The following is a 100,988-nucleotide window of genomic DNA, read 5'->3' on the forward strand; positions in this document are numbered from 1 at the left end:
AAAAATTTTTGTCCTTTCCTACACTACCAAAAACTGTTTTTAGGATTTTTAAAAATTTTTTACCCAACCCAACAAAGAATGAATTTAAAAATAATCGGCTTTTTTATTCTCAAATAGCCATCATTTTTTTAAAAATTGATCTTCCGGAAACGCATAATATAGAAAATTTTTGGTTTCAAATGTATTTTCCAAAAAAAAAAAAAAAAAATACCAAAAAATTTTCAAAGGTCAACTTTCAGCGAAGCTATAGACTTAAAAAAAATTTAATAAAATCGTTCCATCAATAATCTGCTATTTTTTAATATGAAAAAGCGTGCGAATGAACCTATTGACTTATTTCTTTTCTTTTAGTTTTTGTTTCTCATTACCCTTTACGAAAAAGCAATATGGCAAAATTTGACGAACCGTTCTTTTTATTTCTTTTTCTTACTTTTTATAATCAATGACAATTTTTTTGACAAAAACCACTTTTAATCATTATTAAAAGTATAAATGATTTATTATTCACCTTTTTTATAAAAAATTTCAGGGGGCCCACTTTGCCCCTAAAATTTTGAGTCTTTCTAAATTTTAGAGGGGCCCACTCCCCCCCCTCCCCTACTCGATAATATATCTGTCCCTGAATCTTGAAACAATATGACCAACGTCTTTGAGAAGAAAAATTTGCTAAGTTAGCATGGAAAGAAGCAAAAGAGAATAAACTATTAAAAATTTCTAATGCAATCAAAAAAATTTTGTGATTTTTCATGAATTCCCGAAAATCAAGATTTTATTAAAGCTGGAGGATCTGTTTGATTCAAATCTACTTCGCCATGACAGCAACAATCATTAAAATAATTATATTTATTAGCGACTTTTTCAGCAACAAAATGTTTTGCATTACAATGTCAACATTTAATGATCATATCACCAATGATGTAATGCTCTTGAATTTCATCGTTATTGTTTGCTACTGTTAAGTAATTTTCATTCGGTTGTCTTAAAGGCTAATTTTGATTTGGATTGTTATCATTAGGAAATTCTGTTTGATGAAGTTCGTTGTTTGGTTTACTATAATTATGATCAGATTGACAATATTGAGATGTCGTTGATTCATACAAAGATGGGGAATGATATGATTGTCTTCAGAATATTGATATTTGTTGCCGTAAGATGGACGGCGGAGTTCACGAAATGGTCCACCTTTACAAGCATGTAATTGTTGTGCAAACATGCTTGTAAATCTACTTCTGTAGTACGTCATTTCTTAACTATTGATATTTTCAAAGATATAAGCTCATCCCGATGTTACACTCATCAATAGCTTTCATTTGAGTACCCACATGCATTTATGTATATGTATATATATATATATATATATATATATATATATATATATAGCATATATATATATATATATATATATATATATATATATATATACTAGCTGACCCGGCAAACGTTGTTTTGCCATGTGAATAATTTCTAGAGAATTTCTAGTGTAGAAAAAAAATAACTAACTTATTGGAAGTGTATAAGGATGTGGAATATGAGTGAAAAAGGCCTGGAGCGCTGTGAACGATGAGGGAATGTTGTTTAAAAATAACAAAACACCAAACATTAATTGTTTTAATTTATTAAAAGTAATAATTATTTATATAATTAATTAATTACATAATATTAATCTCTTAATGCTGCAGCGTGAACAATATTTTTTGTTAGCCCGTCTTTAGCTAATACAAACAAACTTGATGGTTTATATACCCATTCGAGAGCATGCAACGTATAATTGTCCGTGTGAAAAACATGGTGTGCTCAAATCTAAGCCACAAACAGACATTGTTTGGCCTTGGGATTTATTAATAGTCATTGCAAATGCCAATCTAATCGGAAATTGAATACGCTTAAATTGAATTAGCACATCTGTGGGTATAATAGGTATTCGTGATATCAATATATTTTCACCTCGAAACTTGCCATTTAAAATGGTACCTTCGATAACGTTTTTCATTAATTTATTAATGACTAATCGCGTACCGTTGCATAGCCGTGGTGGGTTCAAATTACGAAGCAAAATAATTGGAGATCCAACCTTCAATTGTAAGTTATGTGGTGGCATGCCTGGCAAATCTAGTGAGTTCAAAAACTCTGTTGGAAAATTTACAGCTTCAGTGTCATCGCAAACTGTATCAATAGATTTATATGATACCAAGTCCCCTGGCAATAACTGTTATATCTTCAGATTTAAAATGTCAACGTCCACATTTTTTGCAGCTAACATTGCTCTTTCTGCAAGCCACTCGAGATTTATGTAATTCGTGTGTACATCGGGAAATATTTGTTCAATGAGAGCATCTTGCGAATCAATGATTGTGCAGAAATCATTCGCTAATTTTATGTATCCAGTTTCAGCTATAGTGACTTTTCCATCGCCGATATCTAAGAGTTGTTTTGAGAATGTTTCAGCAGATGGATCTTGAAGCATTTGAACGCACATATTTACTTTCAGCTGTACTATTTCAACATTACGCCACAATGTCGATGATTTTAAGCAGGCGTTGATTTCATCAGCGTATGTTGAACGTGGAATGACGGGAAGTGTTTGTCTGAAGTCACCTGAAAGGACTAACAGAGTGCCACCAAATAGTTTGTCGTTGTTTTTAATATCTTTCAATGTCCTGTTCAACGCCTCAAGCGAATGTTTGTGTGCCATGGTACATTCATCCCAGATGATAATTTTACACTGTTTCAGCACTGTGGCTATGGACGATTGTTTTTTTATGTTGCACACTGCGTCAGGGTTATTTTGAATATTTAGTGGTAGCTTAAATACCGAAATGACTGAGTGGTAAGTTGGCAATGATAATGTAAAGATCCTCAATAGCAATTAATGCTTCATTGTACATATAGTCGCTGAATGTTATCGCTAGATCGTTACACCGTGTACGATGTTGATGCAATATATCATCAGTCATTGAATCTTTGTGATTATCCCACAATATCTCTGCTCGGGCTGGAAAACATGTAGTCAACACTATAGCGAATAGTAGACGAATTTATATTGCTATACAGTTCAATGCTGCTTCAGCAAGCATACATTCTAACTGATTGTCATCTTCTAGCAAGCCGAGTGCAAGGCATCCATCTTTATACGTTGTATACTGTTGCCCATTCACTTTACGTATATCTTGAAATGACAATGGGCCAGTAACATTAACCAACAATAGTCGAAGATAAAAGCACTCAGTCTGTCTTGGATTCACTGTAAATACTCGCCCCAAGGCGTTTGATTTGAATAAATTGGGGCATGCATCTACTGGTGAGCCTTGCTTGCGGGCTATCCATTGTTTTCTTTGAGCCCATGTGAAATAACGTAGTACTTGTGAATAGAGTAAAGTACGTGCAAAGGCACCAAAATCATTTGCACGATTACGAATTCAAAAAATTCAGTGAGTGTAGTTTTTGGTGGATTTATAGCACTTTCAATCGCTGTCTCGTTCGTGAAATATACACGCTGACCATTTTCAAGATGAACGGCTAACTGAACAACTGCTGGATCCCGTTCATGAATTGGAAAACCAAAGATACGCCAAACAGCTTCATTGGAGCTGATGTACCGACCTATTTGGTAGAGCGTTATTTCATCGTTTTTATTTACTGGAGGAGCATTCACATTGGTATTTTCCACTCTAAACACCACCATGTCACTGCCTTTATGGACATACTTGCAAATGTATTTGATGCTCTTCACAGAACTGCAGAACTCAACATTAATATGAGCATTGTATGTTTTGCTCAGCAGGGGCGAATATGGCACGACCCAACGATTGTCAATATCAATGTCTGTGTTGCTGATGTTTTTAATTAATTATTGTCCGCCATTATCTGAATTCCTTCGACGATATATTGGATATCCGTCGACATTTGTGATTGTATCGTTAGTGAAATTTTTAGGGAAATTTTTTGTACATTTTCTATCTGACATGCAAGGCGATGAATGATTAAAAGTACTGCATGGGCCATGAATCATGTTTGCTGTAACAATATCAAACAGCAATTGATCAGTAGACGGATCGGGAATTTCTGCAGAAATTATATCATCTATTTCTTCAGGACGGATTTTGTCGATTAACCAAACCAAAATGTGGGCATGAGGTAATCCTCGCTTTTGCCACTCAACCGAATACAGCCAGCAACGTGTGGGACCGAATACATGTGATTTAGTAATAAAATTTATTAATGCCTTCAGCTTTTGTCTAAACACACGTGCTGTAATGTCATGACGATGTATTTCATTTTGGCCAGGCAACAGCAAAGATGTAATCTCTGGCCATTTTGGATTACATGTGAACGTGATAAATAAACACGGTCGCCCATATTCGCGCACGAAAGTCAGAGCATCCTGTATATACTCTTGCATATGACGTGGACTGCCTACGTACGATGATGGTAGAATGACAGAGTTACCAATTTCGGCGGCGTCGGCGTTGTTGACAATAGCGTCTCGCAAGTGAATGTACTCTTCCACACGTAGCTTGAGTTGATTATATCGTAAGTATCGTAGTCGTTCGCCTTCTATCTTCGCGTACATGTCGACCATGAATTGTTGACAAAGCTCTCGAAATCGTAGAATGACGTTATCCAGCCCGCGTCTAATCATCAATCTATACGCATAATAATCCTTCGAGCTAACGTTCTTGTTTGTTTCGGCTCCTGTAATAATATATTCATAAATATTAATTTAAGTTAATTGCGTTTAATAATTTAATTGTTTTGTTAAAAGTGTAATAATCAAATTCATAATAAATGAAGTACCTGATACGGGATCTCGTTGTTTAATATTTATGCTATATCCGTCTTGTCCCTTCCAGAAGATTCGCGGATATTGGAGAGCGTCATATGAACGGTGTGTATCAGCAATGAACTGAAGATTATTATTTCTCCTACGAATCACAATTTCTCGTGCACCTGTACGATCGCCAACCATGATTCCAGCAACGTCGTCAGCAACAGGTGCATTGAATCTACGAATGTGTTCTCCAGCTGGCATTTTATCAGGATTAATAACAATAGCGTGATTATCGCTTTCTAATTTGTGCATGTGGGATTTGAATATTTTCAACAATTCATTATGCTCATTCAATAGAGCATCCAGCTCGCTGACGATGCGTCTAGCAAAGAATGAATCAAGGTTATTGTAGCCACAACGTGCATCCACCCAATTGGCTAGTGCGTTTCCGGAGTCCTCGCCGCCCATAAAGTAGATTTGTAAAAATTTATGTGGATCGTTTGGCATTGGCAGCAATGAGCCTATTTTATGATAAACTTGGCCTCTGATTTTAAATGTAGAATTGTATTGTTGACCATTTGCATTAGTATTTTGAACTATTTCTGTTGCTCCGAACGATGTCATTTGAAAGCATGAGTTGAATGTTCGAATGGATTTCAGGAACACGTTAGAATCTGGATCTGTGCTGATAAGCAAACCGTTCAATGGTTCCGGTGGTGTTTCAATTACAGGTAGTTGTACCTTCCCTGACGCGCAACACATCCCGGCTGGTTCATTTTTGAATTTCAAAGCATGACAATACGGGCATTCTTTGTCCATAGCACCAATTACTACTTTTGAATGAGCATAATATTCAATATCGGGCTCATACTGGAATGCTAGACGCAGAAATGATGTAGCTACAAATGCTTGATGTGCCTGTTGGCGTTGTTGGTCATTCGCTCTGTGTCTATTGACAGTAAAAAGGTGTGATTGTTCTAATCACATGACTTCATTGCGTTCAGCTCGTGTATCGTCTGATTGTTCTTGACGCAATTGCGCCATTCTCACACGCGTTCCAGTATTTTCTTCCTGAACTTGTTCTTCGGTTCTTTGGGCTCTTCTATTTCGAATGCTTCTAGATTTATTTGTATCACGGCTCAAATTGGCCCCTTTGCGTTTTGTTGGCATTGTTCACTGTACAATACAAAACACACATGAATAGAACTGATTGAATTATTTAATTATTATATTAATCATTTATTTTATCTTTGATTACATTAAATATACATGTAAAAATTAGATAGTTTCACGAAAGCGAAAATTTTATGTTTCTTAATTATATCGAAAATACATATTGTTAGAAATAGTGAAAAAAAAAAATTCTGTCGAAGTTAGAGCTCTTATAAGTAAACATAAAAAAAAATTTCCCAATTGTAATAAAAATCTAACTTTCACCGAATTCGTTTTTCACCATTCCCAACAATATTTTCGTTATAAATAAGAAAGAATAATTTTTGATTTTATAATAAACGTAAAAAATAATTTATACTTACAACTCAATAGCCATTGTTTGCGGGAACTCGTGACACGTGTTGAGTATTTTAGAGGTTATGCATGTCACTTAATTAACTGATCGTGCGATTTACACTCAAAATTAATAATTTTATTAGTTATTAATAATTAATTATATTCAATAATATTAGTTATTAATAAATAAATAATAACGTTACTCGAGAATATATTTGATATGAGAGTTACACTGAGATAGTAAAAATGTTTAACTACTACGCTTGAAGCATAAACACTAATAATAGCCGAAAACTGTAGAGGTAACATCTCTACTCCATGCTGTTTACAGGGTGAGAAGTGACACCGGTAGACACATGGAGGGGATTACTTACCAAGTGATAATAATTGATGTTATCGAGCGGGATAGAAAATGATAAAATTATGAAAATGACTATTAAAATGCAAGGGTTGATGATAAAAAAGTGCAAATTTAGAGTTTTATGTATTTTTTGATGCCACATAATAAAAAAATAAAAAAAAAAAAAAATTTTTATCAAAAAAATAAAAAAAAAATTTTTAGGGTGAACACCCCTTATCACTTAGAGATTAGAAAAATAGATAGTAGCCGATTCTCAGGCTTACTGAATATGCATGAAATATTTCATGAGAATCGGTCAAGCCGTTTCGGAGGAGTATGGGAACGAACATTGTGACACGAGAATTTTATATATTAGATATATAATATACAAATATATGAAAAATTGATGTGGGTACTCAAGTGAAAGGTCTCGATGAGTATAATGTCGGAGTGAGCTTATATCTGTAAAAATGTCAATAATTCACAAGATATAAGGTCATTTATTAATTATGAATCTAGAGATAGAGTATTTTCTCTTAATGATATTCTCTTAATAATATAGATGATAGGATTACAATTAATTCAATTATAATGGAACCATCAAATGATGTTTTATAATTTTATTTTGTGAAAAAATATTAATAATTGATAATAATAAGACTTTTTTAGTAACTTAAATCTTGGATGATTGCTATTTTGATAATCATAGTCAATCATTCAAAATAATCAATAACAGCTCTAATATTTGGAAATTTTTATCATATATGGATTTAAACGATTGTGTTATTATTTGTTTTAATATTTTAAAGGAAAAAATGCTCATCACTAAAATATGGATGCAAATAAAGAATTAAATTAAATACTTTTTCCCTGATATTTTGTTCACGATACCTCACAAACGAATCGACCGATTTTGATCGCGTTGACGGCAATCGACGCAGTTTTTAAAGCTTAGAAGCTGATTAGTTTTTGAAAACGATTGATTCAGCAGATTAAAATTTATTAAAAAAAAAAAACATTTTCTGAAAATTTTATTTTCGAGATTACTCAAAATCTATTGGCCCGAATCACCTTAAATATTATAAAATATTTAGGGGCAAAGAAACTCTTTCGATTGCTGTCAATCCCGTTTGAATCGGTCGAGCCGTTTAAAAGTTATGAAAGGTTTACGTTCATACACACACACACACACACACACACACACACACACACACACACAGCCCGAAGCAGACAAGGAGGTTATTGCTATCATCAGTAGTTACATCGGTCCTCACGTATGGTATATCCATTTGGTCCGACGCACTTGAGACCCAAGAATCATGGAGGAAAGCATGTCCGGTTTACCGACTGAGCGCGCTAAGAGTAGCCAGCGCCTTCCGAACACTATCAGAGGAAGCAGTGTGCGTCATTTCTGGAACTCTGCCGCTTAGAGTCTTAGCTAAAACACACACACACACACACACACACACACACACACACACACACACACACACACACACACCATCGCAAAAATAGTCAGGGAAGCTTCTGTAAAATAAATAGTTTTTTAACAAAAAATATAGTAAATAATGCTGTTATTTAAATCGTGACCTAGTTCGTACTTTACCTATATAATTTTTTCTATAATTAAAAAATTCTAGAACACGTTTAATTGAAAAATATTCTTTGGTTTTTAAAGTCTAATCAGCCCATTATACCTCCCAAACACTTCGAGAGTTGAAAGTGTTGGGGGCCCATTTTGCCCCCAAATATTTTTAGATATTTAAAATTTTAGGGGGCCCATTTTGCCCTCCCCCCTTCCCATATAAATAATTGAAAGTAAATCAAAATGACGAGTTTTTGAGAAATTTGGATGATTCAGAACTTTTCAAGAGCTTTCCAAAAATTATTTTTGGCCATAAAAAATTTTTGAAAAATTTTTAAATTTTGTACATATAGATTTTTTCGCGCTAAATAATTTCATATGCGTCCTTTTGCCATAACTCCATTCATACTCGAGATATCCGTAACCAAAAATTATTTTTATCGGCTATGTGCTAACTTCAGGGTCATTTAATGAATAATTATAAAAATGTGGAAAAATAGTGAGGATTAAAATCTTCCTATTATTTAGTTTTTTTTTTTTTTTTTTTAGGTAGATTTCGTTAGGAATCTAGTACTTAACAATTGCATTAGTCCTAAGGGTGAAATTTTCACCTGATTATGCTATCATATGTCATAATTAGTCAAGTAAGTTCCAAAAATACCATTGGTTAAACAATTTATACGTATATGTGTAATATAACCGACCTTGTCATCAGGATATCTGCAAAAGTTTTCGATCGATCTTGATAAAACTTGGTTCGCATATTCTTTGGGTAATTACCTTAAATACGTTCGTAGATCACGGAGCTTAGATAGATCTATTTAAGCTCCGTGTCGAAGATGAGCAAAATCGGTCGATTCGTTTATAAATGGCGGCCATTTAAAATTTTTAAAATAGTGAAAATCACGTTTTTGGTCACTTCATTGATGTATAACTTTTGATTGAAAAGAGATAGCTAATTTTTGAAAAATTCATGCGATAGCTTATAAAATTTCCTTTAATTTGACGTATATAACATTGACCTTTTTTTTTGTCAATTTTTAGTTATTTTATAAAAATTAAGAGGTCTATTAAACCATTTTCAGGCAATGTGTAATACAACCGACTTATGAATGTTATTCTATCAAGAATTCTCAATAGATCCTAATGAAATTTGGTACACAGATTCCTTGGACAATTAGCTCGCATGAGTCCTAGGATGGACGAAATCAGTAAAATAGTTTCGAAGTATTAGCTCTTCAAAATTATCAAAATTGCGAAAATTACGTTTTTTTGTAGCTTTATTGATGAGTAACTTTCGATTGAAAAACGAAAGCTGATTTGACATTGACTTTTTTTTCTTTGTTACCTTCGATATTATAATTAAATGAAAATATTTTATATTAACTTAATTTTTTTTTACTTGTTAATGATCAAAATATTCATATCACCGTGAATCGAGTAGACATAACGATTGATCTTTTATTATAAAAAAAATCATAGATAGTTAAATATAAATAATTCGAAATGTACCAATGCTCTGGATGCGGAATGTACCAAATTTTCGAAATCAAGTCCACCAGAATCTTAAAGCACATTTTCATATACATGCAAAATTTAATTTTAAAAAGAACTAAATTTCTGGAAGATCTACAAAAGTCTCCTTAAAACTATCCAAATTATAAATTAGTTATAAGGCCCTCTCCTTCTTGCAGTAGGGAAAACTATGTACCCCTTCTGAGTGCAATAAATTACTATTATTGTAAATAATTCGAAATGAATGCACTTTAGGATTTCTAAATTTTCTATAAGTACATTTTTCATATTTCAAGAATTATTATTGATTTATTGTGCATAATTTAATTAAATGTACTTTCTAAAAAAGTAAATTTTATCAGAAAAATCATTTTAACAGCTGTAACGTGCTTTGTTTAGAAATAATATTTATTTTCTTGCGCCCATAAAATTATAAAAATAATTAATATAATTGTTGCACTTATTATAAATCATAGAAATAGTATTTTTAGACAGATTTTGCTCATCTTCGAACTAGTTCAAGATAATTATTCAAATAGTAAATATACTAAGAAAATTTTTGCAGAACTGCTTTACTATAATTAATTTAAAAATTGGGTTTTCAACAAATTATAATAGCGGAAATAAAGAGAATTTCATATCAAATGAAATCTACCTTCCATTTCGGGTGAGGCCGGATGGCATTTGATTTTTTATTGTGATCTGTAAGATAGTAAACGTAATCAGGTGATCGATTGTTTTTTGACGAATAATAAACTTCGAAAAGAAATTATTTAATAAAATAATTTAAAGAATTTAAATTCTTTGTCTGTATTTTTATGACAATTAAATAAAAGAAATTCCGTAAAAAAATTCTACATGTACAAATTAAAAAAAAAAAAATATAAGTATGAATTTTCAAAAATATTTGTTCTATCATAATTATTTTATTATAAAAATAAAAAATTGTCAGGAGTCAGCTGATTTCAATATCATGTATTTCTAAATTTCTTCTAATTGACAATTGGTGTATTTATTTAAAATTCGTTAAATCGTTCAATGCTTGTTACTCTTACTGTCATTTTTAATTGACATATGTTGTACACATAAAGATGTTCGTTAAAATTTATTCGTGGTAATTAAAGTATGACGGGTAGAAAGCTTCAGTAAATTTACAATTAATTATTTGCCTTTATATTCTCAATTCTGAAGGAATATTTATCAAAGTTTGCTATTTTAAGAATAATTAAAATTTAAATGAAAATAAAGAAAATAAACTTTCAATTTTATCTTGTTAATTATTTTTGCGATAAAAATAAAATTGGTCTGTGAGTTTCTGAAATTCTTCCCGTGCAACAGCGCGGCTTAAAAAAAAATAAATTATCATTTTTGGTGATTTAAAAGTATAATGCTCAAGTTTATTTAATAAATAAGTTAAAAATTATCGATCATAATTTTTTATCAAAAAAAAATTTTATTAAACAAAGCCAGAAATGTTTTTTCGATAAAAAATAAATGAAAAAATATAAATTGACAAATTAAAAATTACTGGAATTTTAAGTTACTCCAAAGCTTTGATAATTTTTTCTTTATACCTCAGTCGCAGACTCAGTAATGTTTATTTTCACAATTCATAATAATAACTAATTTTATATTAATAACAATACAAAGTTATCCAGCGGAAGAATTTATATGAAGCGTTGTTCGTTGATCACGTTGATTTCCATGTGATTTTAATTCAAGTGTAGACAAAGGGTATTTTTGTTCTTTGGGGCCAACCGGTGCTTCAATGATTATAAGACGTGATTTAACTTGCTCTGCTCTGTTATTTATTGTTACTGTTATTATGTCATAAGTTGGTGAGTTATTGATTGTAAGAGCTTAGATGAAAGAAGAAGTTATAATGATTTTATGTATTATTCAGTTCAACAATTTAATTTACAAATCAAAAATATAAATAAAATAGTCGTTTTTTTAGATTAATTTAATATATTTAATAATAAGAAAATTAGTGTTAAAATTAAAAATAATTAAAAAATTTTTCATTCTTTCTTAAAATTCCTCGATTGATTTTTAAATAAATTTTTTCATAATAATTCATCAATGAAAGTAAACATTTAATTACACAAACTCTTTTTTCAGGCGAACTAATGAAACGATATAATAGGCTTACCAGCGGCGTCACTTCCGGCGGATATTAAAGCAACAGAAGCGATGCTTGAACTCTTCTTTAGAAAGATGTCAAGACAAATAAGTCTTGAAATCAATATTATACCTCAATAACTTACTCAAAAGTTATGAAGTTAAATAATTGATAATTCATGTAAGTTTATAACTTTGTTCATTTCTGTCGTTATTTTTTTTTACAAAAGATTTCAGTTAAAAAACTATTTAAAAGTGTTAAATCTTGTAATTGATAATTTTTTAATTAGATCTAAAGATCACGTTGTAAAAAAATAATTGAAAAAGTTGTAATTGTAAAAATGATATAAATTTAGTAGCCAGTTGAAGAGAAACGACCGAAAGGGATACAAGTAAATCTACGGGGAGACATTCTACTAGATTGTGGTAACGAGCAGCGTCCGTCGCGAATTGACTATTAAACTAACCTTATTTTTCTTCTTTAGTTATACTTTATAGTCTTCTCATTTATTTTTTTTTATTCTATTTTCTATGATCGTGAACAGAATCACCCATTAATTAACTTGGCTAGTAACTTTTTTACTTCAGAAAAGTTACTGTTTAAATAAAAGTCGGGTAGCTAAAAAAATTTTCTTCTTAAAGTTTATAGTTTATTGTTATTTATTCTGGAAAATTTTTTTATAATGAGTTTGATGTTTTTAACTGCAAATTAATTAAAAAAATAAAATTTACAGTATTAGATAGTTTTTCTTTTCCAATTTTTTTTAATAAAATAAATTTTTCTAAAAAAAGGCATACGTTAATTTTGTTAGAAAGTAAAATGATCTAATACAAACAGAAAATAATAAATAAAATAATAAAATAAAAATCTTTTCTTATACCAATGTGTACATAGTACTCCAATGTCAATACGTCTTTCTTTATTTAGTTTCATTGGTGTACACTTTCGTTTAACTATTTTTCTTTTAAACAAAAATCGCTTGTCATTTTTGGAATGTTTACCACTTGTGACACACTCAACAGCGTTATAGGGCGTTGATGGCGTAACGATTGAAGGAGCGTAAAGTAACATATTGAGTGTTTCCATTTTTTTTTCTCATAAATGAAAAAATAAAAAAAAACACGTGAAAAAATCGTTAAGTTAAATTGATTTCGGTGTTGACAAAAAAAAACTTTAAAATTTCAGTAAAAAAAAAAAAATATTAATTCTTAGTCGAAAAAATTTTTAATGAAAAAAAAATGTGTTTGTACCAGAGTACATAGGTAAGAAGTGAAACTTCTTTATGACATCATTTTTTTACTATTTACAGCTTCACAGAAATTGGGTAGATGAGGCTTAAGGGGGTAGATGCACTTAGAATTTTTGAAAAATCGATTTTTTTTTTTCATTTTCTTAAAGTATGATGTTTTAAGAATATTCTCTGAAAATTTCAAGTCAATCCGATGAATAGTTTTCAAGATATTTAGTAATTACTGAAGCAACATTAAACCTCTCGGTTGTGACTAGAGCAGGTAGCGGACGGCAGCTACAAGCGCCCGGTTTTGTCACGCCTATTATCTTGTATGAATAGAATAATTTCAAGTATAAGATGGAAAATTTTTGGTTAAATTTCATTTTACACTTGACATTGGAAGTGAGTAGTCGATACACGTGTTTTTTGATTTGTGAAAATTGTTTTGAAAATTTTATCATGGATCGTGCGAAAGGTTCAAGAGAACTTCGAAAGTCTAATGGTGTTCGTAAATCGCGTACTGTCAAAAGAAAAAATTTATTCAATCCAAAGACAGCGGAACGTGATCAAAGTGTTCTTAGTTCGTCAGCTAAAAAATTAAAACGTGACCTCGAAGACAGTGCGCCTGAAGATAATAGTGTTGAATACAGAATAATAAACTTTATATCTGTTTTTACTGCTATTGCAAGTATTGTCAAGAGTAACTCAAGTATAACTCGATGAATATTGAATTTAACCAAATTTTTTAAAGAATACTTTCGCTTTAAAAATTCTTAAAATATACAAAAATAAAAAATCAATTAAAAAAAATGAAATTTTTCAAAGAAATTATTTAAACAATTAGCTATAAACAATTAAATGTTCAAATTATCAGCAAAAAAATGTGATATTCGGATTCAACAGATAAAATTACGCAAAATTTAACTTTTTCCATTCAATTAGATACTTAACACCAAAATTAAACAAGATCTACTTTTAAAAAACTTTAAACGCGTTTTTATCAAAACTGTATTTTTCTATTCGGTGACTAATATAACTCGAAAACCATTCGGTAGATATTGATGAAATTTTAATATTATCTTTTTGGCATTAAGAACTAGTCTTTAATCTAAGGATATTGATTTTTGTTGACAATTACTATATTTTTTAAACAATTAACTTTTAACTTTTTATCGAAAATTAGAGTCCAAAGTTTCGAATGCCCCCATTTTTTAAATTTTCAAAAAAAAAAAGCTTCGATTAAAGACTGGATTTATTATTAAACTAAAGGTTTCACCTTGGTTTTTCGAATTCAGATGATCTAGAAGGCTGCTGTGATGGTCACCGCGAAGCACTACTCGCGGGAGAGGATCCAACCAATATGGCGATATTTTAATAAATAATATATATATATTTTTTTTAATAAATAATATATATATATTTTTTTTTTGTTCATAAATGTTAAGTTAAAGCATTGTATAAAAACTCTGTATAATTTATTTTGTAAAATAAACTTAATTACTGTAAAAAATAAATTTTTTAAAATAGACCTTTTTTTACGCTTCTGAGTGCATCTACCCCCTTAAAAAAAGAAAATTTTTCCGAATTAAATTAAAGCTATTTTAGTATTATAGACATGCATACAAATAATATGAGTAATTAATTTTATCATTGCTCTTATTATATTTATTGTAATTCATCAATTATGATCTCATCATCATTACCATTGTTGTCATTTTTTAAACTCTGGCACTATTTAATCTAAAAATTAGTTAATCAGTTTACATAAATTATATAAAGAACTTTAATATTCATATTTCATGCCATAACTTAGTAAAAATAATTCAAAGCAGATATTTAATAACTTACTCAATTACACAAGTTATGAGTAAATAATTGGAATTATCTATTCAAAGTAATACAATTATATGATGACAGTTAATCTTGTAGACATACAATTATTTTAAAGAATTCAAAATGAATAGATAAATCATTAGAAACAAATAATTAAAAAAAGATGTACAGTCGTCGTCATTGATTTGTAACGGTTGGCAATGATTCGAGTAAAATAAAAAATTCACAATTTGGACATCTCTCACTAAAAATTTCAATCTATATATATATATATAAGAGATTTCCACCTATATATTGACTCATCACGATATCTCTGAAACCATAAAGCGTAGAGACTTGAAATTTGGTAGGAATATTCCTTTCGCCGTGTAAAGGTCAGCTAAGAACGGATTTTACGAAATTCCACCTACAAGGGGGTTGCGGGGGCGTTGACAATGGAAAATTCCCATTTTTAAACTATAGCTCCTATTGACTCCAAATTTGGCAGGAATCTCCTATATGTGATGTAGAAATGATCTAAGAGCGGATTTTATGACAATCTACTCCCAATATGGATTGCGGGGGTGGGCGTTAACAATGAAAATTTAAAATTTCCGAGCTATAGCTCCTAGAGAATCCTAATTTTGTATGAATTTTTTGTAAGTGATGTAAAAATAATTTATAAACGAATTTAACGATATCCTACTCCACAAGGGGTTGCGGGGGTGGGTGTTAATAATGAAAATTTTAAATTTCCGAGCTGTAGCTCCTATAGGCTCCAAATTTGGTAAGAATCTGCTCTATGTGATGTATAAATGATTCAAGAGTGGATTTAATGACAGCCTAGTCCCAATACGGATTGTGGGGGTGGGTATTAACAATGACAATTTTTAATTTTCAAGCTATAGCTCCTACAGACTCCAATTAGGTAGGAATTTTCTCTAAGAGATGTAGAAATAATATACGAACGAATTTTAAGATACCTCACAGGAGTTTGCGGGGGTGGATGTTAACAATTAAAATTTTTAATTTCCAAGCTATAGCTCTTATAGACTCCAAATTTGGTAAAAATCTTCTATGTGATGTAGAAATAATCTAAGAGCGGATTTTACGACGAATCACCCCCAATAAGGATTGCGGAGGTGGGTGTTGACAAAAAAAAATCTTAATTTCCAAAATATAGCTTCTAAAAGGCGTAAATTTGGTAGGAATCTTTCATTTGTCATGAGATCATCTTAAAACGGATCCCAAAAAATTCTACTTCCGATAGGAATTGCGGGGGTGGGTGAAAATCTAAAATTTTAATTTCCAAACTGTAACTCCTGCAGATTCTAAATTTGGTAGGAATCTTCGTGTACGATGTCAAGTTCAGCTGAGAATGGATTTTCTCGAATTCTAACCCCAAAAGGGATGGTGGGGGCGTTAACAATGAAAATTTCTCATTTCCAATCGATAGTTTTTATAGACTCGAAGTTTTGTTAAAATCTTTTATTTATAATGTAGAAATTATCTCGAATAGGATCTTACGAAATTCTTCCCCCACATAGAAGTGCGGGAGTAATAATTGTCAAAAAAGTAATATTCTTTAAATACAGTTCCTACAAACATAAAATTTGATAGAATCTGAAGAGAAACAGGCAAATACCGGGATGGCCTCCAAGGTCAACGGATTTAAATATTTTTCTTTCTTATTAGTGATATTTTCTTACAACAATCGTCTCTTTGGCAGCGGCAAAAAAGTCGACTAAGAATTTTACATACATTTTTTTTTGCTGATCACATAACCGATAAATTGTTCTTATTACGGGATCGCGAAAATGTAACAGATTAAAAGCATTGCATTTTCTAAACACATGAGATATAGAAAAAAAATTTGGCTACTCATTTTAAGAAAATTCGTAAAAAACAAGTACAAATAATTTTCTATGTATAATTGATGTTACGGAAGAAATTTTAATTAACAGCGAAATTCGTCACAATTTAAGCTAGGCAGATTTCAACTTCACTTATGAGACCTGCAATTACTTTAACTAAAACTTACAATGCTCATTTAAAATTTTTTTTCTTCGTGTCAATTAATATTCATTTTTGGAAGAAAGCCACGGGAATGTTATAGTGATTGCACATTGAAAGTTACAATGAATTTTAGCTAGAATAATCATGTGGACAAAATATACAGACCAATTTGATGGAATTTGGAATCTGTGCAAGTCAAAACAATCTTCCAATTAAATTTCAAATCTAGATCTAAAAATACAATTCTATAAAGTGCCCAGCGGAGCGGGTGGGTAACAGCTAGTTAATAATATGTTTGGAAAATAAAAAAAATAACCAATATCAAATAACTATAGCTAAATATAAAGACATTTACTAAAATATTAGATCATATCATTATACAAAACTAAAATTGAAAAGGCCTAAAATTAGAAAATAGACCATTAAAGCAATTAAAATTTTTTTAAAAATGGAAATATAAACAGAAGAAACAAAGGAAATTAAAAAAAAATGACAAACCTCAATTCAGACAATTCGAATAAAAGACATCAAGGTTATTTGACATATACACAAATGAACAACTCTGAATATAGAAAAGCTTTACAAATGAACATCTCTAATTATGGACAAGAAAATTCGGAAATCTCTCAATATGGACATCTCTCATTAAATAAAATAAAAAAAAAAATAAAATACAATATTTATAAATTAAAAAATAAGTAATAGTTCAAAAAAACATGCTTTAACATATAACCAAATTAAAAAGTAAGAATAAATTTTTTGGATAATTTAAAATTAAGTTAAAGTGATTGAAAAAAAAAAAATCATTTTTATGTAAATAAGTGTGGGGATCAGATAAAAACAATTATTCAAGGGTAATATACTCTGCACCAAGTCATCTTCTTCGGAAAACTTTTCTGAAAAATTAATTTTTATTAATCATAGGTAATGTACGATTCTTTAATTTTTAGGTAGATTTTTTAGAAAGCTATCTATTGAACGGATCATTATGAATTTTATTATAGTATCACGTTAGTAGTCAAGAAAGAAAAGTTTGATATAAATAACCCTCGTCATTGACTCTAGTCATCAGCGATGAACGCTGCATCAACCGCGTACTCCTATGACCTGGACAATTTGAGCGACGACGAGATGGCGGGCGATTCGTCTCAATCATCAAATTCAGCGTATCATCAAAACGGATCATCGTGTACCGGCGTAATGGTAATTACAACCGCGCAATTAGCCGCGACTCTGGCACGTGCCGGTTCTGATACTCAATCGGCACTACATAGAGGAAAGTACTACGAGGCCTAGCTTGGCCCAGCCTTGGCTCAACTATGTAAAACTCTGGGCCAAGCTTGTAAGCCAGGCTTGGCCCAGTCCTGGTTGAAGTCTGGGATGATAAAGATGGGCCAAGCCTGGTTACCAGGGCTGAGCCATAGTTAATTTTCAAGTCTGGCCCATGCCATTTGATAAAAAATGATAAAAAAGAATTATTGGAATGTTATTTTTTTATTTTATTTTGTAAGTAAAGTATATTCAGACCTAACTGTTGCTAATTATAAGAAATAAAGTGTGAAAATCGTATCCGTTCTTCTAATTGAGATTCGAACCCGAGCCTTGCGCTTGCCAGACCGATAACTAACCCCTACACCGTACGACCGATAAGTTGATGCACATCTTATTATTCTGATAAGCTAAATCTATATAGTGACGAAGTGTGACGGTTTATTATTTATATAATTTATGTTATTTAATATTGTGTTTCGATGAAAATTAACTATTTTTTACAAATGTTTATTATAGTTAAAAAAAATGAAAGAGTCAAGTTGTTATATTACTTTAAACTTTGTACATCGTTCTGTATATTTTTAATATCTTATGATAAATTTTCATGTTTAAAATGATCAATATTAAAAATTCAACTGTAAATTATTATATTTTAATTTTTTTAAGACTACATCAATTTTGACGATATTCAATTGTCTTGGTTAAATAATAAATTTTAAATTTTAGAATTTGTTAGCAAATATTCGTTAAACAATAAATGTTTACTGTTTAAAATTCTATTACTTAATGATTTATTAAGTTTGAATTTCCCATTGAATGGCTAAGGCTAGGTTACCCAATTCTGGCTCAAGTCTTGGTTGCTATTCAACGCCCATGGCTACAAAGAAAAAAAAATTTACTTAAATCAAGTAAATAATTTTTAAGAATTTCATCTTCTTGATTTGAGTAGAAAAATTCTTAAACTAAGAAATTTTTCTCGATTTAAGTAAATTTTATTTAATTAAAGAATTTTTCGTTTTGATTGAAGACAATTAAACTCTTCAAAGTTATTTTCTTGGTTCAAGAATTTTTCTCTTGAATTAAGTTAATTTTTTTTTTCAGTGTAGGTTTCCCAATCTTGGCTAACCCTTGGGTAATCATTGTGGCCGTGACTGGGTGACCCAGTTCTGGCCCAGGCTCGGGTAATAATTGGGCCGACCAAGGCGTGGTTGCCTAGTCTTGGCCCAAGCTTGGATAATTATTGGCATGGCTGAGGCTGGGTTAACCAGTTTTGGCCCACGCTTGGGTCGCCAATGAATGGCCAAGGCTGAGTTAGCCAGTCTTGGCCCAAGATTGGGTAATCATTGGCATGGCCGAGGCTGGGTTAAACAGCCTGGCCCACGCATGGGCCAATACAGGTACGCCGAAGCTAGGTTTCCCAGTACTGGCCAAAGCCTGGCCCCTTTGTCAACTCTGGGGGTTTCCTGCATGGGTAACCCCTCAAAAATCTACCTAAAAATTAAAGAATCGTACATTACCTATAATTAATAAAAATTAATTTTTCAGCTAAGTTCTCCGAAGAAGATGTCTTGGTGCAGAGTATATTACCCTTGAATAATTATTTTTATCTGATCCCCACACTTATTTACATAAAAATGATTTTTTTTTTTTTATCACTTTAACTTAATTTTGAATTATCCAAAAAATTTATTCTTACTTTTTAATTTGGTTATATGTTAAAGCATTTTTTTTTGAACTATTACTTATTTTTTAATTTTTTAATTTATAAATATTGTATTTTTTTTTTTTTTTATTTTCTTTAATGAGAGATGTCCATATTGAGAGATTTCCGAATTTTCTTGTCCATAATTAGAGATGTTCATTTGTAAAGCTTTTCTATATTCAGAGTTGTTCATTTGTGTATATGTCAAATAACCTTGATGTCTTTTATTCGAATTGTCTGAATTTAGGTTTGTCATTTTTTTTTAATTTCCTTTATTTCTTCTGTTTATATTTCCATTTTTAAAAAATTTTAATTGCTTTAATGGTCTATTTTCTAATTTTAGGCCTTTTTAATTTTAATTTTGTATAATGATATGATCTAATATTTTAGTAAATGTCTTTATATTTAGCTATAGTTATTTGATATTGTTTATTTTTTTTATTTTCCAAACATATTATTAATTGAAATTTTTAGTGAGAGATGTCCAAATTGAGAATTTTTTATTTTACTCGAATCATTGCCAACCGTTACAAATCAATGACGACGACTGTACGTATACATATTTTTATTTTCTAACAATTGTGTTTTGTTTTACTTTTAAATTATCATTTAATTTGTTTTTTTAATTGTTTTTAGAATTGATAATGCTTACTAGATTTATTCTTTACGGCGCTATACTAAACTTTGATAAAAAAAAAAACATGGCGCGTAACCAAAAATCGTGACGATTTTTTTTTACATTGCTATAAAATTTCTCTCATACGTCGATAAAGAAGTTTCACTTCAAAAATTAATTTTAATTACAGTAATTTTTGAATTCCTTAATTAATTTATGATTTTATACATTTTTCTGTTTCTGAGGTGTCCACGTGGAGTATCAAAAGTAAATGAATGAAACAACCTATCAGTGAAAGTAGAAAAAATGGTGGCATTGAAAAAAAAGTCGAGGTGTTTGATTTTTGTATGAATTAAGCGTAAAGTTTCCTGGGGGTGGATTAACTACAGAACTAAATACTTACCCCGTTTTACTATACCCCCGTTATACTCAGCCACTGTCTATTGGTTAAGCGCTTTCGTGACGTAACGTTGCCGGTCCTCTGTGGAGATCGTGGCACGCGGAGCTTCAGTCTGATCCTGCCTGTCGGACTGAGTTCTTCAATAGAAAGTTTGTTTATTAGAAGAAACAGAAGGCCAACACCAAGACCACGAACACGAAGAACAAGAAAATATTTAAAGTCGAACAAAAATAATTTTTTTTTGTTTATTTTTAAAATTTTTAAGACGTGTCTGATTTAACGACGACTTTGGCTACTCAAGACTCACACTTTTATTCTGTTTCTGCGATTTGCTACAATTTATAAGGTAATTTTTAAATTTATTGTTTGAGTTTATATAAATTTTTTATCTGAAATTTTGTGCAAATTATTTTTGGTAGAAAATGTAAAACGAAAGTTGAATTATTTTTCTCTTTATAAAAATTAATTTAGGGGATAAATTAGTAATTTAGGAACATTTGGAGATATTTTTGGTTTTGAATATAAATTTTATTTGGTAATAAAAATAAGTGGATTTTAAAATGAGAAAAAGTATAACTTGAATGAAGAAGTTTGTTCAAATATTGAGATAAATAAGAGATAAAAGGGGAATTATTTGATTCGTAGCTGTAAAGTTTAGCGAACTTGCACTATTTCGTAAGAAGCAACAGGCGAAAAAATATAGTACATTTGATCGATGGTATAATATGTTTTCAGAATATTTATTTGTATGTTCATGAAATGTAGAATTTATTTTACATTTTTTATATCTGAAAAAATTTTTTCGTGAACTCAAAATTAACTAGTAACTTTGCTATTTAATATTTTTTAATTCATCAGAAATATTTTTCACGAAAAATTTATAAATTGTAATTTTGAAAATATTTTTATTCTGGTAAAATTAGCGATTTTAATTTTTTGTTGAGAAATTAAAATCTTAAAATTTCTTTCGAAAAATTGATAATAATATTTTTTTTTGTTACAAGAAATTGGGGCTAAAAATTTCAATTTCAAGTTAGTGTAGAATATTTTCAGAAACTGCACAATTATTCCATTAATAAATATTAATATATCGATTCAAATGTTAAATTCGTTCTATATTTTATTTTTTAACAATTATTTTTAATAGTTTCATACATGATTCTTACTTTTTCAAAAATTGTTTCATTATGACAGAGCAAAATGTAACTATTAATCCGCGGGGTAGTTCTCGCAACAGTACAAGCAGTCAAGCGTTTAAAAGTTTTTAAAATTAATCGTCGAAGCATATAAATCATCGGAATTGTGAGTAAAATATAGAAACTTTACGAGTGATTTTTTATCCAGTTATTTGATACCATTTAACTGATATGACAGGAAAAACTCTTGACACAGAAATAAAAAAATTATTTTATTAAACCAATGATTGTTATGGAATATTTCATATCGATGACTCAAAATAATTAACGATCAAATTTATTTATTTATTTTCGGAACTCTCAATTAGATTGTTTTATAATTCAAATAAAATTAGGTAATGTTCAATATATTTTTACATTATTCTTAAGGCAGCTGTGAGATTCTGTGAAAAATTAATAGCAGAAAATTTCATAAAGGTCTTGAATAATTTAAATTATTCTTCAATCTATTCTAACATTTATCACGTAGAAGAAATCTAACCGTAAATTAACTATCAAAAATTAATATATTTTCAAAATTAAATCTCAATTTTGTTATTGAAAAATTTTCTAACTAAAAGTTAATAAATTTACTGTTCATTAAATGTAAATTGAAAAAAAAAAAAAATTAAATTTTAAAGTGTAACTTTAATAGCTGCTTAAATGAAAATAAATTTGTAATTGTAAATTATAAAATATTAAATTTATTTATTTAAATTCATACCCAGGTGCAAAAGAAAAAAATAATCTCCGTAGAAGCATTTGAAATAAAAAAGTAATCTAAGTAATTCAAGCCAATTTTATTGCAAAACTTTTTTATATTATTCATCACCTGGTAAGGTCTTTGTAAGTTTAATTTCTTTTAACAGAGCCACTTTGTAAGCTATAAAACGCACCGGAGAGTTTTATAGGAAAATGTCCGTTCTCAATGTAAATTCTTTTAGAACTGACCGATTTAAATATAAAGAACGTTCGGTCAGTCTTTTCCGGGCGAAAAGTTACAAGGAAAGCAAAAATAAATTTATTTAACAAGAGGAAAATTTTATTGAGGCTTGAGGTAAAAAGTGGTTAAAATTGAAGATGCTAATTTATTTTAATCAACTTTTTCTGAACCAAGTTCAAGTGATATGTAAAGGAGTGTGACGTCATTAGGCCTCTGACACGTGACGTTAGTGTACTAGTTTATTTTTTTATCATGGTTTATTATTGTTGTTATTATTTTATGTATATTGCTATAGAATATAGACAAGTTCTTTTGTTTAAGCCGTAAGGGTGCAGGAGAAAAAGCTCACTCTTGAGCGATCAAAGAGAATAGAATGGCTCGTATAGGCCTCACTACTTCGGTACTCTGTTAGTATTATTATATAAAATTTATATACAACAAATACATCTACTGGTCTCCGATACTTGCTGATGTAGATCATTCATTGGTACGACACTCGCGGCCGACGCTCGCGATGGTTTTAAAACAAAAGCTTTGTCAATTATATACAAAAATGAACAGAGATATTTATAAAAAATTTTTAATTTCAAGAACAGAGTCAAAAAATTTTTGTACGCAAATTTTATCTCAATAAAGCTTTTTTTTATTGAGAATCATTTAAAAGAAATCTATACTATTTTTATCTATGAATAATTTTTTTAAAAATAAACTGGAAAAATTTTCTATCGAGCTTTATAAATTATTAATTTTTTAAAATAAATTTTAAAGGTTAAAATATCTTTGTTATAATGAACCTGTCAATATTTTTGATAGTCCAATAAATATCTAAGAATTTTTCTCAGTTTGACAAGGCTTAACTCAACAATCGCGAGCCAATCTCACAGGGAAGTTATAACAAAGATAGTGCAACTTATCATCCCGACAGCAGGTACATTACTTTCCCGTAAAGTAAAACCATTACCTAGAAAATTCAATAAATTTATTGAATCATTCCCTTAACTTATGTATTTATTAATTTCTAACATGTTTTTTTTCTTTATATAACTCAACTGCGATCGATATTAATTACTATGTTATAAGTTATAAAAAAGAACATTAATGTCATTAGTCGGCCTCTTATTTTAACGCTCTCTATCACCGCACCCGCGTTATACGCCGTTGTGTTAAGTCGTTACTTTCAAGAGCACTTTTGTGAAGCTCTTAAGGATCTTCTATATATCCTTTCCATCTTATATTATCCTCTGTCTGTGTGTTTACCTCCTGGCACTCCTTTGACTGGCTGACACTTGCCATTCTTTCATTAATGTCCTTTACTTCCACTTGTTATTTTATGAATAACTAATTATTCAATGTTTTCATTAAATTCTTCTGTTAATTTTTCAATATCGTTTTCTTAATGCATCAAAGTTATGAATTTTATAAGAACTTTTCATTTTTTTGTTGCTAATTAATTTATATCGACTTATAAAAGCTTCTATAATTTTTATATTAATAGTTTTCATTTAATTATTTTGCTAAAACTTGAACCAATACCAAGCCTGATTAAAAAAAATAAAATAAATATCTCAGTAAACAAAATTCCGTGAAAAAATTTCAGCAAAGAAATCGAATATTTCTTCGCTTTTTGAGTAGACTGTTTTTGAAATAGCACGTAAACGGATTTAGTTTTTTAAAAAGATGGTTATTCAAACTCTATCCTGGATGTGTAGGCTTCCAACAGAATAAAGAACGAAAATGTATAGATATAGCTGCGAATGAAGTAAACTAAAAGAAAAAAAAGGTTAGTGGAATAAAATACAAGATAAAGAAGCTCTCAAGCAATTTCTCCGAATGAAAAGGTATTTGCGAATCTTTGAATCTCGGAGTGTCACATCATATATTTACCCTTATGGATTTTTTGTAATGTAGTATATTATATTTGAGCTTATCTGAATACATGCGTGAAATATTTATTTAGCTTATAGCTTGCTGGCTATAGAAAAAATTATATTATTAAATAATACATTACTATCACGATCGACTAAGGACGGAATTTTTAATTTAAATTTTCACTCGTCTGGACTATAATAATAATAATTAAATCAAAGTAAACTTACTCAATGCAAAGTAAAAAAATAATTATAAGCTGGTTAATTTCTCAAAAAGAGCGCAGAAACACTTGCAATAAATAAGATTTTATAAATTGTGTACTTTCTGATTAATTTAATTAATTATTGGACAAAATTAATATATTGTTTTTTATATAACTATGTACAATGTAAATTCTAAAAATATTTTTAATGATGGCTGTAAGGGTATAATCTCTTTTAATACGCTTTAAATAAATAAATGAATAAAAATAAATCTATTGTTATGTAAAAGTAAATGAATTTTTCAGGTGATATTCAAAATTAAAAATTTGAAAAACGGTTGACTTACAGGCCATGTCTGGAATTTTTCGCTTTTTTTCGAGCTTGAAACCTTCGAAAATCATCCAGTTAGTTAATCTTCGAGCTCAAAAATTCAAAAGTTATGACAAAAAAATTATTATTTAGAAGTTTTTAAATGGCTATAACTTTTGAATGCTTTGTTCGAATTTGATTAGCTTGACATCATTCGACGCAGTTTTTGAGTGTAAAAAATTGTATATGAGATCTTGAGTCGGTCAATCGAAGAATTAAAAAGTTATCTCAAAAAAATGACTATGTAAAATTTTTCAAAGGTTTTAATTTTTGAACGCGTCCTTCGATTTTAACTTACTTGGCGGCATTCGACGCAGTTTGTTTTTTAACAACAAAAAAGTGTATTTGATGTCTGGAATTGATTAGTCAAATATTTTAAAAGTTATTTAGAAAAAACTTAAAAAAAAATTTTTTTTTGGTTTTTTATTTTTTAAATATCTTTGAAACGGCTCGATCGATTGACTTCAAAATCTAACCAGTTTGAATTCTCAATGATCACTTTTGAACGCCGTTTCATTTATCTCGTTCGGTTAATTTGTTTTAAAAATATACGACAAAATTTTATTTACACAAAACGTGGAGATGTGATGAAAACTCGCATTCTCAAAATCGGACCGAAATCGATAACTTGCTACTTTTGAAAATTCAATTTTTAATTTTCAAAGCGGTAAGTTAAAAATTAGTTGATTATTGGGTAATATATATGTGGATGTGATACATTTTTATATGAGCCAGACGAGTGATTTTGTGGAAATTACGGCGTAAACTGAGACATCAGAAATATCGTGTACAACAAGGGCAAAGGGCTTTATTTCAATCACGGGGCTAGATTGAGCGTGACTTTACAACCACTGAGCTTTTATGCGTTTTTCGTTTCAGTATAAAAAATATAAATGTTGATTTTCTTTTTTATGTCAAATTTAAATTTTATGTTTCATTTATATTCATTTAACTTGAATATATATATATATATATATATATATATATATATATATATACACTGATAGAAGGATTTCTTAAAATTTAAGAAGATTTCTTTTGTATTTAAGAAATCATTTCTTAAACATCATTTCTTAGTATTTAAAAATATTTCTTTTATTTAAGAAATGATTTCTTAAATACAAAGAAATCTTCTTAAATGTTAAGAAATCCTTCTATCAGTGTATATATATATATATATATATAAATTTACGTATCAGTTTTGCAGAGAATGAAAAATATTTCAATTAAAAATTTTATTTTAAACTATATGAGATCTATTTTAATGTCACAATAAATAAAATTTATTGTGACATTAAAATTTTTGAATATTATCGACAATTATAATCAGAAATTTTTATTCAAACGTGACTAATAAAAATTTTTAATATTTTGGGCAATATTATTATTTATTTTTTTACTATAATAATAATATTCATTAATTAAATTGATGATTATTTTTTCATAAAAAATTACGAATTCATTCGCTCACCTCAAATCGAATATTAAACTCTCCACGCAAGCAAAAGCTCAAAAGTTATTCGTCACAATTTGAAAAGTATCTCTTTTAAAATATCCCATTGTTTATTGTTTCTTCGATGCATTTATCTTCATTGTTTCGCGCTATATTTATAACTTGAAAATTAAATTGTCGGCTTATTTTAAATTCCATATTTCAACAATAAAACAAAGTACTGCCTATTGAATATTCGCATAAATATTTATAGAACCATAAATATTCATTTAACATGAATGTTTTCGTTTATTGAATCATGAGACATGAGACAATAGACGTAATACTCTCGAAAATCAAAAACTATTTCCAGTGTTTAGAAGAATGTCTCGGTTTATTCTGATATGTAATTTATAACATGCCTCGCATCCGAAATATCTGTGGTATTTATTCTTGGTATCCAAGATTCTATTGTCAATACAGTTATTACATGAATTGTCTTACGAAATTCCTTTATAAATTGTGCTTAGTAGAACAACAATTTCCGCCCCCTCTTATTTTGACGGTCGTCTGTTTTTATTTTTTAAACATTATCGACAAAAAATTAAAGATGAAAATAAACTCACTTCTATTAGTTCCTTAGGAAAAAAATTAAATAAGTTGTAAAAATTGTTACAATGAGTCAAAACACGTCAAGTGGACCCCCCTTTTACCACTTGGTGATAGAAAACTTATTAAAATATAATTATCGAAAGTAGTCATACCTATAAATCATCCCTCAAAACAGTTTTTGAAAATTTTGAATTTAACAACAATTTTTTTAATAATAAAAATTTTCGGTACTTTTAATTAAAAAATAAATTGTGAAAAAGCTATTGAAGATAACTTAACGGAATTTTCAGTGATTATAGTAAAATATCTATATTTTCACATAAAATTCTTTTGCAAATTTAATTTGTTTATTATCATATTTTTTATTAACTTTTAAGTAAACAAATTGAAATTTTAATGACTTCTCAGTACGATAATCGAATTTTTCTTTTTTAGTAATACGCGTTGTACATTTAAGTTCTTTATTTCGAAATAAAATTTCACTGCCCGGTATTAGTTTAAATGATATGAATTTTTATATGATGCAGCGGCGAACGGTACAAGTGCTCTGCGCGCTACTGAGCTTATATTATAGCCGTTCACGCTGTAGATCGCTACAAATTACATAATTATTTAATAAATGATTTTTACAATTCAATTTTTTTTATTTTTATTTATACTTTTAACAATATTTGTACAGAGTAATCAAAATATATTTATTAAAGCATTATTTAGATTTAACAGTAGAATAAAATAAACATTTTAATAGAATATAGTAAAAAAATCAATTAATGCCTTAAAATAGTTCTTAATTTTTTTTTCTGTTGTTTCTTAAGTACTACATTTGTAATACTTTTTTCATCTTCGAAGAAAACTTAGCATTTTAGGGAGTCTTTATTGACCCTTTCGAAAAAATGAAATTGACGCGTATTTTTTAATGTGAATGCTTGATCATGTCACGATTTGTAAATCTAAAAAAAAATTAAGAACTAATTTAAGGCATTAATTGATTTTTTCATTATATTTCATTAAAATGTTTATTTTATTCTACTGTTAAACCTAAATAATACTTTAATAAATATACTTTGATTACTCTGTGCAAATATTGTTAAAAGTATAAATAAAAATAAAAAAAATTGAATTGTAAAAATCATTTATTAAATAATTGTGTAATTTGTAGCGATCTACAGCCTTAACGGCTAAGCTCAGTAGCGCGCGGAGCACTTGTACTGCTCGCCGCTGCGTCATATAAAAATTCATATTATTTAAACTAATACCGGGCAGTGAAATTTTATTTCTAAATAAAGAACTTAAATGTATAACGAGTATTACTAAAAAAAAAATTCGATTATCGTACTGAGAAGACATTAAAATTTCAATTTGTTTATTTAAAAATTAATAAAAAATATGATAATAAACGAATTAAATTTGCAAAAGAATTTTATGTGAAAATATCGATATTTTACTATAATCGCTGAAAATTTCGTTAAGTTATGTTCAATAGCTTTTTCACAATTTATTTTTTAATTAAAAGTACCAAAAATTTTTATTGTTAAAAAAATTGTTGTTAAATTCAAAATTTTCAAAAACTGTTTTAAGGTATGATTTTTAGGTATGAATACTTTTGATAATTATATTTTAATAAGTTTTCTATCACCAAGTGGTAAAAGGGGGGTGGGTCCACTTGACGTGTTTTGACTCAATATTAACAGAAAAAAATTTTAACACTGAAAATAAATTAATTTTTTTTTGTTCAGATGGCAATAAAAATTCATGATTTTTTTAGTGATAATTTAATTAAGAAAATGTTTTAAATTTATCTTTGAAAATAATTGCAAAAAAATGTAAATTGTGGTTAAGATGTAGGATCAAAGTAACGATAAAAATTTATAATCAACATTCCACTGATAGTTTTAAAGTTACGGAGATAAGCCAAGGATCCATTGAATTAAATCTTCATAATTAAATTTTTTAAAAATGTTATCATCGCTTCAAAAGTTTTATTTTTAGTCAAAAATATGTTATCAAAAAAAATATTATCTTCACAATATTATTAGATTGGCGCTAGGATCGAACTTAGACCTTTCTCATAAGGAGCGACCCTTTTTAAAATTCAGCTTTGATGGTTTTAGGCCGTACCATTTTACGTACAATAATGTCTTTAAAAATACAAAATATAGTAATAATTTATAAAAATTATAGCCTTGAATATAAACATAAATAGATAATAGGAAACTATTTTCGTGATGATAAAAATATTGAAGATTTAATCTTGTTTATTAAAAAAAATATGTAAATAATTTTTTAACATTATTACGGTAGGGTTAAAGCTAGCGGAGAGAGAAATTGCGATAGAAAGTGATGAAGCAAAAAAGGCAAATATAATTTCAGGGCTCTTAACCTGTAGTCTTACTAAGCAGGCAAGTTTTCCACTAACGGGCTCGCTAATCCAATGGTAATTGGACGGTACTCATTTAACGCCTGGACTTAATCCAACCTTTTAGCGCCTCGGGACTCTGCCCTGGGAAGTGGATAAAATATAAATAAACACTCTTTTAAATTTCCTTTTCTTTTTTCAATTATCTTTGCTTACAATTTTTTTTTCTTTTTTAAATAAAAACTATAGAGAAACTAGTAGAAAAATAGTACCAGAGTATAAAATAAAAGATAAAGGGCATAGATAAACATGAGTTGCTTTGCAAAAGATACTTACGGGCAATCGCTCGACAGTTAAAATAAAAGTCCAAGCATTTTGTTTGCCTTTACCTCGAACTACTTACAGTAATTTTATTGTTTTTTCAAACATCTAAACTATTTTTTCACGATAATGAATTTCATTTTATTGTTATACAATATTTTTTATTCGTATTTTTCTCTGGTTATTTGAGCATCTATTGTTGGACTTTTTAAAAGAAAAATAATTTCAATCTTGAGTAAACTCTAAATTTTATAATTTAGTGCTTGCAGTGTTGTTTCCAAAAATATTTGTTTAAATTTATTTATATTTATATGGTATAAAATTAAAATACAATTACTGCTGTATCAATAGAAGTTTGAAGATTGTTGCATCAGCATTTCTATTCAGACTCTGACTTGAGAATAATTTAGTTTTTAAATCGTTCTTCTAGTCAGTGAGCTTAAGTAAGAAAAATAAATCGTTGCGGTTTTATTTAGGAAAAATATTTACTGAAAAGTTCAGCGTTTTGGTAAGACGGATTTTAATAATGAATTTTTTTGTTATTTACAGATGAAGAAAATGTTTTTAAATTAATTAAAATTTTTAATTTAATTTTCAAAAAAAAATGTATCATAAATTATAATCGTTATTTTCGATACATGGCGTCAAGTAAAGGATTTTGGTAAACTTGAATTTGCACTAAGAGCTTAAGATTATCTAGAATCCGCAATGGGATCAAATGCGTCGTTTTACGGATGAGCTAAGCGAATTATCTAAGAAAACATTAATTTAAACAAAAAAAATATTTTTTTTTAAGAATTTTTATAAAAAACTAAGTAAAATTAGAGGAAATAAATTCTCTTTAGAATTGATCACTGTTAGTGAGTATTTGAACATTGAGATATAAAGAGATTCATTTGATGCGCGTAATCACTAGTTATTGCATCATACTACAATAAATGGATTTAATTAAAGGAACGCGTTATTGATGATTAATATTTATTGGAGAGATGAAAATTCTGATATTGGTTTTAATATTACACGAATTTAATATGCAAATAAAAATTTATTTCTGCGCATTCGAGATTTATTGTACGTGATCATTATCTTCAATGGTTATCGAGAAATAATATTTTTACTATTTAATACGACAAAATGTGAAAATAATGAAAATTAATTAATTTGTTTCTCAAAATACACACAGTAAAAAATTTTGCGTCATTGCGTCAAAAAATTTTTATGTTAAATATTTAACACTTTTTTGTGTTGATTTAACAGAATAAATATTTAATTTACACATAAAAGTGTTAAATATTTAACACTAAGTTTTTTGACGGAATGACTCAAAATTATTTACTGAGCAGTGTTGATCTTTTTCAAATTTTTGACTACAAACAAATGAATTTTTTTTTTGATTAAGTCAATTGCTTTTTACAAACGTCGGCATTCTGTGAAATTTAATTAAGAGCATGTAATACAGTCTGTTGTCGGTAATTCAGTTTGGACTAGTGATAACAAATGCCAATTGAATATATCGGATTATTCAAAAATTTGAATATTCTCTGTCCTACATGTTCTTAAGAATGTGAGTTTTGACTCAAAGAATATTCACTTATTTGATCTCTATTCATTTATTAATAAGCTCAATAATATCAGCTTTCATGTTTACATCAATCTAATTACGTTTTTTGAAGGTTAAAAAGTGTGTAATGTTATTAAAAAAAAATAAAACAAAATAAAATAAGTTATACTACACAATTTGGTATTATTAAATATAGCAGTTGAAATTGCTAATATTATTTGATTGGAATAAATTATTCGTTTGTTTGAAATAAACGAATTATTTGTGATCGAGAATCCTAATTTAAGACAAATATTCAAAATGTCCCTGTTTATATAAATTTATGTTATTTTAGACCTTTACGGTTTCATTTAATTAACCTTTGACTTTTCATTCGATTTCGAAGTAGTAATTTTAATTAAGCTCGTTGAAAAAAAAAAAAAAAAAAAAAAAAAAACAACTGATAATTTTATTTTATCAATCATTTGCATTTTTAAGGAGAAGGCGCTGAAATGCTGACCAAAAATTAATTTTCTTTTATTTTTTTATAAATTTTAAATTTAATTGGTATATTATTACTGATAAAAAACTTGATATTTAATGATGTTTATTAACTGCTAACAAATTGTTTTTTAACAGTTAATGATTTAAAACACATTTATGATAATTATATAAATTATTTATCAAATTTTGAAAGGTATTTCGGAATTATTTTCAAAATTTTATTTCACTTATTATTGTGATGTAATTTTTTCATTAGTATTAAAAAAAATCTGATGAAGTTTGCAAATTATTTTATTCAGTTCTCTGAATCGTGAATAAAAAATTCCTTCGGATGCGAGTATTACAAAAATGTAACATTATTAATTAAAAAAAAAAAAAGGATAAATCTTTGCTCAAAAATTCACTGAAAATCCGGTAGCATAAAAATGTAGGAAAACACCTACACCTAAAAAATTACAATGTGTCAGATAAATAAAGAAAACATTATTCAACTTTAACAGCCGAGACCAGTGATTGCAGTTTCAATCGGCTTAGCGAAACGAATGGAAATTTTGAAAAAACGTTTTTAGAGATAATAGATAATTTAATAAACTATTTCACCACAAAGCGTTTTTTTCAAAAATTTCATTCGTTTCGTGAAACCAATCGAAGCTGCAATTGCTCTGCTGTTGGGAGTGCAACAGAGATAGTTCCGTTGAACTCCGCGAAAGCAAAGCGAGAAAAAGATGGTCTCGCCTGTTAAAGGCCATAAAGTTTGAGTGCACTTTCGCATGACATTTACATGTTCTGGCGATCCATTTATTACTTATATCTTCAATTAAACATTAATGCTTGCAAACAAAATACTATAAACATTAAAAAACAATACTTTGAATTTCTTCAGTCACTAATTTTATTTCGTGTTTTATTCCGTGGGGGCGTGATACGTGGAATATTACCATATTGCTGAGTACTAATAAAATAGATGGCCAACTGATAGCTTTTTATTCATTAATCTCTTTACATTGAGGCTTTTAATAAAAACATTAAATATGAGAATTTCTTCTTCGTTTATTTTGATAAAAATATTAATCTGAATATAAAATTCAAAGTACTCACTGCTTAACATGACGCTGAGCAAACTTTCATCTTTTATTCAGTTTTTTTGGTGACTAAATTGTGTTATATTTTCAGAATTTAAATAAATAATTAACTATTGAACGAGGTGATTACTTAAAATATGTAAGCGATCAAATTAGGACAGGAAATAATTATAGATGCATTTCCTACGCTCACTCATATGGTAACGAGAAATTACGAGCTAGTCGTTCTAAGATTAATATACATAGTTAATTTGTGACTTTGAAAAAAGATATAAGAGGCTTAGACAGCAATTTGTGCTCTTTAATATTTCCGATTTAATTTCCGTGGAAATGTTTTTAGTTTTCCGTCGAAAAAAGCAAAAGTTTCAAAATTTGGACGTCAGTATCATGAATGCTTTTAATTTTGATCTATATTTTATAAAAAAAATAACGTTATATTATATTTTATATAAATTATACACTTTTTGTTTTATAAAAAATTTTCAATTTTTGAAAAAAAATTATTTGATTTTTGAACTAAGTTTAAATTAATTAGAACAAACAAATTACACAGAAGGTTAAATATTTCATCACGTTTGTTAGAATCCCACAGGACATGTGACTTAATAAGTTTCCAAAGTTTAAGTCGATGCACAGTAAAGAGACGCGCGCTTCTGCTTAAACATGTATGGTATTTCCGCGTGACTAATTAATGTTTAGTAATGAATAATTATGGATATTTTCTTCTGGGAGCAGAAATAGTAGTCGGAAAAAAATTTGAATATTAATTTTTCAAAAAATTTTTAACTAGCAATTATGGAAATATAAAACTGTCAAGCTATTAGTAATTTATTCAATAATTAGTAATTAGTATTCATTATTAAATTATTGTAATAGGATAAAATTTATTAAGTTTGCTGCTGCAGCAATTTAATTTTTTTTTTTTTTTATTTTTAGTATGTAAATTATTTAAATAGTAAAATTTACAATGTAAATTAATATTAAATGTATTGACAATAATTTTTATAGTAGAAAAATTCTTGAATCAAGAGAAATTTCTTAGTTCAAGAATTTTCCAGCTTGATTTAAGGCAGTGATACTCTTCGGAATAATTTTCTTAGTTTGGGAGTTTTTTTCGTGAATCAAGTTTTTTTTTTTTTTTTTTTTTTTTTTTTCAGTGTACATTATAGCGTTAAATGTCGACGTATTATAATTGAGAAAGTATATCTTGTTATAAGTAGTACAAAGAGAGTGTTACATTGTGAGTATATAGGATTATATTGAACTACTAAATACATAAAATCTCGTATTGGTTATCTTTTACTTGTTCACAAACAACATACAGTTGCAGACATTGTTGTTTTTAGTTTACTGTACTGAGTAATGTAAACTTTAAATTGAAATAAAACTTCAACATATATACCAGTACAAAGAAACATTTTCCTCAATTTTATTTTCTAAAGTTTGCTTTAAAAACAAAATCTATTGAGGAAAATGAGAAAATTCTTAGTTAACTATTTTTTTATACATTTGTGTTTTTTACGGTTATATTATGATTTTTATTTATTAACAGAATTGGAATTTTTTTATCGAGTAAACTTTATATTTTTTATTTTTTAGCTTTATATTTCTTTTTTTTTAGCTTAATATCAAAACTACTTTAGTAACATTTAAAATCAAGCACTTGAAATGAGAATAAATATTTTGACATCCTAAATTAGTATATATTGCCATTTCGTTACTAAATTGCTCGTCTGGATAGAAATATGAAAACATCTCAGCATCTGTAAAGGACTGTTGGATTATAGTGTAATAGATTTAATTTGAGGGTTTTCATTAAACTACACGGAGAAAAATTAATAATAGTATTTACTATACGATAATATTAACTCCTACTATCTGAAATGGTAATAAAATTAATTAGTCACAAAATAATAGGAGTTATCATTGACAATTGTACTAGATCCTATTAATAATGGTAACGATTACTATCGAAAATGATAATTGTAATTATTAAAAATTATAACTGCTATAATCGAAGATGGTAACTGTAACCATCTCAGATTGTAAAAATTCTGAAAGAAAAAATAATATAAATTTATTTTATTTAATTCTTTATTTGCATCCATATTTTAGTTATGAACATTTTTTCGTTTAAAATATTAAAACAAATAATAACACAATCGTTTAAATCCATATATGATAAAAATTTCCAAATATTAGAGCTGTTATTGATTATTTTGAATGATTGACTATGATTATCAAAATAGCAATCATCCAAGATTTGGGTTACTAAAAAAGTCTTATTATTATCAATTATTAATATTTTTTCACAAGATAAAATAATGAAACATTATTTGATGGTTCCATTATGATTGAATTAATTGTTATCCTATAATCTATATTATTAAGAGAATATCATTGAGAGAAAAAAACTCTATCTCTAGATTTATTATCAATAAATGATCTTATATCTTGTGAATTATTGACATTTTTACAGTTACAAGCTCACTCCAACATTATACTTATCGAGATCTTTCATTTGAGTACCCACATCAATTTTTCACATATATATATATATATATATATATATGAAAAATATATAAAAATGCATGTGGGTACTCAAATAAAAGCTCTTGATAAGTGTAACATCGGAATGAGCTTATATCTTTAAAAATGTCAATAGTTAAGAAATGATATTGTATCTTGTAAACCATTGACATTTTTAAAGATATAAGCTCACCCTGACATTACACTCATCGAGACCTTTCATTTGAGTACCCACATGAATTTTTTATATATTTATATATATTATATTATATATATGTATATAATATATATGTATATATGAAAAATATATCAAAAATGCAAGTGGGTACTCAAATGAAAGCTCGTTATGATTGTTATATCGGGATGAGCTTATATCTTTATAAATGTCAATAGTTAAGAAAGTAAAGTACACTTTAACGAAAATCATTATACAATTAAGCAAAATTTTATTTATTATATTCCGCAATTCTTGGCAGTCACATAGGGACTGCAGGTTGCTAGTTTTGATAATTTGTGCATTGAATTTCTTCAACAGAATGCATAACTTGAACAGGTCAATGAGTTTATTTTATCTGCTAGCTTTAGAAATATCATTTAATTCTATGCAGAAGAAAAATTACATGTAGTCAAGCTGATTCGGTGCATTTCAAAATACGATACCATCAACTGGAGCAAAGAGTATGCTCTCTTTAATTGCAATTGTTAAAGGGAAAAATTGAATTTAAATAATTAGATAATTATGATTAATAATTAGTTTAAAGCTTCATTGTATTCAACATTTTTTTTTGAAAATCTTAGATTTTTTAAAAATTTTTTGTAAGATTAAAATTTTTTTTTTGAAATTTGAATTTTATTGAAAATTTTGATTTCTTTGGGAATTTAAAATTTTTTTTGAAAAATTTGGCGTTGAAACTTGTGTTAGATAAACAAAAATTTAAATATACATTCAATCCGATTTTAATCCCGATTTTTTGTGTACTACACTGCACTACAACTGCTTTTAGTTCATTCAGAAATGCATTCACGCTAACGCAAATTTTTAATTTTTAAATATTTTTTACTAGCTTAGATAGTAGCTATTATTATTACTGATCGTAACTGTAACCATCAGGTTATATTAGGAATTACGATTTTGATAATAGTAGTAACTAGTTAAAATAATAATAGCTATTATTACTGATTACCATCATAATAGTAGTAGTAACCATCAGGATGGTAACTACTACAATTCAGATGGTTTACATAATTATTTAAATAATATTTACTACTATCGAATTCAGTTAATAGATTTTATCATAACTAGATAGTAAACTCTACTATAAAATTTTCTCCGTGTGTATATTGAAATGAAAGTTTGAAATGAAAAGTAAATTTTCTCGTTGTCGAGTTGATGTTCCCGGGGGTGTTTCTGTTATATTAGTTGAACTATATTGTATAAATTCATACATATATATTTTCCCGCTTACAATATCAACTATGGATTCTATGAGTCATTTTTAAATAATTTTATTCCATCTATGATTTTTGTTTTTCTTTAATTTTACATTTTCAATTTTAAATTTTTAATATAAAAAAAATTCACTCAAGTTATATAAATTTTTACCACTAAAAATTTTTTTAATTTGGGCAAATAATTGATTATAATTTAAAAATTTTATATTTTTAATAGACATGTTTAGAAAAATTTTTAAACCAAAAACAATTAAAATTTTTCCCCCATTATATTTCTCGAATTTTTTTTGAAATGATAATTGACTTATTTTTTGTTAAATATCGATAAAATTATTAAACTAAAATCACCCTCTATAAACGGTTAAACTTTTACACCTTGATAATAAATGGTTTAAACATGATCCCATTCAAAAAGCCAAAGTTTGTTCCGTTGATATAGATGGTCATTCAAACATTAATTTAGAAAAAAATAAAACTTATGAAGCTTTGATTTAGCAAAAAATAGAAATTAACTGTCTGCAAATGATACGCGAGATATTTAGTAAATCAAGATGTTGAAAATAATGGAGCAGCAAAAAAGAAAAAACGGGTGAAGAGAAATACTGAGTGGAAAAAGTGAAACAAAAAACATGAAAAGGTAAATAAAATGGGCTCTTAAGAAACGACACAGCGATACAAGGGTCATTAGTAATAAAAGTAGACGTACAAGGGGCAGAGGTGCAAGAATGAGCAGAAAACGTTGAAGAGGGTCAGCCCTCAAGCTATTTTATTTTTATACCCTCAAACTTGTTCCATTCATCAAATTTAACCAGTTGAAAAATTTTTTATATTATTTTTTACTTTATTTCTTTGTTGTTTCTTTTGCCAAAAATTTTTCAATTCACTCAAGTTTTATGCACTCGAATTACATTTTTCTTAATAATAATAAAAAATAAAAAAAAAAAAAACATTATAAATTCACATTTCATACTTCCGTTTATTTTATTTTTTTTATTTCTGGAAACACTGGGGAAATTTTATAGGAGACCTCAATCGGATAAGCTTCAAGCCGTTGTAGTAAGAAATAAAGAGTTTTGTTTATTTTTTCGTTGCTTCATAAAGCCTGCATATTTTATTGAGAGCTTCATGATTTACATATTTGATGATAAACATTGAAAAAACAATTACATTTTTTATAAAAAAAATGCAAAACAAAATTAGTCTTTAGATTGTAATTAACTCTTGATAAGCAGAATAATTATTAAAATTACATAGCTTTGTAGATTGTTACAATTACGCAACATGATATCATTCTGAACCTTCGCATATATCGACGTAATTAAATACGACGTTAAAATGATGATAATAACCATAATACCCTTTGAAACGATTATATGGTTGCTTGCAAATGCAGACAATTGGACATTTCACATATTTCATGCTCATGTTAGAGGTATTTTTAATTCCTATTTCATATGATAATTTGTTAATATAATATAAAGAGAGGTATTAACATCGGGTTTCATTTCACAAATTGATTAGTCCGGTAATTTACCATTACATTGTTTTATTTATCGATAAAAGAAAAAATTTTGTGAATTACATGGGACAAAAATTGTTCTATTGCTTTAATTCTCAAAAGTTTTATCTTTTTTTTATTTAATTTTTTTTTTATCATATAATTAGAATATATGTATAACATTCATCTCTTTAGCTTCAGAGCTTTATTTTATGCATAGAAGTACACTGACAAAAAATTGATCTGAGAGAAAAAATTATTTCAAAGAATCAGATAATTTTCATTTAAGTAGAAAAATTTTTGAATTAAGAAATTTTTCTTCGTTTAAATAAATTTTACTTGATTTATTAATTTTTCGTCTTGATTCAAGACAGTAAAACTCTTTAAAATGATTTTCTTGCTTGAAAAATTCTCTGAAATCGTTAATTTTTTACGTACTATGAAAAAAAAAGTGATTGCGTATTTTATTTTCTGTATCGATGTAAAGAGAATTGATTGCGAAATTCTCATTTTTAAGCACTTTCGACAAATATAACATGATTAAACAGAAAATTTTCATTCTAACCAGATCGAATGATAGGAAAAATGTATTTGCTCTTAATTTTCTTTTATGAATTTTTTTTATTTTTTAGTAATACTGAGCTTTTAATGGAAGAGTTTATTGGAATATTTATTTTTTATCCGAAAGCTTTTACCAGAGTAATTTCCAAGTTACTCATGATATAGATACTCGTGTAATGCTTTTTTTACCGAAAGAGCGTATTTTTAAATTTTGCGTATTGATTTGGCGGCAGCAGTGTACAAAAATTTGATTACAAGCCTTTAATATTGATACTTAGAAGTTGCCAATCAAAATTTTCTATTTTTCATTTAATAATTTTATTAATAATTCAGTTAAATAACATGGAAAAAAATATTTTTAAACTTTGAAATTTTATATCTGGTCTCAATTTTTCGATAAATTTACTTTCTCAAAAGTTATTCGAAGTTAAAATTGGACATATTCTAAATTAGCAGATTTTCCTTTATTTTAAGCAAAATAATTATTTTTTAGTTAAAAATTTTTCATATACATTGGAGATCATCTAATTTTTATAAAAAGAAAAAAATTATGTATTTTATCAGACTTTTATTCAAGTTTCATGATAAATAACTTTTAAAAATAATTTACTAAACAGCAGTGATAATTTAATTTTTTTGAATGAAATATCTGTACCGTTTTCAAAATAACTAATTCACGCAATCTGAAGCCAACTATCGTGCTTAAGTCATATTTTATTATTTTATTATCTATTTACAAACCTTCCCATACAGGAAAATACGACGGGGCCAGATATGGGCCACGCTTGGCGCAATGCTGTCTATCTCTGGCCCATGCTTGTAAACCCGCTTTGGCCCAGCCTTGGTAGAAGTCTGGAGTGATAACAGGGTGCCAAGTTTGGTTGTCAAGACTGGCCCAAGCATGATAATCAAGACTGGCCCAAGTTTGTTAACCAAGACTGGCCCAAGTTTTTAAGCCAAAGCAAGCCCAGGCTTATTTACCACTATAGAATTTACTAAAAGAAGTAGATTATAAAATATATTTAGAATTTAATTGTTTAATGTTAAACCAAATTAGTATTAAGAACCCAATTTCGAATAAATTAAATTCTCTGAAATAAAATAGTAAAATTCTACGAAACGGTTAAATTATTTTGTATAAAATGAGTAGTTTTTAGTTGAAATGATAAAAAAGGAATTTTTTAATTTTCATTGATATATTTCAATTTTGATGTAGAGCTAACGCAAGTTTAGACGACTTAACTCTTAATTTAGACCTAATTTTCGCTAATTAGAGAAATAAAGTGAAATTCACATTTGCCCTAACCGAGATTCGAACCCAAGTCGCGCGCTTGACAGACCGATAACTAACCCCTATGCCGTACGATCGATAAGTTGATATACATCTCATCATTCATATGAACTAAATCTATATGGTGACGGAGTGTGACGGTTTATTATTTATATAATTTATGTTATTTAATATTGTGTTTTGATGAAAATTATATATTTTTTACAAATGTTTAGGAATTAAAAAAAAGCAAAATTCAAGTTCTTATATTACTTTAGACTTTGTAAATCATTCTGTATATTTTTAATATCATATTATAAATTTTAATGTTTAAAATTATTAATATTAAAAATTCAACTGTAAATTATTATATTTTAATTTTTTTTAAGATCATATCAATTTGGACGATACACAATTGTTTTGTTTAAAAAATAAATTTTCAATTTCAGCATTTGCTATCAAATATTCGTTAAGCAATAAATATTTACTGTTCCAAATTCTGTTACTTAATGATTAATTAAATTTGGATTTTCTATTAAATGACCAAAGTTAGGTTGCTCAATTCTGGCTCAAGTCTGGGTTTCCATTCGTAAGCCAAGGCTAGGCTTCCCAGTCTTAGCTAACGCTCGGGTGATCATTACGTCGGCCAAAGATAGGTTTCCCAGTCCTGGCCCAAGTCTGGGTCACCATATCACAATGTCACATGAATATAAAAACTTCAAAACCCAAGTTAAGGTGTCTCTAGGTTTGGCCAAAACTGCACGGAAAAAAGACTCTGTCAAAATTACAGAAAAACTATCAAATTTACAGATTTACCGCTGTCAACCCAAAAATGTCAATTTTACAAAGTTAAAAATGTTATTTTCACATTGTGAAAACTGTCAATCTAAAACTGTTAATTTTACAGTTTTTCAATGTAATAATGTCATTAAAAAAATGTGAAATTCACTTTTAAAAAAAAAAAAGTTAAATTTATGTTAAAACAAAAATTGAACTTGTTATTTATGAGTAAGATTTTCACATTTCGTGAAATGTAAACAATAAACAAAAAAATATTTTAAAAATTAAAGTTTTAACTGAAAAAATTAGGTCACATAAAATAATTGTTCAGATCTGCAAACCATAGAAAGTAAAAAGCATTAAGATACATATAACTATAATAATGAATATTAGATTTATCTATACTGTTAAGAGAATAAGCAAAATTCTGTGGCCAGTGTATTTATATGATAAAATGGGTTTTATGATTAAATTTGGTATTGTTGGAATAGTCTTGACCTGGAGTTGGTCCTTTTCATGATTTAATATCATTCTCACCAATAGGCCTTTTATGATGATAAGTACTTAAACAGCAATAAAAATGACCTTGATTCCACAGCAAAATTCTTGAACGAAAAATACAATTTTGAAGAGGGGAATTGTCTTGAATCAAGACGAAAAATTCTTGAATTAAGTAAAGTTTCCTTAAATCAAGAAAAATTTTCTTAAATCAAGAATTTTTCTACTCAAGCCAAGAATATTGAGCTCTTCAAAAATATATACTTGATTCAAGAACATTTTTTTTTCTGTGTAGGCTGCATTCAAAAATGCTCTATCCCTAGATACATAATTAAGAAATTACCTTGTATCTTATGAACTATTGACAGTTTTAAAGATATAAACTTATACCGATGTTACACTCATCAAGACGTTTCATTTGAGTACCCACATCAATTTTTCATATATTTTGTATATTTATATATATTATATATATGTATATATGAAAAATATATCAAAAATGCATGTGGGTACTCAAGTGGAAGCTCTTAATGAGCGTAACATCGAGACGAGCTTACACACTGACAAAAAAAGTACTACTCTTGAGAAAATTTTCTTGTCACAGGAATATATATTCTTGATAATTTTCAAGAATATATTTTCTTGTCTCAAGTATTGATCGAATTAATCGAAGTATTTATTGTTTAATTCAAGTGAACCTATTTGTTTGTAAATCTATCGAAATTAATGCAAAAATTTTATTATGATAAATATTGATATTTTTTTGTCAAAAAACTAAAATTCATCTCAAGGTAGTACCTCCACGAAAAGCATATTTCAAGAAACTTATGGAATTTTTTTTATCGAAAGATAAATATATTAATAATTCACCACCAAAATTTCAGATCAATTCACTGCACCGTTTTTGAATAATTAATTTTCAAAATTGCATCTTTGACACGTAGGGGTATAGAGAGATGGTAAAGTTAGTATGAAATCTATTTGCATCACTTGAGTGGTACGGAAGATTTCATACTAACTTTACTATCTCTCTATATAACTCTACGTATAAAAGATGCAATTTTGTAAATTAATTACTCAAAACGGTACGGTGAATTGATCTGAAATTTTGGTGGTGAATTATTAATATACTTATCTTTCGATAAAAAATTCCATAAATTTCTTGATATATGCTTTTCGTGGAGGTACTACCTTAAACGATTTTTGAGCCAAGAAATTTTTCTGGACAAAAATTTTTTCTCAGTGCATCTTTAAAAATATCAATAATTAAGAAATAACTTTGAATCTTGTGAACTATTGACATTTTTAAAGATGTAAGCATTTTTTCAAATTTTTTTGTTTTAATCTAATTTTTTTTTTTTAACTGAGGTCTTTTTTTTGCTTCATTTTGATTTTTTTCTTTGTTCTCAGCGATACTCAAGACTTCGGGCGATACTTAAGAATCGTGGTTTTCCCTCGACGATGTTTTCTGGGAGGAGAATATCTAGATTTTGATGACATTGGCTTAAAAAAAAATAAAATTTGTTTTCATATGATTTTTTGGGGAGAAGACCGTCGTACCCCACAAAAAAAAATTTTTGTTTGATTTTTTGCAAAATTTCGACTGATTTATTCGAAACAGACGGAAAATAAACGAATTTGATAGTTAAAAGCCGCAAAAACCGTCTTGAACCTTCAAAAACCGTTAAGGGGACCGTCGTGCCCCAGGCTCCCCTAATTAACTTTTTACATATTATTACTGTAAATTTGACAGTTCTTATCTGTAAATCTGACATCTTATGGTTATGTTATTTTCACATATTATTTATGTAAATTTGACAGTTTTTCTTTGCAAATCTAACAAAATCTGGCCATGTCAATTTAACATTCCCATATCTGTCATTTCCACAGATTATTTTATTCCGTGTGGGTTATTCAGTTACCATTCAACAGCCGAGGTTAGGTTACATAAACTTGGCCCAAGTTAGGGTGACTGTAGGCTTGGCCAAGGCTAGGTTATCCAGTCTTGGCCCATGTTAGGGTTACCATTCAACAGCCGAGGTTAGGTTACACAAGCTTGGCCCAAGTTAGGGTTACCATTCATTGGCCAAGGCTAGGTCATTCAGTCTTGGCCCATGTTAGGGCTACCATTCAACAGCCGAGGTTAGGTTACACAAACTTGGCCCAAGTTAGGGTGACTGTAGGCTTGGCCAAGGCTAGGTTATCCAGTCGTGGCCCATGTTAAGGTTACCATCCAACGGCCGAGGTTAGGTTACGCAAACTTGGCCCAAGTTAGAGTGACGCTAGGCTTGGCCAAGGCTAGGTTATTTAGTCTTGGCCCAAACCTGGGTAATCATTGGAATGGCCACGGCTGATTGCCCAGTTATGGCCCGGGCATGGGACAATATAGGTTTGCCAAGATGGGCTTCCCAATAATGTCCCAGGCATGGCCCCGTCGTTCAACTCTGGGGCTTCCTGTATGGGTTGGCCGTAAACATAATTATTATGTCAACTAACGAACCTCAAATAATCTTATTTGTGTTTGAAATTTATGCCCGCGCTTTTAATTATTCAAAATACTACACCTGTATGATTTAACTGCTCTCACGGGTCGAAATATTTATCCTAGAACTTGCAGCTTCAGTAGTCCTAAAAAAATATATCCTAATTAGTTAAATAAATAAATTATCTCCAAGTAATTCGAATGAAATTATCAAGATCTATTCAGTAGATTGAAAATATAAATGAATCCTTTAATCACGTAAATCGATTTAAATCACTTTCAGATTAAATCTCTTATTGAATCACGTACTTTGATTAATCTCATAAATAAACATTGGTATCATTCTCTTGCGAAACTATTTTATAAAACAAATCAAAATGAAAGTGATCCATGTCAAATTTATTCGGGTTTGATTAAAAAACCCGAGATTATATTTATTTCACAAATACCAATCGTAAAATTCTACATTTTCATTAATTTTTTGTTGCGTTATCAGATACCAATTAATAATTACCGTTGATTGTGATAAAAAACTCAACAAATCAACGGATTAATTGAATAGAAGCTCTTGGTTATTCAATTCCAAGGTCGTGTTTCATCGATTAAACCCTCGATATTTTTAAAACTCGCTTCAAGAATAAAAAAAAATTAACGATTTTTTTTTTTAATGAAAAAATAAAATGTTGCACTGAATTTTAATTTTAATTTTAATTATAATAATAATTATAATTACTGTCAAACGGGTCACCTGTTTTTATTTTAAGTGCTTAATCCTTTTATCGTTTCATGTCCGCGTGGAAGTTGTCCCGTTTATTGACGAGCTTTATCGCTGCGTAATTTTCATTTGACATTTATTTATTGTCAAATCGTATCTTTTACAAGACGTAAATCTTCTTGAGTACAGTTATTATCGAGCTTTTAACTCGACAATAAAATAGATACCCCACGCACTCGAAATTTATGCGCGGATATTAAACACAAGCAAATCCAATCAACTGATTCGACGAATAAAATTATCGATTAATTGTTTGTTTATTTTTCTAATTACTGTAATGGGTATAGTGGATAGTCATTCTCTATATATCGTTGCTTTTCATGATAATATGCAATGATACAATGGCTGTTTTAGCTTAGAAAAATATATGTGGGATATAAAAGTAAAAGGTCGATTTTCTGGATGGTTTTTTTAACATCAGTTTCTGTTTTGTTTTTAAAAATTTCTCGGGTCATGTTGAGAAAAAAAATACAAGCTCTATTGTTCTTTGTTAGATAAAAGATAGACAAAATACCTTTGTGTTGTTCGTATATTTTTTTTTTGCAAGTATATCTATCTATACATCGTTGGTGATGATTTTTTTTACTAGTAAATTTTTTAAGAGTATAAATATTTTTATTTATTATTGTTATTATTATTCTCATTGAATTTAAATCCGGTACAGTTAAAATACACAGAAAAAAAAATTTACTTGAATCAAATAAATAATTTTGAAGAATTTTATCTTCTTGATTTGAGTAAAAAAATTTTTAAACTAAGAAATTTTTCTTGGTTTAAGCAAATTTTACTTAATTCAAGAATTTTTCGTCTTGATTCAAGAATTTTTCTCTTGAATCAAGTTAATTTTTTTTTCAGTGTATGAATATTTGACACCCCCGCAACTCTTATCTATAAATTAAATTCCGAACTATGTCCTCAACTTTATAATTAATTTTAAGACTAAAATTGCTGTGATACAATGAATTCCTTTCTAAAAACACGCGTATATTTATAACCATTGTTCATCTCTTATAATTATATTTTACAAAATACTATCAAAGTTATGTTTTATTATAAAACTTGTCAAAGTTTGAAGTAGTTATTCTCTTATAAATCTCGCGGTTCCATATTGTTTCACATTCTTCAATGAGGCTATGATTCACCCTCGCGAAATAAAGAACATGAGCTTATCTTAATTCATTTTTATAGTACTCTGATATGATATAAAACATCAAGTGATAAAAAAAATACTTATTAAGTAATTCATCTTTATCACAGAAAAGGAAAGTCTTTTATGAGATAATTTCCTGAAAAAATCTAATTGAGATAACTTTTACACTTCAAATCCAAGTACGAGTCAAATTTTAAATTATTTTTTTTTTTTTTTCAATTTAATTTTGTATCAAAGGTAGAAAAAATTAAACATTCAAACTGCAGTCTTGAAAGAAAAAAAAAAAAAAAAAAACATTATGTAACGTATTTTAAAAAAAAAATAAATAACGTATCTTAAATATAGTAAGACACTTTTGACTCAACTAATTCACAAGGGTTAAAATATTACACAGCATATGCATGTAAAGAGGAAGAAGATAAAAGCGTTGATTACAACATTATTGTAATCCACGCACGTTCTTAAGTTCATTTCCGTGTTTCTTATAATTATGCAGCTCTATACAAACTACAAACGCAATAATTATGTAACATTAATATTCCTGAAACTTTCAACACAAATATTCACCCTATTTATCATATGTTACTCAGAAAACAATAAATGTCACCCACTTTATTTGATACGGGTTGTTATTTGTTCATTAATCACTATTCATTTTATTAAATTATTAATTCCATTAAATTTTAATTTTATATTTTTGTTTTTTTTTTCTGCTACAGAGAACTCTTTACTCAGCGGCAGTGAGTAAGTACACATGTTTTGTTTTTTATTGCTGAATATTTTATTTTTGATCGCGTGAGATTTTAGACTCACATATTATTGATTTCTTTTTTCATTGCGTGAGATTTTTCTCTTGCAATTTTCTTTTAATTACCTGCATATTTTTTTTTGTTTTAATTATTGACACTATAGTTTATTTTTTATTTTATTTTCCGCACGATTTAATGTTTAAGCAATAGAAAAAATTTTTTATGAAGTTCGATCAATAAAATCCAATCAAAAGATGCGTTTCAGGTTTAAAAAAAATCTTTAATTAATTCCGGTACTTTTTTTTAGTAGTAATTTATTGTCTGAAGCTTTATCGCTCAATAAAACGCGAGATTTGACGTGAAAAAAATAAAATATTTTTTTCAAAACTTAAAAACGAAAAAATTTTTGAAAAAATTTATTAGAATTTTAGTAATAAACTTTGAAATTAATTTTATTCCGGTTTTTTTTTTATTTGTAATAATGTCAATGTCAATGCAATAAAAAATCGTGACTAATTAAAAATACAAGTAATTAAATAGAAAAAAAATAAAAATAAAAATAAAGTTTTTCTACGGACAATTACAATCAAAGGGTAGCATTGTAACTACGATTTGAATTTCGAGTTCAAAGCTCAAACTCGTTAAGTAAATATAGACAATAGGAACAGTAAAGATCCATTCAGTTGCCTCTCCAGTTTCTACTGGGAATAACATTCAAGTACCAGAACCAGAACAGGACCGTTGATACCATTAAAATTAACTTTATCTCTACCTCAATCCAGGCGCAATCGATTTCACGCTTTATCAGTAGCTCTATTATAAAAAAGCGACACTACCTCGGGCTAAATACTTAGCATAAATTCACTGAAAAATATTATCATGTGCAAAAAATTAGTCAGACATATTATATGTAAAGACTCGCGGAAATATTTCACGAGATTAAAAAATTAAAAATGTAAAAGCTCAAGAGTCGAATGAAACAATGTTGCCACACACGCTACGTTAGTTTTGTTTGTCGATTTTTGTTGGTTTTTTATGCAGAGCAGGAGGAGAGTTCTATACACTGATGTTGAGAATAACTTTCATACAACACGGTGTTATTTATTATTAAGCTAGATTAGTCGCGTTTTCTAATGTAATGAATTATTAAAATCAACAGAATATAAATCATTAACTGTTAAAATTTTTTTTTAATTGCTTTGTTCGTTTGGGTTAATATTTTAGTGGATTTATTATTTGTTGAATAAAGAAGTAGCTTGCAAGTTATAAAGAGACTTTTTATTGTTCAAAAAATTTATCGTAGATAGTGAAAATTTATTACTGTACTTTAATGTGTGACACTTTTTGATTATTAAAATAATTTTTTTATTTGTCCCCGCCTAGGAATCGAATCCTGGTCGTAAATTTTTTTATGCTTGTAATTTTTTAGTAAATGAACCGACCAAATTCAAATTCATGAAACTTTTAGCAATTAAAATTTTTTTGCTAGTTTAAAATTAATTAGTTGATTGATTTTTGGTTGTCTTCTGGACATTGAAAATCGAAAAAATGGTTCATCTATGAGAAATGAAAAAAAAATGTCTGTAGTGAATTGTTTTTATAAAATTATAATCTGAATAATTTATTTGGACACGTTTGTACTGTGACAAAGAAAAATTTGAATATATAACCTGATATATCATCGTGTATAGAACAGTACTATATACATATATAAATTCGTTAATAAAATACGCCTGGATTTGCCTTTTTCATGTGAAATTCGTGAGTGCGATATCGCTGTGGAAACTTTATAAGACAGCAAACATGTTTTTCCGTGGATTATGTATCAAAACGCAAATATCTTGGGACGTACGTTAATTAATATTCGTGAAACTCGAGTCCATGCATAATATAATAATTTATAATAACTTAGAGATAAAATTGATGAAAGCAAATTAAAACTAAATCATACTGATTTTTTCCGTTTAATTTTACTTTATTGATAAATTACTTTTACTTACACTTTTTATTGGCCATATGTAAAAATACTTCTTCGTATTAGTACTATTTTATGTGAGAAGAAAGTTTGAAGGTTTATTGAAGTTGTCATAAATTCTATAGTAAGAGACCCTTTTCTTGGTGAACAAACTTCGCACTTGTCGGATTTTTCGAGTAACATATTATTTTTTTAGCAAGTATCTGAACATCGTTTTATCAAAAAAAGATTTGTAATGCATGATACTTAATTTACATACACGCTAATAATTTTATTTTACTTTTAAAATAAATTCATACCGAAAAATTTTTTAAAAATCGAAGTCGAATGAAAATGAAATTTTATTATGATTCAATTTGTGTAAAATCATAAAAATAATTAAATGTCTGTAATTTGTTTTTGAAAAAAATTCAATTCAACAATCAAAAAAATAAAAACTTGATAATTAATAAAAATATATTTATTATCAAGCAAAAATACTTAGAATACTTAAAAAAAAAAAAAATTATTTTTCTACCAATTTAAATGTTATCCAATTACTTGACCTCTTAAAAAAAAAAAAAAAGTTCAACCATAGTCACTGCTAGAGTCAGAATAATTTTGATCGCCAGATTGATTCGGTTTCCAAGTAGGGCTGACGTACTTCTGCACATAAGTAAGATGATATTTATACCCTTGATCATTGTTATTCTTAATGTTACAGTTTACAAACGAACAAGTTCTATAGAGAGTCAAAGGCGCACTGTTGCTTTGATCATCCCCCTCAGGCGCGTACACAAACATTTTCCTTACGTCTCCTCGCCCGTCACTTTTTTCCGACTTTACTATCTTCGGAAAAGCGAATTCGTGAAGTCTAACTATTTTTTTCTTTCTTCTTTTCTTCAGACGAGTAGCTTGACCAAACTTCCCTTTGATACCATCTTCAGCCTCAATGTGACAATTACAATGCTCAGTCTTACACGATTGTTGCTCGTTGTTTTGCACAGGATCTATTTCTCTGCTCATTGTCTTAAAAGTTTCACAAAGAGACGTCAGAGCTTTTATTGTATCTTCGTCATCGGATATTTCGTTTTCGCTTCTGTCATCTTCAATATTGTCTTCACAAGGGTAGTCAGTATTTAAGTACCTTTTTGCACTTTTTAATTTGTAAGACAATTCAATGTCTGGGGATTTTTCTATTTCTTCTTGCATAGCTTGTAAGTGCGACGATAAACTTCGGTATTCTTTACTAATATTTTTTAAATATTTTTCACATTTATTCCAATTTAATTTTTTTAAATCAGTTTCATTTATACAATCACAGGAATTTTCAGATGATTTTTTATTTATCAAATTTTGATTATTATTTTTCAAGTTTTTATTATTATGTTCAAATTTTTGATCAATATGTTCAAATTTTTTACTATTACATCGATTTTTATCCTGACAACAATCAAAAGCACGCTCATCAGAGCAATTATACAAGTAACAACAATCACTAGCTTGTCTTTCACAATTTTTGAATTTAAAATCACCATCTCTAAAAACTTGTTTCTTATTTACACTTTTCTCCGTTAATGATCTCCGGCAAAAACTTTCCCGAGATTTACTCTTCCTGGAATGACTTTTTTCCATAAAGAAATCTCTGTCTTCATCTTGACAATCACTTATTTCCTCAATACTCTTTTTAACTTTAAATTTATTTTTGTTTCTGTGTAAATGTTGAACAGAATCATCCTTTTCCGTTTCCTTTCTACTGCGATTGACTTTGAATTTAGTTTTAGTTTTAAATTTACTTTTAACTTTAAACTTATTCTCAGCTTCAAGAGAAGAGTTTGATTCGCAATAACCGGCGCTGGAGGGCGATCTCAACAAATTAGTCCTGCTAATTTTACTCTTTAGCGCGTTTCTTTTTTTAATACCCGAGCAGCAGTTTTTCTCAACGCGTTCCGTGATTTTGACACTTTTGACCCTCGTGAGCTTCGGATACTTAACTTTGGTCACCTTTTTCAAGCTTTTGTCGACGATTCGAGGCTTGTTGCAGAGAGTCGAGTGAATTGAGGCTGCTGAAGATTCTGGAGAATTCTCTAAGGTTAATTTGCCAAAATTTTTATCGTTTTTTGCGGGTACTTTAGCTCTCAAAGGTGCGTGCCTTTTTTTTTTGACACTTTTTGAGGGTTTTTGTGAGATTAAAAGTTGACGCGTGCTCGATAAACAGGGACCACATGTACATTTTAATTCCTCTTTCGTATCATCGCCACTACTAAACTTACTTTTTACCAAATCCTCAAGATTTCCCCATGGACGTTGATCCCAGGTCGTTGTTTTTCCATGAATATGTTTCAACTCTGCCATTATCTCATTATTATTATTATTATTATTATTATTATTTTATGACTAGCATTATTGTTTATTTATTCATCGTATTCCGCTTTATGTTTGACATTTTATTCAAATTAATCTGCTCAGTTAACCTTCACACTGACATTTGTAATTTTTTGTTCAACTGAATTATATGGAATAAAAAATTGAGAAAAGAATTTTACAGAAAGAAAAGTTGTTGAAATATTATTTTTGTATAACCTCATTTAGATTGTTTTTCATTGCACTTTATTATTCATCCAACTTCAAGTTAATCATTCTTATTGATATTTTTTTTTTATTATTTAAATAGTAATAATAACAATTTTCTTTTAATTATCGATTTTTTAAATTTGATCATATTTAAAAAAAATAAAAAAAAATTTTTTTTTAATATAAAATCAGTTAATTCAAAAACAGTTGAATAAATTTTTCAACCATTAACTTTGCACTCGTGCACTTTTTTCTCCCTTTTGTAATTCACAAGTGTTCACAAAATATAAAACTTTATTTCTATTCATTTTTTTGCTTTCTCCAGTGTTCATTCGACGTAAACTTTGTTACGAAATTCAATCAAAGTAAAAACGACAGCATTAACTCTATTTTCTGAAAATAAAAAGAGTTTTAAACTTTGTCGGTTATATTTTTTTCAAAAATTAAAAAAAAAAAATTTTAGCTTATAAAAAAAGATGTTTATATTTACTAAAGAAAAAATATGTTTGATTGGAAATATACATTTTTAATTATCTTCTAAATTATTAAAAAACTACAATTATTTATTTTCTAAATGTCAATGTCAGTCAGTTATTTTTAAATAATTCTTTCCCCGATCTCATCTCTCGTAAATTTCTTCAATATTTTTTTTTCTCTCGATCTGTCTTTGTCAGCTCAAATTTTTTTCCTTCAGTCAAACTATAAATTTTAGAAACTTCAATTTTTTGCCAAAAAAATTACAATACAATATTTTTTTTTCCAGATCAATATCCTCAAATATTTATTAAATTTTTTTGAAAAAAAACATATAAATATTTTTGAGATCACTTCAATAAATAATTTTTTTAATAAAAAAAAAACTAATCAATTATTGATTAACTTAAGTACATATTAAAAACTTTTGAATATTTAATTTCGATATATAAAATTAACGTACAATTTAATAATCTATGTAATGTAATAAAGTCTAATTAGTCGATCAACTCTTTGAGGTTTCTCTTCCGCTTCAAAAAGCTTGCTTTCCTCCGTACTAGTTCTCCATCCGTGGTTTTCATGCCACCGCAATAAAATCCATAATTACAACCGCCGTAGCTGTAAAAATACCCAGCATTTTTTTACATCCATCACAAAAAAAAAATAAAAATAAATAATAACTCACCTATAGTCCGAAGCCTTAAATGTTGAGGGTGAGATTGAATTGAAGGGAGGCCAGAGAGAGAATTTGTTGTAATTTGAATGAATTCCTGGGTCTTGGTTATCCCTCAGTCCAATTCGAAGGCCGAGAATCGCGATGACTATAATCAAGAAGACGCTCTGGAAGACTATAGGCCAGCGGTAGCGCAACACGTTGCTCCAGTGTTCACTTATGCCTCGATCGATCTGTGTACGTTCAACCGGAACAGGTGTGTGTTAGATAGTTATATATAGATATTATATCAGAGACGATTAAGCTGTCAGCGTTGATGGGCAACTAAATCGTGCCGTCAGCTTGATAGAGTCACTCTCACTCTAATAGGACTTGACCGTATCATAGGGCTACACTGTCTTCTACTAACTAATAACTGCAGGGGATGCTATTCTTACCTTCATAGTATCGAAACTTGAGTTTATCTCCAGAGTTTTCACCTTGAGAATGATATCCATAGCTTCTTTTGGTTTGGTATTTTTATCCAAGTCGCGGCGGGCTATTGACATTTCTAATGGTGCCAGCTGGGATTTAAATCTGTTGAGTAAATATACACTGTAAAAAATCCGGAGTGAATTTTTGTCACTGAACTCCTCCTAAACGGCTGGACCGATTTTAATGAAATTTTTTGTGTGTCTTCCGGTGGATTCCAGAATGGTTTAGATTCACAATTCAGTCCACGAGAAAATTTTTATTTAATAGATTTTTTATTTATAAATTGTTGTTGACCTTGACTGCCCACATGCATATTTCATATATTTTATAAATCCACAGATTCGGTAGAATCTGGCGCCAAGTTCCGTTCAAATCCGTTGTAAACGGAGCGCCAGACTACCGACTGTTTACTGTAAGCAGAACGGTATTTTGAGGTTGCAAAATTTTATTTAATTCTACGGTACTTCTTGTTCCTAAATTTTATATTATAAAAGTAATTCATGCTTTATTTTAATGATATTAATTAATTATATTCAATTATAACAATTAATCCACTTGAAATTATTAAATTTTATCAGCACAAACTATAGCAAGCTCAAAAATTTCGATCTTGACTATTTCTATGTAAAAAGTGACATGCCACAGACTAAATAATTCGAGAATGCATGTAAATCTTCCAATAAATGGGAAACTACACTGAAATTGTTTTTACATAAATTGTAGCTTCAAGGGGATAGTTTGCTAAACAAAATGCAGCCAACGCGAGATTTAAGTTGGTACCAATTGTAAATTTTTATTATAATTACAAAAAATACTGAAATCCGAACAAAAACAGTTTCACTGTAAAAAAAATCGTGCCAAGTCCACGTTCATATGACTATTAAGAAAAAAAAAATTTCTTTTTTCTTTACAAAAAGATATAAAATTAAAAATTAAAAAATCCAAGTAACCGATATGATTGTATTTGATTTTCGGAAATTAAAAAAAAATTTATTGTAAATTTGAAAATTAAAAAAAAAATTTTGGAACGTACTTGGCACGATTTTTTTTACAGTGAAACTGTTTTTGTTCGGATATCATATACCTAAGATATATGAAAAAATTCATGTGGGTACTCGAATGAAACGTTTCGATGAGTATAAAATCATAATAGACTTATATTTATGAAAATGTTAATAATTAACGAATGATAATGTATTTTGTTAACTAATGATGTTTTTAACGATATAAGCTCATTCCGATGTTACATTCAATAAGAGCTTTCATTTGAGTACCCACATGCATTTTTGATATATTTTTCATATATACATATATATAAATATATAAAATATATGAAAAATTGATGTGGGTACTCAAATGAAAGGTCTTGATGAGTGTAACATCGGGATGAGCTTATATCTTTAAAAATATCATTAGTTGACAAGATACAATGTCATTTCTTAATTATTGAAGTTTTGAAAGATATAAGCTCATCCCGATGTAACACTCATCGAGTTCTTTCATTTGAGTACCCACATAACATTTTTTATATATGGTATTTGTGAAATATATAAATATATAAAATATATCAAAAATGCATGTGGGTACTCAAATGAAAGCTCTTGATGAGTGTAAAATCAGAATGGGCATACATTTACAAAAATGTTAATTATTGAAGAATGTCCATTGCATATAGTCAACTAATGATGTTTTTAACTATACAAGCTCATTCCTAAAGTTTCTAAATTTAAGACGTGTGTACATGACAACGTCTGTCGGGTCCGCTAGTATATATATATATATTTATATCTACATATTTTTTTTTGACAATTTTTAATTATAATTAATTTATAAAAAAAAATAAATAAAAACATTATAATAATAATTAAAATTAAATATTATTAAAAATAATAAATTAAATTTTTAATAATTAAATATAAAAAGGGTTTATAAAAATATTTTCTTTACAAAAATTTATTTATTTTTAAATTCATTTATTTTGGGAGTGAATGAGGAGTGAATTTTATCATTAATAAAAATTAACTCCTTCTCTAAGTAAATATCACTCCCGCTGGGAGTGAATCAATTAAAAATCATTCACTCTTCATTCACTCCGCAAATTTTTTACAGTGTAGTTTGTTACTTGATTCGTTTTGATTTTTTGAATCTTTCTATCAGGATATGAGCCCAGTTTTTATATTATAAAACTCAAATTTTAAATTATAGTTGAGAATTTTTAACAGGATCACATGGAAAGCATGACTACAATTAGAGATTAATTGTTTTAATAAATTTTTCAAAAATTGAAATATTTAAGTTCAAGGACTTGAATTTTGACTCAAATTTATTATCAAATTTAAGTTTACAAAAATCGTTAAAGTAAACAAAAATAAATTTCTTCTAAAAAAAAGTTTCGTTCAATTTTGAGTTAATTTTTTTTTCATTTTTAATTACTTAAAAAATAGTTATTTGATTCGTTATAATTTTTAGAAGTTTTTTAACAGGTTATGGGCCCAGTTTTAAAGCTACTGAGAGAAATAATTGATAGAAATTAAAATTAATTTTCTAAGAGTCAAAAAAGTGGTTTAAAATTTTTTAATTAATGAAATCGTATGAAAAGTATAATTATGGTAAATAAATTAATTATTTCAATATAATAATAATTTCAAGGACTCGAATTTTGATGAAGATTTGAAGACTTGTTATTTTTTAAGTAATTTATCATCAAGTTAACCGCATGAAAATCATTGATTAAAAAAAAAAAATAAAAATTTTGGTTATTTTTTTACTCTTAATTACTTAAAAAGTATTTATTAGACTCATTATCACTTTTAAAATTTTTTGATAAGATGTGAGCTCAGTTTAGGAATTTTCAAAAGTAATTATTGATCTAATATTATAAAAAAATGTCCCATAAATATAGAAAAATCATTACTTTAATGAGAGTGATGGATTTATTTAAAAAACTAATTTCTTAAAAATGAAAATTGTAGTTTTGTTTTGAGTCAGTAATTTTTGTCAAATTTTTTCTCTACTTATGATAAAATAAAACGAGCAATGTAATATTCATAGAACCAATCAAGCGAATTAATAATCCGGAAAAAATGAGTCATCAATGATAAAGAAATAATTATTATAAATTACTGGATAGACTGATAAGTATGTCGAAAAGAAAAGTCATCAATTTTGATGAAAGTTACTTCTTAGTGTAAACTTGGTATACTCTAAAATGACTTGGGAAATTTCTTAATGAAGGTAACAACGTAGTTTAGTAAATTGGCTGTGTAAACACTGGGGATTTATCTGAATGCTAATCAAACTCACTTGGAGTAACACCAAGATCTATTATATATACGCAGTCACCTTCAAATATATATATATATATATATAGATCTTTTGGAAGAGAGTTATCTTAGTGATAAAAATCAGCTTACCTCCAATCGGAAATTATAGATTCTGCGGAATGCCCACGGCGAGCGTTTAAAATACCTTTTAATGGACTACTCATTAGTTTAACCATTTTCATTATTTACCCAACTTCAATTTATAAAAGTAAACAGAAAATTTAACGATTTTTATTAAAAAAAGAAAAATATTTATTATGTCAACTCGTGAATTTACATCTAGGTTATCTTTTATTTTTACAACATTATTTTCTCTCGTTTTCTCAAAACAAATGAAGATTAAAATATTGTATATGTTTGGCTTCATTCAGTACTCGTAATAATGGCTGCGTTCAGGTTTACTAAGTTCTGAGTAGGGCTGACTTTGTCTACCAAAAAATTAATATTTAGACACACTTAAATAAATATACCTTGCATTGTTTTATTATAGATTTTTTTAAAAAACAACATAGTTACTTTAAGTTGTTGCTACAAGATATGCTAAGATCTGTCAAGAACTTAGTAAACTTGAACGCGGCCAATTAGTTCCGCAATTGAAGCAGTCAAAAAAAATGTATATTCAATTTTTTTTTTTTTGGGAACATAAAATATGACAAAAATTCTTGACAAATTAATATTGATTTTGATACATTGAGTCAAAATTTTATTATTTTCAATAAAATGTATATATATATTATTAGATTATCATATTATTTTTTTTGTCTTTATTAAATTACATTGTTTACTTATATTGCGTCAATATTTTGTTATATTTTATTTCCTGTATTGTTTCAAATATATTATAATTGATAGCCCTAAGGGAATTTGGGGTCACTGAAATTTTATTAAATAAATAAAAATAAAAATAATAAATTTCATATTTCCGGTGTAGTGTGGATAATTCATGCATTCACATCGATAATGAATTAACTTGAATCAAAAAAAAATTTTTGAACCAAGAAATTTTCATATTTTAAAGAGTTATATATAATTTTGAATTAAACCAAGTAAAATTTTATTAAAACAAGAAAATTTTCTTATTGGTTGAATTGTTTAACTTTTTATAATTAATTTTTCGGTTCAAATTTTTTTTTTAATCAAGTTAATTTTTTTTTCAGTATAAGATTTAGAAATTACATAAATAGAGAATTTTATTTTTTGAAGAGAAATTAAAGTTTTATCTATTAAAAAAAAAATAATTTTGCCTTATAAAACTTTTTATTTTTTCAATAATTATCTTAAAAAAATTATTTTAATTTTATTTTACACAAAAGAATAATAAATAATATAATATCAAAACTAACGACCTAAATTTTTAGTCAGATTTATTCACTCAAAATTAATCATATTACAATGAAAAATAATAGTAATAAATATGACGCAGATTAAAGTGAAAATTCAAAATTATTTAAAGAAATAGAGCATGTGCATCACGTGCATGAAAACATTAAAAAGGTCAGGTAGCATTAAGACCCTCACGTCCTTGTGAGTGTTAGAAGTTAGGTCAGCAGATTTTTCTCAAAGGTATGTTTTTCATCAGATTGATTGTGAGTTACAAATAGTCTACGAGTCTACAATTTTATTTAAAAAAAGCATCCACGATCTTTAAAATCTCGATCGTGATCGTTTCTTACAACTCCTTTTTTATTTTTATTATTCATTACTCTTCACTCTTTATCCCTACTTTTTCTTTGATAACACGATAATTGTATCTTTCAATGACGGAAACAAAAATGAAGTCGTGAATAATATTGGAACAAAAATAGAATAAAAAAATTATCTCGCGATCGACCGAATCTTGTCTGTCTCAGTTCATTTTATTTTTGTTTGTTGTTTTTTTTTTATCTTTTATTTAGTGTGATCTTCTCTTATAGAAAATTTAATCTATTGTAGAATTTTCATTTTAAGGATTAATGGATCTTTTGGAGCTAATTAAGATAAATTGACATTTAAGAGGGTTTAATAGCAGTTCAAACTCGTAAAAAAAGTTATTTAAACTGAATGAAAAATTCGTTTTTATTTAATCGTATTTATTGATTTTTGTTATGAATTGAATAAAGCACTTTTTTATTGAAAGAAAATTTATTACATAATGTTGAACAATAATAAAACAAAAATTTAGTAAAATATATTGACATCAATAAAAAAATTTACGTGCTGAATAAATTTGTAAAAATCTTTTTTATTTTTTGTGCACTAAGTACAGAAATCATAAATTATAAATAAATAAATCTTAAATTAATAGAATTAGTTTTCTTGTTTTATTACGGAATAAAATAGGAAATTGAATTTTCTTTTAAAAACAATTATATTTGTCTTTTATACTTCGTAAGATTTTACTTACTATCTAAAATAATATTACTTAAAATTTTTGTAATAATTTAATAATAACAATAATAATAATAAAAATGTATCGTAAATAAAAAAGACCACGAGCATTTTTATCAGCAAAAAAATAATGAAGCAATTTAAAAAATCCATGATAATTTTCAGGAATTTAAATTTAAATAAATATTTACTTTTCATTTGTCATATAAAATATGTATGTTTTATAATTTGTACCGAATAATAACATTTGTATATATATTTTTTTATTGCTATTAGTTCGATTCTACTGCACGTATCGTTACTTTGCATGTATCGAAATTTATTTAATGGGAACAAAATAAAATTTTCTCATAAATGAAAAAAAAAAAAAAAAAAAAACGAAAATAGCTGGAATGACTTTTTTTTACCTTTATACTCTGGCATTTGACATTTTAATGGGGTTTTGAACTGACCACCTATAAAAAATGGTCTCACTTTAAAAAATTTAAGCTTAGAGTCTCGGTATCCGTATCTCATAGTCATACTCGCGTCCAGGCACTCGATTTTTTGTATTAACAGAGAACTACTTGAATAAAAGTTTACGAGTGATATAAAAAGAATGGAAACGATGTTGATTCACTTGAAACGTCAGAAACTAAAAAGTTACATTTTCAGCGTCCTTTGTCGAGTTAATTAGAGAATTTTTTTTTTTCTATTATAAAAACGATAATAATTCTTGAGTTTTTAAAATTGTTGCTAAGAACTTTTAATTTATAATTAAAAGAAAGTACAATGGGTACTTACATAATTATATTAAAATAGTCGATAGAAATTTAATTGAATCAAAAGAGCTTTTATTACAGTATAAAACTTTTTTAAGAAAATAATTAAGAAATTTTCTATCTACTTGGTAATCAATGGCTTTATTATTTAAAAAGATTTAATTTTGATCAAATCGACGCGCATCATCCATAGTCTCGTTCGTGGCCGAATGTTTGATCGAAAATACTTTATTTACTTATTTGTTAACGTTTTGCGAGCTAAAAAGTAGACAAAGGAGTTTTTGTAGAAATAGATTTTTTTTACAGCATGAGAGGGTATGTCCAACCTTAAATTAATAAATCCTCTGTTTAATCAAAAATTTCTAGTCAATTATTTAAAGTACATAAATTTCATTGTAAAAAATTGGAAAACTTTTGAGTATGGAGTATTTATTTTTGAAATAAATTTTAATTAACTGAAATAATTTTCATACTTCAAATTACTCACAAATACTTGAAAAAATGTACTTCGATTTTAAATTTGCATACAAATTTTTATTAAATAAAATTAATTACTTAAATTTTATTGAAATTCATTTATATGACAATTTTTTAGAATTTCTTAACAAATAAATTACTATAGAGAGTATTTATCAAAAAATGCTGCTTGTAGAAATGAAAACAAAAAAACTGATGCAAATTTTTTTGAATAATAAAATTTATTTGTTACATAAAATTAAAGCAAAAGGTGATTTTAATTATCGGAATCTCTAAATGTCCACTTTGTAATTTTTAAACAAATTAAATCTATACAATAAAATTTGTATACAATATTTGTATACAATAAAAAAATAATGAATCCATTCCACAGTATTTTTTTTATTATTAGTTTTTATTAACAATATAAATAAAATAAAATTACGGAATAACTCTAGGGGAAATTGATTCAATGAAAAATAATCCATTCTTCATTTTTATAATTTCTCAAATTTTTGACAGTGAAACATCAATTGTTTATGATCATAAATAACAATTAATTTCCGACTTTTCACCTCATGAAAAATCTGTATCATAAAATACGTGCTTACCACTTTGCCATATTGATCTCAGCCCTTCTATAACTTATGCCACTACTCATAATTCTCCAATTTCACATAAAATCCCTCCATAGATTCTCCGTAAATCCGAAAATTTATTGAATATTTAATAAAATAATTCATTCCGATAAAGTACAAAAATAAGCGTGTGATTTTAGCTGTCAAAAAAAAAAAAACAAAAAAACGTGTAATAAAAATACTCAAAGTTTTATCTCTAAAATAATAACCATTGAAAGTAACGTTTATTGATACACTTCCGTACGACAGTCTCTGATGTCACTTGTATTCACTTGTATCCTCTTTCAATGGAGTATTGTTATACTCACATAAACATCAAAATACATGTATTTATAATGTATATACCTATATAGCATACATTTGCGCTGCCCACATAACACGAGTGATAAATACGCTCGACGTTTACGAAACAATCAAGATTTTCCACAATTTTCAAGGGTGCTTTAAAATACTATCACTAAATTTAAAATCACTTCACTTTATTTCTGTTCAAGTGCTCTTTATTTATTTTATACTCATACAATATATATTTATATTTACCAAATTTAAAGCATCAAACATCGGACAATAATTCAAAATTTTTTCACTGAACAAATCAATTATTATAACAAAAATTTTTTTTTAATCTAAAATTAAAACTTAAATTTTTTTTGCTATTTTTAATTTTTCAATAATACAAAAATTCAAATTTTGATTTTCAATTTTCTTTTTCAATATTTTGAAATTATCAGAAAAAATTATTTCCATAAGCTTGAATATCTATCTTAGTATCAATTATTCATTGATAAAATAATTAAACACCCACACAAAGAAATAATGATTTTATAAAGTCCCATCAAGTACCCATACATTTATATATATTTATAAATAATGTACTATATATATTTATGTAATATATGAGTATAACTTGGTAATGTTGACTTTGAAGCTTGGGGTAAAGTACGTAAGCTTAAGAACGATTATGCGAATCATCAAGCTTGAGTAGAAGCTATAAGGTATAATGTATATGCTATATTTAAGGTATAAGGTAATAATGATGCTGACGATGGGGTAGTTAAGGTGAGAGTTATCCTGTCACCTTTAACCTCCATACCCTTAGGTCGTTGAATTTATTGAGCTTCACTCAAAAGTTTCATGATAACCCTACAAACCTTTCTTCTTTGTCAATTTAATTATCCCTATCAATTCATTTTCATCAAAACATTTAAGCTTTATAATTAAAAATTTTTAGGTAATTATTTTCATGTTCTTTATATTTTACGATTAATTGTATTATATTACCTTAAAGTATATGTAATAGAGTGTTTCAAAAAAACACACTATTTTTTTTTTTTTCGAAGAACTGAAAATTCTTCAGAGTATCCCTAATCAAAGACATTGTGAAAATCTCAGCCCTTAATATTAATGTATAGTGGTGGCTGTAATTAATTTTTTATTTCCATTTAAATAATATAGAAAAAATTTTTTTTTTACTTTTGAATTTTGCTAGTCAACAACGAAACATTTTATAGCTATGATCGATACATATTCTTGTAGGAAATTTAACGATATACAAAAATTGTCTGAATGAAAATATGCGTACGAAGAACCATTTCGGAGTTATCAGGCCTCAAACATCGAACTGTTTAAAAAAGTGACAATATTTATTTATAAATACGAAAAATCAACTTAAATCACTTCCGTGTAAAAAAAATTTGTCCTAAAATTGTCATAAACTTAGGATCCTCAACGTGACACAATTTAGGACATTTTATGACAAATTTATGACACTAATCCGAAATAAAATTTAGATTTTAGTAAAATATTGTGGATATTTCTCAGAAAAAAAATATTGTTAAAAATTACTTTTATGACAATTTTGGGAAACTTTTTTGATAATTTTAGGACACTTTTATGAATTTTAGGATACTTTTATGATAATTTTATGAATTTAAGGATACTTTTACGACAATTTCAAGGTACTTTTACGACAATTTTAGGATACTTTTATGCCAACTTTAGGATACTTTTATGACAATTTTAGGACACTTTCATGTCAATTTTATAATTGTCATAAAGAGTTGTCTTAAAAGTGCCCTAAAATTGTCAAAGTTGTCATACAATTGTCAAAAAATTATCTTAAAATTGTCATAAAAGTGTCCCAAAATTGTCATAAAATTATCATAAAAGTATCCTAAAATTCATAAAAGTGTCCTAAAATTATCAAAAAAGTTTCCCAAAATTGTCATAAAAGTGTCCTGAAATTGTCATAAAAGGGTCCTAAAATTTTTATAAAATTTTCATAAAAGATCATAAAATTGTTATAAAAATGTCATAAGAGTATCCTAACATTGTCATAAATCTGTCGTAAAATTCATAATAGTGTCCTAAAATTTTCAGGAAAGTATCCTAACATTGTCATAAAAGTAATTTTTAACAATATTTTTTTTCTGAGAAATATCCACAATATTTTACTAAAATCTAAATTTAATTTCGGATTGGTGTCATAAATTTTTCATAAAATGTCCTAAATTGTGTCACGTTGAAAATCCTAAGTTTATGACAATTTTAGGACAAATTTTTTTTACACGGAAGTGATTTAAGTTGATTTTTCGTATTTATAAATAAATATTATCACTTTTTTAAACAGTTCGATGTTTGAGGCCTGATAACTCCGAAATGGTTCTCCGTACGCATATTTTCATTTAGACAATTTTTGTATATCGTTAAATTTCCTACAAGAATATGTATCGATCATAGCTATAAAATGTTTCGTTGTTGACTAGCAAAATTCAAAAGTAAAAAAAAATTTTTTTCTATGTTATTTAAATGAAAATAAAAAATTAATTACAGCCACCTCTATACATTAATATTAAGGGCTGAGATTTTCACAATGTCTTTGATTAGGGATACTCTGAAGAATTTTCAATGTTCTTCGAAAAAAAAAATAGTGTGTTTTTTTGAAACACTCTAATATGTAATGATAGTAAAAAAATTTAATTACATTTCAATTACGTCGTACGAAGCTTTCAAAATTTGATAAGTTAAAAAAGATAATAAGTGTATAATTTTGTGTCAATTAATTTCAATTGATTGAAAACTTGAATCAATTGGTATTTTATATATTTTTATCTAATACTTGTGTATATTATTTTAGACTTAGCTGTGGCGCATGCGAGTTAAATATGTGTCTTAGTTCTATCGCTACGAAAGAGATATTTTTTTTTTAACATATGTGAAACAAAAAAATCAGTTCTACACAGAAAAGGAGGTTAAATTGAATCAAAAAACTTTTCAAAAAACTTAATTTATTTTGATACCAGAAAAAATTTTCTTGGCGTATATTAAAAAAATTTTATTTCAGCCAATAGAATTTCTGGTTTTCTAAACATTTTCTTAAGAGATAATTCTGGATTTTAACTTTCAAAAAAATTATTTGTTTTTTACATTTCTCGAAAGTACATATCTCCAAGTATTGTGTTAAGATTTCTAAGTATCGGACCACTGAAATTATATTAGTTTGTAACGGGGTGGTTAACCCTGTCCAATTGGTCACCCCTTTCCTCTTTGAAAAGGGCGCCACTGGGATTTTATACTCGGTGTCCCAGAAACCGGGGAGCATGAGAAGGAATGATCGGGTCGTGAGAAGTTGAGAAAGGCTGTAAAAGTAATGCTGAGAAACAATTATTAACAATTAACAATTCAATTATTTATTTAATATAAACAATTTAATTCTAACAAAATTTCTTAAAATATTGCCCTTAAAATTAACCTATCAATCACTAAATTTGAGAACCTCTCACCTACGCAGGCACTTGCCAAAACTTACAACTAAATATCATTAAATTCTTTTAAACATAGATCATTACGCATCTATCTTCTTAATTTCTTAACTCAACATAGACCATTACGCATCTATCTTCTTAATTTCCTAATTCACTTTTAGACCATTACGCATCTATCTTCAATTTCTTAACTCAACATAGACCATTACGCATCTATCTTCAATTTCTTAACTCAACATAGACCATTACGCATCTATCTTCAATTTCTAATTCAATCATAGACCGTTACGCATCTATCTTTAATTTCCTAATTCAATCATAGACCATTACGCATCTAGATTCTTAATTTCTTAAACCCTCGTCCAACTGACGGAATAACAAACAACATATATTACCCAATAAAAACTTCTTAATTATTCAATTATCTGAACTAATTTCACATAAACAACCTCGTCTACCTGAAGGAATACCATATAATACCATAATTACCTAACTTCCATATAAAATCGTCCACCGACGCTAACTTCATTCTATAGAGTTCTCTACTTTATTCATACATCTTAATTACCAATAAAACTGAATCTCAAAACTTCGCATTTTCCAAAATTACCAAAATTACGCCTAACAATTACTTAACACAAAATTCCGACCTTCGATTTTAATTCTTAATCCTCCTTAAATAAATTCTAAGCGATATTTCTTAATTAAATTCTGTCTCGAAAATTCCTAACTAAAATTAATTTATTATAGCCAACAGGCCTATAATAAATTACTAATAAATTCTTTACCAATAAATTAACAATTTATCCATTAAATATAAAAGTTCAGCGACAAAACTAACTACTTGACCTTGACAATAAAAACTAAAGTACGAATTCGTTAATATAAAAATGACCGCTTGAGAAATTAAATTTAATTATTTCAGCCTCTTAATTAAATCAATAATCAAATCTGGTCTACAATAATCGAAAATACCTGGAGACTCAATTATTGTTTTATTCAACGACGACTGATACTCCGATCCAACTTGGCGGGCTTAGCTGCTTGGCGTCTTGTCGTCTTGAACCAGGGTGCGGCAGGGTTGTCCAATTCCAAAAATGCCCCGATAACTTCCTCTGCAGTTGCTCTTTATTCTCGACGTCCAAATTTGCACTCTATTTACTTAAACTGATCTCAACAAGGTCACTGATTCACAAAGGCAAAAGGCCACTGGCTTCCAGAAGGGAAAAAGCCTCCATGTCCCTCCTGTCGGTTCTTTTATAACCCTCTAACTCCGGCTCTCGAACTTTCCTATTGTTATGCCCCGCTTTATTTTACGGGGACTGTAGTGGGGACTTTCGATTAGCACGCCCGGTGACAAGTCGAAACTACTTGTCAAAAATCGAAAGGTAAGGGAAAGCCCTGACCTACCGTGCGTTAATTAAGTGGTCGATAATGACCCCGGGAAGTTCGATTTTCCCTGTTACAAGTTAACGAAGTTTATGTAGATTTCGATTGAAAGAAAATCAAATTTTCAAACAGGCTGAAGGAATTTTGTATGGTGCTGGCATCGCTGATTGACTTTAAGTAAGATTTTTTTTTTTTTTTTTGTTAAAAAAACTTTAAACGCGTTTATCTTAAAACTATGTTTTTCTGGCTTACGTAAATAATATCTTCGGAACCACTGACCCGATCTTAATGAAATTTGAACCACATATTCTACATAGTATTAGCTATGGCACAAACTACAACAAAATCAAAATTTTGATTTTTACTATTTTTTAGAACTAGAAAACTGGGAAAAAAGCACATTTTTGTTTCTTTTTAATCTCTGCGATTTTGTTTTCTAACCAATAAATTTTAATCTTCGTCGTTCCTGCCATAACCACTTATATATTGAAGGTATATAATTTTAGTTTTAGTGTTTTAGATGAGCCGTTATCAAGTTATCATTTACGACAGCGACATACCAATTTTTAGAGCTACTCCGTTTACCCGCTGTTTATTCATATAAAAAATAATGAATATTTGCTTTTTTTCGAGCGCTGGAACCAGAATGATACCTTAAGTAAAAAAATCGGTCTTTTTTTAATGAAAAACGTTTTTTTTTGTATCATGCATATAAAAAAATATTCGTATAAATTTTAGTCGAAAAAATTTTTGATTTTAATTTTTTTCATCAGTGATCAAAAATTTTAAGGCTTAGATTTTTGGATTATCTAAATTTAAAATTTAAATTTCTCAAATTACATTTCATCAATTTCATACGCGTAAATAGACTTTTGAATGCTTAACGATCAATTAAAACTAATTACTCTTAGTTTGCTAAAATGATAACGAAGCAATTGATTAACTATGAGCGACTGATGAATATTATAACAAATTGCAAATTATCAAGGAATGTGTAATTTTAGTGAAAAAGCTTAATACGTAATTGCATGCGGGTAATTGAATTTTCCGTGAGGTATAGATTGTAATAAATCTCCATTGACTAACCATGATGTGTTAAATAGTTGTTTTTGATACACATATAAATAACACGTGTATTCACAAACTAAATGTCATTGTAAGTCGAGATAATAGTTATATCTGGCGAGCATTGTTTCAATTGACATGTTGATTGGATTGATATTTACAAACGCGTGTATTGATACAGGCATCACATTCCTGAGTAAATATTTTGACTACGGTGATTTATTCACTTTGCGGATTTAACGTTGTTTATTTTTCAATTTCGTTTTTTATTTATTATGAGTCAGGTTTATTTTTTCATAGAGTAACTGAGTAATTGGAGTAAATAAAATTTTTGCATACAATAGATCAAGTGGGTTTATTATTTTAGATTTTATATTAAATTATAAAAAATACTGTTCGTATTTTTATGGATTTAAATGGATTTTGCTTAATACACAAAATGATAAAAAAAATTTTTTTAAATAACGGCCTAATTAAATTACCTATTAAATTATCAAGAAATATATTCTTCAAATATCAAACAAGCCTAAAATTACAAAGTAGGTTCGATTAATTTCAGCCCCTTTAATTGGTTTTAGCACAAATATTTATAATTAATCAATTTCCTAAAATTTTATAATTTATTCATAACTCATTATCGAAAAAAAATATTTTTCAACTTATATTGAACAATTTTTTTTCGTTCTAATATTTTTTTTTTCATTCATTCTGAATTAGGTATTTGACCTGAATATGTATACGCGCATAGATTGTAAAATATAAAAGTACATATGTGCATACAATAACTCAACTCATGTTAATTTACCTTTTTTATTCTTTCTCTCTACACTGATTCACATGCGGTTTTATTTCTGTGGATTTTTTCCCACCCTCTTTTATCACAGCCGTATCGACCGACACGGAAGTATCGCGTGACGGACCATTTTCACTACTGAAAATGATATCACATATGATTTTTAAAAAATGGTCTAATGAATACGGATAAAAAATATAAAAAGAAAAAAAAAGGGGAATAATCATTATTTATTATTGTATGGAAGTTAGGGAATTTATTGAGGCCTGATAGAGGAGCATGAGTTAACTTTTTACACGTGATATACTATGTATGAATCTATATACATGTATTATTACAATATTATACAATATATATTATTGGGTGATACATGTAGATTATGTAAAATGGGAATCGAGCGCGGAAAAAAGGTTCCGATTGGAACGTGATTATTTTGATATTTTATTGGATGTTACTGATCTTACGATCAAACAGCTACAGAAAACACTCCTGGGACCGACCCTATATTTTATCGACAAAATTTTTCTACTAAAATAATAGTAATATGATAAAGGGTTTTTTCTTACGAAACAACAATTATAACAATAACAATAATAAAGTTTTAAATTTATAATGAAAACTCTACAAGTAACAATATAAATTATACTCAAATACTCTTTAAATTCTCTTGAATCAATGACATTCTTAAGCTTTAATATATTTTGTCAAAGACTTCAGAAAGCTCTTCGATCAATGAAATTCTCATCTTACAAACGCAGAGTTTTCTGTCAAAGTACTGTCGACAACCACAGAATTTAATTATACTCCATAATATAATTTCCGATTCTTTAAGAAACAAAAAAAAACTATCTTACATGTAAATCTTTTTACATTTTATTTATTTGTCATTACATCATCCACATAAATATTCCAAATGCACGTTCCTTGAAATTAAAGAATGTCTCTATTTATTTTCAGTACATAAATATGCTGTAAAAAAATTATCCTGCATATCGTCACTGTTAAACATTGTTATTTACTCTCCACAAAAAAATATTCATTCAACGTTTTATCCTTTATTTAATATTCCGAGCCTTCAACTTGGTTTCGCGTCAATTATAGAGCAAGTTCGCGTTAATTCACTTGCGATTCAAATTCATTAGCAAAAAATATTCAACTCAAGTCTAGATAAATAAAAACTTTTAATAAAATAAATAGAGAACACGAGGAGTTTATTAACTGAGAACAAAAAAGTACACATAACAATATGAAAATTGAAGTTTTTTTTCAGTTCGTTAACCGTCTTACCTCCAGAAAAAATTAAAAACTTTAATCATCCACACATTACGTGCGGTGACTACTTTTCACTCATTTTTCAGCTCGTTGGAAAATTTACACCTTGAAAACTGTTGAAATTAATATTTACTAAACTTTAGAATTTAGTATTAAACACACGCGCATAATTTTCTTCAATTTTAATTTCACCGACCTTTATTATCTATTGTCTTTACACTAGCTCCGTATAAATATAATAGTCACAAAAAAATAGCGAAACATATAGTAAATTTCAAAACGCGGTATCACGGGACCAATTTCGTGTGAAATTACCACTAAAATTGGAAGATTACTCGAGAGACGTAGATCAAAGAAATTTATTTCAGTAATTGTATTGTATTAATTGCAATAATAAAATACGAAATATTGTCACAAAAGAAAGAAGAAGAATCAAATTTTTTTTTAATAAAAAAATGAACTTGCTCTCATAGAAAATATTTAGAAAAAAAAAAATTACTAGAAAAATTTAAGGGAAAAATTCTCAACTTAATTTAATGATGTTGAAAAATTTTTTTTGCTTGATTTAAATCAAAATTTTTTAAAATAATTTTTCTAGTTAAAGTGTTTTTATTTTTTAAATAAATTTTTAACTTCCCGATAAGAAAATTGAAGATTTTCAAAAATCGGGAAGTTATTGGTTTTACCCCGTTTTGCAAAAGTTGAGTTTTGATCAGATCTCGACGTTTGAAGGTCACAGGAAGCTTCCCTGACTATCCCCGCAAGGGTGTCACTATGTGTGTGTGTATTTTTTTTTTTTTTTATAGAGGAGGTAAAATACGTTTACGTATGCCAGGACTTGGTGTTGTTGCCAGGACTAGGTGTTGGTGCCTGGGTATGTCGGACTCAGAAGACAATATTATTTTGCAACAATACCGACTAAACATCCTCCTCTCTCGTTTCCCTATAGATGTTACAGGGAAGACTGGATCAGGACCGCGTTAGCATTACTTCAATCCAGTCCATGTTGTGCCTCACGACACCTACTTCTTGTTATTACTGGTTTCTAATCCCTTTCTGCGATTTTTTCTTTCAAGAGACGCTGCGCGTAGGCTACTACAGCTGTCCAGTTTTCTTCTTTTTTGATCATGCAGGTTACCAAGCTCTCAGGGGAGAGCGCGGTGCGCATTGTTTCTTCGGTGCAGATTCTATCGTCCTTCCATCGATCACACTCGAAAAACGTGTGGTCGGCGTTGTCAATTTTGTCTGGACAGTATTTGCACGTTGGTGTGCTGTGCAAACCCATCTTGAATAGATAGGCATTGAACTGCCCATGTCCCGTCAGTAGCTGGGTCAGAAAGAAGTCCGTGTCCCCGTGCTTCCGAGAAAGCCAGACGTTGATGTTTGGGATCAGTCGCGCTGTCCATCTGCCTGTCTCTCCCGACGTCCATCGGTCCTGCCACTCTTGCTAAGTTTCCGTTTTTATCCTCGTTCTTGCCTCCTTCATGTTTTCACCACCGATTTTAGCGTCGTAGAGTCTTGCTCTCTCGAACGCTAATAGGTCGATGGGCACAGCTCCCGCAATGACCAATACAGCCGCTTCAGAAACCGTGCGGTAGGCGCAGGCAACTCTGAGAGCGCCTCGCCGCTGCACTGCTGCCATTTTCCGCCGATAGGTTTTCTGCTTTAATATATCTGCCCATATTTCCGCTCCATAAAGCAGTACCGAATGGACTGCTTCCAGAAGGACTCTCCTCTTTTTGGTTCTTGGTCCCATAGTATTCGTCATAATTCTTGCTAGGCTAGACACCGTCTTGCTGGCTTTCTGGCATGCACTATCGAGGTGTTCGCGGAAAGATAGTTTCTCGTCTATCATTACCCCCAGATAGCGCAGGGCCCTAGTTGACGTTAGCGTTATTCCTCCCATGTCCACTGCAAATGGTTTTGGGAACCATTTTTGGCGAGTCAGAACGACCATCTCGGTTTTGTGTTTTGCGAGTTTCAGGTGGTGTTTATCGAGCCAAGTCTCGACAGTACCTTTGTCTAAGAGAACCAATCTCTGCCGTTTCCAGACCACGGGAAACGTGCCAGTTGCCAAGCATGCGTTGTAGGTGTTCAGGAGTATGTCTGGGTATTCCAGGGCTACAGTTTTGATCACCGATGCCGGGATGCCATCAGGTCCAGGTGCCTTTCCTGTTTTGAGTGACTTGGACGCGTCTTGTAATTCCTTAGTTGTGAAGGGTGTTACTTCGCTGTTCTTAGTGTAGTGTTTTTTCTCCCGTGGTGGGTGTTTGGGGAAAAGCTCCGTTACAATGCTCTCCATCAAGGCAGGAGACTTCGGCGCCTCTGGTGAAGCCTCTCCAAGTCGTTTGGCGACAATTTGGTAGGCTTTACCCCAGAGGTCATTGTCGAGATCGTTGCAGATCTCTTTCCACAGTTTCGCTTTACTTGCTTTAATGGCTCGGTTTAGCGTCTTTTTGGCCTGCTTGTACTCTTTTGAATACAAGTCCTGGCTTGGGGAGCGTTTCGTAGCTCTCGTTGCTCGGCGACGTAGCTGATGGCATATTTTGCGAAGTTCTGCTATGTCTGCTGACCACCAGTACGCCGGCCTGTGGAAGCTCTGGTTTTTCAGCCGCGGCATAGAGGCGTCACATGCGGCAGTAATTTCCTTCATCGTGTTTAGCACTGCCTTTTCCGTCTCGCTGCAGGTATCCGGTGTCGGGTTGTTCTGGAGGATAGACCAGCTTCGTGCGAGTGAAGCTTGCAATGCCTCTGGATCAAGCCTTTTGGCATTCCACTTCCGCTTAGAAACGTCGCGTTGTGAAACCGGAGCAAATGCCAATCCAACGCTGAAGGTCACAAACTGGTGATCACTGCTACTGTATTCTTCGGATACTGTCCAGTCTTCAATCATGTTGGCAGTCCTTGGAGTCGCCAATGAGATGTCGAGGATGGATTCTTGGTACCCTGGTTTTCTAAAGGTCGTGGTGCTCCCGGTGTTCAGCACTATGAGGTCGAGTCTAGCCACGACGTCAGCGACCTCGTTTCCTCTGGTGTCGGAGAAAGCAGCGCCCCACTCAGCCGATTTAGCGTTGAAGTCTCCGGCTACGATAACTTCGCCGTCGAACTTAGTGACCGCATCTTCTATATTTGTGAGTTTCTGTCGGAACACACTAATCCCTTCGTTAGGTGAGAGATAGACGCTCATGAAGTAGGTTGTGGGGGTTTGAATCCAGACAAAACCTGCTCCACCTCCGCTGTTGTTGACGGTAACGTTCTTTGTGTTCACAATCCAAATTGCTGCCGTGCCCGTTTCGTCTGCGAACCATGTTTTACCTTCGATGTTTAGATATTGCTCGCAGATAAAGCAGACGTCAATTTTATCTTCGAAAACACGCTGGCGCAGGTTTTGCGCCAAGGCGCACCTATTCAGGTTGCCTTGTAGTATGCGTGTCATTTCTGACCTTTCGTGGCTTCTGCAAGTGCTTTGCGGAATGCCTTACACGCTCCAGTGCCAGAAATATGGCATAGACTATCCTGGGCATCTTTGTCCGAAGCACAAAGGAAGCATTTTAACTTCTCCGTGCAGTTTACGGCCTTGTGGTTCTCTCCGCCACATTTGTAGCAGCACCTGCTTCTGTCTGGTCCCGCACACTGACGTGTTTGGTGTCCATAACCAAGACATTTAAAACAACGTGTTACTTTTACTACTGGGCGTATACGACAGTTCACCAAACCGATCCGTATACGGGCCTTGTCAAGGGCCTTAATCGCACTGGGCTCGTCTAGTTCGCAGAAGGCTGCCCGATTACCTCGTGGTGTGGGTTTTGTCAAATTTACCCGTTTGACCTCCAGGTTGTCAGTGAATCCACGTTTAAGTGCTTCACGGAGTTCGCTCTCGGTAGGGATTTCATCTAAGTCGAGGATCTCGATCGTTGTTGTTGGTGTTAGCGTCTTGACTGTGCCGATGTTTGCAGTGGCTGCCCTTACTGCATCGGTGAATGCCTTGCTGTCTTCGGTCTTTCGAGCCATTTCAAGGAGAACGCCTCCGTGTTTCGTCTTTTTAATAGACCTTATGTCTACGCCCGTCTCGACAGGGCTTACCTTGGCCTTGATTTCCTTCAGGAGATCGGCGTATGTTCGCCCTTCAGCTGGTTGGACTAGGACAGCTTTAGTTCTTGTCTTCTTCCTCCTTGGTTTCTTGGAGCCACCGCTGTTTGGCTGGTCTTGGGCTGTAGCAGCTTGAGTCACTGGCTCCTGTTCTTTCTTTTTCTTGTTTTGCCGAGTCACTTTGGTCCAGGTATCATCCCGGGCTGTCTTTTTCTGTGCTGGCTTGTCAATATCTGAGGAAGGGCTGGGCGTGGACAGTGGCCTCTTCTTGTTGCCATCTCGTTGCTGTGGTAATTTCTTAGGAGTGGTCAGAGGTGGCTGTGATTTTTTGTTCAGACTCGGAGATGTTTGAGTCGTTGACGCCGACTTCGTTGGTGATTTGTTGGCCAGCCTATATGCCGTACTAATAGACGAAACCAATTTTCTGATCTCATGGTGGAGATTCTTTTTGTCTTTTATGAAGTCGGCTAACTCATCAATCTTGTTGCCGAGCCTCTCCATTGGTGACTGTTGGCCGGTGACGGTCGGTAGAGAGTTCATTCTTCCTCGGTGGGTTTGATTAGTGGCAGGAGCAAAAGGTCCTCCACTTTTTGAAGGAATGTTGCTCAGCTGTCCGTTCTCTGCCATGTGTGTGTGTGTGTGTGTGTGTGTGTGTGTGTGTGTGTGTGTGTGTGTGTGTGTGTGTGTGTGTGTGTGTGTGTGTGTGTGTGTGTGTGTGTGTGTGTGTGTGTGTGTGTGTGTGTGTGTGTGTGTGTGTGTGTGTGTAAGTATGTAAACTTCCTATAACTTTTGAACGGTTAGACCGATTTCATCGTGGTTGGTGCCATTCGAAAGAACTTGGCCAAAATTAGATTTTGAATACAATCCGGTCAAAATCGGTTGATTCGTTTGAGAGATATCGTGCAGGAAAGAATACCCAAAAAAAGTGTTTTTTCGGAATTACTCCGAAATTTCTTGTTTGATCAATTTAAACTTAAAGATTCTTTATAAGGCTTAAAAAACTGCGTCGAATGCCGTCAACCGCAAGAAAATCGGTTCATTCATTCAAAAGTTATTGCGGTTTGAAAACTCCAAAAATAGTGTTTTATCAAACTTCTATTAAACTTTTGAGCTCAAAGAGCTCAAAAGCATAGAAAAGTTATCTCTTTGAGCTCGGAGAGCTCAAAACAACACATAAACTGTACTTTTGAGCTCGAAAAGCTCAAAAACGGCATAAGTGCAATTTTAAGCGTCCAGGTATGGAATTAGCGGGAAGTTGCAGGGATGGCCTTCAGGGTCAACCGTTTTCCTAATTTTTAACTTCCCGCTAAGAAAATCGAAGATTTTCAAAAATCGGGAAGTTATTGTTTTCACCCCGTTTTGCAAAAATCGAGTTTTCATCAGATCTCGACGTTTTAAGGTCATATGAAGCTTCCCTTACTACCCCCGCGATGTTGTCACTATGTCTGCATGTGTGTGTGTGTGTGTGTGTGTGTGTGTGTGTGTGTGTGTGTGTGTGTGTGTGTGTGTGTGTGTGTGTGTGTGTGTGTGTGTGCACGGAAAAAACGAGATTTAACTGGTTTCCATGTTGGGCGGAACCTAGTTCCACACGGAAAAAACGAGATTTAACTGGTTTCCATGTTGGACGGAACCTAGTTCCACACGGAAAAAACGAGATTTAACTGGTTTCCATGTTGGACGGAACCTAGTTCCATCTATAGTGAAAAAAATTTACAAATGGTTACTACTTCTATGTAGACTGTAGTAGGTACAGTTTTCGTTTATTTCAGTTCAATCCGAGATGGGGCTCAGAGCCATTTGAGATTTATTTGTCTCAGATGGTTGTCAGTACCACGCGCATGCTCGTCAGTCCTATCTTACATAGAAGTGGCGTCCATTTGAAATTTAACTAGAATCTATCTGCAGATAGTACCTATTTTTACATTATCATTTTCAAGTGCATTTTGCAATCAAATATATATGAATAATAAGTATATTATAATGAATAATACAGATTATAATTTTATTCCAAATCAAAAAACTAATCCTTAATAAGTTTAAAAAAAAAATAAATTTAAAAGAAAAATTTTTAATTTAAAATTAAAATTAAAAAATTAAAAAAAAAAATTTTAATTTTAGTGTGGTACTATTTTTTAAAACAAGATGAAGATTGGTATTCATCAACATCTTATTTTAAAAAATAGTACCACACTGAAATTAAAATTTTTTTTTTTAATTTTTTAATTTAAAATTAAATTTTTTTTTTTCAATTTTTTTTTTTCAATTTTTTAATTTTAAATAAAAATTTTTTTTTTTAATTTATTTTTTTTAAAACTTATTAAGGATTAGTTTTTTGAATGGGAATAAAATTATAATGTGTATTATTCATTATAATATACTTATTATTTATTCATATTATTCATATATTTTTGATTGCAAAATGCACTTGAAAATAATAATGTAAAAATAGGTACTATCTGCAGATAGATTCTAGTTAAATTCCAAATGGACGCCACTTCTATGTAAGATGGGACTGACGAGCATGCGCGTGGTACTGACAACCATCTGAGACAAATAAATCTCAAAAAGCTCTGAGCCCCATCTCGGATTGAACTGAAATAAACGAAAACTGTACCTACTAAAGTCTACATTGAAGTAGTAACCATTTGTAAATTTTTTTCACTATAGATGGAACTAGGTTCCGTCCAACATGGAAACCAGTTAAATCTCGTTTTTTCCGTGTATGACTATGTGACTTGCTTATAACTTTTGAACGACTAAACCGATCGGAATCTACTAAACGGCGTTCTAAAGAGTTCCCTCAAACTTAGATTTCCTGTGAATTTGAACCGATTCGGACCGATAGATTTTGAGAAATTTTGAAAAATCTCAAAAAAAATAAGAAAAAAATTTTTTTTGAAAGTGGTTTTTTTGGAATAACTTTTAAACGGTTTTATCGATCAACTTCAAAAACTAATCCACCCTTAAGCTTGAAAAACCACGTCGATCGCCACCAAGCTGGTTGAAATCGGTTGATTCGTTCGAGAGATATCGTGAACGAAAGAAAACCAAAAAAAGTGTTTTTTCGGGATTACTCCAAAATTTTTGGTTCTATCAATTAAAACCTGAAAATAACTTATGAGGATGATAAAACTGCGTCGAATGCCGCCAACCGCGTGAAAATTGGTTGATCCATTCAAAAGTAATTGCGGTTTGAAAATTCAAAAAATAGTGTTCTATGAAACTTCTATCGGACTTTTGAGCTGGGAGAGCTCAAATTCATAGAAATATTATTTCTTTGAACTCAGCGAGCTCAAAATATCACATAAATTATATTTTGAGCTCAAAAATCTCAAAAACGTCATAAGTACAATTTTAAGCGCCCAGGAATGGAATTAGCGGGAAGTTGCAGAGATGGCCTTTAGGGTGAACCGTTTTTCTAATTTTTTTATTAGTGAATAAATCTAATTGACTTCCACTTCCCGATTCTAGATATTTGTTTTCAAGTTATTGAACTTTTGCTTTAAAAATATTTTTTGTTTTTATGATTTTATGAGTTGTAAGTATTTATAATTTATATTTTCAATTTTTTTATTTTCTATTAATTGAAATTAATTATTGATTTTATTTTATAATAAATTTTCAATCGTACAATTAATAAATTATTAATTATTAATAAATGATAGAAGTGCCTTCACTCGAAATATTAAAAACAGTAAATTTTTTCTTTAGAATGTACGTCAGCTTAATAATCGTCGGCGTGTTGTTAGTGACCAAAATTATAGCCGGGGATCCGGTATTCAATAACAACAACAATAACAATCTAAATGCAGAAAATGATAACGATTTGACGAAGCGAGGCGGTACGATGGGGTTCCAAGGGATGAGAGGAAAAAAGGACGATAATAATTTGGACGGCGACGACTTATCAAAACGCTCACCCATGGGTTTTCAAGTATTTAATCAATTAATCAATTTAAATTAATCTAAATTCTTAAAATTATAAATGTAATAAAGTAAATATAACCCATAGTTAAATATAAAATTATTTAAAATTTTTTAAATGTTGTAATATTGTAGTACTACAAAATTTCTTAACATTTACTTTACTTGTAATTTGGCAATTACACCTTGGCATAATAAATATTTGTCTATTTCTAAATAATTTACCGCGTGATTAGAATTGTATACTGATAAAAAAATTAAATCGAGTCAAGAAACAAAATCTTGAACCAAGAAAGCGAGAAATTCGTTTTTAGTAGAAAAATATTTAAGCCAAGTAAAATTTAATAAAACCAAGAAAAATTTCTAAGCTCAAAAATTTTTCAGCGTTACGCAAAATCATCAAATTTTTAAATTACTATTTTTGGTCTAAGATTTTTTTTCTTGACTTAATTTTTTTTTATCAGTTTCATGATAAAATTGATAGATACATAGTAAAAAATTTTGTTTTTCAGGGAATGAGAGGAAAGAAAGATCCCACTGGTCCGGATCCCGTGGAGAATCTAGTGGATTATGAATACGAAAAGCGAGCACCTATGGGATTTCAAGGGATGCGTGGTAAAAAGGACGAAAATTATTCGCCTGATGATGACTTTGGAGGTTTTTACCATGATTATTATGACAAGCGGGCTCCGATGGGTTTTCAAGGGATGCGCGGTAAGAAAGAGATGCCGTTCGAAGAAGAGTATTTCAAAAGAGCTATGATGGGATTCCAGGGAATGCGTGGAAAAAAATCACTGGAGGAGGTTGGGAAATTTTTTTTTTAATAATTGATAGTGTGTAAAATTTTTATTTTGTCTACCAGACATCTGACAATTTTTGGGATTCTTTTTGAGCAATTAACTTATTATAAAAAAATAATTCAAAAAACTTCACCCGTAGAAATTCAAAAATAATCCATAGTGCAGTTTTTAATAAATATTTTTGTGGTAATAATTTATTTTTTAAATAAAAACAAAAAATAGTTCAGGCTTATAGAATTTTAGACAGCTAATTAAGGTATAAAAATCTTCAAAAAAATCACTTTTTAATAACAAAATAAATTCTGAAGTAGTAAATAATTTTGATAAATTTCAAATTACAATAGATTGATTCACAATAAATTCATTTAATTGAAAAAAAAAAATGTGGAGTAATTGATGAAATTGTTATAAATATTTTCTTGGTAAATATTTACGAGAGTTATTACAAAAATATTTTAAAAATGTACCCGATATTTCTTGTAATAAATTTAATTTTTTGTAAATTAATTACTCTATTGAAACTTTCTTAGTTATCTAAAATATAATTTATTTTCCATTCTTTTAGTAATTAGTAATTTCTTGTGGGCTAATTACAAATTAAAATAGATAGATTTTTTTTTAATTACTGTCTTAAAGTTGGTAAAACTCAAGTTAAAGTATTTAATAATACAGATTAATAAATACATGTAGGCCAAGCTAAACAAAAGCATAAAAATAAAAAACCCACAAATTTTTACTCATTAGGTCGTAGACGAAATCGAAGAAGGAGCAGACTACTACGGGATTCCCGTTGACAGACAATTACTCTACGAATATTTGGACGATTACGAGAAACGAGCTGCTGCGACAGGTTTCCACGGGATGAGAGGCAAAAAAAGCGATTACGAAAGCGTCGACTGGGATAAAAGAGCCCCAAAGGGTTTCCAAGGAATGCGCGGAAAAAAAGCTCTCCTCCACGAGCTCCAAGAGCTCGAGAAACGGGCCTCGATGGGCTTTCAGGTACTCTCTCCCCTAAAATCTTATCTCCAGAATTACAAACTGTTTCTTTGCAAACATGTTTATATACGGTTCTCGCGACGTGGAACTTTGAAACTGTTAATTTTATCTACCTGTTGCATAAAACATTCCTTGATTCATAATCTGATATCTCATTCATGAATTCCTTTTACAGCTTTTGTACTCACAGATTCGCTAATACTCCATGATTTGCTGAGTTATTCATCAGAATTCCCTTGTCTGACAAATATCAAACTCAAAGTTATAATGTTTCTTTTAGTTTTTTAGTTGTAGTTGTAGTTGTCAACTAGACTTTGAACCTTTCAGGGAGTCAGAGGAAAGAAGAATGAGGTGGACAATTATTACGAGTATCTCATGGAGCCAAGTGAGTTTGACAAAAGGGCTCCCATGGGATTCCAAGGGATGCGGGGTAAAAAGGAAGGATACAAACGCACAAACATGGGTTTTGTTGGGATGAGGGGCAAGAGAAATGTCAACGGTTTTTACGAGATTGCTGATTATCACGACAGTCCTAAATCATTAGGTACTTATATAAGAATTATTTTATTTATTATGAATCAAACATTTTTTTTTACGTTTCATCCTAAAAAATTTTATTTTTGCTAATTTTATATTTTATGGATTGTAAAATTTTTTTATAAAATTATTTAGTGTATTTCATACATAAATTTACGGTAATTTCACCTACAAAATTTACCGTCGGTTATTTTCGCAATAAACGGTAAATAACTAATTTTAGTTTGACATTTCACTATAAAAAATCTTATTTTTGCTAATTTTACACAATAATTATCATAAATTTTTTTTATTAAATTACATGATGCTTTAATTACATAAATTTACGGTAATTTTACTCAGAACATTTGCTGCAAAATATTTTCGCGGTGATTTTTATCGTAAACTCTAAATGAAAATTTTAAATAATGAAAAATTTTAGTTTGACATTTCATCATAAAAAATCAATATTTTGCTAATTTTACACTGTAATTATTGTAAATTTTTAAAAAAATTATGTAATATCCTTTCTGTATAAAATGACGGTAATTTCATCTATAAAATTTACCTTCTGTTATTTTCGCGGTAATTTTTATCATTTCCTGTAAACAATCAACATAACTAACAAAAATTTTTTTGCAGATACAAATTTCTTAGACAGTCCAATCCACTTCGACAAAAGATCATCCTTTGGATTCTTCGGCATGAGGGGTAAAAAAATTCCACGATGGGAAATGCGCGGTAAATTTATTGGTGTGCGCGGTAAAAAGTGGGTATCAAAAAACTTAGATAATTCCGATAAATCATTAATTAACAGCTTTGATATTAATAATACTAATAAAAGGATAATGAATGATGTTAAAAATAATGATTCGTCAGGATTTAGTAAGTCAATTGTTTAAAAAAATTACTTTTTTAACTGATTGATCTCTTACTGATATAAAATAACTGTTTATATTAATAATAATAACTATACTAACTGCTAAATATTTTCCACAGATAACCAGTAATGTGGCAAATAAAATTTATTTATCCGCAATCCGGAAAGTAAACTTTCAATTCCTTAACAACCAAACTACAAATTTATAAATATATATTAGACTTTTTTTTTAAACCTATGTCAGTATTAATTTTGAAAACTATTTATAATTTATGTTATCGATGTCCGCAACTTATTTAATTGTTAAAAAAACAGAATAACATAATTGTAAACTTTACGGACTTAGTCAAAAACAAATAGGCACTATATTTTTCTCTGAATGTTATTAATAGTTATTATAAATATATATTAAATATAAAGTATATAAAAGGAATTAATACCTATGTGTCATTGGATGATAGGAATCCATGATTGTAACGAAGATGTTTTATTTAAATTTATAAAGTCTGGTAATTACTAATTACTAAAATTATGACCAAATTTTGTTGACAAGTATCATACTTCAGTCACACAAGCTGTTTTTTTTTTTAATTATGTTCGCTTGTATTATTATTAAGAATTTAATTAAATCTTTATTTTTTATTATAATTAATTATTAACTATTGTGTTAATTGATCGTTTAATAATTACTTGTATACGAATATAAAATTATACTTAATTAATAATGTTCTCTGGGCTGGAAGAGAAATCATTAAAAAATTTGCATATTTATTGTAAAAAAAATGTTACTTTAATAATTCAGTTGAGAATTAAAAACAATATTTTAAGTGTTAGAAAATTATTGATACAATTTATGTATTCGATTTAATGTGTTTGCGTGTGAAAAAAATTCGTTGACTCAAGTATGGTAAAACGAAATTCTAAAAAAAAATTTATGTCTGTAATAAGTTAGTTAATTATTTACTTGTCGTAAATTGATGTACTTTGTAAACTTTATTAAAATTTAGTTGACTACCGTTTGATTGTATGTGATAAAATGAAAGAAGAAAGTATTATGCGCTGAAAGTTACAGATTTGTGTATATCGAAAAACAGTGATTTTAAAATTATCTATGAAGAAATCTATATGTATTACTAAAAATATATATTGTAAACTGGAGTTATAAATGGATGTATATATGGCAGGTATATTTAATAAATATATTAAATAATTGTAATAATATTAATAATAATAAATGAATGACAACAACGTAGTTATGACCCCGGTGAAATAAACTGAATGAAGTAAATATTAAATAAATATATTAATATTATATCAAAATTTGTTTATGGATTGTAATTTTATTGAAATTGAAAAAGATTATTATATTTGATGTAACGTAACATATAGATGCAATATATTCTGTCTTCATAAATAAAAATTATAATGCATATTATATATTAATTAATAAAAACAATTCATTATGTTAATTTTATTATTGCTATTTATTGATTTAATAAATTTTTATTTTTCATGTTTTTTAAGAGTTTAAATTTTTAATTCTTATCGAGAAAAAATTTTCTGATGTGGCCATATCTGGCTTTACATGTCCATATATGACCTCATATGGTCATATTTAATATTTTAAACAAAGTTAGTGTAGAAAATTTTCGATAGATAACATTAACACACGATTAAGTTCTTAAATGTAAATAATTTTTTTTTTAATTCTTAAGAAGCTTTCGTTAAATTGATTATTAATTTAACCCGCTTTTACGCCAATTTTTTTCAATAAATCTTGATCATTGAAGTACATATTTTTAAAAAATCTAAAAAATTATTAATTATTTTATTATTCTCAAACGTCAACTTATATAAAATTATTTTATGAATTTTTATTCTAATTTTATTCTTCAATTAATTTTTCAACCTCCAAATTCCCAGCCAAATTTATAATTTTATTATTTATTATTCATCAGAAAATTAGTATAGAAATATAAAAAAAAATATGGTAGACGAAACGGTAATTAATGATATCAGCAATGAAATATGCAAAAGTTGTACGTATTTTCCCACAACAAAAAGTAAGGATTCCCCTGCTAATAAATTACACTATCATTAATATGAAACCGCACCTCACTTTATTTACTTCAAATCCTCGATCCCCGTTCTCGGCCTTTACGAGCCACTGAAAATTTTCCCTCCTTACTCGACCAAAAAACCCGTCTTTAATATAAAGTAATTACCAAGTAATCACTCCGTTAAAAGGGGGATTTTCCGTTTTGCAAGTACTTCCAAATCCATTTCAACCTATTTACTGTCTTAGTCATTAAATTTTACGGGATTTTGTTACATTTATCAATCTGAAACAGATAAAACAATAAATACCTTTTATTGCAGAACATTAAACTAATTGAGTTACTTTCATCAGTAAATTTTCATTATTTGCTCCTCAAAACTTTATTTTATTTATTTCTCTCCATTACGTGGAACAAAATGAGTGTAAATAAAAAAAAAATCATATGAAGTTTGAGTACCGAGGATTAATTAAGTATCGCGTGTTGAGAATGTATGACGTATCATAGCGGAAAATAGTTGGTATTTATAATTAGTGTGAAAAATATGATGTCGCTTGACCACATGGATGACGAAATAATGTCAGACACGAGCACAAGATACATTAGCGGAATGCCCGAGGCGAATAGCGAGAATCGGGATTTTTTTTTTTCACTTATCTCGAATGTCTTCGCGCGAGTCCTCGGTAAATCTCATTTATATAAATATAGAGCTAAGGTGATACAGAATCAATGTCGGTTGATCGATCAACTTGAGTAGGTCGTGGATTCAGTATTGAGATCAATTTTTATTATTTTCTACGAGTACGTAATTAAGTTTGCTGGAGAAACATGGTGTCGTGTAAAGTAAATTGTTTTTTCGGTAAGTGAATTTTTTATTTATTTTTCAACGAGATGAAAATAAATTTTTTTTTTTTCGAATTTTGATTTTTTCAAATTTTTTCCATTTATTTCGACATTACACATACGAAATAAAATTAATTTTGTAAAAATATAAGATCATAAATTTTTTAGAATTTTAATTTGCCGAAATTTGGAAAATCGGGCAAATTGTTAATTTTCCAATTTTTGAGAAATTGCAGAAAAAAAATTTTACTTGAACTAAGAAAATTAAGTAAGATCAAAATTGTCTTGGTCCTAGTTGAATTTTTATTTTTTTTTTTTTCTTTAAGAATCAATTTTTTCTGAGTGAAATTTTTTTTAAAATCCTTTTTCGTTTATTTTTTTGATTTTTCAAAAAAATTACTTTTAACTTCCAATTACTCCATTTAAAAAATTTTTTTAATTTTCAAATCTTTCAGTACAAAATTTCAATAAAGTATTAAATAAAAAATTTTTCATTCAATTTTTTCAACAAGTAAAATCCCAATAAAATAATTTTTTGTAAACTATAATTTTTTATTCTTTCACCAGCTTGTGCGATAATCTACGCCGGAATATTAATGACCCAAGCCCGCCCACAAGTAAGTAATCAATAAATACACAACTTACGTTAATAAATTAAGCTAATGGAAATTGATAATTTTGAATATTTTCTTAACAAATAATTTGTAATGAAAAAAAAATTTTTTTGAATTTGCTTTATTAAAAAATTGGTCAATTTGTTGTTATAATTAACAATTATTTAAACAATTAGAGATCTTTTAAACTAAAAATAATTTAACTAACAGATCGATTACGAGGACCTATATCAAGTAGACGGATTTATATTCGACGGACCCGCAGATCGCAACAATCCAAACTTAATCGACGGAATAAACAACATGCGTCCTCCAATGACGTCAACAGGCCCATCAACACCAACAACAACAACAATGTCTCCTGCTAGGATTACTTGCCTTCAGAATTGCCTCGTTAGTATTCAGCCACTTTATAATAAAAACAAAAAAAGAAAAGAATTTTATTCACAAAAAAATATAATTTAATACGCATGATTAATGACTCTCATTTTACACCAGTCGTTAATGCCTTATTTTAGTTTTATTCCAATGACAAATAGCCTCCGGGCAATTAACAACCGGTTCTCAACATTTTTATTTACCTACCGTAGTTTAAATACCATTTATTTATTCATTATTTTTAAATAATAGGCGACGTCGGAGTTTAATCCAGTTTGCGGCTCTGACGGTCTTGTTTACAGTAATCCTGGACGCCTCGGCTGCGCGAAGGCATGTGGTAAAGGTAATTATTTAAATTTTAATAAAGCCATCCGTTTTAGTAACCTTAACCTTCTCTTATTTATATTTTGTTAATGAATATAATTTATTTATCTTTTTGCAGATGTAAGACTTTCTTATTATGGAACTTGTTCTACAAGTTCTGCTCGAGGTTAAATTTCAAAAACTAAATCATTTGTGTAATAAATTTACTTTATATTATTTTGTTTTTTAAATATTTTATATTAAATGTAAATAAATATTGACAATTTGAGAAAAAGTATTTTTATAAAAATAATTGAATTTTCACAAAAAAAAAATTAAATTGAAAAAATTTTATGTGGGCGTTAATTTATTTGTAGTTTGTATGGACGGATTTAATTTCGATTGTCTGAAAAATTTTGGATAAATATTGTTTCACTTATTTTTATAAAATTCGACAAAATTCAGCGTGGTGAATTCTTTATTTTTATTTATTGAATCCAAATAAAAAAATAATTATTCATTAAAAAAATAAATACTGAGAGCTTTTAAAAATCAATTAAATTGACATAAGAAATAAATTTCAATATTAAAAAAAATTGTATCAAAATTTTTTTTTAATTTCTGCAAGCATAATTTTTTCATAAATTTTTCTCTATAATAATTTATTTGTTAAGAAATCCTAAAAATTGTCATAAAAAAGTTAATTTAATAAACATAAAAGTAATTAATTTTATTTAATTAAACGTAGTAATAATAATAATTTATTATTTATTAGCTTTTCGCGTTAGGATTATAAAATCATCTCTCTTTGGTTCAATGTTCCAAGTCAAATTAGAGAGATAAATTTTTTGAAGTTTTGCTATGTTAGTAATTTGGTACATAGAATTTATTCCATCTAAATTTGGAAGTATGATGTAAAAACAATTATTTTTATTAATAACTTTCAATACACAAATCTTTGGACTTAAAATTATAATTTACCATAATTCTAACATACATATATATTTAAAAAAAAAACACTTAGTACAAATCAGAAAATTTCTACAAAATATTGTTTCACTTCTTAAAACTAAGTATAAAAAAATGTAATATTAATATAATTTATTTGGCATTATCAATAAATAAAGCTAATAATTAAATGAACTATTAACTGATGGTAGAGCCGTTGTGATCCGCCCACCGAACCCGCCGTGAAATTTCAAAATTACCACCATGGATACCGTACAAGTGTCTCGTCAAAATGTCTGCACGGTCTTCTTCGGCTTTGCGCGCAACTCTCCGGTATTTTCTTATCACATATATACAAGTCATTGTTAACAGAATTTGTACAATTAGCCAGAAAATAAGGAGACCTAATGCCAGTGCTGCGTCAACACACAGTAATCCTTCCATTGATTCTAGAAAAAAAAAATAATTATAATTGCTGATATCTGTTGTAAATATTTTATTCAAATTATAATAAAGAAGCCACTCACGTTCGCCAGCTAAAAAAATTGTATCACTTTTTCCTGAGCGTAATGGATCGGCAGCAATTATCGCGTCCCGGACAATAATTGAAGACTCCAGCGGCAATTCTTCAATAGTATCCATCTCGGAATTGACTTCATTCCATTCGGCGACTGTTGCCGCTGACCTTTTACGCCGTCCGTAGGACACAATGTCGCCCTTACACCTCGTAGGAGGACATTCAGACAGGCAAAAACGCACTATCACGTTGAATTTCACTCGGTAACTGTCCGGGAATTTGAAAGCCGTGAAAGTTGAAATCAGTGATTTATTGTTAACGGGGTCTTTAAACATCCCGGGGAATATTTTTGCGTCGGTAGGACATCCCATTTCGTCTAGTAAGAGTATTGATGCATCGCCGGAGGTACTACTTGCTACCAAGTGCCCTGCTGCCATATCATAAGGGCCTAAAAAAAATTTTTTTAGTTATTTTTTGTCTATATAATTTAGATAATAAGTAAATATTTGTGAGAAGTATATTTGTATCGTAGAATGGGTTTATAAGCCCGTGGAAAATTTTTGATGGCTGTACATAGCCATATTAGGCTATTTGTGAAAATAAAAAATTAATTTGTTACATCTTTTTTTTTGTAGACGTACGTACGCCAATTAAAATGTTTTATTAAAAAAATTGATTTAGTAGTTGATTAAATATAATAAAAAATTTAAAGACACTTTACTAGAAATTTAAACTAATAAAATGAATTTTTTTGTTCACTAGTTTTGTTTTAGATTTATTAAAATGTATTTTATACTTTTTAATTTCTTCAAATTTCCAAATTTTTAAGTATAATTTAAAATAAAAAAATTAGGAAAACGGTTGACCCTAAAGGCCATCCCTGCAACTTTCCGCTACCTCCATACCTAAGCGCTCGACGATTCACTTATTTATTAAGCTCTTCGAGCTCAAAAATATAATTTTTGTGTAATTTTGAGCTCTCCGAGCTCAAAAAGCTGATGGAAGTTTCATAGAACACTATTTTTTGAATTTTCAAACGGCAATAACTTTTGAATTAATTAACCGATTTTCTCGTGGTTTACGGCATTCAACGCAGTTTTTTAAGCTATTTGAAGAATCTTTAAGCGTAAACTGGTCAGACTAAAAATTTCATAGAAATTCTGAAAAAAAAAACATTTTTTTCAATTTTTTTCGACAATGATATCTCACGAACGAATCAACCGATTTCGACCGGGCTGGTGGCAATCGACGTGGTTTTTTGAGGTTAAGAGCTGATTAGTTTTTGGAATTGATCGGTTCAGCCGTTTAAAAGATATTAAAAAAAAAGGAATTTTTGGAAATTTTATTTTTGAGATTTCTCGAAATTCATCGACTCAAATTCTGTAAACTAGTATCAGAATTCTAAGGGCAAAGAAACTCTTTGGAACGCCGCTTATTTTGATCGAATCGGATGATCCGTTCAAAAGTTATGAGAGATTTATACACACACACACACATATGCCGAACGTCGGAGGTCCAAAGCAGAGCAGAAGACTATTATTATCATCTGTGGTCACATCAGTGCTCACGTACGGAATATCCATTTGGGCTGACGCATTAGAATTACAAGAAGCATGGAGAAAGGTTGGACCAGTATACCGTCTGAGTGCCTTAAGAGTAGCTTGCGTCTTCCGAACAATATCTGAGGAAGCGGTGTGCGTCATTTCTGGAACTCTGCCCCTCAGAGTCCTAGCTGAAGAAAGACGAAACCTATACCAACGGAAAAGGTCAACCACACTTAGCCACGAAGAACTCAGAACAGAAGAACGATATCGCAGCATCGTACGATGGCAATTGTAGTGGGATGCCGCAGGAAGAGGTAGATGGACTTATCGTCTTATACCAAAGATCGACGTTTGGATGAACCGGAGCCACGGTCAAGTCAACTATTACCTGACGCAGTTGTTGTCAGGACATGGGTGCTTCCGAGAGTATCTACACCGCTTCAAGCACGGCAACTCTCCGGAGTGCCCGTCCTGCCCAGGAGTTGCTGAAGATACAGAGCACGTTTTCTTTGTGTGCCCACGTTTTGACCCTCAGCGAGATGAGTTAGAGAATTGTTTGAACGAGAAAGTCCAACCAGAGACGTTAGTAGAAGCAATGTTGTCGAGTGAAGCTGCCTGGAACGCCACAAGCACTTTCGCCACAGAAGTTCTTACCGAACTGCGTTCCATTGAGAGAAAAAGATCCAGTCAGAATTTAGAAGGAAGGTAGAAACAACACCTTAGCCACAAGAAGGAAGAGCGGCAGCTAATTCCTCCCCCTGCGATGTAATGCCTACACGGCGGTTTCCATAGGGGATAAGAGGATAGAAGAAAAGAGGTTTAGGGTTTAGTGAGTATGGGCGCTAGTGTCGAGTATTTGCATGACACTGCGTCGAGTCTCACATATCCAGGCGAAACATCTATGCCTGGAATCCGTAAAAAGGATTCCCCCCTCCTGGAAAAAAAAAAAAAAAAAAAAAAAAACACACACACATACATACATACAGACACCGTGACATCAACGCGGAAATAGTCAGGAAAGCTTCCTAGGACCTCAAAACGTCGAGATCTGATGAAAACTCGATTTTCGAAAAACGGGGTGAAAACAATAACTTCCCGATTTTTGAAAATTTTCAATTTTCTTAGCGGGAAGTTCAAAATCTTGATAATAATATTTTATTTTATCGTTTATAAATAGCCTCATCAGAAAATTTATCTACATGTTGCTACTTTGACTTCTAAGTAAAAATATATTTTTTAAGAATTGTAAGGATTAATTACCATCAGGTGGATTCATCTCAATCGCCAACACAAGCCTTTGTCCCAATTCTGCAGACACGATTTCTCGCATGTTTTCATCCAAGATCCTCATCGACACCATTGGCGATGCTGTGGTATTAAAAATTGTTCCAACAATTGGTGGGAGTCCCGCGCTATATTTGTATGTTTATCAAATTAATTAATTTAAAATTTTGAACATTTTTAAACAGAAATTGACTTAAGAAAATTTTATCAAATACAAAATACCAAACTTTGAATTAAAAGATATTTTTGGGCGTATCAAGCTAGCAGCGGCAAAACCCATCTTGGACAGATATTATTATTATTATTGATTTCTCGGAATCTAAGCAAGCAACAATATTTTAAATAGAGTAACTAATTAGAAACAAATTCAGCACCCCAAATAAATTTTATTGCTTGAATAATAAGTCAATGCCTGATGAACGAATCCATGCTATTAGCTTGATAGACCTGATATTTTTACAAATTAAAATAAATTCTTTACAAGTACCTACTATAGTTTATAGGTAAAAAATTATTAATCTTTTTCATGAATGCGGGTATTTTATCTTCAAGTATTACGGCTCTTATTTCAAAATATAGTAATTGCAAAATTTTTTGACCTTCTTTTTGTGGTATCATATTTTTTTTACTTTAAAAATTAACTTGCTTAAAGATAAAAAATCTTGATCTAAAAAAATCATTTTGAAGAATTTAAGGTAGTTGTCATAGTTAACGCATACTGTCCAAAAATTCTAAATTTTTGTATACTTATTAAGGACATAATGATACAATTACCCTTAAAATTTGAAGCCGATTGACCGCCTATAACCCAAGATGAATTCAATTAAAAATTGGATATTTAACATTGATTGCATACGCTTTCTGCAGTTTTGTATCAGTTTCTTATTTATAGAAAAAAAGCTAACTGTCAGAACTTTAAAAAAATTGACAGTCTTTTAATATATTTGTTGTGAGTTTAAAAAAATTAAAAAAAATTAGGAAAACGGTTAACCCTGAAGGCCATCCCTGTAACTTCCCGCTAATTCCATCCTTAGGCGCTTAAAATTGCACCAATGACGTTTTTGAGCTCTTCGAGCTTAAAAATACAATTTATGGGTTATTTTGAGCTCTCCGAGCTCAAAGAGATTGCTTTCCTATGCTTTAAAGCTCTTCGAGCTCAAAAGTCTGATAGAGATTTGATAAGACACTATTTTTTGAATATTTAAACCGCATTAACTTTTGAATGAATAAACCGATTTTTACGCGGTTAGAAGCATTCGACGCAGTTTTTCAAGCCTCACAAAGAATCTTAAATTGATCGCGCTAGGAATTTTGGAGTTATTTCGAAAAAACACTTTTTTCGGTTTTCTTTCGTTCACGATATCTCTCGAACAAATCAACCGATTTTGACCGGACTGGTGGCGATCAACGTGGTTTTTTGAGGTTAAGAGCTGATTAGTTTTTGGGATTGAACCTTTAAGCCGTTTAAAAGTTATTCCAAAAAAACCACATTTGAAAAAAATTTTTTTTTTAGTTTTTTTAAGATATCTCAAAATCTATTGATCTGAATCGGTCCAGATAGTTTTAAAAATCTAAGTTTGGTCAAGCCCTTTCGAATGGCACCAACCGCGATGAAATCGGTCAAGCCGTTCAAAAGTTATAAGCGGTTCACATACTTTCACACACACACACACACACACACACACGAGAACTGAACAAGGCCATCAAAGATAGCAAAAGACGCTGTTGGAAGGAACTCGTCGATGAGGTAGAAAAGGACCCATGGGGCAGACCGTATAGGGTGGTCATGACCCACCTGAAGCGCCAGCCAATGCCATCACCTACGTGTCCACAGCTCCTGGAAAGAATAGTTTCTACGCTGTTTCCTCGACAAAGTAAGTTCGGCTATTCTTCATTGCCAGTAAATCGAGAAGACATTCCACCTGTTACAGAAGAGGAACTGATGGAGGCGTGCAACCGAGTAGGGAATAATAAGGCACCGGGATTGGATGGAATCCCGAATATTGCATTAAAAACAGCTATTAAAGCAGCGCCAAATCTATTCTTAGATACCTACGATTCGTGCCTCAAAGAAGGGATTTTTCCTAGAAGATGGAAACAGCAAAGACTTGTACTTCTCCCTAAAGGGAAGAAGCCACCGGACGAGCCATCATCCTACCGACCACTCTGCATGCTGGATACAGCGGGTAAGATATTAGAACGTATAATGCACCAACGAATAGAAGCAGCCGTCGATCCACTCCTAGCAGAAGGCCAGTATGGTTTCCGGAAAGGACAATCAAAGCTGGATGCGATCAACCTGGTGGTCGACACAGCTAAGGAGGCAATCGCTGGAAAGAGATGGGTACGTGGCAGAAAGAAGTATTGTTTAGTAGCTGCCTTGGACATCAAAAATGCCTTCAATTCCGCTAACTGGGACTGCATCATGCGAGCTCTCGAAGATAAAGAAGTGCCAGGATACCTGCGCAGAATGGTAGCAAACTACTTTACAGACAGAGTCCTCAAATATGACACGAAAAACGGTCCAAGGGAGTACGAAATAACCGGAAGAGTGCCACAGGGCTCGGTTTTAGGTCCTTTGCTGTGGAACATCATGTATGATGGTCTCCTGAGAGTTGCATTACCATCAGAGGTGAAACTTGTTGCATATGCCGATGATGTAGCGGTAGTGATTGTCGCGAAACACTTGGAAGAGATCAATCTGGCTTTCGATATCACATTTAGCCGGATTAACCTATGGATGGAGATGATGAAGTTGGAGTTAGCCAAGCACAAAACTGAAGCTGTGCTCATCACCAGCAGAAAGATCGTAGAAAACATCAAGCTGAATGTCGGCGAGCAGGAGATCGCATCGCAACCATTTATCCGATATCTGGGGGTGACGCTGGATGCCCGACTGAACTTTAAGCAACAGGTCGAACACGTAAGTGCTAAAGCATCAGCGGTGGTAACTAGTCTATCAAGACTGATGCCGAATGTTGGAGGCCCGAAGCAGAGCAGGAGACTATTGCTGTCGTCAGTAGTCACATCAGTGCTCACATATGGAATATCCGTTTGGGCAGACGCGCTGGAGACCCAAGAATCATGGAGGAAAGCCGGACCGGTCTACCGATTAAGTGCACTGAGAGTTGCAAGCGCCTTCCGCACAATATCCGAGGAGGCAGTGTGCGTCATTTCTGGAACTCTGCCTCTTAGAGTCCTAGCTGAGGAAAGACGGAACTTATACCACCGAAAGAGGTCATCTACACTGAGCGCTGAAGAACTGAGAACTGAAGAGCGACAACATAGTATAGCAAGATGGCAACAACTATGGGATGCTGCGGAGAAGGGAAGATGGACTCATAGACTTATACCAAGGATTGACGTTTGGCTTAACCGGAATCACGGCGAGGCCAACTATTATCTGACCTAGATGTTGTCAGGACACGGCTGTTTCCAGGAGTACCTTCATCGCTTTAAGCACGATGATTCCCCAGAGTGTCCGTCTTGCCCAAGAGTTGCTGAAAATGCGGAGCACGTTTTCTTTGAGTGCCCTCGTTTTAACCCACAGCCTGATGAGTTAGAGAAGATCCTGAACAAGAAAATCACACCAGAGTCAATAGTAGAAGAAATGCTGTCATCCGAAGCTGCCTGGAACGCCACAAGCACGTTTACCACCGAAGTGCTTACAGAGCTGCGTTCCATTGAAAGAAAAAGGGCAAATGACAGAAACTAAAAGGAAGGAAAAATAACACCTTAGCCACCAGAAGGAATAGCAGTAGCTAGATCCTCCCCTCACGAAGTAATGCCTGACGGCGGTTTCCATGAGGGATTAGAGGAAAGAAGAAAAGGGGTTTAGGGTTTAGTGGGTAGGGGCGTTAGCGTCGAGTTTTAGTATGACGCTGCGTCGAGTCGCCACATATCCAGGCCGAACAGCTATGCCTGGAATCCGTAAAAGGGATTCCCCCCCCCTAAGTTAAAAAAAAAACAAAAAACACACACACACACATACAGACACTGTGACAACCTCGCGGGGATAGTCAGGGAAGCTTCCTGTGACCTTAAAACGTCGAGATCTGATGAAAACTCGATTTTTGCAAAACGGAGTGAAAACAATAACTTCCCGATTTTTGAAAATCTTCGATTTTCTTAGCGGGAAGTTAAAAATTTTTGACCGTCTAATTATTTATAAATATAACTTAAATTTATAACAATTTATGAAAAAGTATGTATCTACGGACAGAAATTCTGTATGGATTACGTCTCCACGGGTACAATCTTACGTAAAAATTATGGATTACTTATAGCTACAAACTCAAATACTTTTGCGACGCGTATAGTCTCTAATTTTTTGACAATATTATACTATGATAACTACCTTAATCATTTTAAATCGTTTTTGGTTTGAGTAAAGTTCACTTGATTCAAGAATTTTTCTTGTTTCAAGACAATGAAACTCTTCATACTAATTTTCTCGGTTCAAAATTTTTTCTCTTGTATCAAATTTTTTTTCAGTCTAATATTAAGAATTAACTTACTTAGGATTCAAAAAATCAAATCCTGATCCAATAGTTATATTTCTCGGCCCCGGAACTTCATCATCCAAAGTACATCCCACTCTTACAGATTGATCGCCCAATCTCTGAATTATTGCATTGAATTGTACTACGACAGTTACCCAAACGGCAACGCGCGTTCTAATGGAAAAAACGCCAATAAATTTTACAATCTAAATATTTAAATTGCGACAGTTGGTAACTTACTGATTGTTGTCTTCTATAGCATACGCCGGTAGAATTCCACAGTCAATATTGCCATTGCCCATTTCCTTTTTATCAGGAATCCGCAACTCAAGTATCGTTTTATTCAAACCGGTACCTTGCACGTTGCAAGTTTCGCTGTAACCACTCGCGTATAATCTGCCGTTGAATGGTTCTGGAGTATCTAGTTCGATAATTACACTCGAGTTCCCGCATGATACTTTTACTGAAACAAATTTAATTGCCAATTGAAATCATCGATTAGAAGAAAATGATTTGTGAAAAAGTTAAATTATGAATGAAAAATTTTTACGATTTAAACAGGGTTCACGTTCTTTGTAAATTGCGTTTGTAGCTTTGACTAATGAACTAACTCCTGCAGTTATCGTGTCATAGGAATGCAGCAAGCAGACTGGTGAGTACTTTGATGCGTAATTGATCGTATATCCACGGCAAATAAATCCGTCGTTTGATTCATTGCATCTCTCTTCGCACTTTAATCATTTATATGATTATTCAATTATTTATTTAATTATGTGAATGAAGTTTTCTAGTAAATTACCTGTTTTGCATCATAATTGATTAATTTTAAATCTGAGTATGGCAACGTCTCATTTTTAAACTCTGCGTATGAACAATAATCAGTATTTGCTGTAAATAAAAAATTTGTAATTATTTTTTTTTTTGCTAAGAATTTGATTAAGAATTGAAATTACAGACAAATTATTTTACAGAGAAGAAATTTTTAAAATCAAAAAAGGCGCGCAGTAGCCCTATCGGATCCGGCCCTTGCTTACCAAAGCATTGGACCGGGTTCGAGTCCGGCGTACACCAATGAATATTTTCAATATTTAAGTGTATTATTCTGCTCAGCCCAAAAAATAAAACGAGTTCCAATCTCAAAAATTTACCCCCTACCGTAGTCGCTCATGACCTTAGTAGTTTATGCGACTTTAAACAAATTAAAAAAAAAATAAATAAATAAATAAATAAAAAATATATTTTTTTCTATTATAAATTTATTTTTATAAATTTACTAGCAAAATTTTAAATTATTATATTTTTTTTTTTATTTTTAAATAATTACCAATAAAAAAAATGAAAAAATTTTTTCATCTCTTAACTTGATATTATTTTCAAATATTTTGTAAATTATTAACAGAAAAAAAAAACTTACATAATTTATGGCACTGAATTTCTAAATATTCATCACGATACGGCGCTGCCCGGTAAGATTGCGGCCTGATACCTCTTTCTATAGACAAAAGAGCGCAAATACCTTGAACATCACCGATAGCAAGATCAATGCTTGCTCGAAATTGTGCAGATTTACATCTATTGCCTTGAAAAATAATAAATGACCTGATTAGTTTGAATTGTAAAATTATCTAAATTATGAGACGAATGGTACTGTATAATTTAAATGGATAGATAAATTATAAACAATTAAATAATTTAAAATATAACTATAATTTACTTGCTGCAATGCACTTCTGATAGCATTTACTCCTCGTCATGACTTCAGGTAGCCAATTAACCGTCGTATCTATTAGGATTTCTCCCAAGGTCCTTTGTACTTGCCATATTCTATCTTTACTGCACTCTACTGGCACTAATTTATAATTATAATAATTATCATTGATTATCAATGTTACAATATTATTACTTATTATTTTTCATTAATACCTATTCTATATATTATTACTATAAAAAAATACCTGGTAAACATATTTTGTGGTAATAAGTAAATGTTGGCGCTGTTTCAAATTTTCCACTTTCTGTTGTGACTTTTGAACACGTGCTTTGCTCAATATCAATGAAAAATCCTGTACAATTTGCATTTAAACATCTAAAATTATTATTATTATTATTATTATTTATATTATTATTGTAACTAGTATTAATAATGACAAACGATTTTTAATTATATGTTATCAAAACAATGAATCATTTTAATTATTAACTTCACAACACTGATAATTAAATCAATTATAATTTAAATTTCAAACATTACATTAATTTATTCAAAGATTTGTATTGAAGATGTTCAGTGCTCATAAAATTATCTTATAATTATTTCATTTACATTGAAAAAGTTACTCATAATAGAGAATAGTAAATAAAACACTTTATATAAAAAATTTATTGATCAAAATTTACCTATCAAAACAAGCTGTTACAATTCCATCATTATCTGCTGCACTATAAAGAATATCACTCGCAACATAACTTTCCGGCATCATACCGTCCACTTTTTCCCAACTCCAATTTCCACATTTTTCTCCAACTAAAAAACAAAAATTACATCAATACAAATAATATAAAAAAATTTTATACTATTAATTTAAAATAACCAATTAAAAACTAAATTGTCAATCCAACATCATTTATCAAAACTTAAGATTTAATTTTTTTCTAAGAAATTTACTTTTTTCAAATATGTAATTTAATTATCTTCAATTTTCTATTATATTAACTCAAAGATAATTAATTAAAAAAAATTAAAACTAATTTTTTATTAAAATATCTTTAAACTAGGAATAATAAATGACTCACAATAATGAATAACATCAATTACAAATATTATTTGCACAAAAAATCAAAATAGCATGTGAATATTTTTATCAGCCAAAGTAATATATTTTACCAAAAGTAAATAAAAAGAAAAAAAAAATAAAGACATATATTACGAATAAATTACACAAAACGAGTGAATGAAACACAGAAAAAAAAATATTCTCATCACGTAATAAAAGTAGACAATAAATATTATAAATAGCACTAACCTGTAATACCGCCGAAGACTAGGTGAATGATAACAACAACTTGTATCCGTGTCCTTCGCATCATTACCTCTTGACTCAAATAAACTTCAAGTAAATATTTAAAATAAAATTACTAAATTAAAATTTCGGAAAAAATTATCAACTGAGCCAATCAAAACTATCCGCACAGCAATCACAGTAGCAGTAACAGCAACATATATCAGCCTATCGTCTTCCTACCAACTAAACTCTATTTTTCATATCATCATCACCATATATTATTGTATATTACCATTACATAACTCATGACACGTGTAATCACTATTGTTTAGTAAAAATTAATTAATATTTCCACTAAAACCAATTTTATTAATTATATTTTTTCCAAGGCAGTTTCGCGGATGTTGATCGAATGTGATCTAACTAAAAAAGTAAAGACTTCTTAGTAGTGGAAAATCTCAAAAGTTCCACCTCTCCATCTTCACCCACCCACTGTCACACAAATAACAAAAAACTAAAAAAATAAGTAAACTAAAAACGCGTTTACGTAAAGCAGCTTTGTTTGTCTGACAATTGGGTCACTCGGTTTTCATTATTACACATGTTAACGTTAATAGTGATACACATATGTAAAAAAGTGTATGTAGGTGTATGCATAGGCATGATTGGTGAGTATCGATATATTCAAATAATCTTAGATAAAGGCAACGTTAAAATAAAATAAAACACATTTTTATCGTTGTCCTAGAAACAAAACTAAACACTTTTGCAACTTTCATCAAATATAAAGATATATTTTTTATTGTATTAATATTATTTATCACTAGTTATTTAGCATGACAATGCATAGCGTTGAGTGAAAAGAAGAGTAAACATGTAGGCAGATATGGGTACACTTGTGAGTAATGCCTGGGATTCAATGAAAAGTATACAAATGAAAAGTGATGCGACACCGCCAGCGGATTGTTAACGTCTGTGTACTTTACTGTTCTGTACTGAACGTTAAATAAAATGCAATCGCAATTGTATTAGCCCGGTACCGTGGGTGATGGTTACTTTATACAATGTACGATGTATGATATATGATGTATACAACACTACTGTATCTACATAACACGGAACAGTACATTTGAGCGCGTACTTTTGTTATGTAGGACCACCTGTTCAAGCATCAATGATTACAGATTATACTAGTTAGAATTTAATGGCTTTTTAAGTACTTTAAGTCTAATTTTTAAGTATTTCGTCTGTTTTTTGGTAAATATTTTATCTTGGTGAATTTTGTACTGAAAGTTTTTTACGATAGAGAAGAAAAAAATTCATTTGATTCAGAGAAAAAATTATTTTGAAGAGTTCGTCTTGAATCAAGTAGAGAAATTTTTGACCAGTGAAAAATTTTTCAGGAGTGGACTTATTAGACTATGTATGAGAAAAAAAATAATTTTTCAATTTTTATAGAAATTTGTGTGGCAATTAATGGGTTTTATTGAACAAAAATTGTTCTAGTAGTTGGTTAAATTTAATACCGATGTCAGATAAGTTCTTTAGATTTCAGTTTTTAAAAATCTTGATAGTTTTTTTGATATTATTTATAAATTATTCAATTTAATAAAGAGTAATTAAATATAGTGATTCTTCATAATTTTTCGCTTTGACTCAATTATTTTAGACTTAGTTTTTTTTTATAATATGAAAAATTTTTATAGAAAACCTAATTAGGTGTAAGATAATTCTTTATTAAGTTCGATAGTAAAAGAAATGATTTATAATTTGGGATTCAACTTTCTAGTAAAGAGACAATTCAGCGACCATGCGCCTTCTGTTAGTGATTTTAAACACTGCTTTTGGTAGACAAATTACATACGAGCATATCAAGTCATATCCGGACAATTTTTTTAATTTTTTTAGATGGAATTGTTAATTTTTAGACAAAATTTTTGGTTTTCGAAAAAAATCTTTCTCATGCTATGTATACAATGCAGATAAAACCGAAAAATGGTTTATTTATTTTTTTTTTTTTACGAAGTTGAACACGCATTGAATTTTTTTCGTCAACTCGTCTAAATAGGTTTTTTTTTAAGAAAAACAAATTACAGAAAGAGTAAATTTACTTGATTATTTTCTAACTTCTCAAATTTTTAAATCAAATGATTTAAAATTTTTTTTCCTTCAATCAACTTAATTTTTTTAACAATCTATGGCTCGCGTCATTACACGTAATTAATTTAATACAGAACATATAAATGAAGTAATAAATCTTCGAATTTTTAAGTATATTTCCGTAATATTAGATTTTTAAAGAGATTATTTATTTTTTTACCTTTTAGCGGCGCTATGGTAATAAAAAAAAATCACACAATTTAAAATTAAGATAAATTGCCGATAGTATATAATTTTTTTTCTTCAATTTTCCACTATTTAAGAATCCAATTTAAAAAAATAGATAATAGTAAATAATTACCGTACTAAAAATAGATGACTAACACCCAAAGATCCAATCTCAGTCTAAAATTTCGTCATAAAAAATAATTTTACTGATTGCAAGCAATTATTAACTAATAAATCTTTTTTTGCAAAGACTATTTTAAGTGAAAAAAAAAAAAAATTTGAGTGTTTGTGTGGTTATTAAAATGCGTATAGCTAAATGCAGTTGTTGGCAAATCGTACTTCACGGTCTGTGCATCCAGATATGTATTTAAAGCATTAACAATGTTATATTTTAAATGTTACTACGTACTTATGGGCAAGTTGATTTTTAGCCGAGATAGAATTATTATGCACCGGAATCCCAAGGCAGATTAATAAATAACGGAAACGGATGTCACGAGCCCTTGATGCGAGTAGTTCGCTCCCCAATTACCATTTTTTCATGGACTTTTTAAAATTTTTTCAGAATTACTTAATTCATTTGAATATTCGCTCTAATCGACGTGAATCTACTAAACTTCTCTCACTTTATACGTCGAACTGTGATTATCGACGCGTATTTTAAAAGTATGCCATCCATCAAGGATGATTCATTTGAATCTTTGTTTTTAATACCGATTGTTTAGTATAATTTAACCATTTTTTAATTATTACTTCTTATTGTTTTAACTTTCTCTCGGCCTGAAATTTATGCGGGTATTGATACCCGTATCCAATAAAAAATTTTTAAATAATTTCTTGACATTAACTTTTAATGACATAAATTTCTATATTAATTATGATTTAATTACTAATTATGTATTTTTAATGTAAAAAATTTGGCTGTGTTTACAGGTCTACTCATAAAATCTCTACTCACAGCCATCAACGACATCTACACTCAATTACATTTTTATTCAAAATCATCTTCATTCAGTCACAACTTTATTCATTTAAATCTTTACTCTGATTCAATTTTATTCAATATTATTTGCCTTCAGGTAGAACTTTAACCAGTTACAACCTTACTCAAATTCAACAGTAGTCAATTACAACTTTGCTCAGTTTCAATTGTATTCATTTTAGATGTATTCACGTTCATCTCTACTCACAAATTTATAGTTAATTGATAATGTAAAAATTCGTGAGTAGAGATGAACGTGAGTACAGTTGTAAATGATTACAAATGTAAGTGAATAGATTCTTAGTGAATAGAGATATAACTGAGTTAAAAATTCAGTGAATAGACTTGAAAATGAATACAATTGAGACTGAGCAAAGTTGTAATTGACTACTGTTGAATTTGAATAAGGTTGTAACTGATTAAAGTTCTACCTGAAGGCAAATAATATTGAATAAAGTTGAATCAGAGTAAAGATTTAAATGATTAAAGTTGTGACTGAATGAAGATGATTTTAAATAAAAATGTAATTGAGTGCAGATGTCGTTGATGGCTGTGAGTAGAGATTTTATGAGTAGACCTGTAACACAGCCAAAAATTTTGTCTTTATTTATTAGAAAAAAATTTAGATGAAAGAAAAATAAAAATTTTATTTTAATTAATTAATAACTTTAATAGATATTTATTTTCTGAATTTTAACTATGGTAAAATTTTGTTAATTATTTTTTAGAGTAAAAAAATGAAAAACTTTCTAACACGATTTTTTAAAAAATTTTAATCGTTTGATATTTTAATGCTCTTAATTTAAGGAAGTTCGAGCGAATCTAATGTAAAAAATAATTTCCAACTTTGAGCTTTGAAATAAAATATACGTATAAATAAATACGTCATTTATCTAATTCCAAAATTTAAAAAAGATGCACCGTTTAGTTACTTAGATATTAAATTTTAAAAATCACATATTTTATCTCCTTATACACGGGCTCTTATGGCGGACAAACTTTTGTCGAGACTAATTATTTTTTTCAATATTAACCTCCCAACTTTAATGGATAAAAAACTATACACAAGAAACTTGGATTATTGTAAAATATAAAAACAATTTAATAATAATACATTACCGATATAATTTTTGAAATATTTAAAGTCAAATTTTATGTTTGTAACTCGTTTATCGTCAGCCATTTATTCGAATAAAGATTTGACAACATCGCGTCAACAGCTGAGAAAAAAGAAAAGGATAGAAATATAGTTACAGAGAGAGAAATGTTTAAGTCACACACTCATCCACGTCTCAGTTATGGGTATAATCAAGCGCACTATTGCCAAATCTGTTTATTTATTCCGGCAAGTAATAAATACCAAAGTCATTTTATTACTTTACTTTATTAAATAAGTAAAAATTATCAATTATTAAATTGTTTAAATTATTTTAAATTAAAATAAAGAATTTTGACGGATATTGGGA

General features: G+C 29.4%; 5 protein-coding genes across 7 annotated transcripts; 2 read left to right on the top strand and 3 right to left on the bottom strand.

Annotated features, from left to right (window-relative positions):
* Positions 1-3,316: 3,316 nt before the first annotated feature.
* LOC123265391 lies at positions 3,317-5,236 on the bottom strand. Its single transcript, XM_044729110.1, has 3 exons — positions 4,795-5,236; positions 3,963-4,692; positions 3,317-3,830 (listed from the first exon to the last, which is right to left on the bottom strand). Exons 1-3 carry the CDS (start codon positions 5,234-5,236, stop codon positions 3,317-3,319), a joined length of 1,686 nt encoding a protein of 561 aa, XP_044585045.1.
* Positions 5,237-20,979: 15,743 nt separating this feature from the next.
* LOC123265116 (tachykinins) lies at positions 20,980-81,689 on the top strand. Of its 3 annotated transcripts, XM_044728760.1 has the most exons (8): positions 20,981-21,234; positions 47,009-47,033; positions 76,816-77,038; positions 77,541-77,831; positions 78,573-78,827; positions 79,152-79,368; positions 79,983-80,109; positions 80,340-81,689. In XM_044728760.1, exons 3-8 carry the CDS (start codon positions 76,817-76,819, stop codon positions 80,341-80,343), a joined length of 1,116 nt encoding a protein of 371 aa, XP_044584695.1. In that variant the 5' UTR covers positions 20,981-21,234; positions 47,009-47,033; position 76,816; the 3' UTR covers positions 80,344-81,689. The 3 variants fall into 3 exon arrangements, with proteins under 3 accessions (XP_044584693.1, XP_044584694.1, XP_044584695.1); XM_044728758.1 differs by having other exon boundaries at positions 20,980-21,234; positions 79,983-81,689; XM_044728759.1 differs by lacking the exon at positions 47,009-47,033 and having other exon boundaries at positions 20,980-21,234; positions 79,983-81,689.
* On the bottom strand, positions 52,477-56,812 carry LOC123265154. Its single transcript, XM_044728811.1, has 4 exons — positions 56,601-56,812; positions 53,151-53,289; positions 52,726-52,946; positions 52,477-52,658 (listed from the first exon to the last, which is right to left on the bottom strand). The coding sequence occupies exons 1-4, from the start codon at positions 56,690-56,692 to the stop codon at positions 52,538-52,540; spliced, it is 573 nt and encodes a 190-aa protein (XP_044584746.1). The 5' UTR covers positions 56,693-56,812; the 3' UTR covers positions 52,477-52,537.
* A 1,254-nt stretch (positions 81,690-82,943) lies between the features above and the next one.
* On the top strand, positions 82,944-84,679 carry LOC123265157. Its single transcript, XM_044728816.1, has 5 exons — positions 82,944-83,136; positions 83,688-83,737; positions 83,945-84,127; positions 84,365-84,455; positions 84,555-84,679. The coding sequence occupies exons 1-5, from the start codon at positions 83,106-83,108 to the stop codon at positions 84,605-84,607; spliced, it is 408 nt and encodes a 135-aa protein (XP_044584751.1). The 5' UTR covers positions 82,944-83,105; the 3' UTR covers positions 84,608-84,679.
* A 771-nt stretch (positions 84,680-85,450) lies between these two features.
* LOC123265100 lies at positions 85,451-97,270 on the bottom strand. The gene is made up of 12 exons (XM_044728726.1): positions 96,234-97,270; positions 95,608-95,734; positions 95,166-95,296; positions 94,925-95,059; positions 94,625-94,789; positions 94,010-94,098; positions 93,761-93,941; positions 93,451-93,673; positions 93,226-93,384; positions 88,685-88,836; positions 85,891-86,328; positions 85,451-85,812 (listed from the first exon to the last, which is right to left on the bottom strand). The coding sequence occupies exons 1-12, from the start codon at positions 96,295-96,297 to the stop codon at positions 85,562-85,564; spliced, it is 2,115 nt and encodes a 704-aa protein (XP_044584661.1). The 5' UTR covers positions 96,298-97,270; the 3' UTR covers positions 85,451-85,561.
* Between the last annotated feature and the right edge of the window lie 3,718 nt (positions 97,271-100,988).

This window comes from Cotesia glomerata, linkage group LG5 (assembly GCF_020080835.1).
Source record: "Cotesia glomerata isolate CgM1 linkage group LG5, MPM_Cglom_v2.3, whole genome shotgun sequence".
In the NCBI taxonomy this organism is placed as follows: Eukaryota; Metazoa; Arthropoda; class Insecta; order Hymenoptera; family Braconidae; genus Cotesia; species Cotesia glomerata.

Excerpts from the sequence above, each read along its gene's own strand:
- LOC123265116 (XM_044728758.1), top strand. The coding sequence starts at position 76,817 with ATGTACGTCAGCTTAATAATCGTCGGCGTGTTGTTAGTGACCAAAATT. Across the intron at positions 77,039-77,540 it reads GCTCACCCATGGGTTTTCAA|GGAATGAGAGGAAAGAAAGA; the intron begins GTATTTAATCAA and ends TTTGTTTTTCAG. Across the intron at positions 77,832-78,572 it reads GAAAAAAATCACTGGAGGAG|GTCGTAGACGAAATCGAAGA; the intron begins GTTGGGAAATTT and ends TTTACTCATTAG.
- LOC123265391 (XM_044729110.1), bottom strand. The coding sequence starts at position 5,236 with ATGGGCGGCGAGGACTCCGGAAACGCACTAGCCAATTGGGTGGATGCA. Across the intron at positions 4,693-4,794 it reads ACAACGAGATCCCGTATCAG|GAGCCGAAACAAACAAGAAC; the intron begins GTACTTCATTTA and ends ATATTATTACAG. Across the intron at positions 3,831-3,962 it reads AATCATTCATCGCCTTGCAT|CAACACAGACATTGATATTG; the intron begins GTCAGATAGAAA and ends TAAAAACATCAG.
- LOC123265100 (XM_044728726.1), bottom strand. The coding sequence starts at position 96,297 with ATGATGCGAAGGACACGGATACAAGTTGTTGTTATCATTCACCTAGTC. Across the intron at positions 95,060-95,165 it reads CCACAAAATATGTTTACCAG|TGCCAGTAGAGTGCAGTAAA; the intron begins GTATTTTTTTAT and ends ATTATAAATTAG. Across the intron at positions 94,099-94,624 it reads AATTCAGTGCCATAAATTAT|CAAATACTGATTATTGTTCA; the intron begins GTAAGTTTTTTT and ends TTTTATTTACAG.
- LOC123265154 (XM_044728811.1), bottom strand. The coding sequence starts at position 56,692 with ATGAAAATGGTTAAACTAATGAGTAGTCCATTAAAAGGTATTTTAAAC. Across the intron at positions 53,290-56,600 it reads TCTATAATTTCCGATTGGAG|ATTTAAATCCCAGCTGGCAC; the intron begins GTAAGCTGATTT and ends TTTACTCAACAG. Across the intron at positions 52,947-53,150 it reads CAAGTTTCGATACTATGAAG|ATCGATCGAGGCATAAGTGA; the intron begins GTAAGAATAGCA and ends GAACGTACACAG.
- LOC123265157 (XM_044728816.1), top strand. The coding sequence starts at position 83,106 with ATGGTGTCGTGTAAAGTAAATTGTTTTTTCG. Across the intron at positions 83,137-83,687 it reads TAAAGTAAATTGTTTTTTCG|CTTGTGCGATAATCTACGCC; the intron begins GTAAGTGAATTT and ends TTCTTTCACCAG. Across the intron at positions 84,128-84,364 it reads CTTGCCTTCAGAATTGCCTC|GCGACGTCGGAGTTTAATCC; the intron begins GTTAGTATTCAG and ends TTTAAATAATAG.